At 41.8% G+C, this 121,896-nt stretch overlaps 4 protein-coding genes and 1 long non-coding RNA gene across 16 annotated transcripts; 3 read left to right on the top strand and 2 right to left on the bottom strand.

Annotated features, from left to right (window-relative positions):
• Nucleotides 1-2,957: 2,957 nt before the first annotated feature.
• LOC115105380 (vitamin K epoxide reductase complex subunit 1-like protein 1) lies at nucleotides 2,958-23,277 on the bottom strand. The gene is made up of 3 exons (XM_029627357.2): nucleotides 22,970-23,277; nucleotides 13,875-13,984; nucleotides 2,958-6,509 (listed from the first exon to the last, which is right to left on the bottom strand). Exons 1-3 carry the CDS (start codon nucleotides 23,275-23,277, stop codon nucleotides 6,283-6,285), a joined length of 645 nt encoding a protein of 214 aa, XP_029483217.2. The 3' UTR covers nucleotides 2,958-6,282.
• On the top strand, nucleotides 21,416-27,120 carry LOC115105381 (uncharacterized). Of its 5 annotated transcripts, XR_003859859.2 has the most exons (5): nucleotides 23,620-24,617; nucleotides 24,800-24,913; nucleotides 25,074-25,194; nucleotides 25,767-25,875; nucleotides 26,039-27,120. It is a non-coding gene; the product is annotated as an uncharacterized LOC115105381 (long non-coding RNA). The 5 variants fall into 5 exon arrangements; XR_010460515.1 differs by lacking the exons at nucleotides 23,620-24,617; nucleotides 25,074-25,194 and adding an exon at nucleotides 21,416-21,650; XR_003859857.2 differs by lacking the exons at nucleotides 23,620-24,617; nucleotides 25,074-25,194 and adding an exon at nucleotides 23,326-23,414.
• A 5,047-nt stretch (nucleotides 27,121-32,167) lies between these two features.
• LOC115105379 (gametogenetin-binding protein 2-like) lies at nucleotides 32,168-77,702 on the top strand. 7 transcript variants are annotated; one of them, XM_029627349.2, is made up of 14 exons: nucleotides 32,168-32,365; nucleotides 33,236-33,366; nucleotides 33,943-34,023; nucleotides 43,384-43,637; nucleotides 51,160-51,258; nucleotides 52,846-52,959; nucleotides 53,075-53,284; nucleotides 55,868-56,042; nucleotides 65,274-65,450; nucleotides 67,041-67,194; nucleotides 75,864-75,989; nucleotides 76,168-76,325; nucleotides 76,537-76,770; nucleotides 76,924-77,702. In XM_029627349.2, exons 2-14 carry the CDS (start codon nucleotides 33,274-33,276, stop codon nucleotides 77,110-77,112), a joined length of 2,064 nt encoding a protein of 687 aa, XP_029483209.1. In that variant the 5' UTR covers nucleotides 32,168-32,365; nucleotides 33,236-33,273; the 3' UTR covers nucleotides 77,113-77,702. The 7 variants fall into 7 exon arrangements, with proteins under 7 accessions (XP_029483209.1, XP_064863339.1, XP_064863338.1 ...); XM_065007267.1 differs by lacking the exon at nucleotides 32,168-32,365 and adding an exon at nucleotides 32,656-32,975 and having other exon boundaries at nucleotides 76,659-76,770; nucleotides 76,924-77,017; XM_029627350.2 differs by lacking the exon at nucleotides 32,168-32,365 and adding an exon at nucleotides 32,664-32,975.
• A 1,641-nt stretch (nucleotides 77,703-79,343) lies between these two features.
• On the top strand, nucleotides 79,344-94,110 carry LOC115105378 (histone deacetylase complex subunit SAP30L). Of its 2 annotated transcripts, XR_010460514.1 has the most exons (5): nucleotides 79,344-79,998; nucleotides 82,092-82,214; nucleotides 82,475-82,573; nucleotides 92,234-92,770; nucleotides 92,853-94,110. XR_010460514.1 is itself a non-coding variant. In XM_029627348.2 (4 exons), the coding sequence occupies exons 1-4, from the start codon at nucleotides 79,813-79,815 to the stop codon at nucleotides 92,360-92,362; spliced, it is 537 nt and encodes a 178-aa protein (XP_029483208.1). In that variant the 5' UTR covers nucleotides 79,344-79,812; the 3' UTR covers nucleotides 92,363-94,110. The 2 variants fall into 2 exon arrangements, 1 of the variants encoding a protein (XP_029483208.1); XM_029627348.2 differs by having other exon boundaries at nucleotides 92,234-94,110.
• A 2,261-nt stretch (nucleotides 94,111-96,371) lies between these two features.
• On the bottom strand, nucleotides 96,372-98,175 carry LOC115105377 (heart- and neural crest derivatives-expressed protein 1-like). The gene is made up of 2 exons (XM_029627347.2): nucleotides 97,339-98,175; nucleotides 96,372-96,730 (listed from the first exon to the last, which is right to left on the bottom strand). The coding sequence occupies exons 1-2, from the start codon at nucleotides 97,807-97,809 to the stop codon at nucleotides 96,635-96,637; spliced, it is 567 nt and encodes a 188-aa protein (XP_029483207.1). The 5' UTR covers nucleotides 97,810-98,175; the 3' UTR covers nucleotides 96,372-96,634.
• Nucleotides 98,176-121,896: the final 23,721 nt, after the last annotated feature.

Genomic DNA, 121,896 nt, shown 5'->3' with positions numbered 1-121,896 from the left:
TCCGCATCCTATGACTCGTCCCCATTCCTCCCGGCTGGCTCGGCCCTCTTGTCCTGCTCCGTGGCTGAGTGACTCATTGCGAGCTTACAGAACAGGGCTGCGGACAGCTGAGTGAAAACTAAACATCCGGAGGACCTAACATCCTTTCACTCCCTCCTCTCTACCTTCTCTTTCTCTGTATCTGCTGCTAAAGACACTTTCTACCACTCTAAATTTCAAGCGTCTACCTCTAACCCTAGGAAACTATTTTCCAACTTCTCATCCCTCCTTAATCCTCCACCTCCTCCCTCTCTGTGGACGACTTTGTCAACCACTTTGAAAAAAAGGTTGACGACATCCGCTACTCATTCACTCAGCCTTTCCAAGTTCTCTCATGTCACCCCGCTCCTCCGCCCACTCCGATCGAAGCCCGCATCCACTACAAGACCATGGTGCTTACCTACGGAACAGCAAGAGGAACTGCCCCTCCCTACATTCAGGCTATGCTCAAACCCTACACCCCAACCCGAGCACTCTATTCTGACACAGGATCTGAATTATCAGATCTTCAACCAAAACCAAATATTAGATAAAGGAAACCTGAGTTAACAATTTTTATTTATTTTATTTATTAAATTTAACAAAGTTTTGCAACACCCAAATCCCCTGTGTGAAAAATATATTTCTCAATAACTGGTTGTGCCACCTTCAGCTGCAATGACTCCAACCAAACACTTCCTGTAGTTGTTGATCAGTCCACCTTTAGCTATAAATGACTCCAACCAAACGCTTCCTGTAGTTGTTGATCAGTCCACCTTTAGCTATAATGACTCCAACCAAACGCTTCCTGTAGTTGTTGATCAGTCCACCTTTAGCTATAATGACTCCAACCAAACGCTTCCTGTAGTTGTTGATCAGTCCACCTTTAGCTATAATGACTCCAACCAAACACTTCCTGTAGTGTTGATCAGTCCACCTTCAGCTGCAATGACTCCAACCAAACACTTGCTGTAGTTGTTGATCAGTCCACCTTTAGCTATAATGACTCCAACCAAACACTTCCTGTAGTTGTTGATCAGTCTCCCACGTCGCTGTGGAGGAAATGTGGTCCTGTCTTCCATGCAGAACTGCTGTAACTCAGCGACATTTGTGGGTTTAAGCATGCACTGCCCGTTTCAAGTACTCGCACAATATCTCAATTGGGATTAGGTTTGGACTTTGACTAGGCCGTTCCAAAACGTATTGCTTCTTGGCCATTTTCATTTATACTTGACTGTGTGTTTTGTATCATTATCTAGCTGCATGACCCAGCTGTGCTTCAGCTTACAGACAGATGGCCTGACATTCTCCTTTATAACTCTCTGATACGGAGCAGCATTCATGGTTCCTTCTATTAAGGCAAGTTGTCCAGGTCCTGAGGTAACAAAGCATCCCCAAACGATCACACTGCCATCCCCATGCTTGACCACTGTTATGTTCTTACTGTGGAATCCAGTTTTTGGTTTTCGCCAGGCATAATGGAACACATGTTGTCCAAAAAGTTGATTCAAGTTTGCCAAAAAGCAAATGGATGATCATCAAGACTCTTGGAAGAATGTTTTATGGACAGATGATTCAAAAGTAACTTTTGGATGACATTACCCAAATCCACTATGCCTGGTGAAACCAAACACTGAATTCCACACTAAGAACATCACACCAACGGTCAAGCACGGTGGGTCGAAAAATGTATGGATGTGAATAAGGCATTTTGATAGAGGAAATTATGGTTGAAATGACTAATTATGTATACATTCCAATCAGAACTTACTAGTCCAAATGCTATAATGTACTGTACATGTGAATTTTCTCTCTTGCTCCCTTTCCCAATTGTATATAATGTAGTCAGGAGTTTAGTAACAATGAAGGTCTGTTCCTTAGTTCATTCAGTTGTACAAATCTCCAGGTGGTGGGAACGGGCCATCTCCAGATTGTCTAGAATGTTGATTTATACTGACTGGCCTTGACTTCGTGCTGATAACGCGAAGGCTCAAGAGCTAGAGGGCCCCTCTACTTGTAAATAGAACGTTTGGAAAACGCTGACGTCATTTTCAGTTTATAACCTGTGGAAATATGTGTATGCGGTTAGTACTCTCTTGTAATAAACGCTGTTACCTTTGGCTGTTAAGACTGGTCTCAATCTACTTCATGCATAATTAATGAACTTACAATTCATTAATGACTTAGAATGAGTGAGAATCTGGTTTTGGCTATAAAACACATAGGAATTTAATATTCCTCTATCACATTTCCATTTCAAATGTATACGGGTAATTCCACTGTAAATTCTTTATTTTTCTGAGCTACTTATGTCTCTCAGATATAGGAGACAGACTTCATACTTCCTTTAATGTGTTTTGGACTGTTTTGCCATGTATGAATGTTATTCAGTGAGTTTCTATATTGATAATAAGGCCAAATTCAATGTTTAGTAATAATAAATAAGTGATACCTACGGGGGTTCTAAAATTCAAAATGAAATAGCTAAATGATCCATGGTATAATGATCCATTTTAAAACAACCCCCCCCCGCAAAAAAAAAACAACCTAAAGAGGTGTGTAGACTTTCACTAGGTACTGTATGTTGGCACAATCGGAAAATTAGGTTTACATTTAAATCAAGCTAAATAACAACGTCCGGATTGAATCTAGCCCTTAGTAATGAACTGTAGAGGTTCTTAAATATTGTTCCTTCCTTACTAGTAAGTCTGTCCCTGGAAGAGAACCACCACAGCTTTATACTGTGAAACCATGACATTATCAACCCAATGGATTTAAGTTATTTTCAACACCCAACGTTACGTGTTGAGACAGCATAAACATTGAATAGCTGTTGCCAATTAAACATTTTGCTCGTTGACAAGATTTTCAGTTACATATTTTCAGTGAAATATTAATTCAAGAGTGAGATGTCATAGGAAGAGACACAGAAAACTCACTTCAGAAGGAATGTTTTAATGGTAGACCATTTCCACACAACAATGACACAATTAAAATGTTCACTCGTGTCAACTTCCGCAACAGTTTCTCACAAAGGGAAGCAAATACAGAATTTAATCCGATTGTTTCTCTGCACCCATCTCAACCATTCACGTAACACTTGTTCCATGTAAGAAAATACAGCATTTTTTTCAACTTAATATTTGGCAAATACAAAAGCAAACTTAGTCTTCCTCCCACAAAGAAATGTGATGACATGGATTCCTAGACCTCCAATCCTTTTTTTTCTACTAAAATAACCCATAATGTTAACTCTACAGCTAAAGGGTGTAGTTACTAATGGAGTCCATTTATACAACATTAGGGAAGAAATAACTATTATTTCACTAAGTCACAGTCAGAGAAAGAAATAAGAACTTTACAATATTGTAAATCGGACAATGAATATATTTTTTTCAGAAACAAAAAAAAGTGTCCATCTCTAATAACAGAGAAATTAAAGATAACATTTTTTAAAGATTAATGTACTGAAAATAGAGAATTGGGTAAAAAACAAAAAAACAAAACAATGACCGTTTAAATACAAGACGGGCTTTTTGGTGGGTCATTTCTACCCACAAGGTCTATGGAGTAGCCTGGTCTCAGATCTGCTTGTGCTCTTGCCAACTAGCCAACAGAAGGCACTTTTGATGGCATTTGTTGATGCAGCGAACATGACAGTCTTCCCTCTAAATCTTGGGACCTTTTAGAATTCACTCAACACTTTATGAAACAGGACACTGATCAGGATTAGCGGAGGGCGTATTATGCATTTAGCTGTTTCTATTGACTTTATTCAATTATTTTAATTTGACAAAAACGTACGTCAAATGTGGTGACTCCTTATCTAACAGGTTAGGAACACTGCTTGTAAGCTTCTTTTAGGGACTTTGACTAGTGATTTAACAAGCCAAACATATTCCACCCACCTCTCTGGAATTGTGGGACTATTAATCAAGTCTCCCAAATAATTCCATAGTAACATGGGTTTATGTCCCAACAGCACTGAACTACTGTAGCAACGATTGCTATTGTAGTTTGTTGATGGCTGACAGTGCCAACAGACACAGTGAGTAACCCATAGGAACATCTGTACAGTGCAGCCAGACTGCTTTAGATCAACCTCCAGGAGTGGAGCTTTAGAAGTGAGCATACAGGCTTCATTTCTTGATCAGTGTCATCGTGCAATGGTGTCTCTTCCCAATGACCTCCGTGAGTTTGTCACTGATACAATTCTGATGCAACAACCACGTTTTGAATACCAAGTGCAGAGCTAGTGAGTTACAATGTAACCAATACATACCTCGTAAACCGACTTGTCTAACAATCTGCCATATAATACGTAGCTAAGATAAGTGCCCATCTAAAACCGCATCAATGAGGTTGTTCAATGTGAGCCAGGGGATGTTGCATTGGAAAGCAACCTCACAAAACAAGTACAATATTATTTGGGGTTGAATGGCTTTAAGCTGATCCATCAGCTCATCTGCTTCCCTTGGCGCTGGTTCTGGACGTTCCACCTGGCTTGGGTTGTTCCACACACCGTGGGCAATACTGAGAGGTAGAGGCAAGGACACTGAGTACTGTGTGGTTTCCTTCCCCACAAACAGTGCTGTTGTACCATTAAGAGAGAGACAATGAACCTTATTTCTCAACCAACAACAGTAACCTACAAAAATGCCTTAAGAGCTTTTTTTTTTTATGAACAAAACTGCCTACTACTATCAACACCATTGAGCGGACAGACAATCATTGCGTGTTTAGCCGCCTGTGCTACATTACCATTAGAATATACAGGAGAGGGGTGAGACACTAACAAAGCATTTAAGTACACAATTCAGTTATTGATAAAATAAAATGTAACAATGGTGAGAATGAGCAAAAAGTAGTGATACATTACATATATCCCTCCTCCCAAAAAAATAAAGGTAATTCACTTCACACCTCTTTTAGGCACATAAGTCTTCATGGATCCCACTCCTACAGTAGCGTGTGGTGTCAGGAATGCTTATCACACGTAATAAAGACAAGACAGTGAAGGTGCCATTATGGAGAGTAAGTAGTCTCGGCAGAGGAGAAATTAACTAGGGCCATGTTCATTAGGCACCAAACGTAAGAAATCTAAATGAAACAGCTGGGACTACCCGGACCTTGTTTTCCAGTGTAAATAGTGGAACACTGAGGAAGGGCTTATCAGATGCCTTGGGACCTCGGTGAGAGCGACTGAGAAAGAGATGAAAGAAACTGATCAGTGAGCAATTGACTTGACTCACATTAGATCCACGCAACTTAGAGCAGCATGCCTCGCTTGGGATTGTAGGAATTTAAGATGTCACACACTGACTGACTGACTGCAAAACAGATCTTCATGCAGACTCAATTCACCCAGATGACGAATTGATTTCGGTTACTTTTTTGTTCCTCATTTTGTGATTCAATTATTTGATTTGTTTTTTAAAAAGTCTACATTAACACTAAATCACAATCTAGCCTGGAATACTGCTCAGCAGCTATTTACAGAATTTCTAAAAGAAATCAAAAACACAAAAATCTGACTGAATTACACACAATCTCAAATGTTTCATATTAGTGGTCCTTTTCAAAAGACAAAACAAAATTGCTGTAAAGTGTAAACATAAAACAACTCGTGTGGTGTTTGTTGTTCATCTGTTTCTCTCTCCTCATGGAATCAAAGCTGCTGCTGTGAACTGTATGACTGTTCGCCCCATGACCATGCATTTTGTATTCTGACCCATTTTTTCAGTTCCGCTCAGGTTGTAGTAATGTTTACAGCTAGCTTCCGGACCCGGTCAGCTGTGCAGGAACAGGACCTTCTTATTTATTTCAAGTAAACACCTTCCTATCAGTCCCAGTTTTCTTCCATGTTCTGGTCCTTCTGGTTCAGGAGAAGGGTGTCCTGTCCTGTCCTCCCATCTTCCATAGTGAAGACTGGCATTCTGCCGTTGCTTCCCTGCTTGCTTGGATTGAATGTGTTTTCAGCCCCATAACCCTATTCATCACCTGTGTCACAGGAGTTAGATTTTTTTTTTTTTTAAAGAAACAAATTATACCCCCGTATGCAACAATGAACTTGAGATGTCTGGCCCAATTTTTTTTTTCTAAGGTAATCTTCTGGTTTCTTTTTTATAACACACAGCAGAATAAACATTGTTTTGGAAGCAAGGTCTCCTGGTGGCAAGTCAAAATGTTCTGTTCAAGAGGTCACATTTCATTTTTTGTTTGTTCTATTTTTCACTTGCCTACTGTTCTTTTTTACAACCCATCTTAGTCCTGTTTGGCTGGAACCTGCTGCTTCCAGGCCTCATTCAAGTAAACCAGTCGCTTGTAGTTGAGCATAAAGAGAATGAAGTTCAGTGCGTATGTGGTGATGCAGATGATGCAGAAGTCCTTGAGGACGAAGTAGAGGATGTAGCCCAGGTAGAGTGAGCCCATCACCGATAGGATGGACGTCGTCATGACGATCAGGGCAGCCATCGCACTCACGGTGATTCCTGGAACCAACCAGATGAGAGAGAGCAGGGGCTTAGGCTACGGACATGACGTGCACTGCACAAACAAATACAGTAAGACATGCTGTGCAAAGGTGGCAGTGAAGAAATATAAATCACTTTGACAAACACTACTACATGGAACAGACAAAAGCAAGAGTTTTGGATAAAAACGCTAGTCACGAAATGCCTGGACCTTTGTACACTTGAATCAGGGGGTGAATGCCTTTGTCAGGTGACTTTGTATGAGAGCCAGTCAGCTTTAAGTCTTACTTATTTGCTTACTCATGGTTGACGTTGATGTACATAAATACAGAGATCAGACACCTGGCTGTTAATGGCACCCTATTTCCCATATAGTGCACTACTTTTGAACAGGGCCCATAGGAATCTGGTCAAAAGTAGTGCACTATATAGGGAAAAGGGTGCCATTTTGGACCCATCACATTAGCGGTGGCTTCTGTGCTATGCAGCCCTTAGGCCCCTCATTTGTAACCTGGCACTAGTGAGTGACCACCACAAAACTCTGGCGGCACCCTTCAACTGAAAGTGGAGCGCTTAAGACCAGACCTGGGTTCAAAATACTATTTGAAATATTCTACAGTGCCAGATGGGTGGGTTTGCAGATTTAGGACTTGTCTTGGTCCAATAAGCCGGGCAAGCTCAATCACACCCAGGAAGTTTTTGAAATGACTTAGTCAACATGGATGTGGAGTCTCTATACACCACCATTGAACATGAACACGGATTGGCAGCTCTGCACCATTTCTCGAGTACCCGGCCTGAGACCGATGCCTCCCACGAATTCATGGTCTCACTGACTGGACTCTTAATAATAACATCTGTCTTTCAGAACAAGTTAAAGGATGTACCATGTGAGCTTGCTTACAGCCCTTACTACGCTGGTTTGTACTTAGGTATAATGGGAAAAATATTGCAGTTTAGATCCTTCTAAAAAACAGTTATTTGACCGGATTATATGGTGGGGATGCTAAAATGATGTTTACCTGCTCTGGTCCGGCTCAGAAGATGAACTTATTTCCTTCCACCAATACCTTAACAGCATTAACCCTCACATCAAACTATGGAGTACAGAAAGGATAACATTTGTTGGACCTTGACATCAGTAAAAATGACAGAGGTTGTTTGCACATCAATCATTTGGAAGCCTACAGATTGGAATACCATTCTGAGGGCAGACAGCTTCCAACCAAAAAGGCTAAAAGAGAACATTCCATATGGCCAATTCCAAAGAATCTGCAGAATTTGCGATCAGGAAACAGACTACAGTGTCAAACCTGCTGAATTGGAGAATCGCTTCTTGAATCGGGGCTACAGCGCTCAGGTCCTGAAAGATGCAGGTAATAGGGCTGGATTTACTTGACAGAGAGAACTTGTTGCGAAGGGGAGAGCCTCGTGATACATCAGAGTGTAATTTGTTACAAAATACAGGACTGAAGCAGAGAACATTACAAGAATCATTAAAAAGACTTGGGGAATCTTCCAAAGTGATACGTCACTACGCCAATTCTTTCCAGAGCCACCAGTTATAAGCGGTGTCCTACGCTAAATGACAAACTAGTCTACAGCTCTCTTCCAGGTGACTCTCAAAACACTTTGCTAGACCACAAACCCAGGGGCTCATTTAAATGCAAGTATTTTGTTGACAGCTTCTAAAATGGAGTATCAAGTCAAGCATTTCATTAACTGCAAAACCACTCATGTGGTTACAGATTTATCGGCACCATCTTGAAGGCAAGATGGCAGCTTCGCTTCTAGTCCTTAGGAAACTGTGCAGTATTCTGTTTTTTTTTATGCAGTATTTCTTACATTGTTAGCCCAGAAAACCTTAAGTGTATAAGCATTTCGCTACACTCGCAATAACATCTGCTAACCATGTGTATGTGACCAATTCAAATTGGATTTGCTTGGAATGTCCACAGTGCAAGGTGTTATATATTGGACGGACAAAGAGACGCCTTCAAGACCGCTTAGTTGGACACAAGTATGCCATACGGGTAGGCAATGAAGACTGCCCCATGGCAAGGCACTACAAGTCCCTACACCATGGAAACCCTACCTCCCTTCAAGCTATGGGTATTGATCATATTCCGGCCTCTATTAGAAAAGGGGACCGTCTTAAACAGTTAAACCAAAGGGAAAGTTTTTGGATTTACAAACTACAGGCCACTAAGTACCCTGGTTTAAATGAAGATATGGATTTACAAACTACAGGCCACTAAGTACCCTGGTTTAAATGAAGATATGGATTTACAAACTACAGGCCACTAAGTACCCTGGTTTAAATGAAGATAGGGATTTACAAACTACAGGCCACTAAGTACCCTGGTTTAAATGAAGATATGGATTTCTCACCCTTCCTGTAGGGTTGTGATGGGTCCATTTGCTGTCATCTAGTGGACATTTTTGCTCTATTTCCCTCAGCTATGTTTAGACTGTTGTGGTCCATGTTAGCTGTGTAACGGTGTACTATAAAATAAATGGTTATCTTATTCTTAACACTGTGACCAGTCATATTCAGGGTTGGTTCTGATGCTTCTAGCCTTGAGATGCATCTGATAACATATCTACAGTATTTCACTTTAACATGTATAGTATTGCTTACTAGTGTTACAAATGATTTCTGTAACCACTCCCTCTTCAAAGTCAGGGTTGATCAAATCAAAGATTATCATATCTTTGCGCTCCCTGACGGAAGCCATGCACCCAAAGCCATACAAAAAGACATTTTATCTTGGTCCTCCTTTCTTTCTGATGACTTCAAAAAGGTGTTTGAACCCAGGTCTGCTTAAGAAAGTAAACCACTGAGCCAGATGCATGACAGGACACAGGACCCCCTGGTTAAAGGAGGAAGAGCAGGTGTTGTAGAGGACATTCTAAACAGACTGGTTCTGGCACAGGCTTCTATTCATAGTGATGAAATGACATTAGAGGGGAAAGGGACAAAGAGATAAACACATTCTGTACAAGGGCGAGAGTGCTACAGGATAAGGTTAAAGCTACCGGTTTTTAGTTAACAGGAGGAACTGTGTAAATACAGTGTGACAAAAGCAGCAAGAATGGGGCAACAAAAACCAACTGTACAGTAAGCCTTAGGCCATATCGTTTAGCCTAAGTCTTCTTAGCTGACTTGATAATGAGAATTAAAAAATGAAACAATGTCCAGTGGCCACAGATGAAAAGGCTCTTTTTAGGAGAATTCCCATTCTGAGACACCAGCTAATCCATGGTCCCTTCAACCTACGTCTAAATTATTCATTTTTTTAAAATAACTTATATCCTCACTAACCTAACCACAATGCCTGGACAGTAAGTTTCACCCACTGTACCACTGTTGTGTTAGTCAAATCCAGTGGTGTAGTAAATGGATATGGGTAAAAGGGGCTCTAGTTCTGAGTCAGGACCAGTGGGCTAAGCAGAACGCAGGGCCCTTAGGCCAGTCAGCAGGGGAACAGATCTGAGTCAGGACCAGTTGGCTAAGCAGAACACAGGGCCCTTAGGCCAGTCAGCAGGGGAACAGATCTGAGTCAGGACCAGTTGGCTGAGCAGAACGCAGGGCCCTTAGACCAGTCAGCAGAGGAATAGAATCTAAATCAGCAGGACTGACTTAGGAAAACCGCCAACCTGCCACCAGGACGTCAGACAGTCAGGCGGGAGTGTATAGTATGACTTCACACAGGGAAGGGGCCCTTAGAGGGGCTCAGCAAGAAGCATTACACTGATCTAGGTCTACTACCTTAAGGACACCAACATGCCAGGTATATAATAGAGCAGGGTTCCCCACAACTGGCTTCCCGTGGGCTGAATTTGGCCCGTGGGTGATTTTATTTGGCCCCCCAAGATCATTACCATTTATTTTTAAACATTTTTATTGTTGGACATAAGACTGTAAAAACACAGGCAAATCAGCTCCAAGCAATTTCACTTTTGGAGATCTGTTCCAAAGTATTCCCACGCATAAAATAGAGATATGTGATCGTATACAAATGTACTAAAGGTTTGAAAATAGAATGTTATCCGTTTGAGCTTCTTGCGGTCAATTTGCAGAGTCCCCAAATGATTTACAATTATGTTCCAGCCCCGACCACCGCGTCATAAATAAATACAAATCGGCCCACGGCCGAATCTATTTGTTGATCCCTATAATAGGTTTGTTGACAAGCATATATTATTTATGCATCCAGATGCAAGTGGCTTTGACCTGTAAAAATATACACACAGTGGTGGAAGACATAGTCAAGTGTTCCTAATTCTATGGAGGACACTGAATGGACACTTTAGGTTTATTAAACATAAGAGTGTGTTGTCACACCCCGATCGTGGGAAGTAACAAAGAGCTCTTGTAGGACCACGGCACAAATAATAATATTATAATAACCAATCATTTTGCGCTTTATTTAACCATCTTACATACAAAACCTTATTTGTTCATCGAAAATTGTGAATAACTCACCACAGGTTAATGATAAGGGTGTGCTTGAAACGATGCACATAACTCTGCAATGTTGGGTTGTATTGGAGAGTCTCAGTCTTAAATCATTTTCCACACAGTCTGTGCCTGTATTTAGTTTTCATGCTTGTGAGGGCCGAGAATCCACTCTCACATAGGTATGTGGTTGCAAAAGGCATCAGTGTCTTAACAGTGCAATTTTTCAAGGCAGGATACTCTGAGAGCAGCCCAAATCAGAAATCTGTCAGTGGCTTCTAATTATAATACATTTTCACAGAACCGCTTGTTGCAATTTTGATGAGGCTCTTGTTCAGATATCAGTAAGTTGACTGGAGGCAGGGCATGAAAGGGATAACGAATCTAGTTTGCGTTATCCGTTTCGGGAAAGTACCTGTGTATTTGCGCAACCAACTCACTCCGGTGCTTCGCTATATCACATTTGACATTGTCCCGTAAACTTGAGTTCATTTGCACATAAAATCAAACAACGATGGAAAGACCTGTGTGTTGTCCTTGTTAATGCAGTCAGAGAAGAGCTCCAACTTCTTAATCATAGCCTCAATTTTGTCCCGCACTTTGAATGTAGTTGCGGAGAGTCCCTGTAATCCTAGATTCAGATCCTTCTGTCGAGAAAAAAACATCACCCAGATAGGCCAGTCGTGTGAGAAATTCATCATGCAAGCGGTCAGACAAGTAAAAATTATGGTCAGTAAAATTAACTTTAAGCTCGTCTCAATTTTATTTTTTTACTTGTTGATACTTTGCCCCTTGATAACCAGCGCACTTCTGTATGTTGTAAAATCGTTACATGGTCGCTGCCCATGTCATTGCAAAATGCAGAAAAAACATGAGTTCAAGGGGCCTTGCTTTAACAAAGTTAAACATTTTCACTGTAGTGTCCAAAACGTCTTTCAAGCCATCAGTCATTCCCTTGGCAGCAAGAGCCTCTTGGTGGATGCTGCAGTGTATCCAAGTGGCTTTGGGAGCAACTGCTTGCACGCGCGTTACCACTCCACTATGTCTCCCTGTCATGGCTTTTGCTCCATCAGTACAGATACCAACACATCTTGACCACCAAAGTCCATTTGATGTCACAAAGCTGTCCTGTACTTTAAAAATATCCTCTCGTGTTGTCCTGGTTTCCAGTGGTTTGCAGAAGAGGATGTCTTCCTTAATTGACCCCCACCATAAATGTAATAGACATATAGCAGGAGCTGTGCCAAGCCCGCCACATCTGTTGACTCATCCAGCTGTAACGCATAGAATTCACTGGCTTGTATGCAAAGCAGTAATTGTTTCAAAACATCTCCTGCCATGTCACTGATGCGTCGTGAACCAGTGTTGTTTGATGAAGGCATTGTCTGTATAGTTTTTTGGGCCTTTTCCCCCAGCATTGTCCCAGCCATATCCACGGCAGCAGGAAGAATTAAATAGTATAGTATGGGGCTTGCCTGTCCTAGCCACTCGGTAGCTCACCATATAAGACGCTACTAGCCCCTTCTTATTAATGGTATCGGTTGCTTATATATACACGTCTTACTACTCGAAAGTAGTCTTAATTCTCGCTCAAAAAACTCCTGTGGCTTATTTTTCAAATTGGCATGTTTTGTTTCTAAATGTCTGCTCAAGAGTGAAGTTTTCATTGAGTTGTGAGATAGTACTTTTGCACATATAACACACTGTGGCTGAGGAAAGGCACTACTCCCAATATAAGTGAAGCCCAAACCAATGTAGTTCTCATCATATTTGCACGTCTTCAATGGTCCAACGTCCCTGTCTGTTGTTCGGTGCTTTCCCGGTTAAGGGGGCAGTAGCTCTTCGGCTGCATCAGATTCACAGTGTCCATGCTAGCTGGACTAACAACAAATGTAGAATTACTGATGCTAGCATTGAATCTGCTCATGAAAGCAGAACAACTTGTGTCGTCGACAGGTGCAGTGCTGCTGGTTTGTGTCTCTATGGACCTTAGTTTAAAAAAATAAAACTTTTATCCATTTTCGAGCAAACGGAAGGAGCAGCAGCTACGTTTGTCTACATACGGAATGTTAGTGGAATTCCCACAAGAGAGTAATGGTTAATGTGATTGGATGTTAATTATTTGACTAGGCTACCTGTATTTGACACTAGATAGTTTAAATGTTATTTTTGGCAGTGAAACGAGGCTACTCAGGCAAGAAAAAAACCTTACCCAAATGCCTGTTGGAAAATATAAATTGACTGTTTGAAAATGTTACTTAAAAATAATTATGAATCACTTTTTGGTGTACCCCCGACGGCATTGCGCGTACCCCTGGTTTGGGAATACCTGGTCTGAGAAGAACAGTATTGGCAGGACAGGCATATAGTCAAAACGCAAATGTGATAATGTATTAGGCCTACTGCACAAATCTAATTCCTACAGAACGTGTATTAATGTTGTATATGCTTACATTTTGTAAGTCTTTTATTTTTTCATCTGAGCGGTAAAAAAAGAAAAGAAAAAGACCACTGGCGGTTGGTGACCACTGGCCTACATCTTGATTTACCTGGTTTATTTAGAGATTTAGCATTAGCTGATTTTCTCCGTCTGGGTCAAGTGCCATTCTGTGACTGGCTAATACGCCTTTTTTGCTGCGGTAGAGTATCTTGATGATATGGAGTATCGTGATACTAAACCTGGCATTGAAGTAAAACATTCTGGTATAGTGACAACGCTACCTTTAATGTACACCACAGTCCTGACTCAGGACTGATCTGAGCCACGGTGCAGTCAAATATAGTAAAGAGGAAGTGAGGGCCTGACAGAGTGGTGGGTCAGCACAAATAGCCCAAAGTGACTATTCAAGGAGGCTTGTCACCTAAATTCTCTCCATACTTTGCATAGCATGAGCCGGTGGCTGTGGAATCAAAAGTCTTACCTAGTAACAGTTGAAAGACATAAAAGAAAATTCCATAGACACTGTTTGGCTGGTTCATTGCACTGTCGATTCCGAAGATTGAGCCCAGCAGTCCAAATCCTCGGCCCCACCTACACAGGGGGAGAAATTAGGAAAAAACAAATGGAAATGTGTTAGTAATCGTGATGATGAATTGCAGGGACAAATTCACAAATACATGTATTCAACCTGAAAAACAAATAGCAATGTACGCCAAGGAAAATGTCTGAGAAGATCAAGCTATTGGGTGAGATTCTGATAAGGTGATCGCCTAAATGGTGTAATTTACAAGTTATAATCATAAAGATATGACGGGTGACGTCTACAATCCTAAATTATATAACCATGTTGATACAGTATCTCAATAGGAAGGCTTAACAGGTGTCATATACAAGCTAGAACCATAAAAGTAAAAGCAGAATTTCGTCAAACCATTACAAAGGGAACAAACGGAAATTCCAGAGGGCGACTGTATGGCCTCAGAAGCAAGATAACAAAGTACCCTGGAAACCTGAGTGTCGCACCAACCACTGGTCCTGGTTTTGTCGTCTCCCCACCCTGCACTGCCTACACGGGATCACACCACTGCGTTGTTCACAGCAGCACTTAAGTAATGCATTTAGGACCTACACAGAGTGTACAAAACATTAGGAACACCATCCTAAATATTGAGTTGCACCCCCTTTTGCCTCAATTCGTCGGGGGGCATGGACTCTAAAAGGTGTCGAAATCATACCACAGGGATGCTGGCCCGCTAGGGAAATGAACTTTTTGGCCCACCAGCCACTATGGCATGTAGATTTAAAGAATCTACTAGTCACTCAGATCATTTACCAGACAAAATGTGTTTTACGCTATAATTACAGAAAACACATTTTTTGATAAGACAAGAAATGTATTACTAGTAAGAAGTAATGGGGTATATTGCTGAATTTCATAAACTGCGTCTTAACAAATACATGGTAATTTTTTTTTTTAGATACAATAGTAAAAACAGCTGTTCAGTTATAGAACTGTTTTATCAAGAATCAACAAAAGCGTCTACAATGCCACAAAAGGCTGAGTGATGTGGCTTATTTATTATACTTCAGGGTGCTACGCTGATATAAAAAAGAATAAAAACATTTTACAAGGAGTACATGTGCTCCTAATTACAAATGTAGATGCACACAAATCTAGGAGATCTAAAGATTCAAGTTTTGATAAGAAATTACAAAAAGTTTATGAATAAAAATCCATGCCCAATCAACCACAATCATTAGGTGAGACAAAAATGTTCAGCTGCCCCTTTAAGGGACGGGCCGTTAGGGTGTATACGTTATTTATAATAAGAGTCACCTGGAGAGAATCTGACCTCAGAAATGAAAATGGATGGCCCTCCCTTCAGCAAAAAGTGACCTTCCCCTTTAGCAAAATAAAAATGTAAACGAAGTGGATAGCAGAGAACATGCCTTCCGTTTACCAGAGATTTAGATATGCAGCTTTATAAACTGTTCTTCGTACTGTAAGCATTTGCAAAACATACATCCATAGTAGACCTGATTACAAACAATGACGAGACAGCCTATAGGGAGGTGGTGAGGGCCCTGGTGGAGTGGTGACAGGAAAATAACCTCAACGTCAACAAAACGAAGGAGCCGAACGAGGACTTCAGGAAACAGCATAGGGAGCATGGCCCTGTCTACATTGACAGGACTGCAGTGGAGAAGGTGGAAAGCGTCAAGTTCCCCGACATACAAGTCACTGACGAACTGAAATTATTCACCCACGGCATCCCCAGTGGTCTAACACACTGAATCGCAGTGCTAGCTGTGCCACTAGAGATCCTGGTTCCAGTCCAGGCTCTGTCGCAGCAAGCTGTGACCGGTAGACCCATGGGGCGGCGCACAATTGGCCTAGCATCGTCCGGGTTAGGGGAGGGTTTGGCCGGCTGGGATGTCCTTGTCCCATCACACTCTAGCGACTCCTGTGGCGGGCCAGGCGCATGCATGCTGACAAGGTCGCCAGGTGTATGGTGTTTCCTCTGACACATTGGTGCAACTGGCTTCCGGGTTAAGCGGACATTGTGTCAAGAAGCAGTGCGGCTTGGCCGGGTCGTGTTTCAGAGGAAGCACAGCTCTCGACCGTCACCTCTCCCGAGTCCGTACGAGAGTTGCAGGGATGAGACAAGACTAACTACCAATTGGGCAGAAAAAGGGGTAGAAAAAAATGACAGTTGAAGTCACTTAGAAGTTTACATCCACTTAGGTTGGAGTCATTAAAACTCCTTTTTCAACCACTCCACACATTTCTAGTTGACAAACTATAGTTTTGGCAAGTCGGTTAGGACATCTACTTTGTGCATGACACAAGTCATTTTTCCAACAATTGTTTACAGACAGATTATTTCACTTATAATTCACTGTATCACAATTCCAGTGGATCAGAAGTTTACATACACTAAGTTGACTGTGCCTTAAACAGCTTGGAAAATTCAAGAAAATGTCATGGCTTTAGAAGTGTCTGATAGGCTAATTGACATAATTTGAGTCAATTGGAGGTGTACGTATGGATGCATTTCAAGGCCTACTTTCAAACTCAGTGGCCCTTTTCTTGACATCATGGGAAAATCAAAAGAATTCAGCCAAGACCTCAGAAAAAAAATTGGAGGCCTCCATAAGTCTAGTTAATCCTTGGGAGCAATTTCCAAACGCCTGAAGGTACCATGTTCATCTGTACAAACAATAGTACAGTATAAAGTATGAACACCATGGGACCACGCAGCCGTCATACCGCTCAGGAAGAAGACACATTCTGTCTCCTAGAGATGAACGTACTTTGGTGTGAAAAGATGCTGGGGGAAACAGGTACAAAAGTATTTATATCCACAGTAAAACGAGTCCTATATCAACATAACCTGAAAGTCCGCTCAGCAAGGAAGAAGCCACTGATCCAAAACCGCCATAAAAAAGCCAGACTATGGTTTGCAACTGCACATGGGGACAAAGATCGTACTTTTTGGATAAATGTCCTGTGGTCTGATGAAACAAAATTAGAACCGTTTGGCCATAATGACATGCTGTCCGGTCCTCTGGCAGTCTCTATGGGGGTGCCACAGGGTTCAATTCTCGGGCCGACTCTTTTCTCTGTATATATCAATGATGTTGCTCTTGCTGCGGGCGATTCCCTGATCCACCTCTACGCAGACAACACCATTCTATATACTTTCGGCCCGTCATTGGACACTGTGCTATCTAACCTCCAAACGAGCTTCAATGCCATACAGCACTCCTTCCGTGGCCTCCAACTGCTCTTAAACGCGAGTAAAACCAAATGCATGCTTTTCAACCGATCGCTGCCTGCACCCGCATGCCCGACTAGCATCACCACCCTGGATGGTTCCGACCTTGAATATGTGGACATCTATAAGTACCTAGGTGTCTGGCTAGACTGCAAACTCTCCTTCCAGACTCACATCAAACATCTCCAATCGAAAATCAAATCAAGAGTCGGCTTTCTATTCCGCAACAAAGCCTCCTTCACTCACGCCGCCAAGCTTACCCTAGTAAAACTGACTATCCTACCGATCCTCGAAATGGCTTCCAACACTTTCTCTATCATAGTGCCATCCGTTTTGTCACCAAAGCACCTTATACCACCCACCACTGCGACTTGTATGCTCTAGTCGGCTGGCCCTCGCTACATATTCGTCGCCAGACCCACTGGCTCCAGGTCATCTACAAGTCCATGCTAGGTAAAGCTCCGCCTTATCTCAGTTCACTGGTCACGATGGCAACACCCATCCGTAGCACACGCTCCAGCAGGTGTATCTCACTGATCATCCCTAAAGCCAACACCTCATTTGGCCGCCTTCGTTCCAGTACTCTGCTGCCTGTGACTGGAACGAACTGCAAAATCGCTGAAGTTGGAGACTTTTATCTCCCTCACCAACTTCAAACATCAGCTATCCGAGCAGCTAACTGATCGCTGCAGCTGTACATAGTCTATTGGTAAATAGCCCACCCATTTTCACCTACCTCATCCCCATACTGTTTTTATACTGTTTTTTTGATTTATTTATTTACTTTTCTGCTCTTTTGCACACCAATATCTCTACCTGTACATGACCATCTGATCATTTATCACCCCAGTGTTAATCTGCAAAATTGTATTATTCGCCTACCTCCTCATGCCTTTTGCACACATTGTATATAGACTGCCCATTTTTTTTCTACTGTGTTATTGACTTGTTAATTGCTTACTCCATGTGTAACTCTGTGTTGTCTGTTCACACTGCTATGCTTTATCTTGGCCAGGTCGCAGTTGCAAATGAGAACTTGTTCTCAACTAGCCTACCTGGTTAAATAAAGGTGAAATAAAAAAATAAAAAAATAAAATGACCATCGTTATGTTTGGAGGAAAAGGGGAGGCTTACAAGCCCGAAGAACACCAACCCAACCGTGAAGCACGGGGGTGGCAGCATCATGTTGTGGGGGTGCTTTGCTGCAAGAGGGACTGATGCACTTCAGAATAGATGGCTTCATGAGGAAGGAAAATTATATAGATATATTGAAGCAACGTCTCAAGACATCAGTCAAGAAGTTAAAGCTTGGTGGCAAATGGGTCTTCCAAATGGACAACGACCCCAAGCATACTTCCAAAGTTGTGGCAAAATGTCTTAAGAACAACAAAGTCAAGGTATTGGAGTGACCATCACAAAGCCCTGACCTCAATTCCATAGAAAATGTGTGGGCAGAACTGAAAAAGCGTGTGCGAGCAAGGAGGCCTACAAAACTGACTCCGTTACACCAGCTCTGTCAGGAGGAATGGGCCAAATTTCACCCAATTGGGAAGCTTGTGGAAGGCTACCCGAAACGTTTGACCCAAGGTAAACAACTTAAAGGCAATGCTACCAAATACCAATTGAATGTATGTAAACTTCTGACCCACTGGGAATGTAATGAAAGAAAGAAATCACTTATTCTGACATTTCACATTCTTAAATTAACTAACCTAAAACAGGGAATTTTCACTGATATTAAATGTCAGGAATTGTGAAAACCTGAGTTTAAATGTATTTGGCTAAGGTGTATGGTAAACTTCCGACTTTAACTGTACATAGACATGGAATCACTGGTCACTTTAATAATGGAACACTAGTTACTATAATGTTTACATACTGCTTAACTAATTTCATACATGTATACTGTATTCTATTCAATGCCACCCCGACTTTGCTCGTCCTAATATTTATACATTACTTAATTCCATTATTTTACATGTGTGTATTGTTCGATATTACTCCACTGTTGGAGCTAGGAACACAAGCATTTCACTTGTCATGACTGTCCTGTGAGGATCCAAATAGGTCAGATCAGCTTTGTAATAAATAACTTCAACCAGACCCATTCTCACTCGCAGAGGGGGGAGAAGACAACTGGTGGGGGTTGACAGTTCACACCCTGCTGTAAATCAAGGAGAGAACATTCAGCAAATCCCTCTCCAAATTCACCTAAGGAATGTGCTTATGTTTCAACAGACCTTTTCCCGCTGAAACTAACACGTTCTAAAGCGAATACTGGAACAATATTGCTAACATAGGACGTGTGGAATGGTCAGGGGCGATCTGGAGAACACTGGTGACGTTTTGGGTGTTATTAAAAATGCCATAAAGGAAATACTGTAACTTGGAAAGTTGATCAACTATATGTGTGGTGTCCAGTCGATGCATTGTGCATGAAAGATGAAGAATTAGTGTTTCTGTTAAGAGAGGGACATGATTTTAGGAGCCTTTTTTTTTTTTGACAAGGCACGCCCTTGAGAGGTCAGAGAGAGTGTTAGCCTGACGGAACCGCCCCTTTTGAATGAACTGTATAAAATGATGGGTTAAGAATTAACATATCAGACCAGAGACGTTGAGCAACAGCTCACATTTAAGGTGGTTTGAACTCAATCTCAACACAAGGTAGAGACGATAAAGTCCCCTCGCGGACAATCACTGGTAAGGCTGATTAGCTGTCCTAAGTAAAAAGTGAATTGAAGTGGGACCATTCTACTACTTGGCTCAATCCACTGTAGTATGCTACTCTCATTACCCCACTTGGATCCATCAACACGGCTGACGAGCCTATTTTCAAAGCAGCATCTTCCAGAGCAAATGGAAGGAGAATAAACTGTTAAATCATCACCCGTTTGGCGAAGTAGGCTGTGATTCGATGATAAATTAACAGGCACCGCCTGCAACGCAGGACAAGCTAGTTATACCATCAACCATGTGTAGTTAACTAGTGATTACGTTAAGATTGATTGTTTTTTAAAAGATACGTTTAATACTAGCTAGCAACTTACCTTGCTGCACTCGTGTAACAGGTGGTCAAGCCTGCCACGCAGGCTCCTCGTGGATTGCAAAGTGATCGGGCATAATTGCCATCCAAAAATGCAGATTACCGATTGTTATGAAAACTTGAAAATCGTCCCTAATTAAATCAGCCATGCTGATTAAAATCGGTCGACCTCTAGTTAATGGCTTTTGTTAAAAAGAGGGGAGTCACAGCTTTCCATTCCTACTTTATTTCTCAACTCTTAAATATGTGTGAACTGCACCATTTTAAACCCAAGGTTTTTAGCAGAGGCATGGTTGAGCACATTACCGCTCCGCAACTGGCAGTGAGTGCACAGGGGAGAGTCAGGCTAAATGTAACATCGGTCATTGTAGGCTGACTGGGGTACAATGCCTCTCTACCTCAAAATAATACATTTAGAACTACTCAAATTGTGATGAGACAGATCATATTTTTTGTTGCGCAAAAGTAGTGGAAACCAGGGAAAGTGTTGGGGGAAAAATTGTTACATGAAGTGGTTTCTGTGAGAAGTACAGGCAGGGGGCTTTTTACCCCAGGTGGCGAGTTACCAAGTTACCCTAACATTAAATTCAGTGTTTATGCAAGTTTTTGGGACATAAAATTAATCTATGATAATTACTAGTTAAAAGATCACATTTGAGATCTGGCTAATGATTAGCCTAATAGAGTAAATGCAGAAAAGAAACCCCATGCTTCAGCCTATTTATTTGTACTTTGCTGCATCAGTTGGGCTAAAGGTGATAATGTTTATTGCATGGTCCATATCAGGTATGCTTAGGCTATATATGACCCGTATATATATATAACTAGGTGTATGTTGCGTGTCACTACGTAACAGGAGCGCCATTTGAATGTAAACTTCTTTAAAATTTTTATCAAAACGTTTTTTGGGGCAGAAATGCTTTCTGGAACGTGAAATTTCATGTCATACAATTTGTTATTAAGGCACATCTGTAAATACAAATACAATTGTTAAATAACGAGCCTAGTTGCTTTAGCCATGGAAAAAGGCTGCAACCTTCCCACTAGCCATGATTGGCTGAGATAGTGAGTGGGCTGGACATGCCGAGAGGTGAGTTCGGATTGGTCTGCCATGTAGCACGCTTCTGTCTATAATATGAGCTGGTTAGTATGTGTAGCTTATCCTTTCTAACATGGCTGTTTTGAAAGATATCACATAGAAGAACTGCTTAAGTGGCGCTCTCCACTTTCTGGAGGACCGAGTTTTGAAATCAGTGGAAGGCCCGGTGGAATTAGAGTATGATAGCTAAGGAGATGGAGAAAATTCTGCCGTTTGATTGCCAATATGAAGACTGAGTTGAACACACAGAAGGCTCCGGATTACACGATCAAACTAAGGGCAACCATGGCATCCGTGACAAAAAAGGGAGAAGCATCCATCCATGTATACGGACGGGTAAGTCAGTCTAGCTAGGTGCATTTTCATATATTACACATTTCTAATTTTGTCAAAGTCATTTTCATTTCATGTTAGTGTACTTCCTAGCAGTTAGGCCTAGTTCCCTTTAGGGTTCCTGTATACAGTTCAGACATGCCACACAGACAAAGAGCATCCAGTCACTACTCTCTACCATTAAAAAAAAACTTCCCTTGTTGAGACAAAATACTGTAGTCCTACACAATGACACTTCACAGGGCAGGTTGAGGTTGGTTATTTGCTTCGGTGTTATTCAAGGCTGCTCATGATTGCGTTTGGCAGGCAGATTGTGGTTGATTAACTGAAGTTCTCAGCAGTGTTGTTCTCATGATTTGTGCATCATGTCTGAAAAACTATTCCCTGCATTTCCCCCAGAGACATGGCATTGCTTGGATGTCAGCATTTGTACAAACAGGAGTGTGTATGTCCTACAACCCAGATAACTACTTACAAATAAATTACCTAAGATCACTCGGGCACATGAACTATGTATGACCAATCATAAACTGAAGTCGAATGACACTGTTTCACTTTAGGACTAGTTTAATTCAGACTATTCAACAGTTTCAGACAGATGCCCTTGTGTTAATTCAACTTTGTTAATATACAATTCTGTATTTTCCAATCTAAGGATTAAGTTGTTTATCTTGTCATTTTACAGCCCACAATCCAACTAATCGCATCGAGGGCAGAAAAGCAAGGCCCATATTTGAGATCGCTATGGAATTATACAAATGCAGCATAGTTTCTAGAATTGTAGTGAGACGTATTAAAATGATATCAGTTTAAGATCTTGGTAAACTTGTTTGAGGTATTCTCCAATGTATAGAGTAGACAGCCGATTCACATAGCTAAGGAAATACTTACCCAAAACTGGCTGAATGGCTACGCCTCTCGTCTAGCTAGCTAGCCTTAATAAGGGGTGTCGCCCCATTCGCTAACTAGTTAATTTAGCAGTCTAATTAAAACTAAATATCAGTGTTACGGTTGGAGGACAATAGTGTGCATCCATGTAAATTAAAATACACCATTTCATAGCATCTAACAGCCAGCTAGTAGCTGACTTAGTTGTTTCCTGGTGAATAGCTAAGTAATTTACCGTAGTATTAGCAATGTGGCTACGATAGCTTCTACACAATAAACAGGCTAAGTTTATTATCAATAGAGTTGAAATGTTTAACGTACTAAAGAACAGCGCATGCTAAAACATTGACAATTTAGCACAATGATGCCAAAAAAACGCACAGTCTCATCCAGAGCGCTGCTAGTACACGGCGCCGCTGTTTAATTAAAATTACCTGGAGGTGAAGACTTTTGAACAGCTGATAGAATTGCTCACGTCACACATGGCCCGATAATTCGAGTCTCTAGCCTTTTCCGTTTCCACATGATAGGCGTATAAAGACAACAATATGCCCAATACGCAAACAAGGAGCCTGGCTATTCTTTCCCATCGAGGGGTGGACACTCTCAGGACGGGCGCCGCCATCTTTCCGGCCTCGCTCGAGTCGTACACGCAACGCAACCGATGACGAGAACTGCGACGTGGAAAAAACGTCAACGTGCCACACGACCAGGGCAGAGCCAGTCGGTATTGATGCCGCATTCAAATACTAGTCTACTACTACTCGAAAATGTCCGACTTGCTGATTCGATGTGGCACCTGTATAACTACTGTTAGTACGTCGGAAATTTCCGAGTTTCCTAGTTCCGACAGACGTGGTATCAGAACGTATACCATGGGTATGACAAAACATGTATTTTTACTACTGTAATTCTGTTGGTAACCAGTTTGTAATAGCAATACGGCACATCTGGGGTTTGTGGTATATGGCCAATATACCACGGCTAGGGGCTGTATCCAGGCACTTCACGTTGCATCGTGCTAAGAACAGCCCTATACCACACCCCATCATGCCTTATTGCTTAAGTATAAGTCATAATACCCATGGAACCTAGCGGTAAAACCCAGAAATGTTTCCAATCGTTTTTTCAACCATTCATTTTTTTCGTCTGGAATTTTAGAACTACTTTGGTTAGGTCAAAGCTCTGTGGTTAGCTAAATAATCACCGACCGTAGGTAGCGTGCGTGTACAATGCACCTTAGAAGTAAAAAAGAGAACCAGCATATGCTAGAATGACTTGTGTTGAGTGAGCGATTCAGCTAGTTAACTCACGGTTTGTGTAGTCATACTTTTTTCACGTAGTGACATGCTAGCTAGCATTAGCCCACCAGGGAAGGGATATTTAGCTAACGTTGGCTAGTTAACGTTAAATCACCATTTGTGTAGTCAGACTTGCTACAGTAGCTAACATTAGGGCGGCACCACGGCAAGGATAGTTGGTTGGCTAGCATGTCACCACATAGAAAAGTCTGACTACACGAACGGTGAACTAATGTTAACTAGTTAGCTAGCTAAATGTTGGCTAGCTAGTTAGGCACCTACATTAGCTAAAGTTGGCTAACTAGCTCACAAGGGACTTGTGGCCTCAATGTTTTCCCCATACAGTACACTGAAACGGTTTTGTTCCACAAGTGCACCTGTTGTACATGACTAGTCAAATGACCTGTGAAGTCAGTTGGAAATGTCAACATGGATGGAAATTAAGCTTGCCCGAGTCTAGTACTTTTCAGACTGGGCTAGTAGACAATGTACCAAACTAGCCTGACACAGCAGTGAAATTTTGCCTTTACAAAAATTGCATGCCACAGATTTGGGACCTGAATGTTACCCTGGCTAGTTGAAATCCTTATGTTCTACCCCTGCATGTCAGTCCCCTTCAGACGATTCCCCTATCACTGTTGGTCCTCCTCAGTGACCTCAGGGTTTTAACTTTACTCTTGAGAATTAAAATAATAAGTACAGCCGTATAGCTCATCGCAGTACTTCCTCTTCGGGCAAATAGTATCCTAGACTGTCTTGATCATCTAGTTGAGCATTCCAGGTAATTTCTCCATCCCAGCAGAAATGTCCCATCCACATAGTATGATTTTAGATGTGCATTTTACCGTTACTATAGTCAAGTCTGTGGGTTATGGTATTTAAATATAATGTTACCATTTTTGTAATCAACCTATTGGGGGAGAGAAAAAAAACTACCACTGACCAAATGTCTTTGTTTTCCAGGCCAACAGGAGTGCACCACTCAGACCATCCGGTGCATGGACATCCTGTGCCAGTGTGATCTGAGCGCAACCGTCCAGTTGTAGACTACAGCAGATCGAGCCTGTGGACGGAGAGGTCAGTAACTCATCAAATGTGATACAATGAATTTGTAGATATATCTGCACAGTATTTTTGTGTATGGTTCCCATGAGTTAAGATTGGGTGATGAGGGACCACTTGTCACATTGTCCAAGGTGAGTTTTGTGTTCTGAAAAACGATGTGTTTTCTGTCCAGATAAAGATGGTGATACAGCATTGAAAAATAGATCCTGCGCTAGTGTGATCCGAGCATGAGCGTCCAGTTATGGAGGCTACCAGTGGTGGAAAAAGTACTCAATTGTCATACTTGAGGAAAAGTAAATATACCTTAATAGAAAATGACTCAAGTGAAAGTCACCCATTTTAAATCTACTTGAGTGAAAGTCTAAAAGTATTTGGTTTTAAATATACTTAGTATCAAAAGTAAATGTAATTGCTCAAATATAAGTATCAAAAGTAAGTCTAAATCATTTAAAATTCCATATTAAGCAAACAAGACGGCAACATTTTCTTATTATTTTAATTTACGGATAGCTATGGGGCACGCTCCAACACTCAGACATAATTTACAAACAAAGCATGTGTTTAGTGAGTCCGCCAGATCAGAGGCAGTAGGGTTGACAAGGAATGTTCTCTTGATAAGTGTGTGTGAATTAGATTATTTTCCTGTCCTGCTAAGCATTCAAAATGTAACAAGTACTTTTGGGTGTCAGAGAAAATGTATGGAGTAAAAGGTACATGGATTTTCTTTAGGAATGTAGTGAAGTAAAAGTTGTGAAATATAAATAAAGTACAGATATTACTTAAGTAGTGTTACAATAGTGTAAAACATTGAATTTGTAAATGCATTGAAATTGTCACTTGATGTCCCCTTTTCCCCATGTTTTAGATGAGGCGTGACATGCGAAACATCAGTCTCACCCCACCAGAAGCAGTACATGATCAACGCCATCCTCAGCAAGGAGATCTGCTGGAAGTGATGTACTCTCACTCTGGGGGTAAGACATAATTTAAACATCAGATATAAATTCCCACTGACCATGATACTATGCAATGTGAATTGTGTTGGACTACTTAACAAAACTGAGGAGCTGCACTCAGACCAGACTTTGTGATTGAACTAAATATGGCAAAACTTTAATGTAATATAACCTATTCTAGGATCCTAGTGTGTGTATGGACCATTGGCTTCCCAAAAAAACGGGTACTGACAGGAGGAGCAATACGAGTCTGTCAGAGGTCGTCGTGATGGAGGCTTGGTGGTCAAAACAACACAGAATCAGGTGTTCCTTCCAATGATGTGGCACAGACCTTGGACCCGGTTCCAGTGTGGATGGTCTTCGGAGGCTGTAAGACCCTCCCTCCTTGATATAGAAATCAACTTCAATGGTAATGCCCCTGCACCATAAGGACACTTGACCTCTAACCACTGCAGTGGTGCTCACCAGACCATCCAGTGAGGCTCCCAGGACCGAAAGCCCTGACTCTCACACATCCATCCCTGTAGCCATTTTGAATGCCTGATGCCCTCCTCTTTATGTGCCCCACTTTACAGACAACACCCCATCCAATGAGTGTGATCTGAGGACCCTGCTCCACCGACAGCACCATGCCAGCCTGGTTGCCTGCATACCCCAGGTGCCCTTGTTTTTGAACAATGTCTGTTACAGGGAGGGTTGCGGTTGTTCTAGCTCAGGTTCAAGGAGACATGCCATTCCACTGAACCTTCCCTGGGGATGGTTCCTTAGCCACTGAAGATCCTCCTCTGTGGGCTCCCGGGACAGAGAGTATTTGTAGTCTTCGGCCAGGTACAGGTCCTCCACTGACTGCACCTGGTTTGGCCCGGCTGGCTTCCTCCTCACACTCCACATCCATACAGCTGATATTGTGAACCGCCAAAATAGGCTGCATGGCTACACTTATGAGCTCCATGGAGACCTTTGCATGTGGTAGAGAGAATTACCTGGTCACTTATTATAGAGACCTGACAAGCAGAAGGATGTTGGATGTTAAGTGCCACATGCCTTTCTGTGCTTGACTTTGAACACCCTGAAATGCATTTGTTTTAAGGGTGCTATATAAGAAGTTTGACATTACAACTGTAGAATATTTCAACTGTAATTTTCACAAGGACAAGTGCAGTTTGTCCATAAACTTTTAATTGATAACTTGATTTTCACTTGACATATCAGTCAGTGCAAAGGATCCCATAATCAAGACTGAATAAATAAATTGTTTTTGAAGCTTTGTCTCTGGTCATGAAACTAAAATACAAGCAGAATGTCTAAACAAAGTCAATTCTGGTTCATTCTCAATGACAACATTCTATACTGAACAAAAATAAATGCAACATGTAAGGTTTGTCCCAAGAACTGGAATAAGAGCCCTGAAATGTTTCATAAACATATTTCTAATTTTGTGCCCATTCCTGTTAGTGAGCATAACTCCTTTGCCAAGATAATCCATTCACCTAACAGGTGTGGCATATCAAGAAACTGATTAAAGAGTATGGTCATTCTACAGGTGCATCTTGTGCCGGGGACAATAAAAGGCCACTAAAATGCTCAGTTTTGTCACAACACCAGATGTCTCAAGTTCAGGGAGTGTGAAATTAGCATGCTGACTGCAGGAATGTCCACCAGAGCTGTTGCAGGAGAATCTAATGTTAATTTATCTTAACACCACCTCCAACGTCGTTTTAAAGAATTTGGCAGTACTTCCAGCCGGTCTCACAATTGCACACCAGCCCAGGACCTCCACATCTGGCTTATTCACCAGCGGGATCGTCTGAGGGGGTGCTGAGGAGTGTTTCTGATAACTAATTCTGATTGTCTGGACCTGGCTCAGTGTGTGGACCTATGGCTGCACCCTTGCCCAGTCATGTGAAATCCATAGATTAGGGCATCATTAATTTCAATTGACTGATTTTTATTTAACCAGGCAAGTCAGTTAAGACCAAATTCTTATTTACAATGACGGCCTCCTGCGGGGACTCAAAATATAGAACACACACATCACGACGAGAGACCTAAGACACCAACAGCATGGCAGCAGCATTGTACAAACATTATTTGGCACAGACGACAGCACAAAGGCAAGAAAGCAGCCACAACTGTCAGTAAGTGTCCATGATTGAGTGAACTTGAGATAAAATTGTCCAGTTTGAGTGTTTGCTGCAGCTCGCTCCAGTCACCTAGCTGCAGCGAATTGAAAAGACGGGCGACCCAGGGAACTACATATATAAAATCTTTGAAATTGTTGCGTTTATATTTTTGTTGTCACTCATCCAAGTCTGTTATCCAGGGTGATCTGGTTAATGATTATATAATTGATTGAGTGGCTATTTTCGTGTAGAATGCTGACAGCTGTGTAGAACACATTGTATTGCTAAGATGCTCAAACTTAACTTAACTGCACTCACCGACACAGGATAAACTTTAACCCTCATGCCGGCTCTGACCAAACCTGTAAATTGCCTTAACTGTAGCTGCACTTCTCCACATGACCAGACTTCTAGACTTCTCCTATTTTAATGCTCATCCTTAAAATGTCATGAGGTCTGAAATAGACACCAAGGTTGACATACCGTACAAAGAATTATCTAGGCTAAATAATAAATACTTTTTTGGTCAACTGTTATGCTAGCTATGACAGAGAAAGGGGACCAAAGAAAGAATTACACGGTTATCAAAAACGTCACACCAAGATAAGCCTACACCAAACACAAACTTAATTTTAAGGGTTTGTGAAATTCAGTGGAAAAGGGAAAAGGGAGGAGAACCATTTCCATGTTTTACCGCTAGGTTTTATGGGTATTATGACACCTCCACTGTGGCGGACTATTTAAAACATTGCGGCCCGCACGCCTGTGTGTGGGGGAAGACAACCCGTGGTTACCTAGTGTTACGGATACAGTTATCCTGTGTGTGTGTGTTTCTTTTCTCTCCTTCTCCCCTCACAGGTGAAAATCATCACTCCCCAATCAGTCAACAATCAATCAGAAGACACACCTCCTATTTCCTACCCTATCACAGTTCCTTCCCCATGGTTTAAAAACCCCATCATTTGTTTGTTCTGGAGCTCAATCTCTAGCTCAATCGCTCTGTAAATGCCATGTCTGTAGGTCTCTGTGTTTCACGCTCGCGTTGTGTCTTAACCTCTCTTTTGTTTAAAGCACCTCCATAGGCTCTTTGTCATCACCTGTGAGTATTGTTTTTGGTTATGGTGTTTGTTTGTTGCTGGTGGGAAAAGGGGAAAACCAAGACAAGTCGCCCATGGGCATACACTACCCGTAGGTGAACTTTGTTAAATGCACTAGTTAGAACTGGGCGGACCACCCACTGTATTTTTGGTTAGTTAGTTAGCTGTTGTTAAAGTAGGCTAGTCTAGCTTAGGGGTGTTTTGGATGCTTATTGTTTCTTTCCTTGGGTCCAGCTCAGCCCCTTTTCCTGCTCCCCCCATTACCGTGTGTTTATAAATAAACCTAGAGTTTGACGGTAGATATCTGTTGTCGTGGTTATTTCGTGCACACTTTTACTTTGTCACAATAGTTTGCATGAGTTATGTTACGGGTCTCATTACCATCCCCCCTAGACTGTCGGGCCAAAAGGGATTCGTAACACCTAGGTTAACCCATTGGCTTACAGCAAAAACTTCCCTCACAAAAAAAGATTGCAGTTTTAGTGCAGTACCTGCAGTCAACTGTGATATTTTGGATGCAATATTTGTAGCATACTGCACTCTAACAGCAAAATGCAATTTTCTTGTCTGCTTGTTTTAGTCAATTACAAAACTTAATTTAAGAGAAGTACATGTCTAAAGATAACTTTTCAACATTGACTGCTCTCGAGCGTTCTCACTACGTAAAATAACGTAATGTTGGGCTTCCTTCATGCCCCTTTTCTTGACAGTGCTAGCAGCCACGTGAGAGCTAGCTAAACTCAGCAACAAAAAAAGTCCTCACTAGCAACTGTTTTATTTTCAGCAAACTTAACATGTGTAAATATTTGTATGAACATAACAAAATTCAACAACTGAGACAAACTGAACAAGTTCCACAGATGTGACTGAGAGAAATGGAATAATGTGTCACTGAACTGAGAGGGGCGGGGAGGGGGGTTAAAATCAAAAGTAACAGTTGGTATCTGGTGTGGCCAGCTGCATTAAGTACTGCAGTACATCTGCACCAGATTTGCCAGTTCTTGCTACGAGATGTTACCCCCTTTTTCCACCAAGGCACCTGCAAGTTCCCGGAAATTTATGGGGGGGGGTGTGACCTAGCCCTCACCCTCTGATAAAACAGGTCCCCGACGTGCTCAATGGGATTGAGATCCGGGCTCTTCGTTGGCCATGGCAGAACACTGACATTCCGGTCTTCCTGCAGGAAATCAAGCACAGAGCGAGCAGTATGGCTGGTGTCATTGTCATGCTGGAGGGTCATGTCAGGATGAGCCTGCAGGAAGGGTACCACATGAGGGAAGAGGATGTCTTCCCTGTAACGCACAGCGTGGAGATTGCCTTCAATGACAAGAGGCTCAGTACGATAATGCTGTAACACACTGCCCCAGACCATGACGGACCCTCCAACTCCAAATCGATCCCGCTCCAGAGTACAGGCCTCGGTGTAACGCTCATTCCTTTGACAATAAACGTGAGTCCGACCATCACCCCTGGTGAGACGAAACCACGACTCGTCAGTGCACTTTTTGCCAGTCCTGTCTGGTCCAGCGACGGTGGGTTTGTGCCCATAGGCGACGTTGTTGCTGGTGAGGACCTGCCTTCCAACAGGCCTACAAGCCCTCAGTCCAGCCTCTCTCAGCCTATTGCGGACATTCTGAGCACTGATGGAGGGATTGTGCGTTCCTGGTGTACCTCAGGTGTGATGTTCGGATGTACCAATCCTGTGCAGGTGTTGTTACATGTAGTCTGCCACTGCGAGGACGATCAGCTGTCTCCCTGTAGTGCTGTATTAGGCCTCTCACAGTACGGACATTGCAATGTTTTGCCCTGGCCACATCTGCTTATTAATTGTTTATGGTTCTTGAACAAGCATGGGAAACAGTGTTTGAACCCTTTACAATAAAGATCTGTGAAGTTATTTGGGTTTTTACAAATTAAAGAATGAAAATAATAGTTGCAACTTGTTCTATCATAGGTAAAGAATCCAAGCAGTACATCTCTCCACAATAGTGTAAAATCTTCATAAATGTGTTCAATTATAAATCTACTGATGTCTTGCCACAGTTTCCTTACATGAATAGAATGCCAAAAAAGATGCAACACCGTTTATGTGGTCATTACAAAAGCTACAATTTGAGTTAGCTTTTCTTAAACTTCAACAACATCCAACCATTTTTCCAACAGATATTATCAATAAAACCGTTCCAGGATGTTGTATAGATACAACATCCTGCTGAAACAAGGTTCGTATCGCTCTGTTGTTGAATGGACCAAAAGAGAAACAAATCTTTCATACTGATGAGTGAACAGGGAAGGTAGGTTCTGAGGGTCAGGTCTTTTTTATAAACCTTTATTTAACTAGGCAAGTCAGTTAATTAAGAACAAATTCTTATTTTCAATGACGGCCTAGTGGGTTAACTGCCTGTTCAGGGGCAGAACGACAGATTTGTACCTTGTCAGCTCAGGGGTTTGAACTTAAAACCTTCTGGTTACACATCCAAAACTCCAACCACTAGGCTACCCTGGCGTCTTGACACGTTCCTGAATAATAAATCAACACCTGAGAGAATGGCATCTAAAACAATTGCAACATATTTAGGTGTTTACAGGGATCTTGTAAAGTGATAAGAATTCCTTAACTAAGTTTTTTTTTTACTCTGCATTTACAAGTTGGCTCACCAACAGGATATTATTTCGGAACCAGTATTTTAAAAACGTATTTTTATACCATATATCCCGATTATTCCACATATATCTGTGTGGAGAAATTATGCTTAGAAATTAAGGACCATGACAAGAAAACCTGCCTGATGGAAAGCAGTTTCACTGGAACTTCAATATTATAATTGCAAACCAACATGAAATTAAGGCCACCAAAAGTAGAGAAGACATGATGAGGAATACAATTCCACATAGAAGTGAGTCTTCTTGGGAATTGTTTTATCCAATTGATCTTTAAAGTATTATTTAAGGTGGTAAAGTCCAGAAAATTCAGCCCACCATACTCATAAGTGTTCACTACAACAGTTTTCCTACGATTGGGAACTAATTTCACGCTGGGAAGATTTTAACATGACACCGGCCACTAGTGGAGGTATATTTGGAAGTGAGTGGAAATGCCAAGCGGTTGCACATTTATACATTCGGTGAAATATCTATCATTGTTCTATCTGTTCTTACCATCTCGAGCGTACAGCTGGAACTTATTTTTGTTGCTACGTCTTGAGGGCAAAGGTTGCACATGAAGATTCCTCCGCCTATTACGCGCTTGTTTGTTTTTGTATAAAAAGGCAACTTTCAAAAAGCCTGGTAAGTAATGTACGATGATTGCTTGTGTTTACAAAATAATGTAATTATACATTTGTAAATTCGGAAAGAAGTTTCAGTTGTCAAGAACATGAAACAAGATCAGTAACAGATTGGTTGATATAACTCTTCGCAGGAAAAGTAGCTAACGTTAACTAGCTAAATTAATCTGTTTCTTTCTGACGCTTCAATTTGATTCGAATTTCTTCAGACCCTGGTGACAGTGGAGGTGGCTGCTAGTTAACCAAATAAGCAAGTTAACCACAGTAAATGTAAACTGTGCCGTAATCTAACACGTTCTGATTGTTGTTTTTGTATTTCATAACGATTGCTAGTCAGTTTAAAACATACTCTGGTTAGCTAACTATCGCAAAAGCATGCTCGAGCGGCAGAGTCGATATTTGCGTTTATAAACCCAGGGTCGTTACACTACTCCCTCCTTTCAAATAGCACGTCCTCGCGCTAGCTAGCTCTTACAGGAACGCGCTCACCGGCCAAGCACATGCACTGTTGTGGATGCAAGGTCCGATCACTTCTGACACCAACGTAATAAAACAGCAGGGAGCAGGTCTCGAACCCTCGACCTTCTAGCCCGAAGTTCAGTGCGCTAACGGTAACTAGCAGCAGCCAGCCAGAGAGTCAGCCAGTTATCCATGACTAATAGATCATTGACTTGCTACAATGGCATTTATCAACCACATAAGCGTTTAAATGGTTGGGATCATTTCATTTTACAGTACATTACAATGTATTTTTTCAAAATTATAATTCACTGCGTGTTATGACAAGCCATAGAAATTGAAATGACGTGCTTAGCCCTAGCTATTGGTGAAACTCTGTTGGATTTGCTCAATCTTTCCCCACTGTCTACAGGCAATACGTGATTACCACCGCGACAGGAGCTGTAAGACATGGCGTGTTTGGTTGCGGTTTGCAGGGACGGGGAAGAGGACTTCCCTTTCCTCGCAAGACAGATTCCCCTGTACATCGATGACACTCTCACAGTAAGAACGTGCAGTGTTTCCGTCTCCCATATGGTCCTCAAGTTGTTTGAAGGCTTTTACGATCAGCCACTTCTGAACATAGCTAGCTACCTATGTCGACAATGAAACACGGTTGCGAGCGAGAGACCGAGAGTACTAGTTAGGCCTCTCCAACAACTAGCGCCAGCAAGCTAACGTTAGCCAGCCGGATCCATCAACCGGCTTTCTAGCTAGCTAGGTATGTTCTAGCTGTCACTTATTGCCAATGACACCTTGATGTAGGTGAAGCAATGCATTTTTCCATTACATTTCTGAGCTGTTAGGCTAGCCTAATTGACAAGTTAACTAACCGGCAAGCTAATGATGACCGCAAACTGGATGCGGTTGCTGGGTGGCTAGCCTAAATGGTTAGAATTTGAGCAGTGGTAGCATATTAGATACTGGGCTTGGACCTAGGTTGGCGATGCAGACACTGTATGGACAAGTTTATGTTGGAACAGCTTTACTTCCTCTACTTCACATAGTGTAGAATATCCCAGTTGTTGTGGAATACTTGTGCTGATGACACTTTCAATATATGTCCTCTTGTTATTACAGATGGTGATGGAGTTTACTGACGATGCCATGAACCTTGACAGTCACCAGATCAACAGCTCTGAGATGAAGCAGTTTGTTGAGGTGAGTGAGTACTGTCAACATCCTAGTCATGAGGAAGGAAGATTTGTGTGTATTAGGGACGTTACCCATGAACCTTTAGTCGGTTAGCCACTGAAAACACATTTGACCGGTCATTCTTAATTTAATTTATCTCGAGTGGCGCAGCGGTCTAAGGCACTGCATCTCAGTGCTAGAGGTGACACTACAGGCCCTGGTTCGATTCCAGGCTTTATCACAACCGGCCATGATTGGGAGTGCCATAGGGCTGCTCACAATTGGCCTAGCGTCGTCCGAGTTAGTGTTTAGCCGGGGTAGGCCGTCATTGTAAATAATTTTTTTTTTTCTTAACTGACTTCCGTAGTTAAATAAAGGTTATAAATATATAATAATTAGCATAGTTAGGTGGAATTAAATTGCAGTGTGTTTTTGTTAGTCGACATGCATCTTATTAACCAAAATGTACATTTTTTAACATTTTTAACCACTAATTGACAGATGTCAGTTAAATTATTTGAATTCCATTTTGTTCGTTTTTTCTTCTTCTGTGTACTCAATGCGCTCATTGATACAGTTTCTATAGGGATAAATCAGGTCCAGCCTGAACTGTGTGATGTACTAAGGAGTTTCCAAAAGGCCAATATTCTACATGGTTTAGTGCTTAAAACGTGGTTATTAACTAGAATGACCATAATCCATTGCGCATCTACTTATCGGGTCTGTTTCTTTTAAGCCTGCTACGGAAGAGGCAGAAGAATGCGTGATTGTGAGGGTATCTCAAAAGCAGTTTTTGCTTGTATCTCTATCTGAAAATACACAATCTAAGTGATTGATAGTCGGAAGTTGACCATGAACATTTACCGTGTGTGTGTGTGTAACCGATGTGAAATGGCTAGCTAGTTAGCGGGGTGCACGCTAATAGCGTTTCAATCAGTGACGTCACTCACTGAGATCTGAAGTAGTTGTTCCCCTTGCTCTGCAAGGGCCACTGCGTATGTGGCGTGATTGGTAACGATGCTTCGTGGGTGACTGTTGTTGGTGTGTGCAGAGTGTCTCTGGTTCGAGTCCAGGTAGGGAGGAGAGGGATGGAAGCAAAACTGTTACACCTAACCTAATTCGGGCATCCACCCATGGTGCTCAGAATGACATCACATTTCGAATATTCATATTAATAGAACATTCAAGTTGAGGAGGTGTGGTGTGCGGTCCTTAACCATTTTTTATGTGCACTTTGAACATGTTCACATTTGACTTTTCCTCAGCCAGCAAGATGAGTAACGAACAGCAAAATCACTAGCCTATGTCAATCTGCTATAGTAAATGTTTAGGCTACCTATTCTATTGGTCAGCTTGTTTAAAGAAATAGCCTATTCCAAACATACTCCGGGACAGTTGTGGGACGATCGATTCCAAATTCATACAACCAGTAGGCCTAGTCTACGTAAAACATGTTTAAAAGCAAGGAGTCTGATGCAACGTTTATCTTAAAATGTTGAACTATAATTTATTTACATTATAAGCGCACAAGGCAGTAGTCTACGTGCAAGTGTTCGTTCCATACTGCAGTTAGTTAAAAACACCATTGTCAAAAGGGCACTGCATATGTGAGCGGTTTCATGTGACATATGACAATATCAGTTAGAAATTTAGAAAGAGGAGATCTAATAGGCTACTTTGACACAAAGTAAGACATGCCTAATAATGTGTATTAAAACGTTCATGTTTAAAACAAAGTATGTTTTCAAAGTGATTACTGCCTCCAGCTCATTGCAAAGTGGTGTGTGATGCGCTGATGAAGCCTGCCTTCATTTGCTGTTTGATGCTGCGTTCAAGACAGCTGGGAACTCGGAAATCATCGACTTCAGTGCAGAACTGGGACAAAAACGAGCTCCAACTGGGAAAAAATAATTTTGAACTGTCATCCAACACGGAATTCCAACTCAGGAATTTAGGCCTCTTTCTAGAGCTCATATTTTCCGATCGGATGATCTCTGACGTCATGATTAGACCTCGTGTTTCTCCTGAGTTCCCAGTTGTCTTGAAAGTGCCACAAGATGCTGCTCTAACAGCAGCTCTTGCGATCTCTTAACACATTTCCCACACAAAGGCTCTGTATCTGTATGCTGTACGCGTGTGATAAATAAGATGCATAAGGAATATACTCCAGTACTGCTTGCCGTGCGGTAGCGAAGAAAACAGTCTCTAACTTGGGTGATTGGAGTTTCTGACAATTTTATGGGCTTTCCTCTGACACCGCCTATTATATAGGTCCTGGATGGTAGGAGGCTTGGCCCCAGTGACGTACTGGGCCGTTCGCACTACCCTCTGTAGCGCCTTACTCTCAGATGCTGAGCAGTTGCCATACCAGGTGGTGATGCAACCGGTCAGGATGCTCTCGATGGTGCAGTTGTAGAACTTTATGAGGATCTGGGAACCTATGCTAAATCTTTTCAGTCTCCTGAGGGGGAAATGGTTTTGTGGTACCCTCTTCACAACTGTCTTGGTGTGTTTGGACCATGATAGTTCGTTGGTGATGTGGACACCAAGAACTTAACTCTCGACCTGCTCCACTACAGCCCTGTTGATGTTATTGGGGGCTGTTCGGCCCGCCTTATCCTGTAGTCCACGATCAGCTCCTTTGTCTTGCTCACATTGAGGGAGAGGTTGTTGTCCTGGCATCACACTGCCAGTTCTCTGACCTCCTCCCTAAAGGCCGTCTCATCGTTGTCGGTGATCAGGCCTACCACTGTTATGTCGTCAGCAAACTTAATGATGGTGTTGGAGTCGTGTTTGGCCACGCAGTTGTGGGTGAACAGGGAATACAGGCAGTCGTGGGTGAACGGGGAATACAGGCAGGGACTAAGGATCAGTGTGGCAGACGTGTTGTTGCCTACTCTTGCCACCTGGGGTCGGCCCGTCAGGTAGTCCAGGATCCAGTTGCAGAGGGGGGTGTTTAGTCCCAGAGGTCTTAGCTTAGTGATGAGCTTCGTGGGCACTATGGTGTTGAACACTGAGCTGTAGTCAATGAACAGCATTCTCACATAGGTGTTCCTTTTGTCCAGGTGAGAAAGGGCAGTGTAGAGTGATATTGAGATTGCATCTTCTGTGGATCTATTGGGGCGGTATGCAAATTGGAGTGGGTCTAGGGTGTCCAGGAGGATGCTGTTGATGTGAGCCATGACCAGCCTTTCAAAGCACTTCATGGCTACCAACGTGAGCGCCACGGGCGGTAATCATTTAAGCAGGTATCCTTCGCTTCCTTGGAAACAGGAACTATGGTGGTCTGCTTGAAACATGTAGGTATTACAGACTCGGCCAGGGAGAGGTTGAAAATGTCAGTGAAGACACTTGCCAGTTGGTCCGCGCGTGCTTTGAGTACACGTCCTGGTAATCCATCTGGCCCACCGGCTGGCCCACCTGTTTAAAAGGTTTGTTCACATCAGCTACCAAGAGCGTTATCACAGTCATCCAGAACAGCTGGTGCTCTCATGCATGCTTCAGTGTTGCTTGCCTCAAAGTGAGCATAAAAGGCATTTAGCTCGTTAGGTAGGCTCGTGTCACTGGGCAGCTCGCGTATGGGTTTCCCTTCGTATTCCATAATAGTTTTCAAGCACTGCCACATCTGACGAGTGTCAGAGCCGGTGTAGTAGGAGTCAATCTTAACTTCTTGCGTCGAGCAATCCTGTATCCGGGAGCGTAATCATAGCCTCAAGCTCATTAGCATAACGCAACGTTAACTATTCATGAAAATCACAAATGAAATGAAATAAATATATTGGCTCACAAGCTTAGCCTTTTGTTAACAACACTGTCATCTCAGATTTTCAAAATATGCTTTTCAACCATAGCTACACAAGCATTTGTGTAAGAGTATTGATAGCTAGCATAGCATTAAGCCTAGCATTCAGCAGGCAACATTTTCACAAAAACAAGAAAAGCATTCAAATAAAATCATTTTCCTTTGAAGAACTTCAGATGTTTTCAATGAGGAGACTCTCAGTTAGATAGCAAATGTTCAGTTTTTCCAAAAATATTATTTGTGTAGGAGAAATCGCTCCGTTTTGTTCATCACGTTTGGCTAAGAAAAAAAAAAAAAAATTCAGTCATTACAACGCCAAACTTTTTTCCAAATTAACTCCATAATATCGACAAACATGGCAAACGTTGTTTAGAATCAATCCTCAAGGTGTTTTTCACATATCTATTCGATAAGTCATTCGTGGCAGTTGGGTTTCTCCACTGAAGCAAATGGAAAAATGCATTCAGCTGGAGATTACGCAATAATTGCAACGGAGGACACCAAGCGAGCACCTGGTAAATGTAGTCTCTTATGGTCAATCTTCCAATGATATGCCTACAAATACGTCACAATGCTGCAGAAACCTTGGGGAAACGACAAAGTGTAGGCTCATTCCTTGCGCATTCACAGCCATATAAGGAGACATTGGAACACAGCGCCTTCAAAATCTGGGGCATTTCCTGTTTGAAATTTCATCTTGGTTTCGCCCTTTAGCATCAGTTCTGTGGCACTCACAGATAATATCTTTGCAGTTTTGGAAACGTCAGAGTTTTCTTTCCAAAGCTGTCAATTATATGCATAGTCGCATCTTTTCGTGACAAAATATCTTGTTTAAAACGGGAACGTTTTTTATATCCAAAAATTAAAAGAGCGCCCCCTATATCGAAGAAGTTAATCCTGTATTGACGCTTTGCTTGTTTGATGGTTCATCTGAGGGCATAGCGGGATTTCTTATAATCGTCCGGGTTAGTCTCCCGCTCCTTGAAAGCGGCAGCTCTAGCCTTTAGCTCGATGCGGATGTTGCCTGTAATCCATGGCTTCTGGTTGGGATATGTACGTACAGTCACTGTGGGGACGACGTCATCGATGCACTTACTGATGAAGCCAACGACTGAGGTGGTGTATTCCATCAGTGTCATTGGATGAATCCCGGAACATATTCCAGTCTGTGCTAACAAAACAGTCCTGTAGAGTAGCATCCATGTCATCTGACAACTTCCATATTGAGTGAGACACGGGTACTTCCTGCTTTAGTTTTTGCTTGTAAGCAGGAATCAGGAGGATAGAATAATGGTCAGATTTGCCAAATGAAGGGTGGGGAGAGCTTTGTATGCATCTCTGTGTATGGTGTAAAGGTGGTTTAGGATTATTTTCCCCCTGGTTGCACATGTGACATGCTGGTGTAAATTTGGTAAAACAGATTTAAGTTTTCCTGCATTAAAGTCCCCTGCCACTAGGGAGTGCCGTTTCTTCTTCGCATTTTCTTCTTTGCTTATGGCCTTAGAGTTGTTTGAGAGCGGTCTTAGTGCCAGCTTCTTTTTGTGGTGGTAAATAGACGGCTACGAATAATACAGATGAGAACTCTCTTGGTAGATAATGTGGTCTACAGCTTATCATAAGGTACTCCACCTCAGGCGAGCAATACCTCGAGACTTCTTTAATATTAGACATCGCGCACCAGTTGTTATTTATAGACACATACCCCCCCCACCCCTTGTCTTACCAGAGGTAGTGTCTTTGTTCTGCCGGTGCATGGAAAATCCGGCTAGCTCTGTATTTTCGTTCAGCCACGTCTCGGGGAAACATAAGATGTAACCTTTTTAAATGTCCCGTTGGTAGGTTAATCTTAATTGTATGTCATCAATTTTATTTTCCAATGATTGCACGTTAGCGAGAAGAATGAAAGGTATGGGGAGTTTACTCATTCGCCTCCGGATTCCTGATCTGCGTCCTCTTTTCTGCAGCCTGTTCTTAACGCAAAAGGCACGGATCTGGGCCCGTTCGAGTGAAAGCAGGATATCCTTCTCGTCTGACTTGTTACAGGAAAACGTTTGTTCCAGTCCGCGATGAGTAATCGCTTTCCTGATGCCCAGAAGTTATTTTCGGCAACATTATGTACACAATAAGTTTTATTTTATTTTTTATTACACAAAACGCAAAAAAAAATAGCACAATTGGTTGGGAGACTGTAAAACGCCATCTTGTCATATCACCTACCTTGGAGTGAAGGATCAACTTTTTGGAAAAACATTGAAACCTTTTTACCCCTTTTTCTTCCAAATTTCGTGATATGTAGTTGGTAGTTAGTCTTGTCCCATGGCTGCAACTCCCGTAAAGACTCGAGAGGCGAAGGTCGAAAGCCATGCGTCCTCCGAAACACGACCGTGCCACACCGCACTGCTTCTTGACACACTACTCCCTTAACCTCTAGCGACGAGCAATCCCGTATCCAGGAGCGTAATCATAGCCTCAAGTGCATTATCATAACACAACGTTTCCTATTCATGAAAATCGCAAATTAAATGAAATAAATATATTCAAACACAAGCTTAGCCTTTTGTTAACAACACTGTCATCTCAGATTTTCAAAATATGCGTTACAGCCAATGCTAGACAAGCATTTGTGTAAGTTTAGCATGGCATAATGCTATGCTAGGCTGTGCTGGCAGCAGGCAACATTTTCACAAAAATAAGAAAAGCAACCAAATTAAATAATTTACCTTTGAAGAACTTCAGATGCTTTCACTCAGGAGACTCCCAGTTTGATAGCAAATGTTCCTTTTTTCCAAAAATAATATTTTTGTAGGCGAAAAACGTCACGTTTGTTCATCCTGCTTGGCTGAGAAATCGACAGAAAAATACTTCAACTATATGCATTAGCATAACGCAACTTTTTCTATTCATGAAAATCGCAAATGAAATGATATATATATTGAAACACAAGCGCTTAGCCTTTTGTTAACAACAATGTCATCTCAGATTTTCAAAATATGCTTTTCAACCAAAGCTACACAAGCATTTGTGTAAGAGTATTGATAGCATTAAGCCTAGCATTCAGCAGGCAACATTTTCACAAAAACAAGAAAATCATTCAAATAAAATCATTTACCTTTGAAGAACTTCGGATGATTTCAATGACGAGACTCTCAGTTAGATAGCAAATGTTCATTTTTTCCAAAAAGATTATTTGTGTTGGCGAAATAGCTCCGTTTTGTTCATCACGTTTGGCTAAGAAAAAGACTGGAAAATGCAGTCACTACAACGCCAAACTTTTTTCCAAATTAGCTCCATAATATCGACAGAAACATGGCAAACGTTGTTTAGAATAAATCCTCAAGGTGTTTTTCACATATCTATTCGATAATATATATATATATATATATATATATGATATCAGTCGTGACAGTTGGTTTCTCATCAGAAGCGAACGGAAAAGTACTGCAACTGGAGATTACGCAATAATTGCAACGGAGGACACCAAGCGACCACCTGGTAGATGTAGTCTCTTATGGTCAATCTTCCAATGATATGCCTACAAATACGTCACAATGCTGTCGACACCTTGGGGAAGCGACAGAAAGCCTAAGCTCATTCGTGGCCCATTCTCAGCCATATAAGGAGTCATTGGTATGAGGCGGTTTCAAAAAATGCGGCACTTCCTGATTGGATTTTTATCTGGGTTTCGCCTGTAACATCAGTTCTGTGGCACTCACAGACAATATCTTTGCAGTTTTGGAAACGTCAGTGTTTTCTTTCCAAAGCTGTCAATTATATGCATAGTCGAGCATCTTTTCGTGACAAAATATCTTGTTTAAAACAGGAACGTTTTTCATCCAAAAATTTAAATAGCGCCCTCTATATCCAAGAAGTTAACCTGGAAGCCAGCCGCACCAATATGTCGGAGGAAACACCGTACAACTGGCGACCGTGTCAGCGTGCATGCGCCCAACCCACCACGGGAGTCGCTAGATCGTGATGGGACAAGGATATCCCGGCCGGCCAAACCCTCCCCTAACCCAGACAACGCTGGGCCAATTGTGCGTCACCTCATGGGTCTCCCGGTGGCGGCCCAGGATCGAACCCAGTTCTAGAGTGGCGCCTCAAGGACTGCAGTGCCTTAGACCCCTGAGCCACTCAGGAGGCCCATTTTTTAAACTATAACTGTAAATGTAATTGTTTAACCTAGATGTTTTATTTTGAGGCATTTCTTAGCATGTTCCAACCATAGCAATGTTAAGGAGATTCTTTTATGAACCCTTCCTCATATGCCATTTAAAACCAATATTTCACTCATGTTCTCAACTTTCTTTCATTGTCCAGCAGCCAAAGACACAATCCTAATTATTATATTAGTGGCAATGTGTAACTTTTTGGGCGACCTGACCAAATTCGCATAGAAATGCTAGTTATTGATCTATAAGCGGTAGATCTGTTCTATGCGCACTACTTCTATGTTTCCCGTTCTTAAGTCATTTTGCGTCTTTCCACTGTCGGTTTTGTACACCAGCATCAAACAGCTGAAAATAATGTTTTTGGTTATTGAAAATATATTTTGGGGGTTTAGACGTCACAAGGATGCTCTACACCAGGGGTTCCCAAACGTTTTCACTCAGGGGGCCCCACTTCCAGCATTGGGGAAAATCCCGTGCTCTGAGGGAGAAGGGAATTATAATAACAATTATTTAAAATATTATATTCAGCCCAACAGCACAACATCCACTTTGGCATGGATTTGTTTTAGGTGTCGTGTTTTAGGTGTCGACGGTGGTCGATGCTGACGGGAAATGTGAGGCCTGCTCCAGGACCAGGGCTGCCTACTGCTGATCTATTGGCTGATTTGCTTCTGACAAATTTAAGGACCTTCCCGAAATCAGAAATAACTTCCTCTGTTAGACAGAGGAGCCACTAATATATTTACTATCACTCACTCACTCTGCATGTTCTCTGCTCATGGTTGTTCTGTGAGTAACCATAGCAACGGCTCCGCTTGGGTTGCTCTGCTCAATGTGGAGACATGAGAGTAGTTAGCTACTTTTCATCACTCTAAACTCAAGGAACATTATTTTCTGTGAAATATCTCTCGTTATACTTAACGAGTTTGAAGCACTTCTGACACCATGTTAGGATCTTAGTCAGATATGACTGTATTGTGTAGCAGTGCAAGAGCAAATGGCTCCGCTTCAAAATGTATAATGTCGAGGCCCAGTGACGAGAACCATGTAGCTATGACGCGTTCCTACACGGTTTCCTGATTTCAGATTGAACACTTAAAGAAGTTGTTATTTTACCCACTGATAGAACATAGGCTTTCACTGAGTTGACAGGAGTTTCATGATTCGTATTTCTGGGTTGGATTATAACCGCTTAAACGTTTGGCATGTTAATGAGGGTCGGTTATTCAGCAGCAAAATTGACCCAAATTTGCATCCCTAGTGTGTGCCTTTTCAAACATGGCTTGATGATATTGACCTTAAGACTGGTTGTCATACTTTCCTCAAGGATCATGCCTTTATTTCTTCAACATTGCGCTACACACTGTACTAAGTCAAGGTGTGTGTGTCTCTACCTGCCTCCTCTCCCCTCAGCATCACAGCATGCTGAAGCAGCAGGACCTGAACAACGCCATGATTGTGTCGTCCAGGGAGATGTTCAGTGCCCTGTCCCAGCTGGTGCCTTGTGTGGGCTGCAGGCGGAGTGTGGAGCGCCTCTTCTCCCAGCTGGTGGAGTCTGGGAACCCGGCTCTGGAGCCCCTCACTGTGAAGCCCATCGGCGTGCTCTCTGTCACCAAGGCCTGCGTGGTCAACGCAAAGAAGCTCTACACCCTCTTCTACGTCCACGGGTGGGTGAGACCTGTAGTCTTATCTCTCTATTCATACTTTATTGGCATGTCAGACTGAATCTTGTGTATCTTAACGTTTTATTAATACTTTATTGACCTGTCATAAGACTGACTCATACTATTGCTGTGGTCCATCTTTTATCTGTACTTTATTGGCCAATTTGCCTTAGAACGAATCGGTAAACTGTCCCCTTGATGGACAGCAAAAATATGACTTCCCATTTCTCGAGTCCCAGTAAGAATCATCTGTATTTGTGTGTTGGAATGTTTTTTTGTTTAACTTCTATAATAAGTACTGATCAAATCTGACCACTTATGTTTTTATGGTAAGCTATTAGTTAGCAGAATTTTTAGTTTGATACCAGGTTTAGCATCACGATACTTTATACCATCACGAAACTACGTACCAGAATGATACCAAGGGGAAAAAATAAGGCGTATTAACCAAAGTTACAGAATGACACTTGATCCAGACAGATCTTTTGAGTTCAATATCATTACATTTGATTTTTTATTTAAATGTTGAATGTATGCACTCGTGATTCAATTATAACATCATAGAATCAATTTGACTTTGGTAAAAAGAAAACGCTCTAACTACATAGGCCTTGGCTACATCTTGATTTACCCAGTTTATCAGACTAGAGATTTGCAGTGCATTTGGAAAGTGTTCAGATACCTTCACTTCTTCCACATTTTATTAGTTACAACCTTATTCTAAAATGGCTTATATATATTTTTGACAAAGCGAAAACCGGTTTTTAGAAATCTATGCTAATGAATTACAAATAAAAGACAAACCCTATTTACATAAGTATTCAGACCCTTTGCTATGAGGACCTCAGACTGGGGTGAAGGTTCACATTCGAACAGGACAACGACCCTATACACACAGCCAAGACAACGTAGTAGTGGCTTCAGGACAAGTCTCTGAATGTCTTTGAGTGGCCCAGCCAGAGCCTGGACCTGAACCCGATCGAACATCTCTGGAGAGACCTGAAAATAGCTGTGCAGCGATGCTCCCCATCCAACCTGACAGAGCTTGAGAGGATCTGCAGAGAAGAATGGGGAAACTCTCCAATTACAGGTATGACAAGCTTGTTGTGTCATACCCAAGAATACTCAATGCTGTAATCGTTGCCAAATGTACTTCAACAAATTACTGAGTAAAGGGTCTGAATACTAAAGTAAATGTGATAACGTTATTTTTGATAAATTAGCTAAATATTTATAGAAATTATTTGCTTTGTCATTTTGAGGTATTGTGAAAAGATTGATGGACAAAAACAAGTTAATCAATTTTAGAATATGGCTGATTTCAAGGGGCTACAGATGAAAACCGTCTGTTTCCCTTTCATTTGGGATTTATTTTTTGTGTTCTGGTCACCATTTGCATGTAAGACGCAATCTCTTCTTTGATAAGTGTTTGCTGTCTCTTAAGAACCATGACGTCATTCACACACACACACACAGTTTGAGGTATGATTGGGGAGACTTGAGGTGTTTTGCATTATTCAAGTGTTAACTTTGCAGCATAAATTGTGATACAGCCCAGACTCCTAGTGAGTGCAATGGTTCCTCAGGACAGGCTATGGCTAGTAATGAGTAAATGGAGCAGGCACGGTGCTCTCGCGCTATAAGGGGACATAGGCTGCGCTGACAGACAGACTCTCGATCAGTAGCCGATACATTTTGAGTACCGAACCATTTATCAGATTCTGGTATTGAAAGAAAGTACAGAAGTTTCAGTATACTGTGCAACACTGTGTTAGCAGTTGATGTTACTCTTCAATAACACAGACCCCAAAGCAAATCGGGGAGAATAGGTTTAATCAAAGAGGACAAATCATCGATTTTTCCCGTGTGCTTTCATTTTCAAAATTGTAACTGTTACCGGTAACTGGAGAGCATTCAGTAGAGCCATCACCTGTGGTCCATTCTTTGCAGGAGCTCCCAGTGATGTCATGATTTCTTTTAAATATGGAAAACACCAGAAGCATACCTTGAGTCTGTGTAGATATCAGTTTTCCTTCAGCCTGTTTGCATGCTTCTGTCAAAGCCTCCAATTCCACCACCTGTGCTGCTGTTCCTGCAGGTAACGTGCCTGTCACTATCACATTGCCCATTGTAGTAACTGCCCAGCCTGCCTTCCTCACACCCCCCTCCACAATGCTTGAACCATCTGTGTGTAAGATAAACGCAGGCTTTTCCCATGGATGACTCTTAAACCCATCAGAGAGCTGATCCAAAGCCTTGCAACAGTCGTGTTCAAGTAATGTATCTGGAGGAAGCATCAGAGTAGCTGGATTACATGTTGTGCCACGTTGTATCATGTGCAGAGCCTCCAACACCGTCAACCATTTGTTCCAATGAGAACTTGTGACCTGTGCAGCTCGATTCATTGTCAAGAGTTTGAACCACTGGTCTGCAGAATCTACATTCACTACTGTAGTAGCATCCATAGTTTTCTTGCTCATTTGGATATTGTTTTGTGCAATGCGGGCCAACACCTGTCAACCACACTGCTTCCATATCCAAAGTTCCACACATGTTTATTTGTAGTCCAAATAGGACGGTTCTGAACTGTAGAGCCCTGCCCCGTCACCTTCCCTTCAGAAATGTTCAGTGTAGGGTCAAATTGCATAATAACATCAAGGACTAAAATAGGTTGTTCAAATGAGCCTATCCACACCCCTGCATCAATCTTCATTGGACCAATATGAATTGATAATGGTTTTCTGTTTCATATCTGGACATATAAACTCAGCAAAAAGAAAGCCATGTCCTCTCACTGTCAACTGTGTTTATTTTCTGCAGACTTAACGTGTAAATATTTGTATGAACATAAGATTTGACAACTGAGACATAAACTGAACATGTTCCACAGACATGTGACTAACAATAAATGGAATAATGTGTCCCTGAACAAAGAGGCTGAGTCCGATGATGCTGTGATACACTGCCCCAGACCATGACGGACCCTCCACCTCCAAATCGATCCCGCTCCAGAGTACAGGCCTCGGTGTAACGCTCATTCCTTCGACGATAAACGTGAATCCGACCATCACCCATTGTGAGAGAAAAAACGCAACTCGTCGGTGAAGAGCACTTTTTGCCAGTCCTGTCCGGTCCAGCGACGGTGGGTTTGTGCCCATAGGCGACGTTGTTGCTGGTGATGTCTGGTGAGGACCTGCCTTACAACAGGCCTATAAGCCCTCAGTCCAGCCTATTGCGGACAGTCTGAGCACTGATTGAGGGATTGTGTGTTCCTGGTGTAACTCCGGCAGCTGTTGTTGTCATCGTGTACCTGTCCCGCAGGTGTGATGTTCGGATGTACTGATCCTGTACAGGTGTTACACATGGTCTGCCACTGCGAGGACGATCAGCTGTCTGTCCTGTCTCCCTGTAGCTCTGTCTTAGGCGTCTCACAGTACGGACATTGCAATTTATTGCCCTGGCCACATCTGCAGTCCTCATGCCTCCTTGCAGCATGCCTAAGGCACGTTCACACAGATGAGCAGGGACCCTGGGCATCTATCTTTTGATGTTTTTCAGAGTCAGTAGAAAGGCCTCTTTAGTGTCCCAAGTTTTCATAACTCTGACCTTAATTGCCTACCGTCTGTAAGCTGTTAGTGTCTTAACGACCGTTCCACAGGTTCTATTAGTTTCCCTCCAAAGCGTCCAGCAAACTGTTGCTGAGCCGGAGAGAGCTTCTTAAATGTCTGCATCGGCATTGTGTCGTTGGGGCTGTTTTACTCCTGTTTCCCTGAGACGGACCCTGCTTTCCCTGGTCATTCCTCATAAGAACACGTTTTCTTTTCCGACCGTCTTGTTGCCAGTGACCAGAAACCTTGCAATAATGACACACCAGGTTTCTCTTCTGCTGAAAGAGTGTAGTTTTTGGTTTCACTCGGAACCTGACAGCCTGTCGACGATGTCGCCGTAGTTTTCTCTCCCAGTCCGTAGTTGTAAATCATCATGTGTGATTTCGCCAATCATCATGTTCGGATTGCATCAGCTGATTAGTGATTTGCCCCATTTTTTGAGGAATTGAGTGCTTCTTCTATGTCGGGTCACCCACTGTCTAACCACTTCTGCTCTAAACCTTTCTTCATATTCAACAAATGGTTCTTTTTGGTTTTTGAACATGTTTGGTTCTCTCTCCCCAGTTGGTGGTTGCATTGGTAAGACCCTTAAGGAAAACATGTATGGCTCTCCATCCATCGGCCACATCTTGCTCTTCACCACCCACAGCTCTATAAACCTTTTCTTCAAGTACTCCATGTTCACGGATGTTCAAAACAAAGGCTAGTAACTGTAACTCATCATAAGGATGTTGATTGTAGAGTTTCTTATAACGCTTCATATGGTCCCATGTCTTCATACCCACGTCTTGTGGATGTTTCAAAGTTTATGACCATTCATCCAACTGTTTTGGAGATGATTTATGTGATTACTGTCACTGGAGGTTTGTCTTTACTACCTTTTTGCAGCCTGTGTTCTGGTTGGCCCAAGACATTGTTCATAACCGCTGTCAGTATCTGTTGACTCAAAGCCAGGTAGTGCTGACCAGATGGTTGAAACCTTATCTGCCTTGCGCAACTCAGTGTGAGGATAGATGGAGGGAACAAAGGGTCCACATGTTGGGGCCAAGTCTGTTTTTACAACCCTTTCCTGTAGTTGTTGGATTTGTCCTTTAAAGGTTTTTATCTGTTCACTAAGAGCTCTCAAACTATCTTTATCTTTCTGCAATGTCCGATCACGGTTATCAAGACAGAATTTCTCATCCCTCTTCCTTACTTCTTTTAATACAGATAAAGACCATCTCGTTTTTGTCAACGAGTTAGACGTTCTCTGTATTTTTTCATCCAAGTTTTTTGTCCATCAGACAGATTTCATCTTTGTCAACAATGACAAATAAATATTCTATCTCTTGCCTACACTTCTCTGCTTTGAAATGGTTCTTCATATCACTAGACAGTGATTTTAAAATATTTATCATGCTCACATCCGGAGGAGCTGTTCAGCCCTTTTCCAGAGTGGTTTTCTCACTTAATGTAATGCCATTAACTTCAAAAGTTGTATAATATATCTATATTTGAAATGAAAAAACCTTGAGGACTCAAACCTCCTTTCTATAGAACACATATTGTCTCTGTAGGGCCTGCTTACCCATAAAATCTGTTATCTTCAAAAGCTTGTTCAAGGCTTACATTACCCACACGTGTAAAAATGAGCAACTCTTATGCAACAAGGTTTCACAAAATGGAATTGAACCCCTATAATAGAGAGATAACAAACTCGTAACGGAGCAAACAAAGGACTCGAACCTTATACATAACAGATGGGTATCATTCATTGCATGCACTGATTTTGGTTCTTTTTAAATGATATTGGTCTAGACTCACTCAACAATCTGTTAGCAGTCAATCAGGAGATTAAGATTTGAATCCCGTGGGTTGCACTCAGCCCTATTTCTTTTCCCTGGATCAACACAGTTGTTTTTCTTTTCTTGTTGGTCACGACACCAAGTGTTAGCAGTTGATGTTACTCTTCAATAACACAGACCCCAAAGCAAATTGGGGGGGAATTATAGGTTTATTCAAAGAAGACAAATCATAGACGTTATGCTGAGCGGAAGATGTTCATTCTCCCTTGTCCTCAGTGATTCTCTCCACAGAACAAAGGGACAGGATGTAGTTTTATAATCCAGCCCTAGTATGTGGTTGACCAATTTAGAATTCCTTCAATTAAAACTGGACCAATGGTCAAATAACAAGTATCCTATTTCAGGCTCAATGTACAGTGGGGAGAACAAGTATTTGATACACTGCCGATTTTGTAAGGTTTCCTACTTACAAAGCATGTAGAGGTCCATTTTTTAAATCATAGGTACACTTCAACTGTGAGAGATGGAATCTAAAACAAAAATCCAGAAAATCACAGTATGATTTTTAAGTAATTCATTTGCATTTTATTGCATGACATGCGTATTTGATACATCAGAAAAGCAGAACTTAATATTTGGTACAGAAACCTTTGTTTCCTGTAGTTCTTGACCAGGTTTGCACACACTGCAGCAGGGATTTTGGCCCACTCCTCCATACAGACCTTACCCAGATCCTTCAGGTTTTGGGGCTGTCGCTGGGCAATACGGACTTTCAGCTCCCTCCAAAGATTTTCTATTGGGTTCAGGTCTGGAGACTGGCTAGGCCACTCCAGGACCTTGAGATGCTTCTTACGGAGCCACTCCTTAGTTGACCTGGCTGTGTGTTTCGGGTCGTTGTCATGCTGGAAGACCCAGCCACGACCCCTCTTCAATGCTCTTACTGAGGGAAGGAGATGGTTGGCCAAGATCTCGCGATACATGGCCCCATCCATCCTCCCCTCAATACGGTGCAGTCTTCCTGTCCCCTTTGCAGAAAAGCATCCCCAAAGAATGATGTTTCCACCTCCATGCTTCACGGTTGGGCTGGTGTTCTTGGGGTTGTACTCATCCTCCTCTTTCCTCCAAACACGGCGAGTGGAGTTTAGACCAAAAAGCTCTATTTTTGTCTCATCAGACCACATGACCTTCTCCCATTCCTCCTCTGGATCATCCAGATGGTCATTGGCAAACTTCAGATGGGCCTGGACATGCGCTGGCTTGAGCAGGGGGACCTTGCGTGTGCTGCAGAATTTTAATCCATGACGGCATAGTGTGTTACTAATGGTTTTCTTTGAGACTGTGGTCCCAGCTCTCTTCAGGTCATTGACCAGGTCCTGCCGGGTAGTTCTGGGCTGATCCCTCACCTTCCTCATGATCATTGACGCCCCACGAGGTGAGATCTTGCATGGAGCCCCAGACCGAGGGTGATTGACCGTCATCTTGAACTTCTTCCATTTTCTAATCATTGCACCAACAGTTGTTGACTTCTCCCCAAGCTGCTTACCTATTGTCCTGTAGCCCATCCCAGCCTTGTGTAGGTCTAAAATTTTATCCCTGATGCCCTTACACAGCTCTCTGGTCTTGGCCATTGTGGAGAGGTTGGAGTCTGTTTGATTGAGTGTGTGGACAGGTGTCTTTTTATACAGGTAATGAGTTCAAACAGGTGCAGTTAATAATACAGGTAATGAGTGGAGAACAGGAGGGATTTTTAAAGAAAAACTAACAGGTCTGTGAGAGCCGGGATTCTTACTGGTTGGTAGGTGATCAAATACTTATGTCAAGCAATAAAATGCAAATGAATTACTTAAAAATCATACAATGTGATTTTCTTGAATTTTGTTTTAGTAGGAAAACCTGCAAAATGGGCAGTGTATCAAATACTTGTTCTCCCCACTGTATAGACAAATTCCTCCCATGTCTCTAACCCATTGATCATTAATCCCCTGTTACAGAAACCACTTTCCATTCATCATTAGTATTCTATTGACTTTTAGTCCTCTGCGTTGTGTAGTTATCTTCAAAATATTCTTACAACTACTACAGTATTAGTAAATGTGTCAGAAATAAATGTTGTTTTTTGGGGTTTTTTTGTAGGTCAAAGTTGAATGACATGATCGACGCCATTCCAAAAAGCAAAAAGAATAAACGCTGCCAGTTGCACTCCTTAGACACACACAAACCTAAGCCACTGGGGTGAGTCACATTAACTGTCCCTATTTATCATCTATCTAGAGTGCATTTGGAAAGTATTCAGACCCCTTCACTTTTTCCACATTTTGTTAGGTTACAGACTTATTCTAAAATGGATTAAATAAATACAAATCTTCATCAATCTACACACAATATTGATGCGAAAATATATATATATATATATATTATTTTTTTAAATTTATTAGAAAAAGAACCACTTATTTACATAAGTATTCAGACCCTTTGCTATCAGACTCGAAAATTAGCTCTTATGCATCCTGTTTCCATTGATCATCCTTGATGTTTCTGCAACTTGATTGGAGTCCACCTGTGGTAAACACAATTGATTGGACATGATTTGGAAAGGCACACACACCTGTCTATATAAGGTCCCACAGTTGACAGTGGATGTCAGAGCAAACACCAAGAAATGGGGTCGAAGGAATTGTCCGTAGAGCTCCGAGACAGGACTGTGTAGAGGCACAGATCTGGGGACGGGTAACAAAACATTTCTACAGCATTGAATGTCCCCAAGGACACAGTGGCCTTCATTCTTAAATGGAGGAAATATGGAACCACCAAGACTCTTCCTAGGAGTGTCTTCCGTCTAGCCACTCAACCATAAAGGCCTGATGGGAGGAACTTCCAGCACTCCAAAGTGACCACCAAGTTCTTGGTCACCTCCCTGACCAAGGCCCCTGGTTGCATAACAGCCTGCTTGGAGTTTGCCAAAAGGCACCTAAAGGACTCTGACCATGAGAAACAAGATTTGCTGGTCTGACGAAACCAAGATTGAACTCTTTGGCCTGTATGCCATGCGCCACATCAATAGGAAACCTGGTACCATCCCTACGGTGAAGCATGGTGGTGGCAGCATCATGATGTTTTTCAGCGGGAGGGACTGGGAACCTAGTCAGGATCGAGGCAAAGATTAACTGAGTCAATTACATAGAGATCCTTGATGAAAACCTGCTCCAGAGAGCTCAGACTGGCCGGACTTCAACCCAAGAAGACGAGTGGCTGTAATCGCTACCAAAGGTGCTTCAACAAAGTACTGAGTAAAGGGTCTGAATACTTGTGTAAATGTGATATTTCAGTTTTTATATACATTAGCAAAGAAACTGAAGGGGTCTGAATACTTTCCGAATGCACTGTAACTGCTGTATTGGACTTAATTGCAATATTGTTTATGACGATACAATTCTAGAGGAATAAGTTGTGAAGCCTGTTCTCTCATTTCTGGTAAATTTAAATGTAAGCTGTATGTCCACCTATTGATCAGATTAGGAAATGTGAAGCTTTAGTAAGAGTATTTTGTGATGTACAGTATTGAAGTGTCTTCGAGATGTCTCTATGAATCTTTAGAGGAGAAGGGAGCGTAGACAAAGGGCTAGGTTTAGAGAAAGACAAAGATGGAGGAGCCAAGAGAGACCGCAGATGTAACATCGCTTTTCACTTTGGCCCTTTTCAGTCCCCCAGCAGGTATGCAGCAAAGCAAACAGTTTGTTCGTTAAGAGTTTAAGTGACATTTCTGAATGCTAGCTAGTTAGCGCCAGTCTGAAGTAGTTATGGGTGGTTTGCTGCTCACAGGGGAAGCTGGATGGAGGTGTGGGAGCTCATGTCTCAGGAGTGCAGGGATGAGGTCGTTCTGATTGACGGTGCCTGCCTCCTGGAAACCCTGGAAACATACTTGCGCAAACACAGGTTAGTTAAGAGTAATGTTACTTATGTAATAACACCTTAATGTAACTTAGACTGAAAATATATTTTACTACTACTTTACCGTGTTTTCCTTTTGTTCCTTCCCTCTTCCTTTCAGGTTCTGTACTGACTGCAAGAACAAGGTATTGAGAGCGTACAACATCCTGGTAGGGGAGCTGGACTGCACTAAAGAGAAGGGCTACTGCGCTGCCTTGTACGAGGGTATCCGCTGCTGCCCCCACGAGCGCCACGTCCATGTCTGCTGCGAGACTGACTTCATCGCCCACCTCCTGGGCCGGGCCGAGCCCGAGTTCACCGGAGGTTATGAGTATGTAAACTGATACTTTTTCTTATGTTCTATAAACACGTAGTAAAGTATGATAAAAAATATGCCCGTATCCTTCTGATATACTAGCTTAGTTGTAGTTTTTCCATTACCTTTTTATTTGCTTGTTAAAGACCATATAAACTCAGCAAAAAAAGAAACGTCCTCCCTGTCAACTGCGTTTATTTTCTGCAGACTTAACATGTAAATATCTGTATCAACATAAGATTCAACAACTGAGACATAAACTGAACAAATTTCACAGACATGTGACTAACAAATGGAATAATGTGTCCCTGAACAAAGGGGGATGGGGTTAAAATCAAAAGTAACAGTCAGTATCTGGTGTGGCCACCAGCTGCATTAAGTACTGCAGTGCATCTCCTCATGGACTGCACCAGATTTGCCAGTTCTTGCTGTGAGATGTTACCCCACTCTTCCACCAACGAAGCTGCAAGTTCCCGGACATTTCTGGGGGGGAATGGCCCTAGCCCTCACCCTCCGATCCAACAGGTCCCAGACGTGCTCAATGGGATTGAGATCTGGGCTCTTCACTGGCCATGGCAGAACACTGACATTCCTGTCTTGCAGGAAATCATGCACAGAACGAGCAGTATGGCAGGTGGCATTGTCATGCTGGAGGGTCATGTCAGGATGAGCCTGCAGGAAGGGTACCACATGAGGGAAGAGGATGTCTTCCCTGTAACGCACAGCGTGGAGATTGCCTTCAATGACAACAAGCTCAGTCCGATGATGCTGTGACACACTGCCCCAGACCATGACGGACCCTCCACCTTCAAATCGATCCCACTCCAGAGTACAGGCCCCGGTGTAACGCTCATTCCTTCTACGATAAACGTGAATCCGACCATCACCCCTGGTGAGACGAAACCGCAACTCGTCAGTGAAGAGCACTTGTCTGGTTCAGCAACGGTGGGTTTGTGTCCGTAGGCAACGACGTTGCCGGTGATGTAAGGCAGGTCCTCACCAGACAACAGGCCTACAAGCAGTCAGTCCAGCCTCTCTCAGCTTATTGCGGACAGTTTGATGGAGGGATTGTGCGTTCCTGGTGTGACTCGTGCAGTTGTTGCCATCCTGTACCTGTCCCGCATGTGTGATGTTCGGATGTACCGATCCTGTGCAGGTGTTGTTACACGTGGTCTGCCACTGCGAGGACGATCAGCTCTCTGTCCTGTCTCCCTGTAGCTCTGTCTTAGGCGTCTCACAGCACATCTGCAGTCCTCATGCCTCCTTGCAGCATGCCTAAGACACGTTCACGCAGAGGAGCAGGGACCCTTGGCATCTTTCTTTTGGTGCTTTTCAGAGTCGTAGAAAGGCCTCTTTAGTTTCCTAAGTTTTCATAACTGTGACCTTAATTGCCTACCGTCTGTAAGCTGTTATAGTGTCCTAATAGGGATAGCGGGACACCAGTCAACAACATCCGGTGAAATTGGAGGGCGCGCAATTCAAATAAATAATCGTAGTATTAAACATTCATGAACATACAATATCTTATATAATTTAAAAGCTTAAATTATTGTTAGTCTAACTGCGTTGTCTGATTTTTAAAAAGGCTTTACGGCGAAAGCATACCATTGTCTGAGGACGGCACCCCACAACATATTTTTCAACCAGCACAGGCTTCATAAAATCACAAATAGCAACGTTAAATAAATCACTTACTTTTTTGAAGGTCTTCCTCTGTTTGCAATCACAAGGGTCCCAGCTACAACATGACTGGTCGTTTTGTTAGATAAAATCCTTCTTTATATCCCAAAAAGTCATTTTAATTGGTGCCATCGATTTCAGTAATCCAAGGAGTCCAAAAAGCTATCGCTAAACTTCGTCCAAATAAGTCAAACAACGTTTCTATTTAATCCTCAGGTACTCAAATGTAAATGAGCTGTAATAGTTCATACGGAAAGTAGTATGTTCAATAGGAAAGGAAAATTAGTATGTGGGTGCCTTCTCCCTCACGCACAGAAAGACTGATCTGTTCTTCTCACCAAAACTCCAAATACTTGTTAGTTTTTCAAAAAACGAGCCTGAAACCTTGAATAAAGACTGACATCTTGTGGAAGCCAATAGGAATTGCTATCTGGGAGATAGATTTACATAGAAACAATAGGTTCCTATTATAAGAGCCTGGGAGCTCAAAAACAAATCCGATTGGATTTTCGCCTGCCATATCAATTATGTTAGTCTCAGACATTTATTTGAACAGTTTTAGAAACTTCAAAGTGTTTTCTATCCAATGCTACCAGTTATATGCATATCCTGGCTTCTGGGCCTGAGTAACAGGCAGTTTACTTTGGGCATGTCAGTTAGGCTGAAATTCAGGAAACTTGACCATATCCCAGAGGTTTTAATGACAGTTCCACTGCTGCATATTCATTAATTGTTTATGGTTCATTGAACAAGCATGGGAAACAGTGTTTAAACCCTTTACAATGAAGATCTGTGAAGTTATTTGTATTTTTACGAATTATCTTTGAAAGACAGGGTCCTGAAAAGGGACGTTTGTTTTTTTGATGAGTTTATAAGTAAAATGCTAATTTTCACAAAACTCCTGCCGTCTGTTCATAGACGTAGAGAGCGGCACGCTAAGACCATTGACATTGCTCAAGAGGAAGTGCTGACCTGCCTGGGCATCCACCTGTACGAGCGGCTACACAGAATCTGGCTGAAGCTGAGGGCAGAGGAGCAAACCTGGCAGATGCTCTTCTACCTTGGCATTGATGCTCTACGCAAAAGTTTTGAGGTTTGTTTATTTATTTTTGTTTTTTATGATCAAATTATACATTTTTCCACCCAATAACATACTAAAAAGAACACCAAACGAGCTGAGGTTTGTTATACACTGCCAGCTGCATGACATGATAACAAGTTGAAGTGACATGTATCAGACATTTGTTGATGAAAGTGATGTATTTTTTTAAGGATCCCCATTAGCAGCTTCTCTTCCTGGGGTCCAGAAACATTAAGGCAGTTATATACAAGAAATATTACATTTCATAACTTTTCACAACATGAAGTGTGTGCCCTCAGGCCATTACTCTACTACCACATATCTACAATACAAAATCCATCTGTGTAGAGTGCATGTGTTGTGTATATCTCTTCACAGGTCCCGCTGTTCCATGAGGTGTATTTTTATCAGTAAAAAAAAAGAATCTGATTCTACTGCTTGTATCAGTGACCTGATGTGGAATATAGAGTTCCATGTAGTCATTGCTCTATGTAGTAATGTGTGCCTCCCATAGTCTCTTCTGGACTGGGGGATATGCGTGGGTGTCCGAGTTGTGTGATAGTAGTTTAAACAGACAGCTACTGCCTTCAACATGTCAATACTTTAAAAAAAACAAGTATTGATGAAGTCAATCTGTCCTCTAATTTGAGCCATGAGCGATTGACATGCATATTAATGTTGGCTCTCCATGTACATTTAAGGGCCAGCCGTGCTGCCCTGTTCTGAGACAATTGTTATTTTCCTAACTCCATCTTTGTGGCACCTGACTACACGACTGAAAAGTAGTCCAGGTGCAACACAACTAGGGCCTGTAGGACCTGTCTTGTTGATAATGTTAAGGCAGAGCAGCACTTTATTATGGACAGATTTCTCCCCATCTTAGCTACTGTTGCAGCAACATGTTTTGACCATGACAGTTTACAATCCAGGGTTACTCTAAGCAGTTTAGTCACTTCAAATTGTTCAATTTCCACATTATTCATTACCAGATTTAGTTGAGGTTTAGTGAAGGATTTGTCCCCCGCAATTTTTATTTATTTATTAGGACAAATGTATTCCGTGCCTCCCATTCTGAAACTGACTGCAGCTCTTTGTTAAATGTTGCAGTGATTTCACTCGCTGTTGTATCTGAAGTGTTGTCATTCACATACATATATGTGTATATATGCTGGCTTTACTCAGCCATGTCATTAATAAAGATTGAAAAAAGTAAGGGGCCTAGACTGCTGCCCTGTGAAATTCCTGCTTCTACCTGGATTATGTTGGAGAGGCTTTCATAAAATAACACCCTCCGTTCTGTTAGACAGTTAACTCTTTATCCACAATATAGCACATAACAGACTGATCGATAATGTCGAAAGCCGCACTGAAGTCTAACAAGACAGCCCCCACAATCATCTATTTCTCTCAGCCAATCAAAGTCATTTGTGTAAGTGCTGTGCATGTTTGAATGTCCTTCCCTATAAGCACGCTGAAAGTCTGTCAATTTGTTTACTGTGAAATAGCATTGTATCTGGCCAAACTAAGAAGTTTACTATGGGTTTATATCAGGCTGATTGGTCGGCTATTTGAGCCAGTAAAGTGGGCTTTACTATTCTTGGGTAGCATAATGGCTTTTGCTTCCCTCCAGGCCTGAGGGCTTAAATTGAAGATATGGCAAATAGGAGTGGCAATATCATCTGCTATTAACATCAGTAATTTTCCATCTAGATTGTCAAACCCTTGTGGCTTGTCATTGTTGATAGACCACAATAATTTCTTCACCTCTTCCACATTTACCGTACGAAATTCATAAGTACAATGCTTCTTTCATAATTTGGTCAGATAGACTTGGATGTGTAGTGTCAGCGTTTGTTGCTGGGATGTCATCCCTAAGTTTGCTTATCTTGCCAATGAAAAAAATCAGTAAAGTAGTTTGCAATAGCAGTGGGTTTTGTGATGAATGAGCCATCTGATTCAATGAATGATGGAGTGGACTTTTTGGAAGAAAAAAAAACATTTTAGGTGCTCCCAAGCTTTTGTCATGGAAATGACCACCAGGGACACTAGAAGTCAATCTTAAATTAGTCATTCTTTATTATCAGCATGCTGGAAAGGTTCCAACAAACTTAATGTACCAAGTAATACACGTCTGTGTAAGCAGCAGAGCTCCTGACAGACGAGATTATATTTGCATGAATTAGCTTATTCAATATTCATCATTAAAGTTTGGTTCATGCATGTGACTGACCAATACCTCACGAGACTTCTTCTCTCCAAGCTGAGACCTTGAAACTGAGACACCCTTTTCGGTTCTCAAAACAATTTTCTGGGCGTACTGCCAAATTGCTTATACTGATAGTGAGAATTCCTCCCAGGCATGATCGACAGAGGCACCCAAGGGAGTTAGAGGGACATAAATAAGGTTACTTAAATTGTGACTGCCAACAACCCTGGGATAATGTACATACGCTGCAGAATTACAACAACTCGGCGACACAATGGTAAAGATTATCTGAGCTGGGCTTGGGTTGTTGTTTCAACACAGCCTTGAGTCCAGGAGCTGATTTGGATGGACTCTGTCAATCCTGTAGAGCATCTTGTGTTTCCAGAAGGTGTCAAAGTTATCAATAAATGTTCCAACAGAGCTACAGCAATCTTTTAGCCAGGTGTGTAATGCCATTGGCCTGCTGAATCTTTCACATCCGCGGCCCAACAATGGTACCGGAGCTGAAATAATTGGCCACAATCTTTCAGAGCTTGAATCAGTTCTTTAAAATCAATTGTCAGAGGTTCGGAGCTGTATTTTGTGTTGTGTTTCCATCAGACACATGACTCATGTACAGTGCCTTAAATATTCACACCTATTGTCTTTTTCCACATTTGGTTGTGTTACAGACCAGATTTAAAATGTATCAAGTTTAGATTTTTGTCACTGGCCTACATGCAATACCCCATAATGTCAAAGTGGAATTATGTATTTTGAAATTGTAACTAATTAATAAATGAAGCTGAAATGTCTTGAATAAATAAGTATTCAACCCCTTTGTTATGGTAAGCAAAAATACATTTGGGAGTATAAATTTGCTTAAGTCATAAGTTGCATGGACTAAATCTGTGTGCAATAGTGTTTAACATGATTTTTTTTTAAATGATTACCTCATTTCTGTACCCCACATATGCAATTACCTGTAAGGTCCCTCAGTCAAGCAGTGAATTTCAAATACAGATTCAACCACAATGACTAGGGAGGTTCTCCCATGCCTTGCAAAGAATAGCACCTATTGCTATACTGAACAAACGTATAAATGCAACATATATGAAGTGTTGGTCCCATGTTTCAGGAGCTGAAATGAAAGATCCAAGAAAAGCTTATTTCTCAAATGTTAACATTTGTTTATGTCCCTGAAAGTGAGCATTTCTCCTTTGCCAAGTTAATCCATCCACCTGTTGTGGCATATCAAGAAGCTGATTAAATAGCATGATCATTACACAGCTGCACCTTGTGCTGGGCCCAATAAAAGGCCATGTTGACTGCAGGAATGTCCACCAGAGCTGTTGCCAGATAAAATTATTTCATTTCGCTACCAGCCACCTCCAACGTTATTTAAAAAAGCATTGGCAGTAGGTCCAACCGGCCTCATAACACCAGACCACGTGGACCAAGCCAGCCCAGGTCATCCACGTCTGGCTTTTTCACATGCTGGAACGTCTGACGCCAGCCACCCGGACAGCTGATGAAACTGTGGGTTTGCACAACTGAAGAATTTCTGCACAAACTGTCAGAAACCAACTCAGAGAAGCTCATCTGCGTGCCTCTCGTCCTCACCAGGGTCTTCACCTGACTTGCAGTTCGACATTGTAACCAACTTCAGTGGGAAAATGCTCACCTTCGATGGCCACTGGTACACTGGAGAAGTGTACTCTTCACGGATGAATCCTGGTTTCAACTGTGCCGGATAGATGGCAGACGGTGTGTATATCATCGCGTTTGTGACCGGTATGCTGATGTCAACATTGTGAACAGAGTGCCTCGGTGGCAGTGGGGTTATGGTATGGACAGTTATAAACTATGGACAACGAACACAATTACATTTTATCGATGGCAATTTGAATGCACAGGGATACCAGGAAGAGATCCTGGAGGCCCATTGTCATGCCATTAATCCGCCTCCATCATGTTTCAGCATGATAACGCACAGCCCCATGTCTCAAGGACCTGCACACAATTCCTGGAAGCTGAAAATGTCAGTTCTTCCATGGCCTGTATATTCACCAGACATATCACCTGTTGAGCATGTTTTGGATGCTATGGATCGATGTGTACGACAGCGGGTTCCAGTTCCCGCCAATATCCAGCAACTTCACACAGCCATTGACGAGGAGTGGGACAACATTGCATAGGCCACAATAAACATCCTGATCAACTCTAAGCGAAGGAGATGTCACACAGCATGAGGCAAATGCTCTTCACCAGATACTGGCTGGTTTAAATATATATTTGTTTTATTAAGGTATCTGTGACCAACAGATGCATATCTGTTTTCCAGTCATGTGAAATCCATAGATTAAGGCATAATTAATTAATTTAACCTGTAGTGACACCCCATCCCGTGAACGGGACCGTTGTCATCATCTGACACTAATTAGCATAATGCAACGGACATAAATCTTACTAGAAAATAATCCTATTCATGAAAATCACAAGTGAAATATATTGGAACACAGCTTAGCCTTTTGTTAATCACCCTGTCATCTCAGATTTTCAAAATATGCTTTACAGCCAACGCTAGACAAAGCATTTGTAAGTTTATCATAGCCTAGCATAGCATTATGCCTTGCTAGCAGCAGGCAACCTTGTCACGGAAATCAGAAAAGCAATCAAATTCAATCGTTTACTTTTGATGAACTTCGGGTGTTTTCACTCACGAGACTCCCCGATAGACAGCCAAAGTTCATTTTTTTTCCCCAAAAGATTATTTTTGTAGGCGGAATAGCTCTGTTTGTTCTTCACGTTTGGCTGAGAAATCGCCCGAAATTGCGGTCACCACAATGCCGAAAAATATTCCAAATTAGCTCCATAATATCGACAGAGACATGGCAAACGTTGTTTAGAATCCATCCTCAAGGTGTTTGTCTAATATCTATTTGATAATATATCCGTTGGGACAATTCGTTTTTCAGTAGGACCGATTGGAATAATGGCTACCTCTGTATTTTACGCGAGAATCTCTCTCGGAACCACCATGTGACCACTTACGCAATGTGGCCGCCTACGGCTATTCTTCAACAGAAATGCGTAAAACTACGTCACAATGCTGTAGACACCTTGGGGAATACGTAGAAAGCGTAAGCTCGTTGATGGTACATTCACAGCTGAATAGGGAGTCATTGGAACGCAGCGCTTTCAAAACCTGGGGCACATCCAGATTGGATTTTTCTCAGGCTTTCGCCTGCAACATCAGTTCTGTTATACTCACAGACAATATCTTTACATTTTTGGAAACGTTAGTGTTTTCTATCCAAAGCTGTCAATTACAGTGTGGCAAAAAAGTATTTAGTCAGCCACCAATTGTGCAAGTTCTCCCACTTAAAAAGATGAGGCCTGTAATTTTCCTCATAGGTACACTTCAACTATGACAGACAAAATGAGAAAAAAAATCCAGAAAATCACATTGTAGGATTTTTTTATTAATTTATTTGCAAATTATGGTGGAAAATAAGTATTTGGTCAATAACAAAAGTTTATCTCAATACTTTGTTATATACCCTTTGTTGGCAATGACAGAGGTCAAACATTTTCTGTAAATCTTCACAAGGTTTTCGCATACTGTTGCTGGTATTTTGGCCCATTCCTCCATGCAGATCTCCTCTAGAGCAGTGATGTTTTGGGGCTGTTACTGGGCAACACGGACTTTCAACTCCCTCCAAAGATTTTCTATGGGGTTGAGATCTGGAGACTGGCTAGGCCACTCCAGGACCTTGAAATGCTTCTTACGAAGCCACTCCTTCGTTGCCCGGGCGGTGTGTTTGGGATCATTGTCATGCTGAAAGACCCAGCCACGTTTCATCTTCAATGCCCTTGCTGATGGAAGGAGGTTTTCACTCAATCTCACGATACATGGCCCCATTCATTATTTCCTTTACACAGATCAGTCCCTTTGCAGAAAAACAGCCCCAAAGCATGATGTTTCCACCCCCATGCTTCACAGGAGGTGTGGTGTTCTTTGGATGCAACTCAGCATTCTTTGTCCTCCAAACACGACGAGTTGAGTTTTTACCAAAAAGTTATATTTTGGTTTCATCTGACCATATGACATTCTCCCAATCTTCTTCTGGATCATCCAAATGCTCTCTAGCAAACTTCAGACAGGCCTGGACATGTACTGGCTTAAGCAGGGGGACACGTCTGGCACTGCAGGATTTGAGTCCCTGGCGGCGTAGTGTGTTACTGATGGTAGGCTTTGTTACTTTGGTCCCAGCTCTCTGCAGGTCATTCACTAGGTCCCCCCGTGTGGTTCTGGGATTTTTGCTCACCGTTCTTGTGATCATTTTGACCCCACGGGGTGAGATCTTGCGTGGAGCCCCAGATTGAGGGAGATTATCAGTGGTCTTGTATGTCTTCCATTTCATAATAATTGCTCCCACAGTTGATTTCTTCAAACCAAGCTGCTTACCTATTGCAGATTCAGTCTTCCCAGCCTGGTGCAGGTCTATAATTTTGTTTCTGGTGTCCTTTAACAGCTCTTTGGTCTTGGCCATAGTGGAGTTTGGAGTGTGACTGTTTGAGGTTGTGGACAGGTGTCTTTTATACTGATAACAAGTTCAAACAGGTGCCATTAATACAGGTAACGAGTGGAGGACGGAGGAGCCTCTTAAAGAAGAGGTCTACAGGTCTGTGAGAGCCAGAAATCTTGCTTGTTTGTAGGTGACCAAATACTTATTTTCCACCATAATTTGCAAATAAATTCATTAACAATCCTACATTGTGATTTTCTGGATTTTTTTTTTCTCATTTTGTCTGTCATAGTTGAAGTGTACCTATGATGAAAATTACTGGCCTCATCTTTTTAAGTGGGAGAAATTGCACAATTGGTGGCTGACTAAATACTTTTTTGCCCCACTGTATATGCATATTCTAGCATCTTTTCCTGACAAAATATCCCGTTCAAAAACGGGAACGTTTTTTTTTTTCCAAAAATGAAAATACTGCCCCCTAACACCAAGAGGTTTAGGAAAACAATCAATTTAAATGAACTATAACAGGGGCTCATAAGTATGCATTTCACTGTAAGGTCTACACCTGTTGTATACGCATGCATGTGACTAATAACATTTGATTTGAGCAGTATCTTATATTTTTGTTCAGGGTAGAGGTGTTTTTAAAAAATAAAATAAAAATCTCACATTGAATATCCCCTTAAGCATGGTAAAGTTATGAATTACACTGGATGGTGTATCAATAGACCCAGTCACTACAAAGATGCAGGCGTCCTTCCTTACTACGTTGCCGGAGAGGAAGGAAACTGCTCGGGGATTTCACAATGAGGCCAATGGTGATTTTTAAAACCAGTTAGAATTTAATGGCTGTGATAGGAGAAATGAGGATAGATCAACATTGTAAACTAAAAAAGTAACGTCCCTTTTTCAGGACCCTGTCTTTCAAAGATAATTTGTAAAAATCCAAATAACTTCACAGATCTTCATTGTAAAGGGTTTAAACACTGTTTCCCTTGCTTGTTCAATGAACCATAAACAAGTTATGAAAATGCAGCTGTGGAACGGTCGTTAAGACACTAACGGCTTACAGACGGTAGGCAATTAAGGTCACAGTTATGAAAACTTAGGACACTAAAGAGACCTTTCTACAGACTCTGAAAAACACCAAAAAGAAAGATGCCTGCTCATCTGCGTGAACGTGCCTTAGGCATGCTGCAAGGAGGCATGAGGACTGCAGATGTGGTCAGGGCAATAAATTGCAATGTCTGTACTGTGAGACACCTAAGACAGCGCTACAGGGAGACCGGACAGACAGCTGATCATCCTCGCAGTGGCAGACCACGTGTAACACCTGCACAGGATCGGTACATCCGAACATCACACCTGTGGGACAGGTACAGGATGCAACAACTGCCTGAGTTACACCAGGAACACACAATCCCTCCATCAGAACCATCAGGTTCTCACCCAAGATTTGACAGTACATGGCCCTGTCCATCGTCCCTTTGATGCTGTGAAGTTGTCCTGTCCCCTTAGCAGAAAAACACCCCCAAAGCATAATGTTTCCACCTCCATGTTTGACGGTGGGGATGGTGTTCTTGGGATCATAGGCAGCATTCCTTCTCCTCCAAACACGGCGAGTTGAGTTGATGCCAAAGAGCTCCGTTTTGGTCTCATCTGACCACAACACTTTCACCCAGTTGTCCTCTGAATCATTCAGATGTTCATTGGCATGTATATGTGCGGCGCTGCAGGATTTCAGTCCTTCACGGCGTAGTGTGTTACCAATTGTTTTCTTGGTGACTATGGTCCCAGCTGCCTTGATCATTGCCAAGATCCTCCCGTGTAGTTCTGGGCTGATTCCTCACCGTTCTCATGATCATTACAACTCCACGAGGTGAGATCTTGCATGGAGCCCCAGGCCGAGGGAGATTGACAGTTATTTTGTGTTTCTTCCATTTGCGAATAATCGCACCAACTGTTGTCACCTTCTCACCAAGCTGCTTGGCGATGGTCTTGTAGCCCATTCCAGCCTTGTGTATGTCTACAATCTTGTCCCTGACATCCTTGGAGAGCTCTTTGGTCTTAGCCATGGTGGAGAGTTTGGAATCTGATTGATTGATTGCTTCTGTGGACAGGTGTCTTTTTATACAGGTAACAAACTGAGATTAGGAGCACTCCCTTTAAGAGTGTGCTCCTAATCTCAGCTCGTTACCTGTATAAAAGACACCTGGGAACCAGAAATCTTTCTGATTGAGAGGGGGTCAAATACTTATTTCCCTCATTAAAATGCAAATCAATTTATAACATTTTTGACATGTGTTTTTCTGGATATTTTTGTTGTTATTCTGTCTCTCACTGTTCAAATAAACCTACCATTTAAAATTATAGACTGATAATTTCTTTGTCAGTGGGCAAACGTACAAAATCAGCAGGGGATCAAATACTTTTTCCCTCACTGTGTGTATTGAGTCAACATTCAACCTTTTTTTATTTAGACAAATAATTTTCACTATAACAACCTGTTAACACCCATTTCCCCAGATGGCGGTGGAGAAGGTGCAAGGCATCAGTCGTCTGGAACAGCTGTGTGAAGAGCTGTCGGAGGAGGAGAGGGCCAAGGAGCTGAAGCAGGAGAAGAAGAGGCAGAAGAAGAAGAACAGGCGAAAAAACAAGTGCGGCTTCAACATGTCCGACGGCAAGGAGAAGAGCCTGGATGAGGTAATGTTTTTCTCCACTCTTACACACGACAGGAGTACAGTATGACAACAGGGAAATAACAGTGAGTCTGTTTTAGGAAACTGTCCCCACATGCCCTTGTCCGGCATACTTGTTCCGCATTCTGTGGTGAACCTTATCCAGGCTCTTCATTATCAAGCTAACCATGTTATTACCAGATTACTAAAGCATTCTATTTGTAACCTTTTTATTATTCACACACTCAGTGTTTGGCATCCATAGTGTTTGGCATCCATAGGTTTAAATAGCAACTAATGGCTTTCAAATTGTCATACAGTGTTTGTAAGTCCAACTCTCCCTGCCCATAACACTGCCACTTAGGGCCGAACAGATTTAGTCCACTGGTCGATTTTGTATATTTTTATTTATTTATTTGCTCCTGAGTGGCGCAGCGGTCTAAGGCACCGCATCTCAGTGCAAGAGGTGCCACTACAGTCACTGGTTCAAATCCTGGCTGTATCACATCCGTCTGTGATTGGGAGTCCCATAGGGGTGTCGCACAATTGGCTCAGCGTCGTCCAGGTTTGGCCGTGGTAGGCAGTCTTTGTAAATAATTTGTTCTAAACTGACTTGCCTAGTTAAATATTTTATTTTTTTAAGTTATGTTTTATTTTTTACTTTTTGGGGTGTCGATATGCTTTTAATCGACAAAGTTTTTTATTTTTTATTGTCCGAGCAGTCACATATATATTATTTTTGTTATGGCACTTGGCGCCTGTCTGAGTGGACTAAACCATTGTGGAGGCCCGGGGATGCCACACCAGTAATAGGAAGTTCATAACATAGTCAGTTCAATTCCCCAACAATATTTTAAGATTGAATGATTTTCTCACGAACTTCTCAAATATCATCTTATAAATGTTAAATGTTTGTTGCTAGGCAACTGTTTTATGTAGCTAGCAATGCCAATCATGTTAGCATATTTCTTACTGAGATTACTGTTCTAAAACATGTTCTTGGATTTATAATAATCAATACTGAAACTTTCAGAAGAAGTTTGAGTGAATTAAACATGTTCAATTGCCTTCATGAACTTTTTCTCTCACTGCCCTGAGTTTAAGACAAAGGGTTTAGCTATCTCGAAATTAACAACATTTCCAATAAGTTCCTTTTCAAGAATCAAATTTCTTAACTTTTTGCTTAAGGAGAAACATAAGAAATAGCGCAAGAAAATGTCTAAGAACCTTTTTGAGGAATAGCAACTTTGCATAACTTAAGTCTACAGTAAAGAAGAAATTGCTTTTAAGAAGGTTTTGTGAATCTGGGCCCAGGTTTTTCTTCTTCTGAATAGGCGATATTAATCTCTGGCTCCCTCTAATTTGCATTTAAGCACTGTGATTAAAAATTATCAGACAAGCTCAGTAGCCTGCATATAGTTGATTTTATTCAAACGTGGGGTGTGTCTATATATACATGTTACAAAATATAGACCAATCAATTAGTCGAAAGAACAGACGACTCGGTCGACCAAGATTGTTTTTGTCTGGGACAGCCCTACTGCCACCCCTTTCTGTGGTCATCCCATTAACAATAATATAATACTGTTCTGACATACTATGCTCCCCCATACAGGCTTCATTAGAGTCTGTGGAGAGAAGAGGCTGCAAGGCCTGTGGAAGCCCAGAGGTGGAGGGTCATGTCGGCTGTGTGGAGGTGGTCGTCACCAGCAACGAGAGCACTACTTCCTGCAGCTGTCCAGATGGCACCGTTCCCAAAGTCAAGAAAGGTAAAGCTGCCACCAATATCCAACCATCACCTAAGACCAGATACCTGACCCTGTGTAAGATCAATCTTACCTATGATGGCTAATACTGAAATGTATTTGTTTTATTTTTACTGAGTATACAAAACATTAAGAACACCTGCTTTTTCCATGACACACACCAGTGGTTCCCGAACTGTGGGTAAAGAGATTAACAAATGCAACCACAACAAAAAATCACTGAACTAGTCATTTTCCTTGTTTTGCGTCTATGGGCGTAATTTAAAAGCTGATTTAATAGTGGGGGCAGTCAATATTTTTTTAGCTCGTCGACCACCTCCCCAAATTGGCGCACATTTTCAAACTAGCTACCCTGTTCTCAGAGTCTCCGACACAATTTAGCTAAATATGGACCATTGGCTGATTTAACAAAAATAAAGACAATCCAACCAATAACGAGGGTGAATCTACAACTGATGAACCGCAATCTGATAATGACACTGGTGGGAGAGGCTGGTGGGAGAGACCCTAATGCCAGTGGGAAAGAAGCGCAAGGATAAGCTGACCCTCAAATTCAGCAAAGCTACAGAATTATCAAGATGATTACATGCAGTATGGTTTCACGTGTCATGGTCGATGGGGATCCACATCCACAATGTGTTGTGGATGTGATAGCAAACTACAGTTTGAAGCCAGTGAAATTGAAGAGGCATTTACAGTGTGGGTGTGACACACACATCAAACAACGCACACCGATAAACCTGTGGATTTTTTTCTATCACAAAGACCAAGATTTTCTTGGCCAAAAGCAGGTATTAAACACATAGTGATTTATAACAGTACCAGTCAAAAGTGTGGACACCTACTCATTAAAGGGTTTTTCTTTGTTTTGACTATTTTCTGCATTGTAGAATAATGGTGAAGACATCAAAACTATGAAATAACTCATATGGAATCATGTAGCAACCAAAACTGTTAAACAAATCCAAATTAATTTTAGATTCTTCAAAGTAGCCACGATGACAGCTTGGCATTCTCTCAACCAGTTTCATGAGTTAGTAACCTGGAGTGCTTTTCCAACCGTCTTGAAGGAGCACTTGTTGGCTGCTTTTCTTTCCACTCTGCCGTCCAACTCATCCCAAACCATCTCCATTGGGTTGAGGTCAGATGATTGTGGAGGCCAGGTCATCTGATGCAGCACTCCATCACTCTCCTCCTTGGTCAAATAACCCTTACACAGCCTGGAGGTGTGTTGGGTCATTGTACAATCGAAAAACAAATGATAGTCCCACTAAGCGCAAACCAGATGGGATGGCGTATCGCTGAAGAATGCTGTGGTAGCCATGCTGGTTAAGTGTGCCTTGAATTCTAAATAAATCACTGACTGTGTCACCAGCAATCACACCACCACCTCCATGCTTCATGGTGGGAACCACACATGTGGAGATCATCCGTTCATCTACTCTGCGTGTCACAAAGACACGGCGGTTGGAACCAAAAATCTCATTTAGACTCATCAGACCAAAGGACAGATTTCCACCGGTCTAATGTCCATTGCTTGTGTTTCTTGGTCCAAGCATGTCTCTTCTTATTATTGGTGTCCTTAATAGTGGTTTCTTTGCAGCAATTTGACCATGAAGACCTGATTCACGCAGTCTCCTCTGAACAGTTGATGTTGAGATGTGTCTGTTACTTGAACTCTGAAGGATTTATTTGGGCTGCTATCTGAGGTGCAGTTAACTCTAATGAACTTATCCTCTGCAGCAGAGGTAACTCTGGGTCTTCCTTTCCTTTGGCGGTCCTCATGAGAGCCAGTTTCATCATAGCGCTGATTTTTGCAACTGCTCTTGAAGAAACTTTAAAACTTCTTGACATTTTCATGATTCACAGACCTAAATGTCTTTAAGAAATTATGGACCGTTGTTTCTCTTTGCTTATTTGAGCTGTTCTTGCCATAATATGGACTTGGTCTTTTACCAAATAGGGCTTTTCTGTATACCACACCTACCTTGTCACAACACAACTGGTTGGCTCAAATGCATTATGAAAGAAATTCCACAAATTAACTTTTAATAAGGCACACCTGTTAATTGAAATGCATTCCAGGTGACTACCTCATGTAGCTGGTTGAGAGAACGCAGAGTGTGCAAAGCTGTCATCAAGGCAAAAGGTGGCTACTTGGAAGAATCTCATATCAAAATATATTTGATTTGTTTAATACTTGTGGTTACTACATGATTCCATATGTGTTATTTCAGTGTAGAAAAATAGTTTAAAAAAATAAAGAGAAATTAGGTGTACTAACTTTTGACAAATACTGTATATTGCATGCAGCTCAGCTTCTCGTATCATTAGATACTGCTATGACGGGCAACTACATGAAGATGTGTTAATTTGCAGTGCACTTGAGGGGACATGCACTGGACAGGATATATTCAACTGGCTTGATGAGGAGGGGGTATGTTAGGAGATGTGTGCACAGATGGGGCTGGTTCTATGATGGGTTAACATAAGGGTCTGAAGGCAAAGGTACAAGCCATTGCACCACACGTAGTATTCACTCATTATGTTATACACAGGGAAGATCTTTCTTCCAAGGCCCTTGATAATGGGCTTAGTAGCGTGCTTCAAACGGTAATAAAAATAGTGAACTTCATAAAGGCAAGCCCCATGAATACCATACTATTTGCTGTCCTGTGCCAAGAAATGGGATCTGAGCACAAATGATTACTGCTGCATACTGAGATCAGGTGGGTCTCGCGAGGTAAAGTGCTGCTGCGTCTATTTGAAATGAGATGAGGTACGCCTATTCCTACTGGATATGCAGAATGCCTGACGGATCCTAAATGACTGTCAAACCTAGCCTACTTTGCAGAATGAATTGATAGAATTAATGGACTTAACATGACACTACAAGGCCCAAATACCAACATTGTCATAAGCCCGACAAAGTTGAGGGGTTTGTGAAGAAGCTGACGCACTGGGCAGTACGAGGGGAGTGTGGAGATCGATCACTGGACACCATGAGCTTGAGGAAAATGAACTGCACCTGGATGATGCCACAAAGGTCAAGGATCGTTCATCACCTCCGAGGACTTATTGGACAGTTCTGGAGGTACTTTCAAGAGACGCACAAAAACGACTGGATCCGACAACCATTCATTGCCATCACCGCTGGCAGCTACCTGTCATCGGAGCTACAGGACTCCCTCTTGGACCTGTCCAGTGACAGGACCCTGCTGGAGGAATTTGGGCTGTCAATCGCAGGAGAATACCCGGAATTATCTGAAATTGCGTTGGATAAATTGAGGAGTATACAACCTCAGTCACCGGCTTCATCAATAAGTGCATCGACGACGTTGTCCCCACATGTACATATCCCAACCAGTAGCCATGGATTACAGGCAACATTGCACTGAGCTAAAGGCTAGAGCTGCTGCTTTCAAGGAGCGGGACACTTATCCGGACGCTTACAATAAATCCCGCTATGCCCTCAGACAAACCATCAATACAGGACTAGGATTGAATGCTAGTGCACCGGCTCTGACGCTTGTTGGATGTGGCAGGGCTTGCAAACTATTTAGAGCTGCCCAGTGTCGCGAGCCTACCAGACGAGCTAAATGCCTTTTTTATGCTCTCTTCGAGGCAAGCAACACTGAAGTATGCATGAGAGCACCAGCTGTTCTGGACGACTGTGTGATCACACTCTCCATAGCCAATGTAAGTAAGCAAGACCTTTAAACAGGTCAACATTCACAAGGCCGCGGGGCCAGATGGATTACCTGGATGTGTACTCGGAGCATGCCCGGACCAACTGGCAAGTGTCTTCACTGACATTTTCAACCTGACCATGTGTGTAATACCTACATGTTTTAAGCAGACCACCATAGTCCCTGTGCCCAAGAACACAAAGGCAACCTGCCTAAATGACTACAGACCCGTAGCACTCACGTCCGTAGCCATGAAGTGCTTTGAAAGGCACATCAACACCATTATCCCAGAAACCCTAGACCCACTACAATTTGCATACCGCCCAAACCGATCCACAGATGATGCAATCTCTATTGCACTCCACACTGCCCTTTCCCACCTGGACAAAAGGAACACCTATGTGAGAATGCTGTTCATTGACTACAGCTCAGCGTTCAACACCATATTACCCTCAAAGCTCATCACCAAGCTAAGGATCCTGGGACTAAACACCTCCCTCTGCAACTGGATCCTGGACTTCCTGACAGGCCGTCCCCAGGTGGTGAGGGTAGGTAGCAACACATCTGCCACGCTGATCCTCAACACTGGAGCCACCCAGGGGTGCATGCTCAGTCCCCTCCTGTACTCCCTGTTCACCCACGACTGCATGGCCAGGCACGACTCCAACACCATCATTAAGTTTGCTGACGACACAACAGTGGTAGGCCTGATCACCAACAACGACGAGACAGCCTATAGGGAGGAGGTCAGAGACCTGGCCGGGTGGTGCCAGAATAACAACCTCAACGTAACCAAGACTAAGGACTACAGGAAAAGGAGCACCGAGCACGTTCCCATTCTCATCGACGGGGCTGTAGTGGAGCAGGTTTAGAGCTTCAAATTCCTTGGTGTCCACGTCAACAACAAACTAGAATGGTCCAAACACACCAAGACAGTCGTGAAGAGGGCACGACGAAGCCTATTCCCCCTCAGGAAACTAAAAAGATTTGGCATGGGTCCTGAGATCCTCAAAAGGTTTTAGAGCTGCAACATTGAGACCATCCTGACTGGTTGCGTCACTGCCTGGTACGGCAATTGTTCGGCCTCCGACCGCAAGGCACTTCAGAGAGTAGTAGTACAGCACTGGGCCAAAGCTGCCTGCCATCCAGGACCTCTACACCAGGCGGTGTCAGAGGAAGGCCCTAAAAATTGCTAAAGACCCCAGCCACCCCAGGCATAGACTGTTCTCTCTACTACCGCATGGCAAACGGTACCGGAGTGCCAAGTCTAGGACAAAAGGCTTCTCAACAGTTTTTACCCCCAAGCCATAAGACACCTGAACGGGTAACCAAATGGTTACCTGGACTATTTGCATTGTGTGCCACCCCCAAGCCCTCTTCTACGCTGCTGCTACTCTCTGTTTATCTTATATGCATAGTCACTTTAACTATACATTCATGTACATACTACCTAAATTGGCCCGACCAACCAGTGCTCCCGCACATTGGCTAACCGGGCTATCTGCATTGTGTCCCACCACCCGCCAACCCCTCTTTTTACTCTTCTGCTACTCTCTGTTCATCATATATGCATAGTCACTTTAACGATACCTACATGTGCATACTACCTCAATAAGCCTGACTAACAGCTGGTTGTGTATAACCTTGCTACCGTTATTTTTAAATGTCTTTTTACTGTTGTTTTATTTCTTTACTTACACACACACACCATTTTTTTTCTTCTTTCACACCATTGGTTAGAGCCTGTAAGTAAGCATTTCACTGCTCCCAAGGTTCACCTTCCAATTCGTTCGTGGAATTATCACTAGTTCTAGTGCAGAAAACATGGTAATTAACCATGTTGAATATTGGCCTGTTGGAAACTACACCTCCCTACCCCATTGCACACTTCAGACTTGATCTGATTTATCTCTACAGAAACGACACATCGAGCTCTCAGGGAAAAATACGCAACGATTATGGAATTCAAATAATTGCACCGACGTCGGTCAATTACTTTAAAAAAAAAAAACTAAAAATAGCCAATATTTTGGTTAATCGCTTAGCACTATCGGCCACTTTAGTTGTGATACAAACCTTATCAAAACATATAGGCTACATGATGCATGTGACTATGATTAGAAAACGTCTGTGGGGGAAAAAATAATCATGCGCTGTTTCTTGACTTAAATTGCAACCGCTGGGTTATCATTCACAAGTGATAATATTCTCTCTCACACATCAGACTATTCTCAGTTTTATCTTGTCTTGACATATATTATTTAGTATATGTTAAATTAAGTTTTGATTTAGAATGGGGCATTATCATGCACCTGTCGGAACGGGGGGAAAGACTTGCATAGCCTATAGAAATGTTGTGCTACATGGCCTTATAGGAAACGTATATAATTCTATGCATCAACCAGCGATCAGGAGCTGGCTTTCGCTGAGCAACAGGTGATCCTATTCCACTCAAACTCTGAATCCCAGGGCTCTCGTGAAGTGTTCAATTTGATTTTCAATCACATTTATGTCAGTGTGATTAGAGGGACTATAGAATGCTGAGAACCAGGCTATTAGCGACTGGCCTTTGGCAAGTTTGGTAGGCTACTAATGACCATCCCTAGCATCGGAGTGCAGTTTTGGAGAAACCTACTTTCCGTGAATCAAGTCACGTGGAGTTTGACTGCGGTCATGACTCGTGACTGCCAGTGTGGAGGTAATATGGTCACCGTAACAGCCCTATTAACACCATAGACTGCTGAATTTGCTAAATAACTTTTCTTTCATTTTGATTCCAGCACAATTGAAAATGTGGCACAAATTTGCTTCAGCCTAGTCTCAATGAAGAGTTTAGTGTTGGACTAGCCATGTGCAACATGCACTCGCAGTTTCAAGCCTGCTTGAGTTCGCGGCAGGCGGACAAGCAACATCCACTGTCGTAGTACAGCTGAAGCATGACGTGGAATGTGAAACTGAAGCTGGCTAGCTTTATAAAAGTCTAAGTTGATCTACTGTAGCTTGCTTCGTAGTATTCTACTCGATCAATTGAACGTTTATGGTGGCACCTGTGATGGCATTTTCCACCACCATCAACAAAACGCCAAATTATGGAATTTTTCGAAACACGTGTGGATAATGTCCTGAGGTGTAATTGAAGTTGTTCTGGCTCCTGGTGGCCCAAACACCCTATTAAGACACTATATATTGGTGTTTCTTTATGATATTTCAACGCCGATACCGATACCTATTATTGGAGGACCAAAATGACAATTACACCAATACTGAATTAACACTTATTGTAACTTAATATAATACATCAATAATATCAATTTAGCCTCAAATAAATAATGAAACATGGTCAATTTGGTTTAAATAATGCTAAAACACAGTGTTGGAGAAGAAAGTAAAAGTGCAATATGTGCCATGTAAAAAAGCTAACGTTTAAGTTCCTTGCTCAGAACATGAGAACATATGAAAGCTGGTGGTTCCTTTTAACATGAGTCTTCAATATTCCCAGGTAAGAAGTTTTAGGTTGTAGTTATTATAGGACTATTTCTCTCTCTACGATTTGTATTTCATATACCTTTGACTATTGGATGTTCTTATAGGCACTTTAGTATTGCCAGTGTAACAGTATAGCTTCCATCCCTCTCCTCGCTCCTCCCTGGGCTCGAACCAGAAACACATCGACAACAGCCACCCTCTAGGCAGCGTTACCCATGCAGAGCAAGGGGAACAACCACTCCAAGTCTCAGATCGAGTGACGTTTGAAATGCGCACCCCGCTAGCTAGCTAGCCATTTCACATCGGTTACACCAGCCTAATCTCGGGAGTTGATAGGCTTGAAGTCATAAACAGTGCAATGCTTGAAGAATTGCGAAGGGCTGCTGGCAAACGCACTAAAGTTCTGTTTGAATGAATGCTTACGAGCCTGCTGCTGCCTACCCCCGCTCAGTCAGACTGCTCTATCAAATCATAGACTTAATTATAACATAATAACACACAGAAATATGAGCCTTTGGTCATTAATATGGTTGAATCCGAAAACTATCATTTTGAAAACAAAACGTTTATTCTTTCAGTGAAATGCGGGTGGCATCCCTAAGTCTAAATATTGCTGTTACATTGCACAACCTTCAATATTATGTACAATTCTGGCAAATTAATTACGGCCTTTGTTAGGAATAAATGGACTTCACACAGTTTGCAACGAGCCAGGCGGCCCAAACTGCTGCATATACCCTGACTCTGCTTGCACAGAACGCAAGAGAGGTGACACAATTTCCCTAGTTAAAATAAATTCATGTTAGCAGGCAATATTAACTAAATATGCAGGTTTAAAAATATATACTTGTGTATTGATTTTAAAGAAAGGCGTTGATGTTTATGGTTAGGTACATTGGTGCAACGACAGTGCTTTTATTCGCAAATGCGCTTGTTAAATCATCACCCGTTTGTCGAAGTAGGCTGTGATTCGATGAGAAATGAACAGGCACCGCATCGATTATATGCAACGCAGGACAAGCTAGATAAACCATGTGTAGTTAACTAGTGATTATGTTAAGATTGTTTTATAAGATAAGTTTAATGCTACCTAGCAACTGCCCTCGCGTAACAGGTAGTCAGCCTGCCATGCAGGCTCCTCGTTGAGTGCAATGTAAGGCAGGTGGTTAGAGCGTTGGACTAGTAACCGGAAGGTTGCGAAAACTAATCCCCAAGCTGACAAGGTAAAAATCTGTCGTTCTGCCCCTGAACAAGGCAGTTAACGTTCCTAGGCCATCATTGAAAATAAGAATGTGTTCTTAACTGACTTGCCTAGTTAAATAAAGGTGTACCAAAAAAAACGATTATGAAAACTTGAAATTGGCCCTAATTAATCGACCATTCTGATTAATCGGTCGACCTCTAATCTGTATATGGGCAGGCGGCATTGCCCGCTAGACCAGCCTCAGGCACTTGTTGAGCTCATTTAAGTGATTTTTCTCCTTGTCCTTTCCCCAGGTTTGTCACCCCACAGCAATGGGAGTGACTGTGGCTACTCTTCTAGCATGGAAGGCAGCGAGACTGGCTCACGGGAGGGATCTGACGTCGCCTGCACTGACGGAATCTGCAACCATGAGGAAGCAGGTTGGTCCATTTTTTTGTTGTTGTTGTGTGTGGTCCAAATAGTGATGTGTTTTTCCAAGCCTGGTGTTGCTGTCATTTGTCTTCTTTTTTTTTTGTAAGACAGAATGTGGTGTATCTGGATAGGATGCCTGTCAGTCTCCTTTCTCACTGCTGCTGTGTGTCTTGTTGTCATCTGAAGGAGACTACTTGTGTGGTCACCATCATAATCACTGTAATGAAGACGAGGAGGACGGGGTATACAGCTGTGTGGAGTGCTGGGCTAACTCTGAAGAAAACACGAAGGGCAAGAAAAATAATAAGAAAAGAAAGAACAATGGCTTGTTATGTAACGATCAGGTGAGATGAGAATTTAGTTTGATTTCACCATAGTAGGGATGTGATTTTTCCAGATCTTTACATTTGTATAGTCTAATTTAAATGGACCTTTCCCCTTGACAGTTTTTCCTTGTGTCATGTTAGTCTAGTCAGAGCTATGATTAGTACCCAATTCATTGCTAATCAGGTGACACTATTAAACAAAACTTTAAAACATGTATTTTCTCCAAAGGGTGGAAAAACAGAGGGTTGTGTGATGGAAGGGTACAGGAGAGGGAAAAACACTTCTACAACGTCACCTGTGTGCAGAACCAAAGAGACGTGTGCCAAGTTGTGCTGTGACACCTTTTCTAGCATTGCACTGCAGTTACCATGGGCAGGACATCAAAAGAACATGAGCCATTATCTGGAGGCAAACATGTGTGGTCAGGGGAACACCAGCGCCAACAGTCTCATGGAACTACTGGTCAGTGAAATATAAAAGCTGTGATAATGACATCCAGCACTGAAGTGACTATCTGTACTCATTTTGAGTTCTCTATCAGTGTTTCTGTAGGATGTAAAACATGTATTCAGTGTGTGTAAGGTCCATTTTAACTGTATTTTCTACTGAAAACAGGACGACTCTGAAGTGACTTCAGACGAAGAGAACTGCCTCACGCAGGATGAGATCCAGTTGTTTGTGGATAGCAACAAGTCCTTCTACAACAACCGCCACCAGTACAGACAGCACCTGAAGGATAAATTTACCAAGTACTGCCGCGGCGGTGGAGAGTGGTTCGCTGCTGCCACCACCAGCGTCAATTAATGAATTCGCTGCTGTTGCACGACTCTACTGTTGTGAAGTCTTTTTAACACATGATTATTACCATTGCTCTGCGCGTACCGCCTTTAAAACAAATAGAAAAAAATCTAAGTACATTTTGGTCTGGTGTTTATTTTGTCCCCCACTCTGTGGTTGAAGTAAATGTGAATCTTAATTTCCCCCATGTGTTTATCTTCTCTCAATCTATCTCTGTCCCTACTGTTCACCTATCTTGTCACCTCTCCTCATTCACCTTGTCGCCCCATCTTTGTTCTCCTCCCTCCCAGCCTGACCAGTTTCTTTCTGGTCTCATTTTGTAGGGCTGATGGATTTATTTATTTTTTGTAGCACAGTAGATCTGATAATCAAGCTTGCAAGCTGTGACATTAGGATTTAAATGTTGGTAGTCAGTCCTGTGTCGTTTTTTTTCTCGCATATTCCATTTTGTGTGTCTCACTTATTACTCTGACACTTCATTTTAGTGGAATAAGTTGCACCAATAAATGTGTACATAAATGAAATGATCTGAATATAAAGATTTTACAGTAAGACAATGTGTAAGATTTACTAAATAAAAAATATTTATTAATATGCGTTTTGATAGTAGTTTGTGCTTCTTACCTGGCTACCTACCATGTGCTATGTTTTTGAATAACCAGTAGATGGCGTAATATGACAAGTTTAGCCTCACAGGCCTGTCATTGTGAGCTGACCGAAAGCACGGTACTTTGTTAGAATAATTATTCCATACCAATAACTTGTTATATTCCTCGGAGTTTTCCGTTTACACATGGAAAGTTTTGCAATAAATTCCCTCAAGTTTGCACTTTGGCTCCTGTTGGTTGCAAAAGAATGCAACATGCATGTGAATTTGAAGTAATGTGACCAGATTTTGGGAAATGTGTTGCTGGGGATAAATGTAATTTAACTATATTTAACGATCCATTTTTAAATGTACAGTCCTTTCAACTACAACACATACATAGATTACCCCTTGTTTTACTCTAACATACTGACGTTGAATTGCGCAAGCAGTGTGGAGGCAATGATTGAATAACATGTATGTGTACATTTATTTTGCAACACTCGCGGGAGGCGGTGTGGTCATGTTAGCCTATGTAGTAATTTTAGAATCACCCAAATTTTGTAGCCTATACTGTTGGATTGTTTTTTTTGGCTGTTTGTTCATTTTTTGGGGGTTCATTCGGTGTTGCAATTGTATCACTGATTAAACGAGTGAAGGCGAGACTACATTTTTTACATGCAAATCCGATTTGATGCAGCTTTTGATTACGGAAATGTCAATTTAACTACAGAGTTGCTACTTTTACTGGGACATTGCAGGGGACAGCTCTTACCGGGGATAGGTCACAAATCAGGGACTCTGGTCACAAGTTACATGATGACAGAGCTTACTACTGTTTTTCTATACTGTAGCAATGGACTCCTCTGACTAGTTACTTTGAGGATGGCATTGTCTCCTTAAAACACCAACCCTGTTCCATTATAAGGTTGAGATGTCTAACCATTTAATTTGCAGTATAATTATACTTGAGTCAGTCTAATCCTTTTGATTTTTTTTATTCATATTTAAAATAAATCTACTAGCTACTTTAGAAAAACCTGTCAAGGGCATTAAGGCTAATTCATCGAGGCCTGGTATGCCAAAAGCATCTTAATTTAGCCAATGTGCTTTTGGGAAACGTCCTGATTAGGGCAGTGGTTGGCTACATTTTCAAGACCAAGGATATTACTTTCTGTATTTTAACCAATTGATAACTCCTGTGTGCTGCAGACGTCAAAGTATGCATGAGGAAATCCTATTCAAAACTACACAACGACCGCGTTTAGACAAATATCAGACTATCATTGTACAGTATTTGTATTAAGGATCTCCATTAGCAGCTACTCTCCCTGGGCTGCAAACATATTAAGGCACTTACAGTACGTCATAACATTATTACGCTACTACATATTTTGTATTGTTATACTATCCGTATATAATGCACACAAAGAAATGTATGTCTATGTTTGTCAGTATGAAGATTACACAGTTGAGCACAGAGGCCGTTTCAGACTCATCTTTTCATACAAAACAAAAATGCATCGTGATCCAGGAAGCAACATTTGGACGATTTACATACATTTTAACCAACCGAAGAGCAATACAAACATACTAATCCCGCCTCTATTAGAAAATGACCAATAGTGATCCAGTAAGAACTTCCGCTGCAGTAGCAGGACGTGTTCATTTGTACAAGCTATTCTGAAAGAATTACCGCGGCTGTTGAGGTGAAGTCTATGAAATACGTGATGTCTTCAAAATGGTTTAATCAGTGAAAGACGATTGAAGTGTTCCGATTTCGTGTGATATGTGAACCGTTTAGAGCTATATGTACGAATGATAGAAAAGTAACGGTTGCGTGTTATCAGTTTAGGAATTTCGTTCGCTAGCAGTAGCTACTTAGCTAGCAAGCCACCTTGAGGTCCTGTCTCTTTCTTGACATTCTAGCCTGTATTGTGGTATGGGTTCCTAGCTTGACGACGAAACTCAGTACAGTGTCCTTTCATTACCTTTTCGCATTGGTTTAATATAAAATCAGTTGTTACGACGATAACGATTGTCTGTAGAAGAAAGTGGCCTTTCAAGGACGACAGAACGTTATCAGTGGCTTTTACAAGAAGATCCCCAAACCAACTATCATGAACGGGTTCAGCACAGAAGAAGACAGTCACGATGGACCTCCGGCTCCGCCGTTTTACGGCCAGACTTGTTGTTTGATTGAGGACGGTGAGCGCTGCGGACGATCAGCTGGAAACGCTTCCTTCAGCAAGCGGATCCAGAAAAGCATATCGCAGAAAAAACTAAAGCTGGACATCGACAAAAGTGTAAGTGTGTATTTCTAACTAGTTGTTCCAACTATGTGACGAGGTAGCCAGCTAGCCCCGTAGACATTCCCACTGACAGTTTGCTAGGTAATAATGTGCTAATCGCGCACGCTTGCAGCTTGTTGGCAAATTCAACCACACTTATCTATTTGCTATTGTTTTACACTTGTCCTGCGCCATAATCACAGAACATTGGATTTCTGATTGCTTATGGCTTCATTTGGATTAGTTTGTGGAACATCAAACAAGGAGGACCTCCAATCCTTGGCTGTTTCATCGAGAAGGTCCACCAACATTCCGCGTTTACTACATCCCGCGCCCAGTGCCATTTATGCTGCTAGCTGGCCAGGCGACCGGCAGTGTCCTTCGCCTCCTCTCCGCAGATTTTAACGTTTAGCGAGTTTCGGGTTGGCTCACAAACTAGCTACTTCCCTCGCTGTAACATTAATAGAACTGCGGTAAAACAGTGCTCGGTTAGGCGGTGGCGAAGAACACTGTCTACGGGGGTGTCCTAGCTAAGCAAGCAGCCTTCTTCGGTGGGGGTTTCCAACGTTGGTGCATTACCGCCACAGGACTGTTCTGGTGTGTCAGAGACGGCGCTTAACAACCCAATAGCAGTGGGCGCGGCATGTTTAGAACCGCAGTCTGCGGATAGACAATTTGGGTTCACCCTGCATAGCTAGTGGTGCACGACTCGAGTATGTTTGGAGTCGAAAAGAGTCGACTCTTGCTGGCCTCCCAAAACACGGTGCACACATACTCACAACCTCACTATACTGTTGCGGAGACATTTGCTTTCTAGAGGACTGACATAAATGATGCTGCCCATTTGCCTATAAAAGGCCTACTTTGTTTGAGTATAGGAGGTGATGTGTAGGAACTATAATAGTTCAGTGATATTTCTGCAGTGTGCAGCCTTGACTGATCCCATGGGATGATGTGGTGCACTCTATGCTGATAAGCTTATTCTTTGCTATGTTGTGGCCCTATTTGGACGGGTATCATGAGACGCTGATTTGGTAATTATTATCCAAGCATGTGAGTTATTCCAGAGGATGATTCACACAAGATTGTTTTTTCCAAACTGCCCCCTGTCATTTTTTTTTCATTTTTTTTTTACTCTTATGACTGGAGCCTAGAGGTTTGTATTGTAGGTGTGAAGATATTTCAACATTTATATACCATTAATAGGCTACACTGAACTCGTGCTTGGCTGCATTGAGTGGTCGTCTCCCGTAGGAGCTCGGCCTGTTAAAGGGCCTTTAACAGATGCTCCCTGCGATACCAAGCTTGCCTCAGGGAAGCTAAGAGCCTGTTGGACGAACTTCTCACTAGTTAGATTCTTGTTAGAGGAACCCCCAAGCCTGGACATGAACAACATGGAGGAATCCGGGTTTGGCAACCCTCCCTCGGTGGAGCGGTCGCTGGCTAACAACTTCAGCCCCCTCACTCCCTTGAAAGACGGAGCGCCTCAATTTTTCAGAAGCTGTACCAGGACTCTGTATTGCAGGCATATCAGGCTGAGCTACTGGAGGATGTGGGGAATTGGACTCTGACACCCTAGACCCAAATGCGTGGGAGGAGGTCTGTATGATTACAGACCAAAATCTCTGTGCCTCAGGCTAGGCGCCTGAACCAGGCCAAAACTGTAGGGAAGCAGAGTCCCATAAAGCTATCTGGCACTCCTGAGTCCACAAAGCTTTGGATATACCTTTTTTTTTTTTTTTTTTGCGATTTGGTTCACACAACTGGGCCACTGCCTGCTCTGCCTTCCCATCTTACAGGGGCGAGCAGCTTAGTAGATATCCCCCTTCTCCTCCCCGTCATCTAAATGGATTTGAAGCAATTTAGAAAGTGACATCAATAAGGGATCATAGCTTTCACCTTTTTTTATACCCTGATGAAGACCGCTTGGCTGTCGAAACGTTGGTAATTACATTTTTGCATCTGAGCTCCTAGAGTGGGCGGCTCTTTTATTTTCAAGTATTCTACTCCGCTAGCCAGCACCTCGCCTAAATAGGTGTGCGTTTCTTTTTCTTCTAAATTCTATGTAATGGGAAATGTTTTGTACACTCTTCTTCCTCTTATTTTAGGTCCGACACCTCTACATATGTGACTTCCACAAAAACTTCATCCAGAGTGTCCGTAACAAACGGAAGAGGAAGACGAGTGACGACGGAGGGGAGTCTCCTGATCATGATGTGGAGGTGCCAGAGGTAAAAGCCGGGGAAACGAGCCCATTGTCCTCCCTTTAAATCATGTGTCTCTAAAGAATGTCACTGCTTCTCCTTGAAAAAGAAAAAACATCAAGTTGAATAGATATGAAAAAGAACATAAGACGACTGTTGATGAAAAGGCCCAATAGCATGACAGTTCTATGCATTGATAGAGAGCAGTAAAATGTGCTTAATGATATTCCATGCTTAATGGATGGCACACCACTCTGTCCTCACAATGTGTGTCTCTGTGATGTTAGGTGGATCTGTTCCAGCTTCAGGTGAACACTCTGAGACGCTACAAGAGACACTACAAGCTCCAGACCAGACCTGGCTTGAACAAGGCCCAACTGGCTGAGGTAGGCCAATATTTACACTCAAGTTATTTCGCGTTCAATCTTATCCAGAGCGACTTAGTGTGTATTCAACTAAGATGGGTTTAGACAACCACATATCACAGTCACTGCAAGCAAAACAAATGTTAGTGAAACAAGTGCCATTAAGAAATGCAGCAATTTTGAGGGGCTTCCTGGTTTCCATTGCTACCGCACTTATTTCTCTACTCCTTGAGTGGCATCTCAAGGGGGGGGGACTGCCTCTTCTCTATCCTTCCTCCTGACGCTGACTGCTCAAGCCATTAATTAACTATTAGATCGCCTTAAGTCTATTTTAATACACTGAAGAAGTGTGGACCAGAATAAGGCTCTCTCCTCACTATATTGTTTCTGCACAATGAGAAATGACCATCTTCAGAGAAGATACTAGTAGTGTGCGAATCAGGGAGCCAAATGAATGGCCCTTTCACATGTTCGATTCCTGACGTTCACAAAAAGAGCCGTTCGTATAGTGGTTTTCTCTACAATCTCCAAAAAATTATTGTGATAGTCCATGAAATTCGTAGTATCTTCGCTGAAGATGGTAATTTCTCATTGCAGAAACAATATTTTATTTATTTTTGTAACTTTATTTAACTAGGCAAGTCAGTTAAGAACAAATTCGTATTTACAATGACAGCCTACCAAAAGGCCTGCGGGGACGGGGATTAAAAATCAAATATCAATATAAGACAAAAACCATCACGACTAGAGGTGCCACAACACTACATAATAAGAGACCTAAAGACAACAACATAGCAAGGCAGCAACACATGACAAAACAGCATGGTAGCAACATAACAACATGGTAGCAACACAGCATGGTAGCAGAACAACGTAACAACATGGTAGCAACACAACATGGTAGCAGCACAAAACATGGTACTAACATTATTGGGAACAGACAACAGAGGGCAAGAAGGTAGAGACAACAATACATCACGCAAAGCAGCCACAACTGTCAGTAAGTGTCCATGATTGAGTCTTTGAATGAAGAGATTGAGAGTGTGTGGAGAGTGAGGAGGAGAGCCTTATTCTGGCCCACACTTTTTTTCAGTGTATTAAAAATATACTTTTTATGGCTATCTAATAGTTAATTAATGGCTAGAATGTCCTTTTTTTTTTAAAGAGCTTCTCAGGCCTTCTGCATAAAAATGATCCCGGGGAGGACCCCGGTCCCCCTAAGCAAGGGAACTGGAGTTTGTCTAACTCTGTTAAACACATGTACAAAATGATCATTTCTCTAAAAGTATGATGGTCATGACTTTCTTACATGAAAGGGGAGGTTAACTTGCCCCTAGACAATCTATCTGAGATCAACTTAAGTTTGTCATGGGATTTTTAAATGTATTTTTAACCACAGGGCCTACAGCAGTAATATGTTTGTAGTATGTCATAGACCGCTAACAGTATACACTGCAGTGGGGTATCTATTCCAGCTAAAGACAAGCACCAGGCACAATATTTTACTTTGATGAATGTATTCATATATTGTTGTCCTATATGGAGTTTTCGCATTTTGTAATCTAGATGTACTTCATAATACTGGACTATTAAATACAATGGTCCGTTTTGATGCCAAGTCTCCCAGCGGCTATCCAAAACAAACTGCAACTTGCGAAACCAGTTTCGCCTGACATCTTGGCCGAAGGGGAGCTGGCTAGTAGAGTAGAAAGCCTAAGTGCCAGACCCACAGGCAGGAGAAACTACTTGCGTCCCTCTTGCAATCTCGTTCCTTGTCTAAATAAGATTATTCCAACCTAATTATGGCTTGTACTGCTTCGTGTCAACATATCCAAATGACAAACGGTTCATTTGTTTATTGCAACAGTGATAGTAGGCAGGCTTTAAAAATCTTACATTACTGATTTTATACAGCAGTGCTGTCCTGTTAGTTTTTATATATAGATTATTACGAACGCCAATGCTCGTCTGTTTCATCTGTTGTCCGGGTGGCTGGTCTCAGACGATTCCGCCGTGGAGGTCCTGGGCTGGTGTGGTTACACGTGGTCTGCGGTTGTTTGGCCAGTTCGATGTATTGCCAAATTCTCGAATATAATGTTGGAAGTGGCTTATGATAGAGAAATTAACGTTAACAGCGCTGGTGGACATTCCTAGTCATCATGCCAATTGCACTCTCCCTCAACTTGAGACATCTGTGGCCTTGAGTGTCCCCAGCACAAGGTGCACCTGTGTAAGGATCATGTTGTTTAATCAGCTTCTTGATATGACACCTGTCAGGTGGCTGGATTATCTTGGCAAATGAAAATGTTCACTAACAAGGATGTAAACAGATTTGTGCACAAAATTGTAGAGAAATAAGCTTTTGAGGCATATGGAACATTCTGGAATCTTATTTCAACTCATGAAAAATGGTGAGCAACACATGTAGCATTTATATTTTTGTTCCATAGGTAGTAGCCCATCTAAAGAACTTGGTAAACTGTCTCAGAAGGACTCAGCTCTAAAAGAGTCAACTTCTGTCTTGGGATTTCATTAGGGCAATTATCCAAAGTCATTCTCCTCTCCTAACAACTCCAGTATCCTCAAAGGGAGTGGCTCCTAATCCGTGACCGGATCTTTTAATTCTGAGACTTCGTATCCATAAGTGTGTGTCGCAGTATCTCGCCGGGAATTTGGGACTTCACTCATTTTCTCATGTGAAAACCGGATTAGATACAGTGCATTCGGAAAGTATTCAGACCCCTTGACTTTTTCCATATTTTGTTACCCTACAGCCTTATTCTAAAATGGATTAAATAGTTTTTTCCCCCTCAATCTAAACACAATGCACTATAATGACAATTCAAAGTCTTTTAGACATTTTAGTAAATTTATAAAATACAAAAATTACATTTACACAGGTATTCAGACCCTTTACTCAGTACTTTGTTGAAGCACCTTTGGCAGCGATTACAGTCTTGGGTATGACGCTACAAGCTTGTCATACCTGTATTTGGGAGTTTCTTCCATTCTTTTCTGCAGATCCTCTCAAGCTCTGTCAGGTTGGATGGTGAGCGTCGCTGCGCAGCTATTTTCAGGTCTCTCTCGAGATGTTCAAGTCCGGGCTCTGGCTGGGTAACTCAAGGACATTCAGAGACTTGTCCTAAAGCCACTCCTGCGTTGTCTTCGCTGTGTGCTTAGGGTTGTTGTTCTGTTGGAAGGTGAACCTTCGTCCCAGTCTGTGGTCCTGTGCGCTCTGGAGCAGGTTTTCATCAAGGATCTCTCTGTTTATCTTTCCCTCAATCCTGACTAGGTTCTCAGTCCCTGCCGCTGAAAAACATCCCCACAGCATGAGGCTGCCAACCAACACTATGCTTCACTGTAGGGATGGTGCCAGGTCTCCTCCAGACGTGACTCTTGGCTTTCAGGCCAAAGAGTTCAATCTTGGTTTCATCAGACCAGAGACTCTTGTTTCTCATGGTCTGAGAGTCATTTAGGTGCCTTTTTGTAAACTCCAAGCAGGCTGTCATGTGCCTTTTTTTCCCTGAGCAATGGCTTCCGTCTGGCCACTATCATAAAGGCCTGATTGGTGGAGTGCTGCAGAGATGGTTGTCCTTCTGGAAGGTTCTCCCATCTCCACAGAAGAACTCTGGAGCTCTGTCAAAGTGACCATTGGGTTCTTGGTCACCTCCCTGAGCAAGGCCCTTCTCTCCCAATTGCTCAATTTGGCTGGGCGGCCAGCTATAGGAAGAGTCTTGGTGGTTCCAAACTTCTTCCATTCTTAAAAACAATGGAGGCCACTGTGTTCTTGGCCCTTCCATGCTGCAGAAATGTTTTGGTACCCTTCCCCAGATCTGTGCCTCAACACAACCATATCTCGGAGCTCTACAGACAATTCCTTCGGCCCCATGGCTTGGTTTTTGCTCTGACTTGCACTGTCAACTGTGGGACCTTATATAGACAGGTGTGTGCCTTTCCAGATCAAGTCCAATCCAAAGGAAGTTGCCACAGGTGGACTCCAATCATTTTGTAGAAACAGCTCAAGGATGATCAATATATTTCAAGTCTCATAGCAAAGGGTCTGAATACTTACATAAGGTATTTTTAATAAAATTGCAACAATCTATACCTGTTTTCACTTTGTCATTGTGTGTAGATTGAGGGTAATAAATTATTTTATCCATTGTAGAATAAGGCTGTAACGTAATAAAATGTGTAAAAAGTCTGAATACTTTCGGAATGCACTGTACATACCGTTAGTTAAATTTATAGTTAAATTACAAAAATATGATATTCGCAATGTCACTAAGCAAAAAAACAAACAACCAGAACATCAATAGCCACTACAATGTGTAAATGTGATTTTTGTCCTGAGCTCAGTAGCATTTACTTGATTTTTGCGGACCCAGCATTAGCTAGCTAGTATATTAGCAATGCTAGTCAGCATAGGCTGCTACATGATTATCAGCTCGCATTAGCCAGCTAGCATTAGCTAGCCAGCCTAGCTAGCTCTAGTCCAATGGAAACCGATGCAACCCTGCTGGTTATGTGGCTAGCTAGATGACCAGTGGTGACAGGGGCCCCTATGAGATTCAAGGCTTTAATACGTGTCATGGCACAGAAAAATACTGATTGATTGAGCTAGCTAAGTTAGCTAGCAAGATGGCTATGACAGTTACGAGTGTGCAATAAATGAAATGTTTCCCCAGGCAGTAGAGGCCTAGACCTCCATTAACCTCTCTGGGATATTCGGGACGGTAGCGTCCCACCTCAACAACAGCCAGTGAAAGTGCAGGGCGCCAAATTCAAAACAACAGAAATCTCATAATTAAAATTCCTCAAGCATACAAGTATTTTACACCATTTTAAAGGTGAACTTCTCGTTAATCCAGCCACAGTGTCCGATTTCAAAAAGGCTTTACGGCGAAAGCACCACAAACGATTATGTTAGGTCAGAGCCAAGTCACAAAAACACAGCCATTTTTCCAGCCAAAGAGAGGAGTCACAAAAAGCACAAATAGAGAGAGAATTATTCACTAACCTTTGATGATCTTCATCAGATGACACTCATAGGACTTCATGTTACACAATACATCTATGTTTTGTTTGATAAAGTTCATATTTATATAAAATAAATCTGAGTTTACATTGGTGCGTTACGTTCAGTAGTTCCAAAACATCCAGTGATTTTTGCAGAGAGCCACATCAATTTTCAGAAATACTCAAGTGTTGATGAAAATTCAAGTGTTATGCATGGAACTTTAGATAAACTTCTCCTTAATGCAACCGCTATGTCAGATTTCAAAAAAGCTTTACCGAAAAAGCACACCACGCAATAATCTGAGTAGAGCGCTCCGACAACAAAACAGCCAAACAGATATCCGCCATGTTTGTAGTCAGCAGAAGTCAGAAATAGCATTATAAATATTCACTTACCTTTGATCTTCATCAGAATGCACTCCCAGGAATCCCAGTTCCACAAATGTTTGATTTATTCGATAAAGTCCCTCATTTATGTCCAAATACCACCTCGTTGTTCGCGTGTTTAGTACACAATCCAAAATCACGACGTGCCGGCAAGTCCATGCGAAAGTTCAGACAAAGTTATATTACAGTTCGTAGAAACATGTCAAACGAAGTATAGAATCAATCTTTAGGATGTTTTTATCATAAATGTTCGATAATGTTCCAACCGGAGAATTCCATTGTCTGTAGAAAAGCAATGGAACGCGAGTTAACTCTTACGTGAACGCGCTTCACGAACTCATGGCACTCTGCCAGACACCTGGCTCAAACAGCCCTTATTCGCCCCCACTTCACAGTAGAAGCCTCAAACAAGGTTCTAAAGACTGTTGACATCTAGTGGAAGCCTTAGCAAGTGCAATATGACCAATATCCCACTATCTTCGATAACCTACAAACCTCAGATTTCCCACTTCCTGGTTGGATTTTTTTTCTCAGGTTTTTGCCTGCAATATGAGTTCTGTTATACTCAGACATCATTCAAACAGTTTTAGAAACAGTGTTTTCTATCCAAATCTATTAATAATATGCATATATTAGCAACTGGGTGTGAGTAGCAGGCAGTTTACTCTGGGCACCTTATTCATCCAAGCTACTCAATACTGCCCCCCAGTCCCAAAGAAGTTAATGAGCCTGTCATGTCATTAATGAAGCACAAGTCAACAGGTCCAAACAATTATTGCTCTCTATGTGCTGCCCCCATTGAGTGGAACTGTCAGCCCTGAATGGAGCTGGGTGAGACTAGGGCTGTGACTAGGGCTTGGCAGTCACAATTTAGTCAGCCGGTGATTGTCAAGCAAATCAAATAATTGTCGGTCTCATGGTAATTGACGTTAATGAACATAAACAAATGTAGCATCTCCTGGCTTCAACACAACTTACAAGCCACTGATGCAGACCTTTGTAACGTCTACATTTTAAAAAGTCTAATAAATCCATGTAATAAAGCCTACAACTTCACAATAAATCCATGTAATATAGCCTACACCATCACAATAAATCCATGTAGTAATATAGCCTACACCATCACAATAAATCCATGTAGTAATATAGCCTACACCATCACAATAAATCCATGTAGTAATATAGCCTACACCATCACAATAAATCCATGTAGTAATATAGCCTACACCATCACAATAAATCCATGTAGTAATATAGCCTACACCATCACAATAAATCCATGTAGTAATATAGCCTACACCATCACAATAAATCCATGTAGTAATATAGCCTACACCATCACAATAAATCTATGATTTATTTTTAGACCGGTCTAAAGAAGCATGATATGAAGAAAATGTAGTCTATTTCAGGAGAACAGAATAGTTGTCTTGATCTGGCTATGCCAAATGGCTGTGGGCTACACTAGTTCATTTAGCAGACACTATTTGCTTAGAATTCCCTGGCATTCTTTTATAGTATCAAGAATACAATTGAACAAAGCTGAATAAAATATCATTTATATTTTATACAAATGATTTGAGGGGTGTGTATTCTGTGTTGAGCGGTTAACAAAGAAGTATGTACTCCGTCCTATATGCTGAGTTTAGTTAATGTAACTTTAGTTCTAAACTTTGGACTAAATGTTTTGATTTTGAATACATTGTAAGGCTGCGTGATGCGACTCTAAATTATTTTTCAGTCTCATTCACAATTTGACAAGCATTTGATAATGCCGCGACTCTAAATTATTTTTCAGTCTCTCATTCACAATTTGACAAGCATTTGATAATGCCGCGACTCTAAATTATTTTTCAGTCTCTCATTCACAATTTGACAAGCATTTGATAATGCCGCGACTCTAAATTATTTTTCAGTCTCTCATTCACAATTTGACAAGCATTTGATAATGCCGCGAATCGAATTTCTCAGCGGAATCCCCTTTATGTGGCCGTAATGCACCCTAAAAAAATCCATGCCTTTTTCTCCCCGAGTGCTGCGAAGCGCCCTTCTCCCCGAGTGCTGCGAAGCGCCCTTCTCCCCGAGTGCTGCGAAGCACCTCTCCATCACATGATCGGGTCTTTCTCACAGGCTACAATTGAAGACCGGCGCATCTGGAATGCAACTGTGAGCGTTCTTATCCAATTCCGAGGTGCATATGGAAGATATTGGAAGAACTGTCCAATTGTACTTTTCGTCAGCCAACAAGATTAGTAGGTCTAACCAACAGCAAAAGCACTAGTCTAAATAAATCTACTATCTCCCATAGTACAAAGGTTGACCTATTCTGTGCGAGAAATAAATATTCCAAACAAAGTCTGGGACAGTTGGGGGATGTGATAGATCCCAAATGAATACAACCACTAGCATCAAAAAACATTGTGGCAGAAGCAACCGATCAGAATGTTTAGCTTTGAATGTTGATAAACTATTAGGCTATTTCTTCATATTATAAGCGCAGCAATGGGCACAGGACAGTAGGCTATAAGCACAAATGTTTCATTAGTGGGAAAACACCATTATCTAAAGTGCCGCATATGTGATTTTGCAACTAATGCTTTTATTATAAAGGTGCATTTTTATGGTGAAAAATAATCTTGCCCAAACTAGAGACCCACACTCTGCGTGTGTATGCCAGTTAGGCTCTACACTTGTAAAGCAGAATGTGCTTCATTTTAAGATGTTATTTGGCCACTCATAGCCTGGTTCCTCTCTAGGTTTCTTCCTAGGTTTTGGCCTTTCTAGGGAGTTTTTCCTAGCCACCGTGCTTCTACACCTGTATTGCATGCTGTTTGGGGTTTTAGGCTGGGTTTATGTACAGCACTTTGAGATATCAGATTTATATATTGAGATATAAGAAGGGCTTTATAAATAAATTTGATCATCAAACATTATCAAATGATATAGGCCTATGAGCTAGGCTACATGAGGTGTGCGACTAGGATCCGAAAGGTCCCCAAAAATAAAAAGGCATTGTTTCTTGCCTTACGCTGGGCATAATTCACAAGTGATAATATATAATTCACAAGTGATAATATATACTTCACAAGTGATAGGCTAATATTGGTGAAATTTGTTTTGATTCAGAATGGATCATTATCATGCACCTGTCTCAACAAGGGTTGTGGGGAAAATACATGTAATCTATGCACTTAAATAGCAAATGGAGGACACTTTTCCCGTGGTTCATTATCATGCCGGTCAGGTAGCCTATACTCCTGTTGTAAAGACAAGCAATGTGCTTAATATTAGGAAAGTTGAGAAATAAATATAGTAGGCTTAGCCTATAGGATCCTCCTCTTTTTAATAGAGGCCATCACTCTGTTTTCTCGCGCAATTGCATAGCTTATAGAAATGTTGCGCAAACAAACTCATGGGCTCTCATGAAGTGTTTGATTAGATTTTTGATTAGACTTGTATTGATGTCAGCGTGATTAGAGGGAATATAGAGTGCTGACTACAAGGCAGTTTTTGGTAGGCTACTTATGACCATCAGCAGCATCAGAGCTTGGAGAAGCTGAATTATTGTGACTAAACGGTCACATGGAATTTGACTGCCTTCATAACTCATGACCGCCGGTGTGACTACATAGAGGATGTTTATTTCGCGTTTATTATTTTAAATCAAATAATCTGTTTGGGTTTATACATGAATTTATACGTGGAGTTCTGATCCTTGACAAAATTGTGGTCATTGATTTGGTTGGGAGTTAAAAGGATGCTTTAAACCGCACGCAGAGACATAAAAATGGTATCCACGAGTTCATCTGTCTCTGGGGAAGTAGATCAAGGGCTTCCTTGCCAAAATCTCAAAGTATCCCTTTAACAAGGCCGATGATCACACTTGGTCTTTGTTGGTCTTGCTTCCAGGGGCGCAACTTTGGTTTTAGAAGTGGAAGTTTTAGTTTTATTTATCCTGTAGAATAAACGGCATCCGCATGGTCCTAAAACACACCTGTGCCTTGTTTTTTTTGTATTACATTCCAATGAAAGAACTGGGGGAGACAAACATTTAAATTCAGAATGTGGGGGGGGCATGTCCCCTGACCATGCCACTAATCCTCACAACAATGGTTTTATTAAAATTGGGGAGAAAACAACTGGATGTTCAATCAATAGACTGATTAAACTGACCTCTACCTTTCTATTGTCTTGCATACCACTTTGGATACAATGTAATTCTTCTCTGTGATAACTAAATGATTTTGGCCTCAATGCAATGTTATTTGTTTTCAGACGGTCAGTCGCCACTTCCGGAATATCCCAGTGAACGAGAAGGAGACTCTCACATACTTCATCTATATGGTGAAGAGCAGCAAAAGCCGACTGGACCAGAAATCAGAGGGCAGCAAACAGCTGGAATAAAGGCCACCGATAAGTCTTGGACATGAACACGTGTGTTTGATGAGGTGTTTCCGCCAGGCAGCCTAATCTGATTTCAGACCGTTGTCAAGACTCTCCGCAGGGTGATGTAATTCTGTAATGTGAATATGCCGATATGTACAAAACACGACGAGTATGAAGATATCAGCAACACGATAGAATGCAATGTCTGAGAACTGCCTTAAAGATTTGTTTGTATTTGTTTGTATTTTGCATGGACTGTTAACAACTTGAAGAAAAGCTTGTGTCCAACCAGAGAGTGTGCAAACTTAATATTTCAATAAACTGGTCATGGAGCATTTTGTGAATGAAAATATGGTGGATAAGGTTTTGGGAAGCGTTGCACATTTTCTGGTGTCCAACTAGAATTAAGCAATAAGGCCCGAGGGGGTGTGGTCTATGGCCAATATACCACGGCTAAGGGCTGTTCTTATGCATGACGCATCGCGGAGTGACTGGACACAGCCCTTAGCCGTGGTATATTGGCCATATCACACAAACCCCAGAGGTGCCTTATTGCTATTATAAACTGGTTATCAACGTAATTAGAGCAGTATACCACAGCTGTCGGCCAATCAACATTCCGGGCTCGAACAACCCAGTTTTATAATACTCATCCAGTGGTATGACATACGTGGGAAGACTGAAGTTGAATGATGCAGCATTTGGCCCTGACCCTTTTTTACATTGACTTGACCTGCTCTTTCCCGTCTAATACACTGAAACACACACATACTGCAGAGTGAAATGGCGTTTCAGTGAACACCAAGCTCTTTTCAAGTATTGGTGGAAATGTTACGTCTGACTCTTTTCTTTACTACATTTTCTACTTTTTTGTGAGTACTTTAGTTCATCCTTGATTGTCAGGTCTCTGTGAAGTTGTCTCTGGTGAAAAGTAACTTTCAGTCTGTATTCATTTTCATGGTTTCAGCTTTTGAGACTAATTTAAAGCAATTAATTGAACTTGTTCATTAGGGGTATAAAATGCATTAATATTATTACTTCTACTATTATATTATTTCAGAATTTTTTTTGCTGTACTAACACAAACACGTAGAACGTCTCAACTTGAGCTCAATGAACCATATTTGAACCACCTAAATAGTTTTCAGGGCAGCACACAAAGCACTGGCTGGACTTTGCCTTCGTGTTCACAATACATTTGTTCTATTCTATTGCAATGTATTTCTGTGGAATCATGTCACCCTCAGCTGTCAAATCTATTTCCTCTCCTGGCACAGTGTTGAAATGATGTGTCTCGTGGGCACACAACCACACGATAACACTACCTACCGCTTCTAGTCGCTGGTTGAAGATGGGAGTTGTAATAAATATATAATATGTTTTTGCTTTCCCTCATTCACTAATTGGGGTTTTCTTGTTCACTTCAACACTGCTGTGTGCTCGCTGTTTTGTTTGTCAGTGGTCTCTTCACAGATGATGCTATGCCTTAGTATTGATTAGGTTCTCTGTCCCAGACCTTATTTAAGTAATAAGTTATGTCTACTGTTTTCCATCTTACACCATCAATTAGTCATGTCTGTGTCATTTGCTGAACTATGGATGGCTTTGTTTTTGCTTGTAGCTTTGTAGTGCCAGATTTCCCTCTTCTGTTTCCCTCCTATATTTTAGCATATTGGCTGTGCTGCTTAACCCAATTGTTGTATTATATAAGACACATTTATTTAAATATGGCTGCTTATTGCTTTTAATAAATGTATTGTACATAATGGCTTGTCTTTTTGTTTATTGTTGGGCGGTCATTCCATTTTCTGATTAGTGGGTGGATGGAATTAGTGACTGGATAAAACTTCTCTCCTTTCATGCTTTTTCAACCATAGATGAAGGAGTAGCTGGGAGACTTAAGTAGTCGTACTAAATGGAGGGATATATTTTTTTAAATGCCTCAGATTATATGAATTGCCCGGAGGCCAGGTTGCTCTGTGTTACTAGATCCACCACCAGGTGTCCAGCAGCATCCTGTGGGGCCCCCAGTGGTCAAGCAGAAACGAGGCTAGACCTGCCTGCCTACCTACCTACCGCTCTGCAGGTCACAGGACTTAAACCTCTATACTTTTATGATACTGTCTATTTTAGGTTTCTAAAAACACACGTAGGCCTAATATATATATATATTCAATTGTAACGACAATTAAAAATGCCTAGCCTGCCTAGCCCTTTCTCCCTGCAATAATTTAGTCCATGCACGAGTAGGCCTATGTCCAAAATTGCGGCGCCAATATCAGGAAATAAGGACATTGCTCAGGCTGTATATTTTGCATTTCCCGACACTGGCTGTGGAATACAAGGTTTCCTGCATGCTACTAATTACTGTCATAGCCTACAACACCTTTTCAGTGAGTTTCCGCATAGGCGAATTTATATACTTTGCATTGATGTTGGGCATGTAGGTTGGATAATGACATGTTTGTTTTTCAAAGAAATATTGCCTGAGCATGATTGGTTGATGAGCAATGAACGCGCACAGATGCACACCGTTGCTCGAGGAACCCCTTTCTTGTGAACTAAGTTAGACCACATAGGGTATAAGTTATACAATATAAGGATTTAGGTTTTGGCTCTCCCTCTTTAGCCCAATAATGATTTATTCTGGCCAATTTGATTGTTTTTCCTCTGATGTGGAACGTGTTGTCATGTATGACTAGGCTTCTGCAAATAGCCTATTCCAAACCAATATTATTCTGACCTATAAGCAAATCTTTGTTCATAGGCTATATACACTGTATGTTTATCATTGAAATAATAGCCTACATCTCTTAATTCGATTATTATATCCCATAGGATATACTTTGATTGATTGATTGACTGATTGATTGATGGGACTACTTTCTTGTGAGCTGTTCAATGGAAAGAACGCTCTCTTGGTTCAGGCGAAATAGCATGCATCTGTCCCAGCCCCAGAAAGGAATACAACCGTAAATTGAAAAATATTTGTTTCGTCTACATTTGGATAATATCATTTGATTGCTGTAGACATACTGATCAATAATTAATTTCTCAATTTGGTAAATATCGTGTAGAGCCAATCAAATGTTTTAGCTCACACCATCGAACCATGCGGGTACCCTGAAAGAAAATAGCCTATAAAATCACAAATGGCATTATGGCTAGAAATATCGAGAGCTTGGGACGATAAGGTTCTATCTTTAAAAAATATGATTCTGAAATAGTTGGCTTTAAAAGTCCCGAACCCTCATTGGTATAAATGATGTCAGCAAATTTTCATATTGTACTCTTTTGAATTTAACCACGTGAATTGGGGTATTTAGAGTAGACTATAAGTTAGCCTTGTTCTGTTCCATGTTCTATGTCAATAACTCAATTTGGACAAAAATACAGATCGAACCTTAGTCCTACCACTGTTAATTGTCCTCCGGAAACAGCACACTTGAGCATGTATTTTCATATTTTATACTACTTCAACTCAAAACCTTAAATTATATAGTAAGCCTACATCACCAAAAAACAAAAGTTTTAATAAATAAAACAAGAATGTGTCCTCATAAAGCAAATTAATAATTGCCTAGAGCTATGCATATCAATATTTGTATAGCCTACCTAATCATTGTGTTGAACAACTGACTGATTTCATTGCCGTTTTAAAGATTTTGTGATAAATTAAGTCATTATGAATATAATTTCACATTGAATTCATAAGAAGAAAACTATCAAAACCAAATACCAATAGTCCAATAGTTGGCCTTTACCGGTATCATTTCGAAGTAATATAAACCTGTGCGTTCCATTGTTTTTTAACAGATAGGTTATTGCTGAGTGTATTAGTTTTCTATTTCAAACGAACGGTTACATTCATTTGAGGTAGATTCAACATTATTCTTTACAAGACATAGCACGACAGTAAGTCGACTCTACTACAACAAGACCAATGCAAAGCGGGAAAAAAATCATGCTGAACAGCATTGCCCCATAACCGTGAGGCATAAAGAAACACCTCGAATATCCCAGTCTCTCCGTTCGTTGTTGTGGCCTATCCACAACCAAAACGATTTATACAACTACACAACTTTCATTTAAGTTCTCTCAGACGACAAATGACAAAGACAGGCAGTTGTTGAAATATTCGCATAATATTGCATTTTACCAAGTCCACCTTGTTTGAATTTAAACATTGCACGTATATACAGTAGATGAGTATAAGTGGTTGTATTCCTTGCAGCAACGTGCGTGAATACGGAGTCTTTGAGTGGGTTGCATGTTCAGAGGTCAAAACATTCACTGGTTCAGTTCCAAAGCCCAGACTTGCTGAGGCCAACCTGTCCGTCCTTTGAACTTTTTCTCGTTTCCTAATGACTCTTGCAGGCCATCGTTCTGTGAAATAAAATAAAAAATGTAGTCAATATTGACATAAGCACTCTGCAATTGTAATAGACTGATTTTAAACTCAATGTAAAATGACATGGCCTGAATAAAAATTTAAAAAACACTTAGGCCTATTCCATGTTCACATTAACAACCAGAGGTCGGATAATGTTATAATGTTTATCTTTATAGGCCTTTTCAGGCTTGTTCAATTGAGCTCAAAGTATAATTTCTCTGACATGGGATTGCTCTAAACTGTGAAATGTTTTCGCTTACAGAGCCAACAAACACAATTGAATTTAACAAATGTAATAGGCCTACACAGTAATTACAACATTATGGCCTCAACGTTGTTTCAACATAAAACCACAATCACGAAGGTGCATATTGCATCATATTCCGTAATATAAGACACATAAGACACTCAATAATTAAGACAATAATTGAGATTGATGGCAGAACATCATGATCCTAATTCCAATAAATAATTTTTACAATGCTGCTATAGTTTGCAGTATATGAATTTAGATTTTTGGAACAGTAAAATATTATCACCATATATCTTAGGTTTATGCAAAAATAATAGGCTGCTTATTAAAATAGTTCACATAGCCTACCGTTTCCCGTTTCCGTTTCAAATCTCTATCATATTTCTTGATTTCGGCCTTGAATCCCTCCGTCTCCCCAGTGTCTTTAGCCAGCACGTCCATTAGGTAGGAAATGTAACTTGTTGCTAGTCGTAACGTTTTAATTTTGGACAGTTTCGTATCTACCGGTACATTTGGTATACATTCTCTCAGTTCGGTGAACGCGGTGTTGATGCTCTCCGTCCTTCTCCGCTCCTTCTTCGGCCCTGATGCTCTCCTCTTCCCCATGCACGCGGAGAGAGCGTCCAGCTGGCTTTCTTGCGCCGGACCCGGAGCCCCGAACTCCGTGGAGTAAGGCATCTGGATCTGGAAGTCAGAGTTGACTTCGCCATGGTTCACCACCCAGTTTTGGAAGTAGGGATAATCTTGATGACACCTCTGGACGAATGGAAACGTCTCGTGCATCAGATGATGATGCTGGTAGCTCCCAATAAGGTTCATTTTTACAATAAATAAAAATCTCCACCGGTCTGCAGGTCTTTTGGAGTCTTGCGGTTGGTGACACTAGTCAGTGACCTATGCTATAGTGAACAGGGGAAAGTGACATTCGCGAATGATGTTCCAATCGACATATGAAGACCTTCACTATTACAAATAGGCCCACAAACACATAAAACAACCAGCACACGTTTTAAACATTTATCATCAAAAAAGGGTGTCAAGTTTGTTGAGATCTGTCGTTGACATTCTGATACGTTTAAAGTGAGGTAGGCCTAGTATAATCCAGACAGGTTTTGGCAATCTCGAGTGCACAATTTTGTTTTGGGATTGCGCTCTTTTGCGCAATAATTTGACGGTAATGAAGGTGCGGGTCCATAGGTTTATATGGTTTCGGACGTGACAGAACGAACAGTCAGCCAATAGCGTGAGAATGCTGAAGGTTTGGGTGGAGAGTGTTTGATGCCACGTTCAAACAACTGGGAACTCGGAACTCAGAAATCTCCAACTTCCGACTTCTGTGTGTCCAGCTGGAAACTTGAAAAAAAACGAGCTCCGACTTGGAAAAATCGTTTTGAATGATCATTCAACTCGGAAGTGCAAGTTGGATACTCTGGTATCTTTCTAGAGCTTCGTCTTTCCGAATTATAGATCACTGACTTTACGTTTTTCCGAGTTCCCAGTTGTCTTGAAAGGACCATGAGAGCAGAGAAGTCCGCGGGGTTAAGGGCGCGTTCCTCTGCCCAGGCTTTGCCAACGTATGTCAGATCTTACCACGCCTGGATAGGTATTTTACGGATCAGCTAACCACATCATATGTTATAGCAATATGGTGCCCGACGGTACAGTCGATGACGTGCCACGCGACCATTGGATGATGCATGCAATGTCTGAGGTGGGGACGCGACCTAAAGCCTACAAAAACATGCGCCATGGTCCCACTACAAAACCGCAATAACTGGATACGGGAGCATACATAGAAAGCAAATCAAGACATAATTTGCAGTGTCTTTCCCCATTTAAAAAGGGCATAATTTTCATGTGTTTAATTAGAATATTTGCAGTGGAAAGGGCTCCTGCGGATTCCATAATGAGCTCTCTGACAGCCTTTGCACACGGATTTTACCCAATTGTGATATTTATATTTTGCTTCAGTTAGTAAAATGTTGTGTTGTCGTTCACCATGCTTACATTGGTCCCCTTTTGCATACATCTGTGGAAAAAATAAGTTCCTTGCATGCATGTTGTATTTCTTTGTGAGCATAGCCTAGTATATGTTATAGTAGGCTGATACAATTAGGCCGCTGCCTAGATGTGAAATACTTTGAGGGAGGGAAATGGTTCATTCAATATCATGTAGGCGAGAGAAAGAAACGCAAAATAAAGGTGCAGGCTAATATTGTCTGACGTCTACATTTGAAGAAAAAAAACATACAGGGATGTATTTTATATCTATTACTTTGCAAGATTGTTGGTACGTGGGCTAGTCGTTTAATGTGAAACCCGTGTATTATCATTTGTAAGATGTGTGGCCGAGACAATGTAGAAACACTTTTGGCACATAACCAAAGGAAACACTTTTTAAAAACGAATTAACCTTTCAAATGAGGGTCAATCAGTTCTGTTTTCACTCCCGGGATTGAAATCTTCCCAAAATAATTTTTGCTTTACCAGAACTGTAGAATCAACCTTTATTATAATTGTATAAATGCATAATCATATAATACCATAGAAAATGTATTTATAAAGATCCTGGGGGCGCTCTTTTAATTTTTGGATGAAAAACGTTCCCGTTTTAAACAAGATATTTTGTCACGAAAAAATGCTCAACTATGCATATAATTGACAGCTTTGGAAAGAAAACACTCTGACGTTTCCAAAACTGCAAAGATATTGTCTGTGAGTGCCACAGAACTGATGTTACAGAAAAAAAACAGATAAAAATACAACCAGGAAGTGCGCAATTTATGAAACCGCCTCATGGCAATGACTCTTTGTTCCAATGTCTCCTTATATGGCTGTGGAGGAGCTAGGAGTCAGCTTACCTTTTCCACGTTTTCCCCAAGGTGTCTGCAGCATTGTGACGTATTTGTAGGCATATCATTGGAAGATTGACCATAAGAGACTACATTTACCAGGTGATCGCTTGGTGTCCTCCGTCGCAATTATTGCGTAATCTCCACCTGCAGTATTTTTCAGTTTTCTTCCGATGAGAAGCCAGCTGCCACCACTGATAGATTATCGAATAGATATGTGAAAAACACATTGAGGATTGATTCTAAACAATGTTTGCCATGTTTCTGTCGATATTATGGAGCTAATTTGGAAAAAAGTTCGGCGTTTGTAAGTGAATGCATTTTCGTTTTTTTTTCTTAGCCAAACGTGATAAACAAAACGGAGCTATTTCTCTTACACAAATAATATTTTTGGAAAAAATGAACATTTGCTATCTAACTGAGAGTCTCGTCATTGAAAACATCCGAAGTTCTTCAAAGGTAAATGATTTTATTTGAATGCTTTTCTTGTTTTTGTGAAAATGTTGCCTGCTGAATGCTAGGCTTAATGCTATGCTAGGCTATCAATACTCTTACACAAATGCTTGTGTAGCTTTGGTTAAAGCATATTTTGAAAATCTGAGATGACAGTGTTGTTAACAAAAGGCTAAGCTTGTGTTTCAATATATTTATTTCATTTCATTTGCGATTTTCATGAATAGGAAACGTTGCGTTATGGTAATGAGCTTGAGGCTATGATTACGCTCCCGGATACGGGATTGCTCGACGCTAGAGGTTAAATTATGGCCTCATAGTTGACAAGCTTATCTGACTTACATGTCTTCTGAATAACGAAATTATAACACTTTTTTGTAAATCTAGCAAGGGACTTTTTTTTATTAAACTCAACAGTGTATCTTTTTGAATAATAGTGCTAGTTGGGAAATTATAAAAATGTATATGCAGTTAACATGACCAACAAAATATCAATCATTAATTAGTCTATCTATTCCCTTAATTGGAGAGGCTTATGTTGTATCCTATATAGTTTTTATTCACTGTTCAAGTAATGTAATTCATGGCAAGTAATAATACCAGTCTAAGCATTGGTATGCTACAGAAACATTCATATTAATCATCATTTTTTGTTGTTGTCATATGTTAAATGTTTATAATTCAAATACATGACTCACAGTTTGAATGAATGTTTATGGTCTTGAGGTTGAAATGAATGATGCTTCAGTGTGTGAGTATCAAGGTTATTATATTTTTATGTTTTTATTTATATTAGTTTTAAGAATTTTGTAATTTTTTAATTTCACCTTTATTTAACCAGGTAGGCTAGTTGAGACCAAGTTCTCATTTACAACTGCGACCTGGCCAAGATAAAGCAAAGCAGTGTGAACAGACAACAACAGAGTTACATATGGAGTAAACAATAAACACATCAATAACACAGTAGGAAAAAAAGAGTCTATATACATTGTGTGCAAAAGGCATGAGGAGGTAGGCGAATAATTACAATTTAGCAGATTAACACGGGAGTGATAAATTATCAGATGGTCATGTGCAGGTAGAGATACTGGTGTGCAAAGAGCAGAAAAGTAAATAAATAAAAACAGTATGGGGATGAGGTAGGTAAATTGGGTGGGCTATTTACCGATGGACTATGTACAGCTGCAGCGATCGGTTAGCTGCTCAGATAGCAGATGTTTAAAGTTGGTGAGGGAGATAAAAGTCTCCAACTTCAACGATTTTTGCAGTTCGTTCCAGTCACAGGCAGCAGAGAACTGGCTTTAGGGATGATCAGTGAGATACACCTGCTGGAGCACGTGCTACGGGTGGGTGTTGCCATCGTGACCAGTGAACTGAGATAAGGTGGAGCTTTACCTAGCATGGACTTGTAGATGACCTGGAGCCAGTGGGTCTGGCGATGAATATGTAGCGAGGGCCTGCCGACTAGAGCATACAGGTCGCAGTGGTGGGTGGTATAAGGTGCTTTAGTAACAAAACGGATTGCACTGTGATAAACTGCATCCAGTTTGCTGAGTAGAGTATTGGAAGCCATTTTGTAGATGACATCGCCGAAGTAGAGGATCGGTAGGATAGTCAGTTTTACTAGGGTAAATTTGGCGGCAACAAGTAGACTGCAACTCCTCCCCCTTTGGCAGTTCTATCTTGATGGAAAATGTTAAAGTTGGGTATGGAAATCTCAGAATTTTTGGTGGCCTACCTAAACCAGGATTCAGACACAGCAAGGACATCAGGGTTAGCAGAGTGTGCTAAAGCAGTGAGTAAAACAAACTTAGGGAGGAGGCTTCTGATGTTGACATGCATGAAACCAAGGCTTCTTCGATCACAGAAGTCAACAAATGAGGGTGCCTGGGGACATGCAGGGCCTGGGTTTACCTCCACATCACCCGCGGAACAGAGGAGGAGTAGGATGAGGGTGCGGCTAAAGGCTATCAAAACTAGTCGCCTAGAGCGTTGGGGACAAAGAATAAAAGGAGCAGATTTCTGGGCGTGGTAGAATATATTCAGGGCATAATGCGCAGACAGGGGTATGGTGGGGTGCCGGTACAGCGGAGGTAAGCCCAGGCACGCTAAACGTTCTGATCTGTTCTTCCAATATCTTCAATATGCACCTCAGATTGGATAGGCAGGCGCGCAGTTGCGTCGTGGGTGTGTTGGTCTTCACTTGTAGCCTGTGAGAAAGACCCGATCACATGATGGAGAGCCATGTGAGTGAGAAGTGCTTCAGAGCACTCAGCACTCAGGGAGAAGGGCACGACGGCCACTGGCAGCAAAAGGCATGGATTTGTTTTAGGTTGCATTATGGCCACACAAATGGGATGCCGCTGTGAAATTCGAGGCATTATCAAGTGCTTGTCAAATTCTGAATGAGAGACTGATAAAGTGTGTACAGCCTACTCAAAAAACAAAGCAGAGCTCATGCCTTTCAAGCTACTTTTTTCAAATCATCATTAAAGTTGCATCATGCAGCCTTACGATGTATTAGAAATCTAAACATATAGCCCAACGTCTGTAGAACAGCTAAAGTTACATTAATAACTCTAAATGAAGCATATAGTTGTACCTATTTCTTTGTTAACCGCTCAACACGGAATACGCGCTCCCTCAAATCATTTGGAGGAAATATCCTTTCTATTTTATTTAGCTTTGTTCAATTGTATTCTTCATTCTATAAAATAATATAAAATAATGCCAGGGAATTCTACGCAAATAGTGTCTGCTAAATGACCTAGTGTAGCCCACAGCCATTTGGCATAGCCAGATCAAGACAACTCAGTATGCTATTCTGTTCTCCTGAAATAGACTACATTTTCTGCAATCCAGATCTTTTGGTTCTGCTAATTAGATGAAGCACAGTGATAATAAATGAATCTCTTGTATGAATTAACAAAATACCTGACATTGTGTTCCCATTTGAACTTTGCTGTGCTTATAAATAGTTGAAAGTGCAGTGGCAGACATTTGGGTGACAACTAAAAAACTAGACGTTGTATTTCCATTGGAATTTGGTTGTGCATTTAGATGGTTGGAGGCATAGTAATAACCAATTTGAAATGTTGGCTGTCTTTTTGAGTGGTGGCCCTATGGGCCCAGATCAAGAGTGGTGCACTATATAGGGAATAGGGTGCCATTTGGGAAGCATACTGATTATGAGCCATGGATGCCTTGCCTGGATGAGGTAGCCTCCCACTGGGCACACACTGGTTGAATCCACGTCTTTTCAATGAAACGTGGAATAAAAGTTGAATTGACGTCTGTGGCCAGTGGGCTCTATCTTCAGTCTGGACTTTCCCATTTACAGTATGTGTATTATAATATAGAGAGAAAATGTGTGTGACAAAGCAACTAAATAGCATCATGAGCAGTGTTAGCACAGTATAACGTAATGCAAAGAGGGCAATTCTGTGGCAACAACATATATCTGTTCATATTGTTTGAACCTTGTCTTGTAGGGAATTCTCTGGGAAGAGAAAACACAGGGTCAATCTGGGCTAAGCTCCAATGGTGCCAGTGACCACCATGTCATCTGAACCCAGGATAGACCAACACAGCCTGGCCATGGCCCTGGGTCTTATCTGGACCCACACTGCCTCTGGGACTAGTGCTGCGTGCTGTCCCTGTCCTGGATCGTAGGCCTGGGGTGAGTTTGGAGCCTTGCATAGGGCTGGAGATTCTTCCCCGCTCACACCACTTTCCCATTCCCTGGCTTTTCCACGTCGGCCTTGCTCACAGCCTCGCTCCTGAGAAAAAGCAGACACCTCCACCACCGCCACCCTCCCCCTTCTCCCCTCCTCCCTTCCTCTTCCTCCCTCTCCCAGCTTTCTTCTCTTTCCCTTTTCCTCTCAGGCTTTTTTTATATGGCAGGTCCTTTGACATATGACCTCTGCCATGCATTAGACAGCGTGTACAGTATCGTACAACGGCAGAAATACAGAGCATGTGATTATATATTCATGTCCATAGAGCTGTTTAATAGGAAGCACTACTTTCCAATCTCTGTCCATGCCAGTTGTCTGCAGCGATAACATTGTTGATTAATTCCCCCCTAAAACATATATAGTATAATCCAATCAAACTACATTTACTTGGATTTTCAGTTCGCTTGGCAATTTAGGAAGGTAAGAAATCATCTCTGTGTGGTGTAGAAGTCATTGGGGCAAATGTATTTTTTTTACCTGTCTACCTGCCTAATGGCAGGTTTCTGTGGACTCTCTGCTTGGCTATTGGCTTATGCAGCACGAAATGTTGTAATTCTGTGTATACATTACACTCATTTGCATGACGACTATTTGTTCTGCCTGCCACCAAAATGAAACATTTGTTTAATATACTTTTATCTATTTATTTATTTTTAACAAAGGGAGCTCAATTTCAGTTGAGTTTTGCTGGAGAGGCAAAACGTTGCCGCTTAACAATGAACCTTTTGTGTTAAAGGCTTTTGTGTTTTCTTCCCCTGTATCTCTGTGTAATGGAGTCTGTTTCTATTGGTGCAGGAGATGGTCTGGTGTTGAGAGCAGCACTGTTGGACCTGGTCTTGGATCAGATGTCGAGACGATGTTGAATGGAATCCTTTCTGAAGGAGAGAAATGTAGTTAACCTCATTGATCTTAATCGAATCAATATTAAGTCACAAGTGATAATGAACACAGGGACTACAAATCTAACATCTGGCACAATGATTGTTGTACATTGTCACCTGTCAAATAAAATAATACAAAATAATCAGGAGTTCATTTCACTGTTAGTCAGATTTCAGATAAAATACTTAATTATCCACTTGCCTTGACTCGAAGAACAGCAAGTCAGGATGGAGACACATGGGTGAATGGAGAGGGCAGTGGGCACAGATCTACTGTGAACTCATCTCATGGGATGGGAGCCCATCAAGTATTTCTGTGCATGCCGTCATGTACGATGTTGTGCCTTATTTCAGTAAAGCTCATAATTGGCCACGGAGCCATGTTTTTGACTGGCTGAATTTATTGCAGGGGCCCCAAGCTCAAGACCTCTGTTTTTCAAGCTTTTCCGATATGTTTTTTTTTCTACTTCTGTACATGTGTCATCTTCTTAAGTACTCCTCACCAGAGTCGTACATAATATGTTGTTTATTTGTGAGGAGGATAACAATGGTCTGGCCAAATAATCAATTCTAAGGTTTAAACACACTCCCCCCTCCAATCTATAGTCTGTAATTTGGCGAACTCTGAACCTGCGGGCCCCCCTCTGCTGCTGAGAACCACCGTTGGCCAGCCGCACTGGAGATGGGGTGCATTGTTTTATGGCTCTGTCTGTCTTGTGTGTCTCAGACCAAATCCTATTTTTATTGCTTGCTTATACATTCCTGCTGCAAATGGTTTACATACTAAAGCAGGGAGCCCTCCTAAATCAGGCAGCTGGGACAAGTTGGAAACTCTGTCATCAGGTCGCTTTTTAATGTACCCCAAATCAAGATAACATCTCCGCCTGACCCGTAGCACCGGATTACATCACTTTAACAGAAAATCAATTCATTCCCTGTCAGTGGGACTCCTCTGTGACATTTTATCCCTCTTTCTTTATGAAATGCAAGAAAGCAACACCCATTCATGAATGATATGTTTTTCTTTTCTTCATCCGAGGGTCCTTCAACACTGTTCAAACAATGTTGAGTGAAGGTGGAGAAGCTGTAGTGAAGGGGTGCACTATGTAGGGAATAGGGTGCCATTTGGGACGGAGCTTAGGAGTCTTGAGAAGTTAAAGGGGGCTGACTCGACCATTCAGGATGGGGCAACAATCTCGTCCAGCGTTCAGGAGGCCCCAGATTGCAACCACACACATCCTCTGTTGCCTATTCTGTTGTAAAACCTTGTTCCATTCATGTTAGCTGCTCATTAAAGGCCGCCCACTGCCTCTGCAAAAACAATCTCCAGCCTTCAGATTTATACCACACACTATAATGTGGGCCATGATCACATTTTGGCTTTCTTTAGTAAATCCATTTGGCTTGATTAATCAAATCATCAAATCAAGTAGCGCACACAGTTTAGCAGATGTTTATCGCGGGTGCAACGAAATGCTTGTGTTACCAGCTCCTAATGGCGCAGTAAAATTTTAAACAAGTAGACAAATAATAAATAATAATAAAAAACTAGAAACAACCAAAATAACACTGTCAGTAATCCAAATGCAATCTATGCATACATATATACACCAAAATATATAGTACGAATTATATGTACAGCAGTAGAGGTGATAAGAGGTATGTGGAGGTCATGAGCGGTTGAATGGTCCCTGCTATTAGAGTAATCTGACTTCCCATGAACAGCCAGACACTCCCTTTACGGGTTACTTTCATTTAGTTTATGTTGATGTAGAAAATGTGACAATGCCTCTTAATGTTTTTCTCTCCCTTCGCCTTGGAAGAGAACCACTTCCTCACATGTGGGAGAAAATGTTTCTTAAAAGTCTTTATGAGTGAAAAGGATGTTACCTCATTAAAGAAAGGGCCGTAAATCTGTCTCCCCACTCAGCCTCACCACGCCACATCTGGCCCGCTCCGCTCGCTCACTCTAGCCACTCGTTGTTCCTTATACTCAATGAGCTTCCCACCCGATTTACAGATGCCATATTGTTTAGCCTCCATTGAGTCCCTTCACTGTCCACGGTGTCATGTTTTGTTGGTCCGATTGCATATGGGACTTTTGCCAAGACATCATGTACAGTATGTGTGTGATGTAACAATGACAGATGCGTTAGGGACTGTATATGGGCGTATGGCTCGAAAGCACTTGAAACCAAGTAGGGAGACTAAATACAGACATTGTTTGCATCCCAAATGGCACTCTATTCGCTATATAGTGTGCAACTACTGACCAGGGCCACAGATGACTCATAAGGCTCGGGTCAAAAGTACTGCAATATATATAGGGAATAGAGTGCCATTTGGGATGCATCCGTTGTATTAGTCGATGAGGCTAGTTCTCTATTTATGTCAGAGAGAGGCGGAACCATTTTGTCCCTGGGGTGAATGAGAAGTCCTGTAAATTCATGCAATATCTTCTCTCTTCTTTCCCATACAGATTTTTTAAATTTGATTTCAATATAGTTAATAAGGTCACGTAATATTTATTTCAAATGCATGGAGATACATTTGCATCTTTTTGTAAAACGCATTTAAGGCCTTAAAATGTATTCCAGAGATGCATGTCCATACATTTGCATCTTTGCTCAAATGGATGTAAGACCTGACAATATTTTACAAATGCCTGGCTATGACATCTAGTCGACAGGGTGGTCCTAATTCGGATTCTTAAATTAATCTTTATTTATTGATCAACGGCGATCATGTTTTTGGCAACCAAGCCAAAACTTTGGCAGTGATATGATTTAAACTGTGATTTCACCATACTTTAACATTCTGTCATAAATAGCACATGTTCAACTTCATTAAAAAAACAGACGTTTTCCCAAAGATCTGACACTAGGCTGTTTCTATCATTTTTTTTGTTTCATTTGTTATCGATTTAAACATAAACTATACATCATACAACGATCCACAATATGTCAATGTGTAGGTCTATGTGTTGTGCTTATACGGCTCCACTGTGGATAGTTAGCGGTTTTATGATGCGTTCGTAACCAAGTGGGAAGTGGGAATTTACCACATCTGGGAAAAGTCCTCCTTAACATGAATCCAACTGGTCATTACTACACTGAATAAAAATATAAACACAACATGTAATGTGTTGGTCCCAGGTTTCCTGAGCTGAAATAAAAGATCCCAGAAATTTTCCATAAGCAAAATCTTATTGCTCTCAAATTTGGTGCAGAAATGTGTTTACATCCCTGCTTGTCCCTGCAGTTATCCTTTGTCAAGATAATTTAAGAAGCGGATTAAACAGCATGATCATTACACAGGTGCACCTTGTTCTGAGGACAATATAAGGTCCCTCTAAAATCTGCAGTTTTGTCACACAACACAACGCCACGTATTTTTTTGAGGGAATGTGCAATTGGCATGCTGACTGCAGGAATGTCCACCAGAGCAGTTGCCAGAGAGATGTTGCCAACGTCGTTTTAGAGAATTTGCCAGGATGTGCAACCGGCTTCACAACTGCAGACCACTTGTAACCACGCCAGCCCAGTTCCTCCACATCCGGCATTCACCTGCGGGATCGTCTGAGAGCAGCCACCCAGACAGCTGATGAAACTGCGGGTTTGAACAACCAAATCATTTCTGCACAAACTGCTCGTGGTCCTCATCAGGGTCTTGAACTGAAAGCAGTTCGGCGTTGTAACCGGCTTCAGTGGGCAAATGTACACCTTCGATGGCCACTGGCACGCTTGTGAAGTGTGCAATTCACGGATGAATCCCAGTTTCAACTGCACCGGGCGTGTATGGCGTAGTGTGGGCGAGTGGTTTGCTGATGTCAACATTGTGACCAGAGTGTCCCACGCCTCAGCCGGCTCGTCGGCCTCCCACTCCTCAGCCGGCTCGTCGAGCTCCTTGCCTCGGCCGGCCCATCAGGCTCACCCAGGTGGGACGCCGAGTGGCGTCCCTAGAGGGGAGGGGGTACTGTCACACCTGCTCCCTCCTGCTCCCTCTCTGTCACACCTGTCACCATCATTACGCACATCAGTGCTTCATTGGACGTGAGAGTCCAGCGTGTTCAGGTCCCGGAGCTGACGGTAATTCTCCTTAGAACCATAGATGAACAGGAGCAGCTTCCTGACCTGGCATCTCACAAAGGGCATCTGCTGAATCCTCAGGTACTCATACAGTAAGTAGAACCAGGACTGGTCAAAGATGGGAGGGGGGATGCGGGGGTTGGTGTCAGTGATCTTTGGGGTGGCAGGTAGCCTAGTGGTTAGAGCGGTGGGCCAGTAACCGAAAGGTTGCTAGATCGAATCCCGAGCTGACAAGGTAAAAATCTGTCGATCTGCCCCTGAACAAAGCAGTTAACCCACTGTTCCAAAGGCCGTCATTGTAAATAAGAATGGGTTCTTAACTGACTTACCTAGTTAAATAAATAAAATAATAAATTGGACTCACCTGGACTAACTTTGTTGATTGCCCCCTCTATATCTGTCTGTTCCTCAGTTTGATCCCCCGTGCCAGCATTAAATCTGCCATGAATCCCATTGTGACAGAAAGAATGGAAGCTTGTTGTGTGCAATTGAATGCAAGACTCACAAAAATGTTTAAATTGTTGAAACATTTCTTCCCTGTCTATGTATTGATAACAGGGTTGCTGTGTTATGCTTGACCCGCTCAGTTTTCAACACAAAACACCAGAAAATTTGATTCAATGTTTCCTTTGAAAGAGAAAGGAATAGTTTCACCATATTAAAATGAGAGTTCAGTTCACATAACAGGGTTGACCTTAAATGGACAGACTTAAATTAATCACATGAAATAAATAATAATCTTCAGAAATAACTTTGTCAAAGCAACAAAATATCTTGGGCTTTACAATGATGGTGAAAACTTGGAGTATTTTTGGGAGGTTAGTGGGTTAAAATCATCTTCCTAGAAGTCACAGAGGGACATGTCAAAATCCATAATTTACTTTAGCAAGTCTTTTTTCATTCTGAATATTAGATTTATAAAATTTTTCATGTGGTCTTTTTGAAAGTGTCCTTCGTTTCATATACCAGGCTTTTAAAATGTAATGTTGGTGCAAAAGACAGTGATTTTGTGGAACTACCCAGACATGTTAAGTTCTGCCCATTGGAGGTTGGTTGTAATGCTCTTCAAGTTTCTTTGTTTATTTGTCATAATAATGACCAATAATGTGTCATGTTTGTAGTAATCAGACTGACATAAGTGCATGTGATACCAAAGAGCCTACTAAAGCTTAATTTTTAAGACAGACATATGATTTGGCAAATTTTTATACTAGACATGCAAAATTATTTCAATAAATACATTTATTGTTGCAATATGTTTGACAGAATATTTCCAAGTATATTTTAAAATACACTGAGTGTACAAAACCTGCTTTTTCGATGTCTAACCAGGTCCATGACATTCACTTCAATCAGTGTAGATGAAGAGGGGGGGGGGGGACAGGTTAAAGAAGGATGTTTAAGCCTTGAGACAATTGAGACATGGATTGTGTATGTGTGCCATTCAGAGGGTGAATGGGCAAGACAACTGTCTCTGAATGGGGTATGGTAGAAGGTGCCAGGCACACCATTTTTAGAGTGTCAAGAACTGCAACACTGCTGGGTTTTCACACTCAACAGGTTTTTGTTGTGTCTCAGGAATGGCCTACCACCTAAAGGACATCCAGCCAACCTGACACAATTGTGGGAGAAAGTGTTCCTAATCTTTTGTACACCCAGTGTACATTGATAATTACATGTGAAAATATATTCTAAAATACATTTAATTTAAGAATGGTTTTGAAATACATCAAATACATTTTCCGATGCATTTATCATATTATGATGTACATTTTACATAACTTTATATATACTGTACATTTTAAATACATTCCATAATATATGTTAGGAATCTATTTCAAATATATTAAATACTATTTTTTCTTTTTTATATCCATTATTTGGCCAATTGTAATATTTCACATCTAAAAATACAGTACCAGTCAAAACTTTGGACACACCTACTATTTCAAGGGTTTTTCTTTATTTTTACTATTTTCTACATTGTAGAATAAAACTATGAAATAACACATGTGAAATCATGCAGTAACCAAAAACAAATCTAAATATATTTTATATTTGAGATTCTTCAAAGTAGCCACCCTTTGCCTTGATGACAGCTTTGCACACTCTTGGCATTCTCTCAACCAGCTTCACCTGGAATGCTTTTCCAACAGCTTTTCCAACAGTTCCTACATATGCTGAGTACTTGTTGGCTGCTTTTCCTTCACTCCGCGGTCCAACTCATCCCAAACTATCTCAATTGGGTTGAGATTAGGTGATTGTGGAGGCCAGGTCATCTGATGCAGCACTCCATCACTCTCCCTCTTGGTCAAATAGCCCTTACACAGCCTGGAGGTGTGTTAGGTCATTGTCCTGTTGAAAAACAAATGATAGTCCCACTAAGCACAAACCAGATGGCATGGCATATTGCTGCAGAATGCTGTGGTCGCCATGCTGCTTAATTGTGCCTTGAGTTCTAAATAAATCCCTGACAATGTCACCACCAAAGCACCCCACACATCACACCTCCTCCTCCATGCTTCACGGTGGGAACCACACATGCAGAAATCATCTCTTCACCTAATCACACTCTAGACCCAAACTGCTACAGACCTATATCTATTCTAACCTGTCTTTCTAAGGTCTTCAAAAGCCAAGTTAACAAACAGATTACTGACCATTTCGAATCCCACCATACCTTCTCCGCTATGCAATCTGGTTTCAGAGCTGGTCATGGGTGCACCTCAGCCATGCTCAAGGTTCTAAACGACATCATAACCGCCATCGATAAGAGACATTACTGTGCAGCCGTATTCATCAACCTGGCCAAGGCTTTCGACTCTGTCAATCACAACATTCTTATTGGCAGACTCGACAGCCTTGGTTTCTCAAATGATTGCCCCACCTGGTTTACCAACTACTTCTCTGATAGAGTTCAGTGTGTCAAATCGGAGGGACTGTTGTCCGGTCCTCTGGCAGTCTCTATGGGTGTGCCACAGGGTTAAATTCTCAGGCCAACTCTCTTCTCTGTATACATCAATGATGTTGCTCTTGCTGCTGGTGATTCTCTGATTCACCTCTACGCAGACGACACCATTCTGTATACTTCTGGCCCCTCCTTGGAGACTGTGTTAACTAACCTCCAGACGAGCTTCAATGCCATACAACTTTCCTTCCGTGGCCTCCAACTGCTCTTAAACGCAAATAAAACTAAATGCATGCGCTTCGACCGATCGCTGCCTGCACCTGCCCGCCTGTCCAGCATCACTACTCTGGATGGCTCTGACTTAGAATACGTGGACAACTACAAATACCTGGGTGTCTGGTTAGACTGTAAACTCTCCTTCCAGACTCACATTAAGCATCTCCAATCCAAAATGAAATGTAGAATCGGCTTCCTATATCGCAACAAAGCATCCTTCACTCATGCTGCCAAACATACCCTCGTAAAACTGACCATCCTACCGATCCTCGACTTCGGTGATGACATCTATAAAATAGCCTCCAACACTCTATTCAACAAACTGTCTATCACAGGGCCATCCGTTTTGTCACCAAAGCCCCATACACTACCCACCATTGCGATGCTCTCGTTGGTTGGCCCTCGCTTCATACTCGTCGCCAAATCCACTGTCTACAGGTTATCTACAAGTCTCTGCTAGGTAAAGCCCCGCCTTATCTCAGCTCACTGGTCACCATAGCAGCACCCACTTGTAGCACGCGCTTCAGCAGATATATCTCACTGGTCACCCACAAAGCCAATTCCTGCTTTGGTCGTCTTTCCTTCCAGTTCTCTGCTACCCATGACTGGAACGAATTGCAAAAATCTCTGAAGCTGGAGACTCACATCTCCCTCACTAGCTTTAAGCACCAGCTGTCAGAGCAGCTTACAGATCACTGCACCTGTACATAGCCTATCTGTAAACAGCCCATCTATCTACCTAACTCATCCCCATACTGGTATCTATTTATTTATTTTGCTCCTTTGCACCCCAGAATCTGGTGTTTATTCCAGTGTTTAATTGCTATATTGTAATTACTTCGCCACCATGGCCTATTTATTTCCTTAAAACCTGTTGTGACTAGGGGGCAGTATTTTCATTTTTGGAAAAATAACGTACCCAAAGTAAACGGGATATTTTGTTAGGACAAGATGCTAGAATATGCATATAATTGACAGCTTAGGATAGAAAACACTCTAAAGTTTCCAAAACTGTAAAAATATTATTCTGAGTATAACAGAACTGATATTGCAGGCGAAAGTTCCAATGCGTCCCTATTGAGCAGTGAATGGGCTATCAACCAGATTACTTTTCCTACGTTTTTTTTTTTTTTTTTTTTTTTTTACTTTTTAAATTTGTATTATTATTATTTATTTTTTATTATTCATAATACAAAAATCAACTTCCATTGCTACATCAAACATGTCTAGCAAACCAAACACAGGTATTAACAATGCTCAAATATACAAAAAAATATAAATAAAATACAAAAAAGAAACAATTTAAGTGCAATTATATTCACTCTGAAAATATCTTATTATAATGATTCATGAAGACGTTATTCTTTTTGTTATTCACTAGGGTTAGTGTTTTAATAAGATAATTAAATTCAATCAGAAAAATTGGTAATTTTGGTATAGAATTTTGGAATTTTTGTTTGTGTATAAAGTATTTGGCAACAAGAATTTAAAAAATAACAATCATTTCAGTGGTTTTGTTATCATTGCAATAGTAACATATTATATATTTTATGTTACAATTATAGGCAGTGTTCATAATGGTAAATAAGTACTTTGCAAGGTTTCCTCAAAATTCGGACACAAATTTACATTCAAAGAACAAGTGAGACAGATTCTCACCTTCTTTTTCACAGAAAACGCAGATATCATCAATAGCCACAAATTTGGACATCATAGAATTACATGGATATATCTTATGCAAAATGTTGAAGTGCACTTCCTTAACTTTGTTTGGTATACAGTATTTGTAAGGTCTTAACCATGCATTTTTCCAGACAATGTCAGGAATAAGCATGTTCCAGAAAAACGTTCCTCTCGGTGTAAGTTGGTTTTGTGAATTAAGAATTTGTCTTATATATTTATTACAACAAGATTTCTCAAGTAAACCCACGCCTTCCAATCTGAGTTCTGGATAAACTTTGGGATCATTCCCAAAATTAAGATGACTTTTCATAAGTGTAGTTAGACCACTGGGAACAGCTTTGATCACAGAAATAAACTCTCTGAAAGGTATTGGAAACTCTTCCAATGTTATAAATTGTTCATATGTGAGAATATTACCCTTGTTGTCGAAAATATCAAGGACAAAGTCAATATTCCTCTCATGCCAGCTGGGGTAGAACAATGACTTATTCCTTACAGTTATGTCTGAATTGTTCCACAAAACCTATTTCCCAGGCCAGTAAAGCTTGTTGGTGAAACCTAGCCAATTTAGCAGGTAATCTTTCAGGAATATAATTACATTTCAGTAAAAATTGAAGACCTCCCAATTTATTAAACACATTATTTGGAATGAAATACCATATTGAATCAGTATCGAGCAAACATTTTTTCAACCAGTTTATCTTGAAAATGTTATTTATGTCAACAAAGTCCAACACTTCTAGACCGCCTTCAGCTCTTTTGTTAGAAAGGACATCTTTTTTTAGTTTGTGAGGCTTATTTTTCCACTTTTTCTACGTATTCCCCAAGGTGTCTACAGCATTGTGATGTAGTTTTACGCATTTATGTTGAAGAATACCTGTAAGCGGCTACATTGCGCAAGTGGTCACCTGATGCTCCCAGAGTGATTCTCGAGTAAAAGTAGCCATTATTCCAATCGGTCCTACTGAAAAACGAATTGTCCCGGTGGATATATTATCGAATAGATATTTGAAAAACACCTTGAGGATTGATTATAAACAACGTTTGCCATGTTTCTGTCGATATTATGAAGCTAATTTGGCAGTGTTTTCGTGACCGTAATTTCCGGTCGATTTCTCAACCAAACGTGAAGAACAAACGGAGCTATTTCGCCTACAAAAATAATCTTTTGGGAAAAAATGAACATTGGCTATCTAACTGGGAGTCTCATGAGTGAAAACATCCGAAGCTCATCAAAGGTAAACGATTTAATTTGATTGCTTTTCTGATTTTCGTGACCAAGTTACCTGCTGCTAGCTGGACATAATGCTATGCTAGACTATCGATAAACTTACACAAATGCTTGTCTTGCTTTTGCTGTAAAGCATATTTTGAAAATCTTGAGATGACAGGGTGATTAACAAAAGGCTACCTTGTTGCTGCAGCACCCCTACCAGCACCCCTACCTCCTCTGCTGCAGCACCCCTACCTTGTTGCTGCAGCACCCTTACCTTGTTGCTGCAGCACCCTTACCTTGTTTCTGCAGCACCCTTACCTTGTTGCTGCAGCACCCCTACCTTGTTGCTGCAGCACCCCTACCATCACCCCTACCGTGTTCCTGCAGCACCCCTACCAGCACCCCTACCTTGTTACTGCAGCACCCCTACCAGCACCCCTACATTGTTTCTGCAGCACCCCTACCAGCACCCCTACCTCCTCTGCTGCAGCACCCCTACCTTGTTGCTGCAGCACCCCTACCTTGTTGCTGCAGCACCCCTACCAGCACCACTACCTTGTTTCTGCAGCACCCCTACCAGCACCCATACCTCTGCTGCAGCACCCCTACCTTGTTGCTGCAGCACCCCTACCAGCACCCATACCTCCTCTGCTGCAGCACCCATACCTTGTTGCTGCAGCACCCCTACCTCCTCTGCTGCAGCACCCCCACCAGCACCCATACCTCCTCTGCTGAAGCACCCCTACCTTGTTGCTGCAGCACCCCTACCAGTACCCCTACCTCCTCTGCTGCAGCACCCATACCTTGTTGCTGCAGCACCCCTACCAGTACCCCTACCTCCTCTGCTGCAGCACCCCTACCTTGTTGCTGCAGCACCCCTACCAGCACCCCTATCTCCTCTGCTGCAGCACCCCTACCTTGTTCCTGCAGCACCCCTACCAGCACCCTACCCCCTCTGCTGCAGCCCCCCTACCTTGTCGTAACACAACTGATTGGCTCAAACGCATTAAGCAGGAAAGAAATTCCACAAATTAACTTTTAACAAGCTACACCTGTTAATTGAAATACATTGCAGGTGACTGCCTCATGAAGCTGGTTGAGAGAATGCCAAGAGTGTGCAAAACTGTAATCAAGGCAAAGGGTTGAAGAATCTCAAATATAAAATATATTTTGATTTGATGAACACTTTTTTGGTTACTACATGATTCCCTGTGTGTTATTTCATAGTTCTGATGTCTTCACGATTATACAATGTAGAAAATAGTGAAAATAAAGAAAAACCCTTTAATGAGTAGGTGTCTCCAAACTTTTGACAGTTGCTGTATATTTTAAATGTATTTTTTTCCATATGGGCTATGTGTTTGACTGTAGAATTGTCTCTCCAAAGTGTGCACAATTCCTAATCAATTTCAATGCACTTTTATGACTCAAAGAAGAGGCTTCAACTAAGGTACATTTTGGAGCTCTCCTAGCTGTACCGTTGAGGACCTATAACAAAGCACACTGTTGTCGTTTACGCAATCCAAAAGTAGTGCATTGTAAATTGCAGTCTGGGCCAGGTGGGAATGATTTGAAAGCTTGTTCTATTGCCAACATGACTAGGAACTTATGTTATAAAATACAACTGTACAGTGTTAGGCTTTCACAAGGCAATTTAGTGAAACATATCGTAATTTTGGTGCGTATAGAACGGAGTCATACGTGCATTCAGGTGCGTGTGCCATGGAAAACGTTCTTCACAATAAACAAGCATAGTCTCATTCTGTTCAAAACAACTCAGGGTATGACGCCATGTCATCTTCAAACTGTACATCAAACATAGCGATCATAAACGTTGACACTGTATATTAATTTTTTTATTTTTTTATTTCACCTTTATTTAACCAGGTAGGCTAGTTGAGAACAAGTTCTCATTTGCAACTGCGACCTGGCCAAGATAAAGCATAGCAGTGTGAACAGACAACACAGAGTTACACATGGAGTAAACAATTAACAAGTCAATAACACAGTAGAAAAAATGGGCAGTCTATATACAATGTGTGCAAAAGGCATGAGGAGGTAGGCGAATAATACAATTTTGCAGATTAACACTGGAGTGATAAATGATCAGATGGTCATGTACAGGTAGAGATATTGGTGTGCAAAAGAGCAGAAAAGTAAATAAATAAAAAACAGTATAAAAACAGTATGGGAATGAGGTAGGTGAAAATGGGTGGGCTATTTACCAATAGACTATGTACAGCTGCAGCGATTGGTTAGCTGCTCGGATAGCTGATGTTTGAAGTTGGTGAGGGAGATAAAAGTCTCCAACTTCAGCAATTTTTGCAGTTCGTTCCAGTCACAGGCAGCAGAGTACTGGAACGAAAGGCGGCCAAATGAGGTGTTGGCTTTAGGGATGATCAGTGAGATACACCTGCTGGAGCGCGTGCTACGGATGGGTGTTGCCATCGTGACCAGTGAACTGAGATAAGGCGGAGCTTTACCTAGCATGGACTTGTAGATGACCTGGAGCCAGTGGGTCTGGCGACGAATATGTAGCGAGGGCCAGCCGACTAGAGCATACAAGTCGCAGTGGTGGGTGGTATAAGGTGCTTTAGTGACAAAGCGGATGGCACTGTGATAGACTGCATCCAGTTTGCTGAGTAGAGTGTTGGAAGCCATTTTGTAGATGACATCGCCGAAGTCGAGGATCGGTAGGATAGTCAGTTTTACTAGGGTAAGCTTGGCGGCGTGAGTGAAGGAGGCTTTGTTGCGGAATAGAAAGCCGACTCTTGATTTGATTTTCGATTGGAGATGTTTGATGTGAGTCTGGAAGGAGAGTTTGCAGTCTAGCCAGACACCTAGGTACTTATAGATGTCCACATATTCAAGGTCGGAACCATCCAGGGTGGTGATGCTAGTCGGGCATGCGGGTGCAGGCAGCGATCGGTTGAAAAGCATGCATTTGGTTTTACTCGCGTTTAAGAGCAGTTGGAGGCCACGGAAGGAGTGCTGTATGGCATTGAAGCTCGTTTGGAGGTTAGATAGCACAGTGTCCAATGACGGGCCGAAAGTATATAGAATGGTGTCGTCTGCGTAGAGGTGGATCAGGGGAATCGCCCGCAGCAAGAGCAACATCATTGATATATACAGAGAAAAGAGTCTGCCCGAGAATTGAACCCTGTGGCACCCCCATAGAGACTGCCAGAGGACCGGACAGCATGCCCTCCGATTTGACACACTGAACTCTGTCTGAAAAGTAATTGGTGAACCAGGCAAGGCAGTCATCCGAAAAACCGAGGCTATTGAGTCTGCCGATAAGAATATGGTGATTGACAGAGTCGAAAGCCTTGGCGAGGTCGATGAAGACGGCTGCACAGTACTGTCTTTTATCGATGGCGGTTATGATATCGTTTAGTACCTTGAGTGTGGCTGAGGTGCACCCGTGACCGGCTCGGAAACCAGATTGCACAGCGGAGAAGGTACGGTGGGATTCGAGATGGTCAGTGACCTGTTTGTTGACTTGGCTTTCAAAGACCTTAGATAGGCAGGGCAGGATGGATATAGGTCTATAACAGTTTGGGTCCAGGGTGTCTCCCCCTTTAAAGAGGGGGATGACTGCGGCAGCTTTCCAATCCTTGGGGATCTCAGACGATATGAAAGAGAGGTTGAACAGGCTGGTAATAGGGGTTGCGCCAATGGCGGCAGATAGTTTCAGAAATAGAGGGTCCAGATTGTCAAGCCCAGCTGATTTGTACGGGTCCAGGTTTTGCAGCTCTTTCAGAACATCTGCTATCTGGATTTGGGTAAAGGAGAACCTGGAGAGGCTTGGGCGAGGAGCTGCGGGGGGCGGAGCTGTTGGCCGAGGTTGGAGTAGCCAGGCGGAAGGCATGGCCAGCCGTTGAGAAGTGCTTATTGAAGTTTTCGATAATTATGGATTTATCGGTGGAGACCGTGTTACCTAGCCTCAGTGCAGTGGGCAGCTGGGAGGAGGTGCTCTTGTTCTCCATGGACTTCACAGTGTCCCAGAACTTTTTGGAGTTGGAGCTACAGGATGCAAACTTCTGCCTGAAGAAGCTGGCCTTAGCTTTCCTGACTGACTGCGTGTATTGGTTCCTGACTTCCTGAACAGTTGCATATCACGGGGCTATTCGATGCTATTGCAGTCCGCCACAGGATGTTTTTGTGCTGGTCGAGGGCAGTCAGGTCTGGAGTGAACCAAGGCCTGTATCTGTTCTTGGTTCTGCATTTTTTCAACGGAGCATGCTTATCTAAAATGGTGAGGAAGTTACTTTTAAAGAATGACCAGGCATCCTCAACTGACGGGATGAGGTCAATGTCCTTCCAGGATACCCGGGCCAGGTCGATTAGAAAGGCCTGCTCACAGAAGTGTTTTAGGGAGCGTTTGACAGTGATGAGGGGTGGTAGTTTGACTGCGGCTCCGTGGCGGATACAGGCAATGAGGCAGTGATCGCTGAGATCCTGGTTGAAGACAGCGGAGGTGTATTTGGAGGGCCAGTTGGTCAGGATGACGTCTATGAGGGTGCCCTTGTTTACAGAGTTAGGGTTGTACCTGGTGGGTTCCTTGATGATTTGAGTGAGATTGAGGGCATCTAGCTGAGATTGTAGGACTGCCGGGGTGTTAAGCATATCCCAGTTTAGGTCACCTAACAGAACAAACTCTGAAGCTAGATGGGGGGCGATCAATTCACAAATGGTGTCCAGGGCACAGCTGGGAGCTGAAGGTGGTCGGTAGCAGGCGGCAACAGTGAGAGACTTATTTCTGGAGAGAGTAATTTTCAAAATTAGTAGTTCGAACTGTTTGGGTATGGACCTGGAAAGTATGACATTACTTTGCAGGCTATCTCTGCAGTAGACTGCGACTCCGCCCCCTTTGGCAGTTCTTTCTTGACGGAAGATGTTATAGTTGGGTATGGAAATCTCTGAGTTTTTGGTGGCCTGAATTGCCTGAATTGACATATGAGTTTTAGGATTTGGAAAAGTGCTAATTTGAAATCACGGGTGTTTGGCTTGTATGACATCTAAACTGTACTTATTATAATCCTCAACGTCTCGTTTTACATCCAGTCATCTTCATTTACAGCATTTCTCTCAGTCAGACAACAAAATATTTGCAAATGCTGCCCAATTACCGGGAGGGATGGGCGAACCTCTTGTCACACTTGGTGCTCAAATTCAGAGCGTCTGTCAGTCAAAACACCCACACAGCTGTGAAACGCAGAGCCAGATCTCCGACGTCATGTATAGCATGTTACTGTACAGCCACTGCGTTCCAATTCAGGCGCTTATCAGTGACCAGGGCTCTGACGTCATGTATAGCATGTTACTGTACAGCCACTGCATTCCAATTCAGGCACTTATCAGTGACCAGGTCTATGATGGCATCTCGTGGAATCACAACACCTGCAGTTTGAGGTACTCCAAGAAGTGAGGTTGCAGAGTAACTCAAGTTGAAGGCCGACCGAGGTACTGCAGGCTGCCATTAGCAACTAAATTATCCTTCCAACTTATTCTGTGTGCGATTAAAAAAATAATCAGTTCAAGGACATACTATACATCTGGTGTATTAGAAGCAAATATTGGTACCATGATTATCTTCTAAAAATAGTTTAATTTTTGCGAAGATTGACCACAAAGATTTGTATTTTACCATTCACTATAATGGGGGTAGGCAAACAATGCCTGCAGTAACGCAGTCGGCCAATGAGAGGAGGAAGTCGTTCTCCCCTGCTCTGTACTGGTGCTTTGTCTTTTCTGAGTTATTATAACCCAAAGTGCATCAACATTTCAGAGATGTTCCTAGAGTTTCCTCTCCCATAGGACAGTGTGTCTTGTAGTCAATAAATCAATGCAAAAGGGCTGTGATGTTTAGTCCTGATACACTGGGGCCTCCCAATCACTCCGTCTAGTCCTGTCCACATGAATGTAGAACTGTGCTAACAGGAGGCTTCTACTCTCCAGAACTTATTCTGTCTTATTCTGTCCTTGAATGGCACAGATCGGATATACTATATATCAATCAAATGTATTTATGACTTTACATCAGCCCAAGTGCTACACCGAAACCCAACCTAAACCCCCAAACAGCAAGCAATGCAGATGAAGAAGCACGGTGGTTAGGAAAAACTCCCTATTTATAACAATGTTTTTACCCACATGAATTGTGAATAGTTCATCATTGGTCTGTAACAAATGTTATGTTTGGCCTACTCTTGTTTGGTCAAGTTTAGAGTAGTTCAAAGTTCAGTTTTGCAGAGTTTTCTGAATAATCAACCTACGAAGCACATTGCCTTTCAGTAAAAACCTTGTGTAATGTACATTGTGTAGTACTGCATTCAAATCACTAGTGTCAAAGTGCTGCATTTAGTTGTTTCGTCTGACCTACGTTTGAAAACTACATTAACGTTCTATCCTAACCTATACTGGTGACTCTAATTAAAAAGCCCCCAGCTACGGTTGTCCTTCAATATTTTGCTCCAACAACATCAGACAAGTAGCGCTGGCTACTTACTGGCTGAGTGTGGCTTCAAAGTGTCCTCTGTCTGGTTCACGCCAGAGAGAATCAGAATGGAGCTGAACAGATTGCAGCGACACAAAGGAAGCTTTCCTTTAATGTTATCAGAAAGGGATGTCTGTTGTGACAGTAATGATTCTGTATTCCCCCCTCTGCCTGACAGGGGCCGTATGGCTTTTATAAACCAGCCTTAATACAACTACGAGCCATTACAAATTGTTTTTATTAAGTTTCCAACCAGAGAAAACCTTCTTTGTCTTCAGTGAGACGGATGGCTTGTTGTTTTTGACATTCATCA

Source organism: Oncorhynchus nerka, linkage group LG22 (genome assembly GCF_034236695.1).
Source record: "Oncorhynchus nerka isolate Pitt River linkage group LG22, Oner_Uvic_2.0, whole genome shotgun sequence".
NCBI classification, from domain to species: Eukaryota; Metazoa; Chordata; class Actinopteri; order Salmoniformes; family Salmonidae; genus Oncorhynchus; species Oncorhynchus nerka.
The sequence above is the reverse complement of the archived record's forward strand: the minus strand, read 5'-3'. Positions and strand labels throughout refer to the sequence as shown.

What these genes read in the sequence shown, in the direction of transcription:
- LOC115105379 (XM_029627349.2), top strand. Translation starts at nt 33,274, where the DNA reads ATGGCGTGTTTGGTTGCGGTTTGCAGGGACGGGGAAGAGGACTTCCCT. An exon ending in ACATCGATGACACTCTCACA is followed by an intron (nt 33,367 to 33,942) that starts GTAAGAACGTGC and finishes TTGTTATTACAG; the next exon opens with ATGGTGATGGAGTTTACTGA. An exon ending in CGTTCCCAAAGTCAAGAAAG is followed by an intron (nt 67,195 to 75,863) that starts GTAAAGCTGCCA and finishes TCCTTTCCCCAG; the next exon opens with GTTTGTCACCCCACAGCAAT.
- LOC115105377 (XM_029627347.2), bottom strand. Translation starts at nt 97,809, where the DNA reads ATGAACCTTATTGGGAGCTACCAGCATCATCATCTGATGCACGAGACG. An exon ending in TGAAACGGAAACGGGAAACG is followed by an intron (nt 96,731 to 97,338) that starts GTAGGCTATGTG and finishes TTTATTTCACAG; the next exon opens with AACGATGGCCTGCAAGAGTC.
- LOC115105380 (XM_029627357.2), bottom strand. Translation starts at nt 23,277, where the DNA reads ATGCGGCATCAATACCGACTGGCTCTGCCCTGGTCGTGTGGCACGTTG. An exon ending in TCAAAAGTCTTCACCTCCAG is followed by an intron (nt 13,985 to 22,969) that starts GTAATTTTAATT and finishes CCCCCTGTGTAG; the next exon opens with GTGGGGCCGAGGATTTGGAC. An exon ending in TGTCTTTCAACTGTTACTAG is followed by an intron (nt 6,510 to 13,874) that starts GTAAGACTTTTG and finishes GGTTGGTTCCAG; the next exon opens with GAATCACCGTGAGTGCGATG.
- LOC115105378 (XM_029627348.2), top strand. Translation starts at nt 79,813, where the DNA reads ATGAACGGGTTCAGCACAGAAGAAGACAGTCACGATGGACCTCCGGCT. An exon ending in ATGATGTGGAGGTGCCAGAG is followed by an intron (nt 82,215 to 82,474) that starts GTAAAAGCCGGG and finishes CTGTGATGTTAG; the next exon opens with GTGGATCTGTTCCAGCTTCA. An exon ending in ACAAGGCCCAACTGGCTGAG is followed by an intron (nt 82,574 to 92,233) that starts GTAGGCCAATAT and finishes ATTTGTTTTCAG; the next exon opens with ACGGTCAGTCGCCACTTCCG.